This window comes from Pholcus phalangioides, unplaced genomic scaffold, assembly GCF_987345545.1.
Source record: "Pholcus phalangioides strain wild (caught in Gottingen) unplaced genomic scaffold, Ppha-v1.0 ptg000001l_1, whole genome shotgun sequence".
Classification (NCBI taxonomy): domain Eukaryota; kingdom Metazoa; phylum Arthropoda; class Arachnida; order Araneae; family Pholcidae; genus Pholcus; species Pholcus phalangioides.
The window spans coordinates 21,840,505-21,981,311 of NW_028301594.1; the positions used below are offsets into that span (position 1 = coordinate 21,840,505).

The following is a 140,807-nucleotide window of genomic DNA, read 5'->3' on the forward strand; positions in this document are numbered from 1 at the left end:
CTTTTGTCGCCGTTTGCTGGCACGGAGCTTGTTGGACGGACGTTTTCTTCGTATACTTATATAAAAAATATATATAGAAGCGAATTGAATGCAGCTACGGATTTGAGATTGTATTTATCGTCTTTTGACCCTAATTTTTCAAAACTTTGTAATTCGATACAGTTCCAAATATCACATTAATTTTTCTTTTTCCAATCTTTGTGTTAATTTGTTTGCTTACTTCAAAAAAAAAAACAACTGTATTATGAAAAAGCAGACCATACAATTTAATTCAACATATACCTTTTTTGGAGAAGTTTTCGGAATCTGTAATGGGTGAAACAGATTGTGGGGGGGGGACCTGGAGGATGTGTTATAATTTAGGGGTTTTATGTGTTATGATGCTTCGGGGGTTGGAGGTACGCGGAAAGGGACCGAGCCAGCAGGGGGTACGCAGACTGAAAAAGGTTGGGAATCGCTGGCTCAGGGGGTGGCTTGAATTTCCTAAAAAGAAATTTTGATTCTTTAATAGCATTGAAATTAACAGAAATTGGCTATAATAACATATAAAGATATTTTCTTCCGAAATTTTAATTTAAAAAAAAATATTCTTTGCATAAGAAAATTAAATTTTTGATCGTGTGCAAGACCAGCCCTATCTCCCTCCCCCGCGCGTACGTCTCTGATTCCACCAATATACGTTAGGAGGCAGAGCTGATGACGAAATTTTGCTGACGGGGGGAGGGGGTCAAAAATTACTAAAAATTTGCTGACGCATTACTTTAACGGCCCCTAGGCAGCGATGAGAAGAATTAAATTCGATTACTGTGATAAAAAAAATCCAAGACTGTAGCGGGCCTATGAAATGAGAACATGGTCTTGGCCGTGAAAAAATTACTGGACACTCCTAGGGCTAGTGAGCGAGCCTCTGGACCGCAATCAGCTCGAATGGCATCGGTGGTTGAAACTTCTGAAAAAGATGGAACCCAAGCAGATCCAGTAAGCAAGCTTGTCGTGACCATCAAGAAATCTTCTCGATAAGTCATCACCAGGACCCAAAAGAGGCTGCACAGAGACTGAAAGTGAACTTTACCACCAAAAGGGGTTTTTTTGGGTTACAGCCCTCACGGGCTGGTATTTTTCCCTTTTTTTCTACAGGAAGTTGCTTTGGACTAAAAATTTCTGATTCTTCAAAAACATCTTCAATCTAAATATTTCCGGATTAAGACTCTCTCGTCCAATAGGGGAAAAAGTTCCGATTCTCCAGCCAATGGTGCTTCTCTCGTTGTGAAGTCACGTCGGAGATTGTAGGGTTTCGGTGGCGAAAAGCGAATTTCAATGAGGAAACCCTTTTTATTTATTTATTCAATATTGCTTGGCCTAGGCTTACGCAAGAGGATGCGGTGGTCAAGTATGACAAAAATGACGATTGATGTTACAAGAAAATTCGGAAATCATAGTACAATCTACATAATTGGTGGAAGGTTGTTCTAGTCGGTAATTAGTTCTAGTTGTTCTAGTCAGTAATAAATTATTAGGAAGAAAACTAAATTTATGACAATCTGAAGAAGCAAAGACGGGCTGAAATTTTTGGAGAGGGTTAAGTCTAACAGAAAAATGTGTGAGTTAAACTAGAATGTTGGAGGTGTCGATATTAAAAAGCCCATTGAGGATTTTGAAAAGAAAAGTTGATCGAGAGATAAGTCTAAGAGAGGAAAGGTTTGGATATTGAGTTGGCACTTGAGCTACGAAATGGGGACAGAAGACCAGCAGTCAAAAATGAACTGTGGTTCCCAACTTCATGGCGCGAATGCGAGCCGATCTCCCCTTTAAAAAGTCTCGCCAAAGAGAGCAAAAGACCTACAAACAGTACAAATATGTAATTCAATCACAACACATCACTCATTTCTGACATATTGATAGCGGCACTGAAAAATCAAACACAACACTACATACGCAGACTGTAACGTACACAGTTACACTTCCGGCACAACTCACTAGGTAGTAAATCGCCCGTAGATGGTGATAGATCTGAGTTGTGTGCTCGATTTGAAAAAAAAAAAGAAGTCAGAAATATGAAGCGTATGGACTTATCATTTTAGATAGATTCTAATTTGTCTATGTTGGTTTACGTATGGGTTGTTCCCAAGTTTCACAGACGTAGAAAAGAACAAAGAAGTCTGGAAGCACAGGTGACGGACATGATTGGTGGAATTTTAATGGCAGTTAGTAAGTCGTCCGACTGCCCCCGGGGGCTAGAAAACAACATAATGTTTTAGTTAGGTAGGTAGGTAATCATGGTGATCAGCAGATTTCTTTCCCATTAAATTAAATTCGGCATAATCTACTTAATTATCCGGATAATGCTTGCTTACTGATAGGACTTTCAATTTTCACCGCCAGAGAATATAAATGGTCCCCTCATTGGTTTTATTTTGCGAATCTCAATTTTTCAAAAGTCTGTGATAAATGGCGACTGTAAAATGAAATTGATTCTCTGTGTGTGTTCTCTATAAAAATCCGCATTTTACACCGATCGCCGCCAAATTTTCGAGATATATAAATATATATCTATACAGGGTGATTCGGAAAAGATGGGAAAACTTTAAGAGGTGATAGTACACACCAATACAAACAATTGTCATCAGAGAGTGCATGGTCTAAAATGAAACGCAAACGCGCTAGCGTGTTTCGAAACGGCAGCTCCGCAAACGTTGAAACGGCATTCCTGTTGACTTGATTTATATCGGGAGAAAAAGAACACAATGTATGCAAATGTAACCTGGGGAAGAAGAAGAAGAACCCGTATTCAAATCTGCGTCACAGTGAATAAAAGGTGCGGACACCCAGCTCTTTAAAAGTATTCCAGCGTGCAACCGTTCTAACAGTTGTAACGTACGGGATAATGGCGCACTTTAGTAATACTGAAAAGCAGACATGCATTTCATTTACGGAGATGCAAACGGAAGTGCCACAGAGGTGGGTTGGAAATGAAGGCGCGTATATACTCCCTCGGGTTTGAACTTAGGACCGTGAACCGAGTGATACTGACTCTATAGCATCATAGGGGCATTTTGAAGAGTTGTTTATCGCTGTTCCACTTGGGGGAGGAACAAATCTGGTATTCCGTATTTCCCGAATATACAATATACAAACCAGGACCGAACTCGAATGACTGCTTAGGAAAAGTCCGTCAGCACTGGACAAAGGCCAGAAATGGTCAAAACAATTTCTATCGACAATGGCTCAATGGGCTTCAATAATCACTTTTGGAATGTCTACTTTGGTTACAGCGGTCCTTAAACAATGCGTTTCAGTCACGTCCATTATGTCTACAATGGTTTGTCACTTCTCTGATGCTCGCAGTAGGTGAAGAAAACCCGTTCACACATTGGTCATTTCTGGCTAGTTGGTAATCAAAGAGAAAACGGAAACGAAACAAACTAATAGCAAGATTTACAATCATGCATAAATCAACGAAAACTTCTAAGAACGAGTAAAGAAATGATAGAGGTTGCGTCATTATTACAATGACTTTTTTATTCCGTCAATGAATTGTAACTATTTTTCCTCAACAGGCTATCTTTTCACTCACATCTGATCTCCTTAACATTAGTTCAACAGCAGCGCACAACTCGACAGTTTCTTTTCATTACCTCGTACACACGTACCCAATAAGACATCTCAGCAGCTTCTTCAAGTGCGGGTTATCAATAAAAGTGAATGAATGGGGGCGGGATGTTTATTTATGATAGAAATGTGCCCGGAGGGTGTGTGTATCACTAGAGTAAATTCTCCCCGAGAGATTTTATCCAATCTTGGACCTTTATCCCCTGGAGGGTTTGCGACATGATTACGAGCTGTCGTTTCCCACTGCTACGAATATTTCATATCTTTCTGGATGATTGTGAGTTGTGAGAGTGGTTGAAGTGTATCTCTCTCACATACATATTTGCTCTAGCTTACGTCTTTCATCTTATTTCCACCAAAAGATGGAAATGGTGGCTTGTGTCCCGTCTGCAACTTCCACTGCCTGAGGATACATGAAAAAAAAAAAGTCATTGAATTTTATCCACCAGTTGCAGTGGAAACTTCGAAGCAGAGGAAAATGGCTTAGAAAGGAATCGATCGTTGCAAAAGTATCCGATGTGCAGTATATTCACTCATTTATTCAGTATATCAAGCATTTCGTAAACACACATAATTACGGAGACGGATACTACTACTGAAACGTACATGCGCATCTCTCTCTTGTAAACATTTTCCTGCGGAATTGCTAACGAATTTGCACATGCCCGAAACTGTGTGTGTGTGTGAGTGTTCTATGGCCCTACTGTATTTATGTCAGTCATACATCGAGTAATGCTGCCATCTGTTTTTTATGCAGGAAGTGAAGTGGTAGATGCTAGAATTTTTCATCTAATTTTACCATGGGTTTCTCAATTTTTTTCTCCCCGATGGCTTCCTTTGGAAAATATTTTTTTCTCGTGGCCGGCTAGTCTGTTAGGCTACTACCCCTTCTTCCTATTTAATGTATTTTTCATCGAACTTATAGTTTATTAACGAGAAAAATTTTCATAAATTTAATTATAAATTAAAAACGTTTTTCCTCATAATTACAGACAACCTACACGAGACAGTTTACCTCTGATTTCGGTAATTTGTGATCAATAACAATGAATGATAAAAATCCCCTTTAAACCCAAGGGATCTCTAGTTTCATTCGATTTCATTAGTTTTGTTTTAGTAAATCTGTTCTTATCTATAAAATCTCTTATCTTATTAAGAAAACCTTTATAGAGTAAACAAAAAAAGAAAATGTCAAGTTTTTCTTTCAAATGCGGTAGGACCTCACAAATCTGGACACCTATAATCCGGACACTTCGTCGAAATTTTTTTTTTTAAATTTCAGATTTTTATTAGCACAAAAATTTGATGAAAATTCGGCACCGAAGGTAATTTTAAACTAATGATAGAGAAAAGTTGTATGATATAAATGATGTAAATTCAGATTGCGCGGTGGCCCAGTTCGATAAGATACTCGCCTGAAGTACGTAAGCATGCTTAGAGGTAACGCGAGCGAGCTCGATACCTGGTTCATCCATGACAGAAACTTTCCTAACACCAGGGTACAACGAAATCGTCGTCATGACCACAGAAAAATATTACTACGGAGTCCCACCCCCACACCGACGGGTTAGCACACCAACCTCTCGGTGAGTATAAAAGAATATGCCGTTCGGAATCGGCATTAAATTGTTTTGGACTACCAAATTTTTACACTATTTAATGTTCGTGATACAGCGTCACTTGTGAGTGAAATTTCAATATATTTTTCAAATTTATCAAGAAAACAAAAACTATAGCGTGATAAGTATTTCAGTGCAAATCGCGCACTTTTTCTTATTTCGATTGGTTGGTTGTTCATTAATTTTCAAAACATGTCGTGAACTCAACAACCACTTGGTATATGCACTAATAAAACTATTATAAACTGCCGATTTGATATCTTAAATGCACTGCTTACCATGCAATGGGTCCTTAAACGTTCATTATTGCGACCATTTTGAGGATAAAAATTCAGTATTCCCTTTACACGTATATAAGCTAAGGTCATTTTCGTTCTATTTTATATTGATTTTGAATTTGCTGATAGATGTCCCAGTTAAAACAACAGCAGCTCTTTGTTTGTTGCAGAGCATGTGTGGTTGTGATTTTGCTGATTTGTTAAAATGTTTTTTGTTTGCGTTTTTTTAACCTTGTAGTTTGCGACCCGAAATTTTTTTTCTTATTATAGTTTGAATTACAAAAAAGGTAGTTATAATATGTATATTTGGAATGTAATATTACTTCAATGCATTTATTTTAAAGGTGATTTTTGAGACTATTCGTCCTTTTTAACCCTTTCAGACTGACCATTCATTTTTTGGAATTTGTAAAATGTTTTTGTAGTTTTGGTAAGCAAAAAATTGCATTATAAACCTAACTTCTCTAATTTTTTGATACTTTACTCTTTAATCTTTCAATTTTTTTGTGAAGAAATAATTCACTTCATTTTTTCAGCCGAGATGATGCAAGGTATAGTCATCTTCACAGTCAATTTTTTCCCAGAATTTTAATACTAAATTTTATGCAATAACTCTCAATTTTTCCGGTACTTTCTCTTAGCCATCTTAAACCCTCTCTCAAAGCAGGGGCGTCGGAAGTGTTTCGAACCTGTGGGTGCCCGTCTTGAGATTCATGTAGGAAATTTCGATTTTTGAATCAATTCTGTGGGTGCTCGGAGCCGTTCTACAAACTTCCGTGGGTGCTCGAGCACCCACAGCACCCCCGGCTCCGACGCCAATGCCTCAAAGTCCAACTTTAAGTGCTGCCTTCCGATGAAAGCCTCCCCAATGTTCCTATTCACAATATTTCTAACTCAAAACTTACACAATCCTTCAAGTCAGGGGTTAATTCCCTGAAGTCCAGAGAAAAAATTCTACTGTCAGAAAAAGGAATCCACACATTCGTGGCACCAGGGTCTGAAAAGGCGCCAGCCCTGTATAGACAGTAGAATCTGGGATAAATTTTTTTAATGGTTTTTCAGATTTTCTATACGTGTCAATAACTATGAAAAAAGAAATTATCTGCTCGAAAAGTGCAGCACGATCAGTGCCGTAACCAGGCAGGTGCAACAGGTGCACCTGCACAGGGCCCACTTAGAAGGGAGCCTAAATGCAAATTCTTGTACAGGGCACACGAATGGCTAGTTACGGCACTGAGCACGATGATCAGGTACATGATAGGCACATGACTACACGGTGAGTACTTTTTTGTCACGAATATAAACCGGTCCCCTATTTGGAAAAGCCTCTCGGCAGAGAGCAGGCACACCTTCAACATGTTATACTTACATAATATGAAAATTCAAGCATTTTCGAATTCCGATCCGATTTCTGTTGGCGATCTACTAATATACGTGTTTTCTACATAATGTAATTTTCCAGCGATATATGATATCTTTTTCAGGGCTTTCCCAGTAGCATTGTTAACTTCTTCCACCATGCCCCACGTCTCCGGACACATCGCTTATACCTCCTTTGGAGACGAAGTCCATGGTCGGTCTTGATGGTAATGACCTTCACTTCACTTCACAATATGGAAAACAGATGACAGTACCAGTAGGACGGGGCGCGGTAGCCCGGTCGATAAGATACTTGCCTAAAGTACCAAAGGATGTTTAGAGGTGTCGTGAGTTCGATACTCGGTTCGTCCTTGTCAGAAAACTTTCCTGACACAGGGGTACAACAAAAAACGGCGACTTGACCGCAGCAAAAAATGGCTACCGCAGGAAGTCCCCCATAGAGGGGTTAGCGCACCAACCCCTCTCTATGAGTGGGCCTATAAAAAACAAACCTGCCGTTCGGAATCGGCAATGAATTGTAGGTCCCGGTCTAATTAGCCCTCGTGTGCAGAAAATGACCGTAGTGTGACAAAAAAAAAATTATCAGTACCAGTAGGACACGAAAAACGACTTTTTGCGACGTCCAAGTGCCGTGGTGGTAAGATGCTCGTCTACCAACGTGAATGTTGTCATCAGGTCCCAGGTTCGATCCGGGGGAAGAATAGAGATAACAAGATATTTTTCACAGCGAGCTTGAGGCGACCACTGATAGATCATTTCCCAACCGACTCCTTAATGGCAGTAAATTGCAGCACAAAGATTGCAGCACCGCAGTTGTAGTAGGACACAAAACATGCACAATTCCGACAACGTAAATGCGTTAGGGTCATACATACACTCACAATGCGCGTGTTCTTTCACGTAACCGATTTGTTAAAAATTCCGCAGTCGAACGTTTATGAAATGCATATGCGGCATGCGGTGTAGTTGTACAGTACCTCCCAGAGATAGATTATGCATATCTCATCGAATTCGGTAGTTTCCCATTCCTTTATGAATGCTAATTTTTAGTCAGCTTCGTTTGTCAAAATTCGAATGCAATATGTAACGGTTGCAATTCGACTTCGGTGATCGTCTAAAGTTTGTTTTCCTGTGGTTTTTCAAGTTCGAATTGAAAAAAATCACTCATCAGAGAAAAAGCAGACCTACAACGTGAGACTAACATAACATGAAAATTGTAGCGTTTACTCTCTTCACTTAAAAAACATGCAAGACAGATGGCAGCACCAATGGGACACGAAACACGCATAATTCTGACAATATAAATACGTTAATGCTATACATACACTCACAATACATGTTCTGGCATGCCAAAGATTTTCATTAGGAAATTCCGCATAAGAATGTGTACGAGGTGCATGTACATTGTACAGTTAAGTAGTAGCAGCAGAAGACAGTACTTCGCGCCTCTAAACTTCCGATTTTGATTATGCGTATCTCATCCCATTCGGCAATTTCCCATGCAATTATGAATTTTGTCATACTAATTTTCATTCAAGTACGTTTGATAAAATTCAAATACACTATGTAGCGCCATATAGTTCCATTCCTTCGAAGTATAATTGTGTATACACGTGTAATGTTACGTGTACCATAAAAGAATGGCATCATCCGGTTTGACATACGTAGATCCGGTTAGCTTTGCGAACCGATACGTTCGCTGTTTGGGATTATAATATCACAGTTAAGTTATTTAGACAAATTTTCGTGACGGTGTTATACATTCGTGTCCCATAACAATAAACATTAGTCGACGGTGTTAACGAATGGAAAGACTCGTCTCACTTCACGTTGTTGGACATCCAGGAGGGGGGGGGGGAGATGAAAATGCTTTATTAGAAAACAATCACGACGCTTATATAGAATTCCAATAACACTATTTCCACTATTAATCAGTGAATTCCTCTTCCTGTGCTACCAAAACAACTCCCTTCCCTGTTATCCAAATAGAAACTTCAAATAGACCAGAATATACCTGATTTGTAGTCCAATCATAAACAGACAATGGGATACGCGTTTGTCTCGTTAATACAACATTCCATACGTCGAGATAAGAATTGAAATATCACTTTGGACAGACTTTCGATAGAAAGGCTTATGTCCAATGTATGATATATAAGTAATACGTGATTTCTGTTTGTACAGATCAATATTGTGTGCAAGGGTTTATAACAATTAATGAGATGAGTTTATGGAGATGGCATTCGTCCGAAGGAGAAGCAACTCATCCCTATCACTAATCGTTAGTCGAACGTGATGGATACGCAAACGGTATTATATAGTGAGGGTATCATACATCACAAATCAATATTTCACGAATTATTTTGTCATATCGGTGATGAATGGTCCTTCCACCGACTCTCATCACTCACCGCACCTATCATTGTGATCAATTTCTCAATGTATATTATGCACACTAACCGTTCCAAAACATTAGATATTTTGGAAAGATACATAAATACATAAGTCAAATCCGGTTATAACGACATCGAAGTTCCAAGAAATTTTGTCGTTATAACCGAGGTTGACGTTTTGCTCATAATCTCATCATGTGAAGCTATCATCACATTTCCTTGGCTAAACATTCAAGAAATCTGTCTCATTTATTGGATTCATTTTTAATAAAGTTACGATGCAGTTTCATTTTTTGGATTTAAGATTCTGTAACAATATGGCATTTATTATCAAAGTCCATGATTGAATGTATCTTTATGATTAACTTCAGAGCTGAGCAAAATCTCTTAATTTAGAAGAAAAACAACGATTCCTTTATATGTATGCATTCGCTTGTTTTCAATTTCTTCCGAAAGATTGAAGGTAAACACTAAAAATTTTCCATTACACTTCCCGAGTTGATGAAATGCTGGATATTCATCTGGAACCATGTTTCACGAACTACATACATGGTGGTGATGTTGATGATGATGCAATTTCTCATGCCCAAAGAACATCAAGTGAAAATGAGTTCTTGGAGGGGCACGTGGAAGATACACAAAGAAATAAAGACTGACTATATACGAGTATGATGAAATATCTAACTTTTCCTCTCCTTAGAGAGAGAGAGCTCTCTCTCTCAGAGAGCTTATGGCTGTTTCTTTATAAGTTTCTGCCTCGGGATTGATGAAAAGCTGTTATACGAGCTTCTTTGATGCGTTTCGAACAATATTAGCATTGAGAGAACAAATTAATTTTATTCGGGAATAATAAATAGATTAAGTTTTAATTGAGTTCTTATCGAAGATGCTCAAACTATCGCTCTCTGAACACGTTTAGCTTCTACTCCGAAAGAACTCTATCCATTTTTCGGACAACTTCAACGTTCGTGAATTATAAAATTTGTGCACAAAACTTAGGTAGTCTCGATTATGCGTTGATCATGCTGAAATTACAACCAAGAATTTTTCTAGCAAATCAGAGTTTTCTAATAACAGAAACCGATTACCGTAATTTCAAGTACAAAAGTACGTTAAAAAATATTTGAATTTTTTTTAACGAGAACATTTGAATTTTTTCAGAATAGATTATAGTCTGCTACGTAATACCCGCAGCGTTAATTTTTCCGAGTGTTAAAATGAAAAATAAACTGATTTTATCACGTATAAAAAAAACTCAATTGAATATATTGATCATTGAAAACATTTTTTCTCAAAGGATATTCATCTGTTCTCGCCAATGCTTTTCAACGTGAAAAGACTTTAAAAAATATATATTAATTACTCTATGCATTAATTCATAAATTCAATCATCACTTTGTTCAATCTCCTAAAATTAGTCTTTTTTTTACATCCATGCTATTGCTGTGAATAAAAAAAATGTGTACTAAAGTATAAAATTCTAAATCCCTAAATGTCGATATCAACATATTTTCAAGAAAAATATATTTTCTATAATTTCGAAATCAAAATCACTGATTCCGGAGAATAAGAGCGAAATATTTTTTTACCTGCTAATACTTAATACTTAATACTTTCTTGCTAATAATTTGTATACATTACTGTATTTAAAAAAACCCATACTTGAATTTTCTTTTCTACTCACATGATTTTCATACAATTTTTTCAAGAAAAAGTTTTGAATGGTTTGAAAAAAAAAATCCTCCTTTTCGTTCAGAATTAAGAATCAAGAAAAACTCGTGGGAAAAAAAAATTCCTAAAAATTGAAATTTATAATAAGCTTAATGTTCTTTTGAGAATTAAATTAAAACAAAAACTACGGTTTTTTTCTTATTGGGCTTCTGCAAAATAATCGATAAGACTTTAAAGCAACATATTTTCTCAATTACTTCAAAACTTTTGAACGAATCTTTGTTATAAGGTTTTACCTAAAAAAATTCCGTTTTTAAAATTAATTTTTTTATAAATCTTATGAGGAATAATTACGTTATGTGTGTTTCCACGATAATCTTATTTTTGACGCTATTTTGCTTTTACAGAATTTTTTTTTTTAGATTGATGAATTTGGAAATAGCATGTATTACAAATATATGAAGTAACTATTCAATATAAATGTATTCAGTGATAAAATTAATTATTTAAACCATTTGGCTTTCCTGGAATTATTTTGTGTTCCTTGAAGAAATACAATCCTTAAATTCGTTGGAGAAAAATGCATACGTATTCTAAATTTTTTTTTCTTTGTCAAGTTGTCTCCAAATTTCAGACGATTGTTTATATGTATGTTTTTTCCTACTCAAAAGCTTAAATATGCGTTACACATGCTATTATGTAGGTTTTTAATTTTTTTGGTTATCCAATAGTCAATTTCTATGAACAGTTATCCTTAGAAGTATACTTTCTCTAGAAATTGTCAAATTACATTTACACTACAAAAATATTTCAAACGTCCTCAAGAATTCCCCCTAACCTTTAGGCTGCGGGAATATTCGGAGAAATGCTTCTCACAAACTGGCAGAGTAAAAAAAGTCCCCTTTTCTTCGGTTCCTTTTTGTGAAAGATAGATGGCGCTGGCAAACTCATACGTTGTACATACAGTGAAACTAAATCCCGGACTACACTACGAAAGTTTTATAAAGTTCTTTTATAAAACTTGAAAAATGCAATCAATAAGCTTATTGGTTACGTTTGAGCAAATGAAACCGATAAACTTTTATTGGTTTCATTTGTCAAGTTTTATAAAAGAATTTTTATAAAACTTTTATAGTGTAATCCCAACCTAATGCGGATACTGAATGAGTCAGAAACCTGTCTTTGACGGAATCGAAAATGCACTTTTATAAAACGGAAACCTGTATAAAATGGAACATTATTTCAATCGCTTGACGTTCCGTTTGGTACAGGTTTCACACTCTATAATAAAATCGAAAAAAAAAAAGGTGTGATGCAAACACAGAATCTAGGTTCGAACCCACAATCACAGAAAAATAGTGAATGATGTCAGGTGGGCACTCTACTACTACACAACACTTTACACCCACCCCATACACTGCAAGCAAATCTATTAAAAATTCAGAAATACGTACCATAAAAAAAAAACATAATATATATGCGTACGCCATCTATACGGCAGTTTAAAAACTTCATGTTAAAAAAAAATCAGATAGTCACAGAATGATTGAGCAGGCTATTACGCTGATCATCTGTGGATAATGGGGGGATTCTGAGGGTTAAAAGCGATGAAAAAGCAAGAGCTGACATGCTAACCAAAAAATAATTATTGTTTGAAAACCAAGATTATTAAAACATTCAATTTTAGGCATTTTTTGCATCTTAAAACGCATTAGGTCGGCTAGCACTTGGGAGCCATATGAAAAATAATGTCCATTGACAATACAACTTTTTTTCGATTTTACTCAATGGCACACTGGGCGCAATGGAATGTTGGAAGTTGCTTTGGGTGCGCCCATGAATAAACTGAATTAATAAACTTTTTTTTTTGCCACTGGCGATAATTTTGTGTATGGCCCCATTCTCTCAAGGAAAAGATGTTAGTTCTTTTTTTTTACTTTGATATTACTTATATGACCCCGGAACCAAGGAAAAATTCACATTTCCTAACTTTATCAGAAATGCAGAAAAAAAAATTCAACTTGAAAAACTTAATATATTTTTTTTTCATAACTAGAGGCATACTTCTAAGACTAACGGTTCAATTATAAACTTTGGAATGACAATAAATTTTGTAAGTAGTAGTGAACTACTACTAATGTATAGCCTGGGTATGCAGACTCGTATTTACAATATTGTCATATCTAAGTTATAATGGCAATGTTATTCTCAATTCCTCATATGGTAGATAATTTCCACACATCTTCCGGAGAACTTTCACGAATTCGTTGACGAATGAATAGTACAAATACCGGCCAATGAGTTCTCTGGGAGTATAATATGACAAAAGCTGCTCCTATCTGTAATTATAATCAGCTCAATAAATGTCGCAATATCATAGGAAACGAGGAGGAAATTCTATCTTTAGCACCGAGATGATCATACATGCCCTCGAGAAAACTGACTCAAGTTAATAAGCTACGCAAAATAAGTTTCTTTTTTTTTTTGCCTCCCACCCTTTGTAATTGGTGGCACGAGCTGTTCAAGATGCCAGAGCAAATGAACACACGATGGTTGCATTAAACAAGTTCTTTGTATCTCATTTATTAAGGTATCATATATATAAAAGTCGTAGATGGGAAATGAAAAAGATTTTTCCGGTCAGATACCAATTTAATGAATACGCCGACCAACGCTCTCTCGATTTACACGATTTTCTATGAGAAATACTTGGTTCTTAAATTTAACACAATTCGTAAGCCTAACGGGATTTTAGCGCAGATGGGAACAATATTAGTGCATGTATATGCGTAGCCCTAACGTATTTATGTTGTCGGAGTTGTGCTTGTTTCACGCCCTTGTTGGTGGTGCCATCTGGCTTCTATATTTTAAAGTGAAAATGGTAAGTGCTTAAATTTTCATCATATGTATCATGTTGAATGTCTGCCTGCTCTCTCTTTGTGGAGAATCTTCCTTAAATCGAAGACCGGTTCGCATACGTGACTCAAAGTTGGAAAACCGCAGACAACCGACTCCAGCCGTCCACCACTTGGCTGCCCACGAGGGTTCGAAACTGGATCCTCACGATGAGAGCCCACCACGATGCCCACATGACCACAGAGCAACAACTGCAATAAACAATTCGAATCTTACATAAGGAAAATACAATGCACGAACTACTCAAACTATTTTAATAGCCATACATCATTTTGGAATTGCCTTGATTTTAAGTCTTCTCCTCCTATTTTCAAACAAAGCCTTCCATTAACTATCTTGTCGTTTAGATCTTTTTTTTTTCACTTCGAGCTGGATGCAGTGAACCATTTTGAACTAAATCCAGAGATGATGGCAGAGTCTAGTTGTAAATGCTTCCGGTCGTTTCAGCTTGTGAGAGCTTGTAGCTTTTGTCTCGTATAAAAATTCGAACTTTATTTTTTTGTTTATTCTCTTGTTTCACTGAATTCATGCATTACTGCAAAGAAATTGAAAATAACAGTGATGTTATCCCTCTTACCTTATACTGTTGTTTTCCTTTTTCTCGCGTGGGAAGTCTTTTTTGATATAACTGCCCGTTAAAATCAGTTTCCATAGAAATACTTTCACATCAACTATGAGGGAAAAAAGGGTATTTCTAGAGTAAATCAAGAAGAAATTTTCAACGAAGAGACAAGTTTTTGTTTAAAAAGAATTTCCCCCTTCCTAGTTAGGCCTACTTAACTCTATTTTTCATTTGAAAGAAATGTATAAGTTTTTCATGTAAGAAAGTCTTATTGGTAATATGAGTTCGATTTTTTAAAAAAAATGTCTTCCAATTTGTTGGAATTTACGTTACATCATGTTTATTTCCATCATTTTAATTTTGCTTCTAATCATTTTCAATTTTACACTTGATTATTTAGTTTCTGATTGAAAATGTTTATTGAGAGAAATGACTGAATTATCACTTATGTTGTATCCCTCCATTTTTTTTCGAATGTGTGTCTCAATAAAAGAAAATCTTTGGGAAAATATATAAAGAAATTGGGAAACTATTTAGTGAATAGTTTTTAGTGAAATAGATAAATGAAATCATGTAAAAAACCCATTGCTTTTATGAAAATTTCTTTTGTTGATTTTTAAATTGCATTAATACTTTCTTGGGATCAAAATGACCCCACGACGCTAGTTACGCACAGAATTTTTGCAACGCCAGTTATGGGTTAAATTATGCAAACACCAAACATGGCCCCCGCTCTGTCCCTTAAGCAGGTCACATTACGGCTGGGCCATGCTGGAAAAAAAAGCCCTGCCAGCCACCAAGGCCACGGGCCGAACGTCGGCCAGCATCGTGCCATCGGACCTCCGACCCACGAAAAATACCACAAACACTAACACCATAGGCCGGATAGAGTCTAGATTCTACTGCAATATAATTCGTTGGGCGGCCAAATATTTGACTGGTTTCAAGAACGACTAACACAGAAATATCAATTAGTATACCTATTTCCATATTGGTTTGACCTCTTTCTAATATTGTTTTGTAAACCTTGGCATATATGGAGCATTTCTTTCTCCGTGAGTTCGAAAAATGGAAAAAGTTTCCCAATTTTTTTTTTAATTTTTCTCTATTTAATAAAGGAATTTTTTTTCAATTTCGCATTCGATATTTTTTTTTATTGAAGAGAAATAAACTCTTTTTCCCAAAAAAAATATAACACACACACAACACATTCAATTTTCGCTCTCTATTTCTTTTATTGAAGAAATTGCTTTTATCGTTTCAGCAATAAAAGTAATTGGAATTTGTCGATACAATTTTTCCTTTCAATGGATGTATTGAATCCATATCAAAGCACAAGCAGACAAACGTGAGATTTTATTGAGCCCATGAATCTTTTAAATTTTCAATTTTATTCGGAAAAAAACTAATGGAATGATTTTTCGTCTTTATGGCTAGATTTTTCTTTTAAAAATGTTTTATTAAAAATATTTGCTCTTGTAAACAGAAATTCTGATTTCTTTCCCCGAAATGAGATAAAGGTATTTATTAAGGGGAGTCTTGAAATCATCACCCAACTTCTAAATTTTAGAACTTTTTTTTATCATTTTTATTAGAAAAAGAATGCTCTACTAATAAGATTCTCAGATATTAACATTTATGGTTTGGTTGTCACGAGAAAAATAAAATAAAATTTATTGCTGATCAATATAAAAAATAATCCAATTCCATACCAATAATATTTCATCAATTATGAAATTAGTATAATTTAATTTCAGGATATGCCCATTTATGCAATTTTCAATTAATTATTGATACCTAAAGTTTCAGTGACAGTCATTTGAGATTTCGGTTAAAAAATAAATTTTAAATAAATAAAAAAACCGAAAATAAATTTTTACTGTAGGAAAATATGGTACCGGTTGTATATGGTTGTCATATATATCATGTAACGTGCTGAAAATTTATTTAGAATTTAAATGATTTTTGTTCATGATTGTAATCCTCATAACTAGGGCTGGTCCGATCAATTGTTACTCGCATTTAAAATTTTAGTTGAGTTAATCGAATCGATCGATTCGATTAAAATTTTTATTAAAAGTTTGTGAATTAACTGAATTTTTCAGAAAAAACCGATTAGATTGTCTTATAAATCATGTTCTATACAGATCATTTTGGATACGTAACCATATCTGAAGTATTTGAATCAATATTTTAATCAATTTAGATTCAATAAAAGCTGATTATTTTAGCTTCAAATTGGGTTCGATGGGAGTGTAGGTGTCACTGTGAAAGTTCAATATCAAAGGAGTTTTAGAAAAAAAAAGACAAGACCAAAATTTATTACCTCCACTATGAACAGTAGTTTTTCGTATTCTTGGCAGCATCAGCTCATCTCTTCACAAGTGCCATTCGAGAGGAGTTTCTAGGAAAGCAAACAACGCGCGCGCGCGCGAGGTATAATTATATTTATTTAATATACAAACCTGTGTGAAGCCAGTAGACTCTAACTTCACAGGTGCACAATTCAAACAATCAATAAAATTGGAAAGAAATAGCGAGGATATCAGTACAAAGCACTAACATATTCATGCACATGAGCATGTGCAAGGGGAAAATGCATAAAAAATGACACTAAGAAATACGTTAAAAAAAACCCACACACAAATATTAAAATAAACATGTACACACGTATAAAATTCAGAAAAATGAAATGATTTTTATTTTTCAAAAGTAGTTTCTTCTTTTACTACTTTTTCTTAAATTTAATTAAAAAAGTAGTTTCTAAATCAGTCAATAGTAACCAAAAACAATCGACTTTTAAAATAAAAAAACTAGATCCAAGTGAAGAAATTAAAAGTTTTGGCTATTATGTACAACATATTAAATTTCTTGAAGCGGGCAGCCTTAATTTCTGAACCTATTCCCATATTTGTTTACATCTACCGAATAGGTGAGTGAAATGAATAAAATATATTTTTATAGCATTTATTAATATTATATGGTCACAAAAAATATTTGATTAAAATTCGATTAATCAACTAAAAAATTTTGGTTAACCGGTTAAAAAGTTTAATCGATTCCCAGCCCTACTCATAGGGCTATTTGTGATAAAAACTCTTAGTAGAAGAAATAAATTTTTTTTTCATGATTTTCTCACGCCTCAAGTTGTTTTTTGTGTATAAATTATCAATATGCTGTGTGTGAAGGAACTTTTATAGAATTTTTATAATCCATTCAATGTACAAATTATAAAAAATGATTGAAAATGTCAAAAAAAAACCACTATATTTTCCTGTATTTCCGCGGATATACAGTAAAGTAGAAATTTGTACGTGGTTATTCCAATTTTGGATAATTTGAATTTTGAATAATTCAAACTTTTACGAACTCCTCTCGAGAGTTTTCTATCTAATTAAATATTGAAATTTCTTACTTAATTCGTATTGTTCGGATAATTGGAAGTTAGAGGAAAAAAATCATGATTTTTTCATGAAAAAATTTTGTTTGGAAAAATCATGGAAGTCAGACTTTGCTTGTCTTAACCAATTTCTTAAACAACAAATCTCGTGACCCGTGGAAAGTACGTAATTCTAGAGCACGTAAGCCGTCCGCGGCCCATTTACGGATCACTTAGGTGATCCACGGTGCAGTTTCATATCACCTAAGTGACTTGTGGCAGATTTCCTGATCACTCAAGAGAACCGCATCATATTTACAGATCTTTTGAGTAAGACAGGGCACAGTTCCAGAGCACTCAAGTGGCCCGTGGCGCATTTCCACATCACTCAAAATACCGGCGGCACGGTTCCAGATCACTCAGGCAGCCAGCGATACATTTACGGATCACTTAAGCGATCTTCGGCGCAGTTCCAGAGCAATTAAGCGGCCCTCGGTACAGTTCCACGTCACTTACGTTACGCGCGACATTGTTCCAGAGCACTCAAGTGACCCACTGCGCATTTTCAAATCACTTAAATGACTCGTGACACGTTTTCAAACCAATGAAGTGACGCTCTCTCCTAAAGTTAAGCACCCTTGTTCTAGGGGTCTTTGCTACGCGTGGGGGGTGTTGACATCGTCGTACTCGGGTCTGGTCCTCTCGCGCGCTTCGGAGCGTCTCAATTTGCGCCTTGCCTAAGGCTAGACACACGATGATAGTCTCCAAATGATCGAAAATTAATTCCGATCGTACCCCGGTAAATCTGAATAAATTACCTTAAGGAATTGCTAATATAAATGTCGTTTGAATTATTGCTCTTGTAAATATCTTTTGAAGTGGATAGAATAACACCACTTTATCTTAAGAAAAAATTCGATCATCATTCACACGTTTGAACCGCATCATCGACATACATAAAAAAAAATATAAAAATACGCCACACCCATAGTACGCTCTCCCAAAAAAACCTATCTTTATAGCAGGACTTAGAGAGTAGTTTGAGAGTGAGAATTGCTTCGTATGTTATGCAGTCTATCACCTACTCAGGAAAAACCCCTTTTGGTTCACGACCCATTACATTGAATGGCCCCAAAGCGATTTCAGCTTCGGAAAACGAGTGGCAGCGATCAGTCAAGAACGAGGGTAATAAATAAAAAAGAAGGGAAACAAGAATTTTTCTGAATACCTTTCAACAAAGAGACACTTGTCTTAGGAGCTATGACGTGCATCGAGAAAATATAAATGTTAGTTTTTTCTATCATTTCAGGAAATAATTGCATTAAAACCAATAAGAGCGCGTATTAATGGAACGAGTAGAACGCGCTATATGTGTCGGAAAAGCAAAATAGCAAAATGTGTACAGAGTGTTTCAGAAAGGACTCCCCCCAACTTTGAAATAGCATAACTTGAAATAAGCGACAGACAGATTGGTAGGCCTACAATTTCATATACGGTGGTTCGTGAAATTCGGTGCCACTTTGACTAATAGATGGCGCTGTAGTGTCTGTGCGTGACTTTTAAAGAGCGAGTGATATTATCCTATATGAGAAATTTGTCAAATTACAATGTGATCGATTCGAAATGGTCGTCTTGCGTAGGCACCGACATGCAAAAGTGAAGAGCGGAGTTTGAAGCCACTGTTCAATGGATGCGTATGCCTCAGAGGTGAAGTGTTCAAGCTGATACAGCGTTTTAAGGCTTTTGCTGTAAACAATGGACTTCAAACGGATCCCACAGAAACAACTAACCACTACTGCACCAAAATTGTTGAAATTTTGTAAATATGTTTATTCAATATGTTTTGTCCAATGAACTTCTGATTTTGCAATTGACTAATGGAAAGCATTTTCAAAAAAATTCTTGACTCAGAATTTTGAGATTTATCTTTTTTTCAATATTTGAAATTCGTAAAATTTTAGCAAATGATCGCATGCCCACATTTGAGGTTTCTTTTACTGGCTCGTGCCATATAAATATTTTTATGCTATTTCAGCAATTTTAATGCAGGAGTTGTTTTAAATCTTACAAACAAGCTCCAAAATCCGCAATCTGAGAAATATTGCTTTTTTTTTTTTATAATTGTACACTCAAAAGGAATTTATTTTTCCTTTTACTTTGGAAGAACCAGCTAACCAATCGACACCGAATTTTTAGCATTTAATTCGCAATTAAGAAAGTATTATTTTTTTAAAGTCATAGAAGAATTCGCTTTTTGAAATCGTGACTTGGAAGTCGTGACACCTCCTCAAGCACGTATGATTGCATCTTTCTTCAGCTCTGTTTCTGTAGAAAAGAAAGATTATGCAATCTATCACAGTTCAGAAATTCAAAAAAAAGCAGAAGTAAAATAATTAATTTGATGTCTTTATGAGAGCCCTTCAAGAAGATCAACGTCATGCTTTGATTGGTTTTACATGTAACATAATAGAAGAAATTTGTTATTTACGAGTGGAAAAAAATTGACTTATACAAAGCTATCAAGATACAAAGAACATATTTCAGCTACTTGAAGAAAATTTCAAATCCTGGTATAATACGATAATATGCTTCTTTAATATGGAAGTATAATTATATTCTGATGGTGGTGTTGTTGTTGTTTTTTGGTTTTTTTTTTTCTTTTGGTTTTTTTTTAACATACAGAGCACTTTGATGATATTACATTGAATAAACATAAAACTCAAGTTTTTGAAATCATTCTGAATTAATTGACATTCATTTTGAAATATGAAAAATTATAGCTGTTTTTTTTAATCTTTAAGGGAATGTCCTCAAATATGTTTGCTCACTCTATTGAAATAAATTTTGTAAAAGTCATCTCCTTCTTTTAAGTTAGTGAATAAAGTCTAGTAGAAATATTCGATTTGTCACCAATTATCTTTAATTGAAAGAAAAGCAATTCATCCCAAAAGCTATTTTTTAAATTATCTTCGAATGATTTCTAGAATTGTTTTAGTAGAAACTCCTTTATTCATAAATGTGAAAAAAAAAAAAGCTTCCATAAATTTTACCTCCAGGGAATGTCATAGTTGGAGAGGATTAAAAACTCATAAATTATTTTGTAATTACCGAAAGAAATGATACGTTGATTAAAATTCACGTAGTTACTTGCAGCTGAATTATAGCTTTATTTCCATTCGTTAATGAAATTAAAAATAATTAGAATTGGGATATATATGACACTGCTTTGAAATATGAAAGCATGTCGTCTCCATTGATGATAATTTCTTTTAGCTGATATTTTTCGTAGTAATATTAGGTTTTGTTGCGTGTATGTGCGATAAGTTACAGAAAAAAAGTAAATCCAGTGTTTACACATAATCATCGACCAGTTCTATTAAGTTTGATTTTTTTTTTTCGTATACCGATAGTTTTTCGCATTTATAATAGCAAAGTATGTACATGAAATATGTGTTAAAATAAATCCAGTGGGAATATATTTCAAGCACGTAATATATTAATTCGGGCATCATTTTACATGCGTTACATTACATTATCGTTTTAGTTACGATGCTCGACTGCGCATGTAAATTTTCGGAGATTAGTCCAGCTCTGCTATAATGAATTCAATCTATTATGTTGGTTTTGTTTCATATATGGTTATATGTGAAGGAAGCCAATATTACAAGATTGACAATATTTGTGTTTTATCTTCTTTTCACACACTCATTTTAATTTAATTTAGACATTGTGGAAAAAACTTGTAGTGTGCGTATCGCGTATGGGAAAAATAGATTTACCAGTTAAATGAAAGTAATTTTAATTTCACTTAAATTCACTGATATACACTTAAAAACTAGAATTTTTAATTTTTTCTACACTGACAGTCATTTCTGAAATTGCTCACTAGTCATCTAAACAGTTTTGGCGGGTTAATTCAGCATGAATTATCTTTTTACAATTGAGATTTTTGAGAAATCCAACGCGAAGAATCGAATAACTTCTGACATACAGAGGATTTTTTTTATTATTACAAGTTATCATAAAATTTTGGTTGACCTTTAAGACTGGACTAACAATTTCTTACATGTTGCTCAACGAGCAGAATGTTAGCATAGCTTTTCGAACCAAAAGTTAAAATCGAAAAAAAAACTGCACCCATTATCCGCCTAAATTCTGACGTTTCTGAATTTGAATACAAAAAAAAATTGGTCCGAGCAACCAATATCATTGTAGATTGAACAAATTGGTAGAGAGAAGCATCTTCTGATTGTGGATTTTCCTTAACTGAATACATTTGCAAAAATCAAAATAATGATTTTTTCCCATTTTCAAATTTTTAATTAACCAAAGTATTCGAAAAAATCAAATTAAATATTGACATTAAATTAGATAGAAAACTGAAGGGAGATTTGTAAAAGATAAAATTATCTAAAATTCTAATTAACCACGTTCAAATCAACCAAATTCCATTGTAGCTTTCATAAACACCTTAGCCATCACAGCATGGTAGCTTCCGACGAAAATTCCAAATAAATATGAAAGGAAGATAAAAAGGTTTTTTCAATATATTCCAGCACTCATGAAAGAAATTGAATTGAATATTTCCATTGATAACCATCATTCCATAATGTTCAATTCGTATCAATCTATTCCCACTAATACTTCCCAACAGAAAATCCAGCTTTAGATTTTCAAAAGGAAAAATATTAATTATTGTAGAAATTTATTCATAAATTCAGTCATAGAAAATTGAGATCTTAAAAAATCATTTTATTGGTTTTTTTTTACATTCACGATTTTTCCGAAAAGATATCCATTTGTGATAAAGTATGGAACACTGAAAACTGAATTGATATATTTCCAAGAGAAAGATACATTTTTAATTTCGAAATCAAAATCAATGATTCCGGATAAAGGAAAAAATATTTCAATTTATTTTTTGCTAATGCAAAAATATTTTTGAAATTTCTTTCACATTTTTTAACATTATTTTTTATACGATTTTTTTTCAATAAAAAATGTTTTAATGAGACAAAAAACTTTTTTTTTTTCCACGGCACAAAGTGCAAAATTGAAGAAAATTAGTAAAAATAATATTTTTCTCTCGCAAATAAAAATGCATTAAAACAGTTTTGCAAGTGCTGCAAAAGAAAGATCAATCTTTATTTCATTTCTTATTGAGAATTGGCTTTTCTCAAAAACGTGATCGATCAGTTTAAAAAAAAAAAAATTCCGAGCTACACTTTCAAACGATTCGTTTTTCCTATAGCCCCCCCCCCATTTTTTAAAAATTAAATAAATTTTTTTTACTTCTAATGCTGAACTTTTTTTAATGTTGAGAAAAATCTTTCGTGTGAAATTTCGAATTTTTATGTCTTTTTTTTTTTAATCTTTTTTTTTTTTCCGATGGCTTTTTATAAAGTGTATATGTTACTGCCAAAGCCCGAAATTGGCCAGTTCGCGAAATGGACAATATCGTTGAATATTGACCCGGCCAATATCCGAATTTAGGGCTTTGGCCAGCCAGTTCATAAAGCGGGTGGAGATCCCTGGCCGAAGTCCGATAGCAAAAGACATGGGCAATGTCAAGACAAAAGACAATGGCAATGTCAAGACAAAAGACAATGGCAATGTCAAGACAAAAGACAATGGCAATGTCAAGACAAAAGACAATGTCAAGACAAAAGACAATGGCAATGTCAAGACAAAAGACAATGGCAATGTCAAGACAAAAGACAATGGCAATGTCAAGACAAAAGACAATGGCACATACAAAAGACAATGGCACATACAAAAGACAATGGCACATAGTCTGAACCTTGGCACAAAGTCATCCCAGTTTACGGTAGTACTTGCCCACATCTCCTGAGACGGACCAGCTTATATTCCCTAGTGGGACGGCGGGGGGAGGGGGGTCACGGTTGGTCTGGTGGTAGTTGTAAATTGTAAAAGTGGTATATTTTTATAGGTTTGTTATGCAAATGACGTAAAAAAAATATTTTCCTAAAGTAACGCAGTGCTACACTATTGATCCGCGAGGGATGAAAAGAATTTGGTGAATTCCGAACCGTCTTACATCAGCACATCGAACTTTGGCCAGGGATCTCCGGCCACTTCGCGAATTGTCCGGCCAAAGCCCGAATCATTTCAGGAAAAATTGGACTTGCCAAATTTTTCGATCATTTCGTGAATTTGCCTCGTTTCTTCTCTGGCCGTAACATATTGGTGGACGTCTAATTGATGTATTATAAGCGTTTAAACTTAAATACCCAATATTCGTTTTGCATGCGTACTGGTTGTTTATTTTTATCGTAAGATCCCTTTCTTTTCCTAATTTCTAAATCATTAGCTTAGAAGTATACTTGCAATGGCAAAATGGCCTAAATGATCTTATTCATCAGTATTCCCCTGAACCTCTAAAACATCTCACCCAATTTGTATAGTCACTACATAATTTTAGATTTAATAATTAAAATATAGTCTATTTATTTGTTTCTATTTTTCCCGTATCCGTCATTGTGTCTTCGAATTATTTCCCCTGTTTATATATGTGTTCTTTGCCAATCCGCAAATTATTTTACTGTTTATTTGTTTTTTGGGTTTTCTTAAATTATTTTTCATATTAATTTTTTTCCGGTCCGCAAATTATTTCTCCTATTTATTTGTTTTGTTTTCTTTTTTTTTGCAGGTTCTCAAATTTTTTTCCTATTTATTTGCTTTTTTCAGGATCTCAAATTATTTCTCCAATTTATTTACTTTTTTTTTGGTCAGCAAATTATTTCTCATATTTATTTTTTACCAGTCCGTAAACTATTTATTTGTTTTTTGAAGGTTCCCAAATTATTTTTCATATTTGTTTTCACCCCGGTCCGCAAATTATTTCCCTTATTTATTTTTTTGTCGGACAGAAAATTATTTCTTATATTATTTCTACCGGTCATCAAATTATTTTTCCATTTTCGCCGTACCACGAAATTTTTCAAGTACTTTCATCAGGCCGCAGCTATGAATAGTTTGGGGAACATTAACATACATTATCTTATCAGCCATTTGTGCCATCAATCCTTTCCTTCTATACTGTAAGTTAAATTTATTTTAAAAAATATTTTATATGCACCGAGGCGTCTAAAATAAACACAAAAATATCCTTTGCTAAATGAATTCGATCAAAACTGACCAAATTACAACACATTGAATTTTTGGATTTTAGATTATAATCTCCAAAAGGCGGTATAAATATGTATAATATGTAATTAAGTATAAAAAATGCACACTTTATCAATTTCAATAATGAAGCCTTTCTAGTTAAATTGTTTCACCACGAAACGATCTTCTCGGCCTATGCAAACTCGCAAATGAATGCAAAACAGAGTAATTTTTACCTTAAATATCAACGATAAATATTATATTTCTAATGTCAACGTTTACAAAGATAGACCAGTATACAAACAATTTGAATCGGCCTGTACAGGGTGGTCAGTCATACATCTAATTCTTAAACCATTAGTATATCATAGATGCATTTGAAATTGCAAAAATACATCCGATTTCGTCACGCATCATCGTAGAAGCCGTTTAAGTGAAAATAAAATATTTCTGAAAAAGTTCCACGAAACAATGGTTCACGGGTCCTCCATAAGTTGTATTTAGTTGGGGGGAAACCTTCATTCACTGAAGTGAGAAAAAATCAGACGAATCAGATATTTTACGACCGAAGTATGTATATATAGATTAATATCTTCCACCCTGTATATGCAGACTTATATTTGCAATCGCAAATTCTGACTGTGATATGGGAATATAATCTTCAGTTCTTCTCATGCATGCCCATACTGAGTTGGCCTTTGACCTTGACGTGCGAAGGGAGGGTTCATTTTTCAAGAAGGGGAAACGCGGTGGTAAAAGGGGGAAAAAACTCTCTAAAATAGCGCAAAAGACGCCAACGGAAAATATCAACCTGCTCCTTTTCCCTGCGACCTTTTTACCGAAAGAAGATAAATGGAATCGCCCATCCGGACGTTTCATGACGTAGCCAGAGGCCAACTCAGCGTGGGTATACAATAACGCCTCTGCTTGGTATATATAATTCCCTCATATATTAAGTAGAACTCTCTCGAATTCGTTGACGAATAAATGGTACAAGTTCCGGCGAATCAGTTCCTTGCGTGTATGAAAAGATGACAAAAGAAGCTGCTGAAGCTATCTGTGATTATAATCAGTCGCAGTAGCGATTGTAATATCATAGGAAACGGGAAGAAAATTCTATCTTTAGCTCCCTAAAATGATCATACATATCCCAGAGAGAGAGCAGACTCTAGTTGATAACTGTGACGCAAAATAAGTTTTTTTTCTTTTTTCTTTTTCTTTACGTAAGTAGTGGCACAAGTTTTTTCCTAGTGACTGCATCAAATGGCCATGAGATGATTGCAGGACGCAAGCTCGTTATATCTTATTTCTTAAGATGTCATTTACAGCAGCCGAGAGGAAAGGATATTTTTTTCATTTTAGTAGGACACAAGTTAAATATTCCTGTACATTTATTTCGATGTGGCGACTACAATAAAACATCTAAGTCCTGTAATCATAGCTTTATATACAGGCTTTATTAAAAATACGGCCAAACTCATTTATAACCGCATCGAAGAATCTTTGAAATTTTGTTGTTATAACTGAGGTGTTATAACTGTGATTGACGTTTTCAAGATTTTTTTAAGTATGAAGGATGAATCCCACATACCATCTATGAAATCATTTCATGATGATCAGGTTGTATTTCAGTCAGAAAAAAAATACGGGAAATTGGAGGATCCATAAATATGGGACATTGCTATTTCTCACTGAAAATGTCGTTAAAAATCGGCAAAATCGCCAGTTATTGCGTATAAATAATGACGACAAGAAAGTTACAGCAAGTCTTCGAAGAATTAAAGTGTATGTCACGGGGGAAATAAAGTTGAGCATGACAAAAATATGAGATGAATAATTTAATACTTACAGTCTGTTCATTTTGATATAATTTTTTAAATTATCTCCTCCCCGATTTTAGTGGGGATTGTGAATTAAAATAATCTTCATTGTAAAAAGAGGAGAAAGTCAACAGTATGCGACATACAGTGATTACGACATAAGCCACCGTCTTATTTCAAAAAAAGACTTATGGTATCCCATAGTTTAAAATTGATTTAATTATTGCTACATTTGTATGGATACAGCGAGTGTGTAACATAAATTCCATGAACATCCCAACATTTGACAATAAAATACGAAAAATTAATTACAAATCGGAGATGAAGATGAATTACTAAAAGATAATTCAGATGCCTCTGCGGGAAATCGAACCACCGTCCCCTCCACAGTCCGGGCGAGTGCTCTACCAATTAGCATCAGTAATGACCACTACTCTCAACGACAATAGCCGCCAGATAGTGACATGCAGAGAAAGAAATTATGTCACTCTCCATTGTTCATCAGAGTGACATTGTTTCGCTCCTGTTTAGCAATAAATTATTGATGAAAATATGCAAATTGCATAAGGCGGAAATATAAGGCCACCCCAAATTTATGATGGTATAAATTCGTTGAAAAGGTAGGAACGAAAATTTTCTCGAACCTAACTACATTAGTGTCATGCTTATACACACACACGCAACACGTTCCTGCATGTACCATTTTGTTAGAAATTCCCCAGAGGAATGTTCAAGAAGTGCATGTGCAGTTTATAGGAGCTATAGCTCAAAGCCTAAGTTGTTGAAATTTGCGATTTTGCTTTACGCACTCAACTTAGCATAATGAGACCACAGAAAGATCACCTCTGACCTTGTATGGCCTACATGACGAAAAGAGAGAGGGTTCAATCTTCAGTAGGGAGAAATGGAGAAAAAAGAAAATAAACAACCTCCACACACACACACAAGGGATGCTGCTGGAGTTCTTCTTTCCCCCCCCCCTATTTCTCCCTACTGAAGAATTAACCCACTTTTTTCGTGGTGAAGGTCATACAAGATCAGAGGCCATCTTTCCGTGGTCACTCCATACTTGCTAATAACGTCATTCCAATAAGATAGCCATTTGTACAGCCCCTAGAATAATCCTTATCAAGTCGCCTTAGCCATTTGCATACATCTGGTGAGAAAAAAGTCCTGAAAACCAACAGGGTGGCATTATAATTTTATCGCGGTTACATTTTGCATTTTATACCTTCATTTATTTTGCCAGTGAGTACATCGCTCACATTTTTATGATGCTTTGCATCTGAACGTACACAAGTAGAAAGTATTGGTAGATATTTATTTTATTTGAATTCTTTTTGCACAAACTTGATGTAAAACATGGGGTGCCCTTATAGTTGGTCTGATACTGTAGATAGAAATGCTTTCAGTCGTTTCAGCTTATAAAAAACTTATATCTAGTGCTAAAATTTGGGTTTTTTTTTTTTTTACCGAATCCACACACACGACTTCAGAGGAATTGAAGATAACGAGAAGTGTTTTTCTTAACACACACAAACCTATTGTTTTCTTTTTTTCTCGCTTGAGAGAGCTTCTCCGATATAACTGCCCGTTAAAATCGGTTCCCATAGAAATACTTTCACGTAAACTGAGAGAAAAAAAGGAGGGGAGGTATTTCCAAAAGAGTAAATGAACAAGAAAATTTCAAAAGAAATAAGTGTTTTCAAAAAATTTTGTTTGTGTGTTTGTTTGTTTTTCACTTCTTTTTTTTTGCGTTTTAGTTACTCAAGTCTGCTTCTTAATTCAAAGTAGAACTATTTCACTTAAGGGGGTTTCATTGATAATGGAAGTTCGGGACTTTAAAAATAAAAAATTTCACTTAATTTATTGGAATCTGTAATATTTTGCACTTTTTTTCGTTATTTAACATCAGTATTTTTTATGTGTTCATCTTTGATATTACTACAGTTTCGATGCCGCTTATTATAGTCAGGTTTAATGTTATCATTCGGGTATTGTTAGAGCTTTCGCAAAGAACGGAATGTCCCATACATGGGTAAAATTCGATTTCCATCATCAGGACTTTGGTTTATCTGGTTATATCAGGTTATTATTCAGTTTATGTTATGTTTTTTTTTTTCGTTGAAAATTTTTTCGCTCATTTCTGAGCTAAGATTTTACCAAACTTAAAGCCATCGTTACCAGCCTGCAAATAGAAAGTGTTCTTTCCCCTCCCCCCCCCCCCTTGTTCGACAAACATTTCGGTGTAATCGGGCTGTAATTATTCACTGTGATCCATGTACTGTACTGAGAAACTTTCCTGCGCGGCCGCCTCTATTGCCCAGCCAACTTCCGTTTGCGGCCAGTTTTTCCCGGAACGGACACAATAGACTACATAGACCTAATACAAAAATCGCCCTATTCCGCGACCACCTCTGTATGCGATCAGCGGTCACTTCCTTACAGATAAGATTTTAAACAAAAAACAAGTTTTTGTGCGTTTTTTTTCTTCCCAGTGCATTCAGAGCTGGTAGTTCTCTTTGTATAACCGTATAACCTTTATACATCTCAGCATAAATGCCTTTTCCGACCAATCGGATTTTCTGTTCATGTGTGACGCTAGCACAGGTTGGAAACATTTGTAAATAGAAGATTCATCGAAAGACTGGTTATTTGTGGAGATGAAAATTACAAGGAAGAAAATTCGTCACTGCCGCCACGGGGACTCGAACCCCGGTCTCTCACTTGCCGGACGAGAGCTCTACCATCTTAGCTATGGAAGCCGGTAGAATGTTTCAACCTTGGCGTGTATATATATGTTGAAAGGCACCGTACATGGACGGCGTCAACAATCAACTAATAGCTCGTGAATAGGATACCAAATAAGGCTAACGCTATATGGTTGCTACAACTACTAAATCACACATGCACCTCGTCCATATTCCTCTGCGGAACCTCTAACGAATTGGTACATGTTGGAATGTGCGTGTACGTGTAGTGAGACCTGACGTGAAGTTTGTTTCTGTGTAATGCTTGTTATGTGTAGTGCTGCCATCCGCCACCAGTTTTTCTAACTATGAGTGAAGTGTAATGATTGAATAATTTATCGTTCTGAATAATTATGTGGATGCTGCTAGCTGATAATGCAGTTTATAAAAATTTCTCTCGGGTTAACCAGACACGTAGTTTGTGGAAGTTTTGGAATTGAGGATACATTCTTTACTTTTTATCACTCAGAAATTCCGTAGAACATCAGTCAGGGAGTTAAAAAATATGTGTGACAAGAACATGTGCAGTACTTACTGTAAATCAAGAACAGATCCCAGATAATACAGATTAAGAAATTGGTCGGAGGATTTGGTATGTCATGTTTTGCATAGGATACAGTGAAACCTAGATATACATAACGATACCGGACCTGGAAAAAATATTTTTTTAGAGAGGAATTATCGTTATACATATACCGAGAGGCAACATTATCATCGCGTGTCATCAAATTTATGCTGCTGTTTGCAGCTTTTCTAAATCAACACGTTTTTGGTATCACCAAAAAATGCGCTTTTCAGTATTTATTCGCTGCAAAATATTTTAATTGATTAGCTGATAAAAGAAATTCAGTCGGATGTTTGCCCCTGTAAAGGGATTTATTGCAATACACTTTGGTGCATCACACAAAAAATAGCGATTCCACGCACTTTCGGTGGTTAGGTGATGCCCGATACCGATATTATTAGACGTCATTGAAACAAATGAGATGAGTTAAAAAATATGCTGAAGGATATTTCGAGCGAAAAATAAATAAAAATAATAAACGTTTTTTAGCGGTTTCAAAATCTTACTAAAAAATATTGTTATACAAGGATTTATCATATGTAAAATGTTAATATTGTACGAGTAAATAAACAATGAATTGTCTAAAGATTTTTTCTCATTAAATTTTATGATCCGATTTACTTTTGAATGATCAAAAAATTCCTCGTTACATAAGCAACAACCAAATTCGCTTTCCAATTATTTTTAGGGGACATTTTTAGGGGACTTCCATGCAAGCGAGATAATCTACGATATTGTGTGCATATAGGTGAACCCCCCCCCCCTTAGGAGTTCAATCCTTTTGTGCAACCAAATGATAATTTTCGTTGTGTAACAAAAGTATGTCTTTCAAACCCCTGATTAACGGTCACCCCTCTTTTACGGACGAATTTTTTTCGTTTCGTTTGTGTCCGTAAAAGAAAGGTTTTACTGAAATAAATTTGAATCCGATTATTGTATACGTTATTTATGTAAGGCACAATTGTGAGCACGTGTCACATACAAGCAGGGCCTAGGCTTTGGCAACTTTTTCCCGAACCCTGAGCTGAATGGGGTCCCCCCCAAAAATTTACATTCGTTTTGACTAATAATAAGCCTTTCATGGAGGACCTGAAGAAGTACAGTCGAATCTCGTTTTAACGAATACCGTTATAGCGAAAATCTATTTTTAACGAACACTTTTCTAATCCCCTGGATACGTTTACATAGAAACAATGCAAAAACCTGGAATTCCTTTATAACGAAGTTCGTTATATCGGGATTCGACTGTATCTGCCCCGAGAAGGCACATTACGGCCCTGCATACAAGTCATCGAACTGCTTACATTTTGAAATGCAGTATTCGTTGTCTGTTTTATTTTCAAAACAATACCGTAAAAGTCACAACTAAAATGTCAAAAAATAAAAATTAAGAAATTTTGAATGATTTGAATTTCGCCCTTTTTTTCCTCTAGCATTGAAAAAAAAAAAACAGTGAAGTCGTGTCATCTATCGGTAAAGATGGAAACTAATTTAGTTAGCGAATCAGCTATCAGATGGCAGCATATGTTCTATAATTGATAATATTGCTGACGCAATGAAAAGTACTGTAGTATACTTTTCTTGTATTTTCAATTATGAATTCCCATCAATAGATGGCAATATCAGTTACAATGAACAAAGCTTGTGAGATTTAAACGTTTCTTTTTTTCTCAAGTAAATTTTTTATGTCAAAATGGTATTTAAATCACTTAAGTGGCCCAAGACATGCTATCAAACGGACCGCATTCTTAAAGATTGAGCACCTTTGCTATATATTTGCACTCAGAGGCGGATTTAACGGCGGATGCACCGGGCGCGCCCGGGGCCCATGTGCGGAGATACGGGGGACGTGGGGGGCATTGCCCCCCCCAGCGTCAAAAATGGAGTGGGCAGATGTAATGTATATGTGTATATATGAAATAACATCATCGTGAACCCCCCCCCCCCCCAGACATCCAAGTCTATCCCCGCCTATGCAGGGGCCCTAACTTCTAAAGGGCCCAAAAAACCGCAAACTTCACACTTTTTCTAATTTAGGGGGGCCCAATATTTTCTTCTGCACCCGAAGCCCCCGACTGACTTTAATCCGCCACTGTGTGCACTCCATATTTTTTATTGAAGCGCACTAACACCCAAAATAAAAAATACTTTAGGAAATATTCAGTTTATATTTTTCTTCAGTGAATAAAATGCTTTTATAACTTCACCAATAGAAAATAATTAATTGGAATTCATCGATTTACTTTTTCTTTTTAATGGATGCATGTATCGGTTAATGTCGGTGGTGGCCAACAGCTGGCTCGTGAAGTGATTTTGTGCGGCCCCAAGAATGCGAAAGTACCGTGTATTAAATTGAATTTGTGATCATTATTCGAGCTATCGGTTCCAACAGCAGATTCCCTGATTTAACAAACTGCTTACAAGCTACTTATTTCGAATGACGAAAGTAATTTTAATAATTAATTTTACATCAAGTGCGGCTTATACGCCGAAGTGGCACCACTGATGTGGCCCGCGACGCTGCAGCTGACCATCATGTTGGTCCACGAACAGAGAAGTTGGCCACTCTTGTTCGATATCAAAGCAGGCACATGCAAGATTTTATTGACTTTATAAAGTGGTCGGAATCATAAGATCTTTGAGGGAAAATTAATTAATCGATTGATTTCTCATCTCCTCATGACTTTCTTTTCTCTCTCTTCTAAACTGTTTTATTGAAAGATATGTCATACACACATGCTCCACCCATAGCCCGCAGGCCAAATGTGGCCCTCAGAATCATCTGATGTGGCCAGCGACCTCAAAGCTAAATTTGTAAAAATGAGACAAGTGACACATTTCCAGATAACTTAAGTGACCAGCGGCACATTTACAGGTCACTTAATTGGCCCACGACACGTTTGCAAACAAATGAAGTGGCCTGCTAAATGTTGAGCATCCTTAATATAAGTTATTTAGAAGAACCTGGTTGTGTAAAGGGATTTCTATCTTTATAAGTTTTGATTTTTTTTTCAAAGATGAAAAAACATTTTTTTGAATTTCACTGAGGAACAAAAAAATTATAATTCATTTCGACTCGATATTTTCTATTAAAGAGCAATAACACCCCAAAATGAAAAATATAATATTTTTAGGAAATCAATTTATATATTTCTTTATTCTTTGAGTGAATAAAATGCTTCTATCACTTCGGCAATAAAAAATAATTAGAATTTATCGATTTACTTTTTCTTTTTTACTGTGTGTAAGTCATATGTTGGATTTTACCAGTCTACTTTTAGTTTATGAGTCGGACGAAATCATATATTCTTTTTAAGGGATAAAAAAGTTAATCGAATGATTTCTCATCTTTATGGGTAAATTTTTTTCTCCCAAAATGTTTTATTGAAAGCATTACTCTATCCTTATAAATCAAAATGGATATTTTTTTTTTCAATACCAAAATAAAAAAAATCATTTATCAAAAGGAATCTTTGAATTACTGACAAGTCCATAAATTTTTATCGGGAATTAAAAAAAAAAGAGTTATGGTTTTCTTATCACTGGGAAATTAAGCACAAAATTTATTGTTGAACGAAGAAAAATATTTTAATTTCATGAACAATGTGTTTCATTAATTACGAAAATGTTCAATTTGATTTCAGTGGTTATTTTGGCGATTCTCACGTAATTACCGAGTTATTATTAGAAAGCATTTTTTGCAGTTTTAAAAATAATTTTCACTATCATCAAACGGTTTTTCAGGACGACTCTGTTAAATTCAATTATCACAAATATCAATACCATGTTGAAAATTTTATTTATTTTCTCTGTTCATGCTGAATATCTAAGACATTTGAAAAAATTACTGATTTTTTTTTTTTTTTTTCAGTTCGTTCTTCAACGTAAGGTTGTTTTTAGCGTATGAATAACCAAAATGCTGTGAAGTTACAAAGTATTGGAGATCGGTATGCATAGTGTAATTGTGGAACAAAAATACAGGTTGTTCCCTAAAAATTCGTAAATAGTTTAAAAATTCATAAAAATGAAAGGAATTGGTGTATTTGAATGCGGTGTGTAAAATTTATTCTTACGAAAGATGTGGTTTTTTTTTTTTTGTACAGAAAAAACATTAATGTTTTTGTCAATAGGGGACGTTACACGAAAACAAATCGCAAAAACATTATCGCAGATAGAAAACCCTTTATTCAATCTCTTCTGACTCCGAAGCGTTCGTAGTTCAGCCGGCGATTCGTAGCGACAACTTCACCAGTCCACCAATGTCAACATCATAATGACAACCTTATGTAAGCTCCAGTGACGAGAGCACCCTGAATATTATAGGACTCTGATTTGCATATTTCCAGTGATTTGCTTCCAGTGATTACGCCAATTCCATTAATTTTTATGGAAACTATTTACGAATTTATGGGACACCTTGTAATTATGACACATTTTGAAGTGAGAGAGAATGAAGAGTTACTAATTGATACTTGTTCGTCTAAACACGCTTTAATCGGCTCCAACTGAAACTAGTCCTTCCGAGCGGAGGAAGAGCACTGTGTGCTATAGATCTTTACTGACTTCAATTTTCCAACACAACCGTCTAATTTAAAGTTATGGAAGTTGCTCTTGCATCAGTCCGGGGTTATGAGTGGTTCCATCCAAGGCCATAGGGGGGGGGGGGACTTCGGGGGTCTGGTCTTCGTCCCCGAAATGTGAGAAAATGATCGGAAAAAGATGGCCAAATCTATTGTTCTATCACTTTGGTTCCCCTCCGAACGAAATTTCTAGCTACGGGCCTGGTTCCATCTACTGTATTTTTTTTGCCGGACAAGTGCAGAACTCAAACATCTCATTGTAGAAAAATCTGTACTATGCATTTACGATCGTGCACATGTCAACCAAACGAAATTAAAATTATCTTAAAATTAAAATCTAATATTTTGAAAAATCAAATTTGTCCAAAACTTTCTTTTCCAAAACAATGTCATTCCGAGATCTTGAAGCAACCAGTTTACCAGCTCAATCTACTAAACAGTCAAATGAAAAAAATAATCGTGCAACAAGTTTCACGCTGAAACAGGTTTCTGATGCCTCCTTTGCAGTGATTGTTGCAAAACCAACCAAATGAAAATGAATGTAAATCAGAAATTAAAACGGTATTCAAAGCAGCTGTGTGTGTGTTAAATGCTGCCAAAAGGTTCCTCACATCACAGAACAACATTTCACCACTATGAGAGAATTAGAAGAAATGGTTCGAGTTTTTAATCATTAAGAGAAGCAATTCTGTGCAACAGATGTCTTCAAAATAGTGTGAAATTAAACTTACATAATTGAATGCAAGTTCTATTTCTTTAATAAAGCAATGAATTGAATAAAGCCATTAATTGAAACCATTGAATAAAGCAATAATTCTGAGACAAGTTGGCTTTTTTTATCCCTTTTAATAACTGAAATCGTTATCTTGATAAATTCTGATTCAATATTCTATTCCTATGCAGAAAACGAATTTTGACACATGCACCTTCCTAAGAATTTCAGAAATATCTAGATCTGAAATGTTATGACCGAAAAATATGATACACCTTGCAAAGTAATTATGGGCGAAAACAAATACACTTGATCATTATATTCACACTCCCCATCTGTCAAGAAAAACCAAATTAGTAATAATAATCACAGTGATTGTTTGTTATATATATATAACAACTTTATTTCTAACAACTTTATATAACAACTTTATTTCTTTTTTCCCCTAGTAAGCAGTTTTTTTCAGACTAGCGCAAAATCTACAGTCTTCATTACATCAGCAGGAGGAAAGAAAGAGTCGGTACGAATAACAATCGAATCAATTGATCAACGTTTTTTGTATCATTTCGCAAAAAAATTGAATAAATTATATGATTATCATTTTAGCAATTTTCTTCTCTTCCAAAATTTGAAACAGTCAAATGGTCTATAACTCATCATTTCGTAACTTGATGCATAGCATATGCAAGATAGTCAACATTTCCAGATGATACACCAGCTACAGATATCCTACCATCCTTGGTTAAATAAACACTGTGTTCTTTCGTGAGTTTTTCTACCTGCAAATACAAGCATTTCAATTGAAACATTAATAAATAATAATAATCTGATACAGTACCAAAGTATTAAGTCAGCTGTATGCGGTTACTATATTTCATCACAGTACTTATAATGATGCATGGCTGATGTCATACTTTAATGATAGATTTAAATATGCAGACAAGAAAAATTTCCAACTTATTAAAGAGAACATCCTTCTATTTCAAGATAGGTTCCCTTGGAAAATGTAAGACATTTTAAATAACCATTTGAAAAATAAAATTTAATTGTCTATAAAGTCAATGGTTGCAGAGATATTGGCTGTCCAAACAATTTGCAGTCGCATGTATAAGAGTTTCACTGTATTTAAATATTTGTTTTCAGAAGATGTTATTCAAAACTTTATTATTTTTAGTTTGTTATTTTTAATACGTAAATAACCTATTTTTGCCTATGCAACTTTTTTGGGCAAAATAATTCAGCTAGCACTTATAACACCTACCTGAATTGGTACGTAGAGAATCAAATTTCATTCTTGCAACTCAAAGTCAATGACACTGATGTTATCAACATTTCCAAAGTCAATTTGAGCGAGTTTCTCAGCAAGCACCAACAATACATTAAAACTAAGAACCAAACTAACCAATTTCCTTAACTTTGATATATTTGTTTTTGTAATGATTGCCAAAGATACGGGTAGATAAAAAAAAATGTGCAAAAGTAGCTCACAACAATTAGAATTTATTTGGTTTTATTAAAACATCAAGAAAGGTTTTTTCTTACTTGATCTTGACTCATTCCAGTGAAACAAAACATCCCAATTTGGTCGGTTATATGCTGCCAATTTTTTGAAGATCCCTCTCTCTTCAGTCCTTCACGCAGTTTATTCCGCATGCTAATGATGCGATCAGCCATTCCTTTCACTTCCCCTAACCTATCATGCAGAACAAATATAAAGGAGCAATGGCCTTTAATGCATTTCACAGCAATGAGGAAAATTATAAATAACAAATTATACATCAAACTTTGATAAGCAGAACTTCTATTTCTTAAACTTTTGATATCTTAAAGTAATTTTAATCTCCTGTGTGTTGCCACCCCACAAACTTTAACAGTATGATATTAATCAACAATTCTTGATATCTGATCATTGAAGGCATGCAAAAATTGAGAAGTCTGAACACAGCATGTAAAAGTAGCGTAACCACTTTGCAGGGATCTTAGTATGTAGTATGTCACAGATGGGGAATTTTTTTACCACCTGATTATTGTTTAAAAAAAAACCACAGTGAAATTTTTATTTTACAGAGTAGACATTTTACTATAGCATAACTTTTTTTTACAATTCTAGAATAAAAATTGAAAAAGACAAATTATTTTCAGCAGAGCTTCACAAAAACCCTTTTTTTCCAGTATAATACCCCATTATGCTGAACCACGTGCACACTCAAATTGAATTTTGGTTTTATTGGAATAAGGACCACCAAGGGCTTGTTGGGCAAAACAATTGCATGTGTGATGACAAGTTTTGCGTTACTCAGGACGCACAAGAAAGAGGCCAACATTATATCTCCTGTATCTTCAGATGATTGGCATCACATATTGCAGTAAATCTATTAGGGAAAAAATATGGTATTTGCTATTGATGAAGTGCTATTTTGCTTCCTCTAAAAGCAACCTTTATTGCCTTTGCATTAATTCAACCACACATTTTATAACCAAAAATGCTTGTTAAGGTGTCTTGCATGACCACAAAGTTTATTCCATAAATTTATAATCACCTTGTACAAGGATTATGAAGGGGAAAAAGATAAGAGTAAGTTTTCCATTGTTTCTCTCCCTTCCCAGTTATCCTTACCCTGTTTATGCAATACAATATTTTTTTTACTCTTCACACCCCACTGAGGGAGAAATTCTTGTTTGCAGGAATGTTGCTTGAATGTATTTCTTCCTCAACGAAGATATGAGATATCTCACCATTATATTTTAAGAGGTTAAATACAATAATGCACACATAAAAAAAATTACAAATGTTCCTTTTTCATAATGGTACAACACAACCATATTATTTTGATATCTTTTTTCCGGTTAAACCTGGAAATATTGACAATTAAGAAATTTAAAAAAATATTTGCAACTTCAATAATTTAATAGATATCAATACCTGAATTTGTTTATACAAAACAAAAAAACCTCACCACTGAGTTCTAAGTTCAGTATCAGTAAGAACAAGAGAAGCTATTCTGGCCCCATGTATAGGTGGGTTTGAGTAAACTGGGCGAATGATGATTTTTAACTGAGACATCACTCTTTGTGCTTCTTCCTTTGAAGAACAAACCATACTAAAAGCTCCAGCCCGTTCACCTGAAACATGTAGGCACAGATTTCTTATACAAGTAGGTAAAAAATATTCATGTAATTAATATATTACACACAAATAAACATTTTTATATAATCCTTATACCTTAATAAAACTGAATTGTTTCCAAATATAAGATGACAAAGAAAAATTGAACAAACAGAAAATAATTATACAAATAAAATTGAACTTTATATTTTTTGTTTAAAAACAAAAAATTTACATATAACACACTCAGTTTTATATCTCAAGTAATTTTTAATTTTAAAGTCTTAATTTCCAATTAGAAAACTAATTCAAAATGCTTCACTTCAATTATTTAAACAAAATGCTACTTAATAGTCTAATATGAAGCATCAACGTAATCATTTTTTAAATGTATAGTACAGTAAAACCTGTGTGAAATGAAATGTTAACAGAATGAAATTATTTTGTTTTAGACAGGTATCTGTTTCATAAAAATGCACATCAAAGCACTAATAATCAATGAGACTATACTTTGCTAACATTTTCAACAAGTTTTTGTCCCATTGCATAGCTGCCAACTTTTGAAAATGAAAATTCGGGAGATTTTCGCGCACACCCGTATTTTATGCTAAAACCACTCCCTAATAAATACAATAGGGATTTTTCCAAATAAAATAGGGATTTTCCAAACATGACAGTTGAAGCGTAGGGAATAAAATCCCTACTCAAAAACTGAAGTCAAATTAAAATAGGGATTTTACACACATGGAAGTTAAACCCTTGGGAATAAAATTCCTACGCAAAAAACAAGTGAAATTGGAGGTCAAAACTTCAATGATGTAAAAATAAATATTCTGTTCAATCAGAAACGCTGTGAACAAACATTCTGAGCGAATGACCCCAAAATCATCGGAAGATGAAGGAAAACACCGTCAATTTTTGAAGAACACTGACTTTTTGTGACACTTGCTTGATGTTTTTTTTTTTTCATTTCACGAGTGATGATGGCAGTCTTTCCATGACCGATGTTTATGTCCGTAACACAACTTGTACAAAAAGGAAAAGTCGGCCCTCTTCTGGAACGTTTGATGAAAGGAAATTCATCGGAATAAGTATCTTTAAAATTGATTAAATATGTTTTTGCTTATCATTATTCATGCTTTGTTATATCGCACGTACGTAACTTCAACAAAAGAAATTTTGACCACATGTGCATCACCATAATCTTCAATTATTATCCAGGAGTATTGGCTGCTAAGCCATTTCCCTGCACGATAAGACAAACAACTTTCTTGTTACCATCAGAGGGTTTGTAAAACTTCCTTAAAAAGGGAATTTCCCCATTTACGACGTGTGACGTCATTTCGAAAGGGAAAAAAAAGAGGCTTCATGCCCCACAAGAAATTTCTTAGGGATTGTTTTCATAAGCGGGGATTTTTTTAATGAAGTAGGGAATTTTTAGGGACAATTAGGGATTTTTGTGATTTTCGTAAAAATTCGGGAGATTTAAGAACTTTTCGGGAGATCGAGCGATGAAGATAAAATTCGGGAGATTCCCGAAAAATTCGGGAGACTTGGCAGCTATGCCATTGTCAGGAGGTCAGTCTTCAATAGATTTCATGGAATACAATAAATTGTATAATAATGTGATTCACATAAAAAGTCGAAGATTTAGAGAGACAAGTAAAACTTATTTCTATTTCAATGGCCAGAGACCATTTCAAAGAAAAGCTGCCAGTTAATGACTAATATTAAAAAGGGGAAAACATTTTCAATAAGTTTATCAAAAAATCTTGACCCACCATATAGACCCATATTTTTGGCAAAAGACTGTGCCAATGCTATTCTATGCCCCTCTTCAATAAATGACCGGACTGCAAATGCATCTCTCGTACAATCACCAGTAGCAAAGCCTTGATATGCCATATCAAAAAATGGAAAAAGCTTGCGGCTCTAAGATCAAAAGAAATACATATATATTACCACTATGAATTCTGGATTCTGCTTTTTTTGTCTGATTTCTGGTCATTGCGATATAATATATAAACATTATATTATATACACATGCAGATAATTATATTCTTTTACAGAAGAATATGAACAGTGTAAAGGAAAATAACACAAATTTAATATAAAAACAAACTTTTAAAGGCCACAATGTCTATTTTTGTTAATATTGGGATAATTCTGTTATTTTTCAGTACTTTTCATTACACTAAGCATGGGTATAGGACACTAAGTCAAATTTAAATGAATAAGAGATATTCACTTTATAAAACAAACTATCTTCATGAAAACCCATACTAAAAGAAGTCTTTAAACAGCTCTCTTGTAAAATAAAATTTTCCCTTTGGCACATGGTGCTCTCTACCTCCGACATACAAAGTTAAACAAGCCACAACAATGAAGCGTTGACTTTATCAATGCTAATAGCCAATGTCAACAAATAGGATTTCACAGGGCCGTCCGTCATTTCAACTTTTGCCGGGAAGGCGGGGGGAGGCAAAGCAGATGTACTCAATGTATGTATATATATTTGGATATATACCATTTTTAGTGTATTTTCAAAAGCCATGGGCCCCCCCCCTAAATGACGGGCCTGTGTATCACTCAATTTGGTAAGTAGTTTATGTTACAATTTTACTAATGAAACAAATTCATCAAATATGATTTGATATCATGTACGTTGAAATTAAAACACCTACTGCAAGCTTAATTTCCAGTAAAATTCAGTCACAATTTAATTTCCTTTATTGAAAAACAGTCTCATTAATAAAGTTCATTTATTGGAATCATTTGTTTAAAATTGTATTGGAAGAATAAACAAAATAACTTACCTTTATTATTTTTGACATTTCTTTCCATTGTTCTGGCTATAAATTATAAAAACGTAATTATTATTTTTTAATTCCTTTCGGCAATTATAAATTTATAGTCACATGTATTACAGTCATGATGACTAAAAAAGTTTTATTCTCAACATTTTCCTTTCAACTACAATAACTTTTCAGGCTGCTCATGCATTTAATTAACAGTGATAATTTTTAAGAACTTGAAAAACAGTTCATGGCACCACTGAAAATGAAAGATCAGAGCTTTAAATAAAAAATCTAGCATATTAGAATGAGTAAGCCATATTAATTTTGTGTTTCATACACATAAAGATTTCCAAATATAGTGCATGTCATCTAATATGATCACATTAGGACTCAGGGTTTTGGCTAACAATAATCAATTGATAACTATATCCAAAAAAAATTGCTGATACTAAGAGGACTGACTTATGGTCTATTTTATATCGAAGATAGCTTCTTATGGGACAGCTCTAATTTTTAAATGAAAAATACCATAATAATTGGATTTTCTTGTGAACGTTTTTTTCAACTGAAACAAAGCAGATCAATTGATAGTCGTACTGGTGACTCATTTTTGGAAACTTCCGTGTGTAATGTTATCTAAAACATAATTTTTCCCCAAGAGGAACATGTGATACAGGTCAACTGAAAGAAACAGACCAAGAACTGAAGAGTCTTATTTTCACAAATCATTTGCCTTCCCTATAGAAAATCCATTGTGTGAACACAGTGCCACGCGCACTTAGATCATAGTGGATACTATCAGGAATACATGAATGGAGTATGAAAATGCTAGTCAACAAGGAAGGGGGTTCACCTCCAGCATAGTCTGTAGTCTGATAACTCAGAGGGGAAAGTGTGATACAACCCCAATTATAAAATGTGCAGGAAAAAACTTTGGATGAAAAATACCAGAATCCTGATAACTGTAAACGAAATTTTACCCATGTTATTATATACAGCCATTTTGTACTTAGCAGAAGTGTAACACTTGAATGATAACAGCTATGATTCCAATAATTAAGTAACCTCTACTGCATTTGAATTAGTATACAATGATTCTTAACAAATCTAAAACACTTGTTCTAAAGAAAAACTATTAGATCATAAATGCTAAGTTTTACCTTCGGATCTACTCCAGTTGGATTATGAGCACAAGCGTGTAATAAAATGATGGAATTTTCTGGTATTTTCTGAGGAGAAAAATAAAATGTTAGTTTGCTAGTTATATATTTTTGTTCGCACAACTTCAATGATACAGATACGAAGATATTCCTGCTACACACTCTTAACTTCAGTTACGCAACTAGGCTGATCAATACCAATACTAATATAGTAAAATATTTACAAAAAAATCAAGGCTGACTAATGGATACTATCAAGGATATTTTACATAACTACGAAAATAGCTGTCCCAACATTCATCAAAAGCTTGGTGAAATAGTTTTCAATCGCAATGTAATTGCAAATCAAATTGAAAAATCAAAAAAGTAATTTTGCAACACCTTCAGAAATATACAAACATCTCTTATAACACAATAATTATACTAGTTCAGACTTACCAACCTCAGGAGGAAAAAAAAATCCCACTCTATCCATAAAAAAGTGTAATACGGTTCGTTTTACAATTTATGGGGGGGGGGGGGATGACGTGGGGAGGGTACCCCCATATTAAAAATTGATTCAGAAGTTATATAATTATAATTAGAAAAAATAATTGCTGCATGAGAAAAGATATGGTTTACTTAAAAAAAAACATTCTCAGAAAGACAACACATCAGTAAAAAACTTGTTTGCTTATTTTTTTTGAAATTTTTATGCTACTCTTTTATCTAAAATGAAATATGATTTTGCCCAGTGGGACACACAATCCCCTATGATCATGCGAAAACAAAAAACTGAAAAATTCATTAAATGGATTCTAAATTATCCAATATTCATAACTAAAAATTTAACATTCTAGCCACCTGAATGATTAATATTAATAGAACTTTATGTAATAGAATAATATAACACACACACTCTGAAATCAAGTGCATTATTTCTGTCAAAAATTTCCGAAAATCCTGAAAACTACCAACCCTGAATAACTCCACAATAAAAAGTAATTTTATTTCAGACATGGTAACATTTTGATGATACTCAAATATCAAGAAAATAATGATTTATATCAATTATTAAATGATTAATGATTTATATTTATTATTAATTATAAATCTATCAAGAATGCATGAATAATGAACACAATTTTTGGCACAAGTTCATTTACAAAATTAGGCCTGAATTAAAAAAAAATAAAACACTATATAATTCATGAAACCATAAAGGGTTAAGATGGCATGCAAATTTTGGAAAAATATTGATCCATCCAATGGATGCTAAAGGATTGGGGCATCACTCAGTGTACTGTCTAATACAGAGGCAGATTGATACATCGCTTTGGAGCATAAGCTGTGCTAGCACAACTGTTGGAAAAACTCCCAGCAGCGTTCCACTCTTTCTCACCACAGGGAGTACAGGAATTTTTGGCTAGGTTCCATGGAGCGATGTTGGCCAACGGCTCATCGATGATTTATAACGCTGACAGTTTGCAACATAGGCAGAAAAACGTGAATATTAGCAATTCTGTAAAAAATCATATTTTTAGAAGCAAAAGCGTATAATCGTATTAACTTGCTAAAATCTTACTAATATGATAAAATCTTAACAGTTTGCAGGTATGCTAGTTATATTACTTTAAATTTCTATGCAATAAATAATTCCAGCAAATACGTACAACTTACAGCAATATCTTGTAATGCACCATTGAAGTCAAAACCACATGTTTTAGGGTCATAATACCTGTACTGTTTTACAGCAAGTCCACAGCGTCTAAGAATATATATGCAAAAATAAAGCAATCAACACAAATGATGCATTCTCATAAAATATAAATGAAAAGTTTAATTTTTATAGTTTTTCCCTTTTTTTTCTCAAAACTGACATGTAGGAAAGAACAATAACCATACAAAGTGCATACGAGGTGTCCCGTAAATAGAGATACAAAGTTTAAGGGAAAGTAAAATACATCAAAAGGATTGAGAATCGCATAAGAACCCATGACCAGTAAAATAATTGCACATAGCTGGGGGCACTGTTCATGACAGCACTGGAAAGGAAAAATATGATTTTTCTCTTCTTTTTTTTTCTGCCAGCTCCTCTTTTCATATCGTTACATGGTCCTCATATGACGACACGACTACTAAACCACGCATACAGCTTGCCCATATTCCTCTGCAGAACTTCTAATGAATTGGTACATGTTGGAATGTGTGTCCTATATACTGTGAGAGCTTATATACCGTATATATATATAACATGAATTTTGCTTCTATGTGACGCATGTTATAGTGCTGCCATCTATTTTTTGAACTATGAGTGCAGTGTAATGATTGAATACCTGTACTGTCATAGGCCTGTTGCTCTCTGCAGCGAGACTTTTTAATGGGGAAATTGACTCGCATTCGCACCTAGAAGTTAGGAACCACAGAAAACCAAATTCAGCCAACCACCACTGTGATGATGGTGGGGTTACCGCAACTACTGCTAGAATGAGAAAAAAATTGCATATTTCCACTCCAGCGATGTCATGAACAGTGCCACCCAGCAAGATACATTCCCAGTCGTGGGTTCCTAAGCAATTCTCAATCCTTTTGATGGTCTTCACCTCCACGTGAAGTTTGTACCTCTATTTGCGGGACACCTTGTATAAGCAGAAGTAAACAATAAATGCAAAATAAAACTGCTGTTCTAAACATTACTGACATTACCACAAATAACTGTTGAGTTTGACTTGAAAATATAGTGAAAACAGCTTTTTGCTTGATATCAAAAAAATTCATAGATTTTATAATTACAAATATGAACATTACTCTCGTTTGCAAATACATCACCTCCTAGTATGCACATGCACAAACTTCTGCCCTGACATTTTTCTGATCACAAATTTAAATGTTTCTCAAAAAAATCTAATTTGACAAATTCTTTCACTAAAATCACTTAATTATAGGCTAACTTCATACCGATCATAAATAAATTATGTATCTGAGAACTGAATAATGAGTTTAAACTGAAAAACTGAGTTACTTTTATATTTTAACAGATGAAAACTGCAAACAAATTTATCGCATGAGAAATTTCTTACTTGAACAAAGGAATGTGGTTACCCCACGTGGGTGTAGGCATGTAAATTTCTTTGTGTCCTTTGAAAAAGTCTTTCTGTAACAATACATGCATATATAAAACTTATATCTCCCAAAATATTTGTTATAAAATAAAGTGAAACCTCAATATAAACAGTCAATATAATGATACTCTGTGGACCAAGAAAAAATATCATTGTAGAGAGGTTGTCGTTACATCAAGAGGTAAAAAATATCATCATTTGCTAATAAATTTATGCCATTTTGACATCTCTTTTGAATCGCTGTTGTTAGCACCACCATAAAATGAATTTATAAGTATTTACTGGAAACCAAATATATTTTTTATTGGACAAAAACACGAAAAACTGCAAGACAAAAACAATAGCAACAAAAAAATTGTGACACAAAGACATAGGTACATTAAGGTACATTCCTTTTGTGACATGAAGGGACTAAGGTCTTTGAAAAAACTATAATTAATCATATTCATTAATAAAATTCAGTTTTTCCACACTGCAAAAAGCTGTGCCGCACAGCACTTTCATGTACTACACAAAGTAGCTCCACAGTAACTTTGCTAGCGTTCAAGGGATCGATTGTTTAAGATCATCAGTGTTTTTGCACTCTCGAAAAAACCAAAAACTGTTGAGGAATTTAAAAACATGATTTTGAGCAAAATGTAAAAGAATATTGTTGTAGTGGTTTCAAAATATAGTTTAAAATATTGTTGTAGAGAGATTTATTAAAGTAAAGGATATCACTGCATCGAGAGGAGTTTAACATTAGACTATAGGCAATTGCAAACAAGATTTGAAAAAAAATATTGTAGTAGAGGAATTTATAGTTTGATCATTTTTGTTGCACCACGGTCATTTTCTGCACACGAGGGCTAATTAGACGAGGACCTATAATTTATTGCCGATTCCGAACAGCAGGCTTGTTGTTTTTATACTCATCGAGAGGTTGGCGCGCTAACCCATTGATGGGGGACTCACGGCGGTGGGATTTATAGTTATATCGAGTATCATTGTAGCAAGGTTTCATTGTATCATGTTACTTTTTTTTAAATCAAATATATTTAGATGGCAGTGGGAATGAACTTTTTCGATCCACTGAACTTTCATTCGCAAAATCGCAAATAAAATTAAGCTATCTTAACACAGCAGTGAAACTATTCAAAATACACTGAAACTCAGTCAATTTATTTTAATAATTTTATTACCCATAATCATTTAAGTTATTCCGTGTAATTCGCTGTTAAGAGGAAAAACATTTTAAAACTTGAAAATTGAGCATAGGAATCATGACAGACTGACTTTACTAGTTACTCTACTTAGTTTTTCAAAAAATAATTCCATACATGGGGCCTAACCGTTATTTAGTTATAATATGTATGTTATAACTTTAGAACTATATGTATAATTATAAACTAATTATATAACAAACATTATGCATTCACAAGTGTAAAAAAAACATACCAGAAAATATGCACCAATAAATAATGATCCAGTGCCGGATATACCTTGAACGGTGGCATTCTAGATATAAAAAAACAAATGCATACAAATGAATAAAACATAAAACAAAAAATAACCCCATGCATAGACACAATAATTAGAAAAAAGAAATAGACATGCTAATGCTTATTCATACGGGTTCTATTCTATTATGGAAAGGATCGCGGAAATTTCGTGCAACTAAAAAATTAAGTTGAGCCAGGTATATATATAAATCTAACAATATAAATGTTTTTTTTTTAATGTCAACCTCACAAAAATATATATCCTGTCCGCAAATAATTACATGACCATAATTTTGACCTAGCATATCCTAGTATGGATATATTGAATTTTACAAATAAGTATTTTTACACAGATCTTGTTATAAGATGGTTCAGCAGTACATATTTTAACAGACAGACAATATCAGATATTTATGATAATTTCCTGAGTACAATATGCAGATGCAAATTTTGCATCTTCAAGGGAAAAAACATATATACAAACACATATAATACGCATATGCTAATTTCATTAACCAATAATGAAATCAAAAAGAAAAAAAAGGTTACCTGCTTCATTTTTTTAATGACTATTCTTTTAATTGATCTACATGCCCTCTGCTATTTTAAATATAAAAAATTGTTTAATGAACTATTTTTTAAAATATTTATTTTTGATCGAACTTCTCAGAAAAAGAAAAGCTACACAGATAGTATGCAGCATCACATAATCTGCACTAAGAAATTCAGATGTTTTTAAGCAAACAATTCATAGTATTTGATGCACAAAGTATAATTCAAGTCTCGTAGCCAGTAGATCCTATACAAATTGGTCACCCTGAGCCAAAAGTAGTTCAATTTTGTGTGTATAGCCTACTCTATACTTTTGTCAAATGACTAAGCTGATGTGCAAACTGGTCACTCTCTCTATCTTGGCTGTAACATACATCAATTATTGTATACAAGAGTGGTACAAGTCAAAAATAGACTTCCAAGATGAGTAGTTATCAATAGGAAGTTTGTAATTTTGGGTGAAGTATTTTTCTCACAGTTAAGACAGTGTTGAATATATCTATTTGAGGTGGTGACAATTATGGTACACAATTGAAGGTTAAGCTATCTATATATGGTGTCAGAATGTCACAAAAAATTACACTATTCTTGCATACACAACGGCTCATATCATCTCCTTTATGCCTGAAACATAAATGTGTAACTCCTTGGGGAGAGAACTTGGGGAATGATATTTGAATGCTTACTCTACCCATGTTACTCTACGATATTTTCATAAAATGTTTTGTTACATATGTTTCAATGGGAGATACATTTACATTTATGGCAAAACTTAGGAGCAAAATAAATTATCCAACCAGCTGACAAACCCAAAAAATGAAAACTTGCACATTCATGCTTCTGGCATAAGAGGGACTATATGCACTTAACAAGGGTTAAATAAAATATGTCTGTCATTAATAGGAGATGATAAATCATTCAAAAGGAAGAAAACAAACCAGCTCTTCTTTAATGACTATACTATCATCACCAAATGCTAAACGAGCAGCTGCATTTGTAAAATCTGCGACACCAGCTATGCCTGCATATTCTTTGTCCATACCTTTAGCAAACAAACGATCTTCTGCCTGTGAAAGATACAAGCAAGAAATACATAAATTTTAACAAAATTAAATATCAAGGAAAGAAAAATATATAAAATCAAATATTCAAAAAATTAAATGTTGTCTTCTTCAAATACATATTAAACACTACACCCCGGTGGAACCCTAAATGTTATTTTACAGAAATAAAACATTTCTGAAACCAATAATAAACTTCAATTTTTCATTGATTCACTTCACGCATTCACGTTCGGGGGACCCAGATGATTTGGGGGAGGTACTCATACTTCCAGCACAACTCGTTTTTAAATTGCCTGTGGTGATAGCCTGGAGTTGTGCTCGGTTTGAATGATTGATTTTGTCGCGGTCACAAGTTAACTCATGCATAGTACCTGTATATTATCATAGTGACCAGTCACTCACTCTCTCACACACACACAATATGTTAATGTTTCAATCACGGCTGGAAAAATCTCCAAAAATTTACATGCACATTTTATAACACGTGTCTGAGTCAATACTTGATATGCTAGTGTTGTCGTTGAAGAAAATTCATAACCCCTGGCATGTCAAGCAATCGATTTTTATCCTGCTCTAATTTGCACAATTTTAGGGTTAAATTCAAAATAAAACTCTGTCATACTTTTTTAACACTCGGGAGTACATATGGCTTGCCTTGATCATCTCTGTAAGCACCAACTCCTAGGTTGATTTTCTTTGGATTTGTGTCTTTCTTGTATGCTTCTGTTACACCGAGAATAGCATCAGGAGGGCCCATCTCCACGTGGGACCACCAGGAGCTACACATAAATAAATGACAGGTCAAAAAACAAATGTCTAAATTCAGTCAATAAAACTTTGTACAATAGACTATATATAAATACTGATAATATAATCAATGGACTCAGAAAATTAACTTCATAAATTTTTTTGGATAATAATTTGGTGTAAGAACTGAAATTTTTATTCATGTTGATAATCAGATTTTATTGAATGATTATGAGTTGACCTTTGAATAGTCACCAATCTATATGTTTAAATAGAGATGTAAAATTCTCAAGAATATTCCCTGGTAGGACTGCTATTATAAATAACTTGAAAATATTCTTATAAGTTCTTGATGAGAATATTCCCGTTATTTATAATATATATAGTTACATATAATATCCTTGAGAATATTCTCTGGAAGGACTACTTTCATAAATTACTGGGGAATATTTTAATAGAAAATAATAAGAATTATTCTAGTGAATGATCATTATGATCAATATTAGTGAATGATCATTCGATAATACTAGACGGAAGCGGTAGTCCAGGTAGATAAGATACTCGTCTAAAGTACCAAAGGATGTTTAGAGGTATCGCGATTTCGATACCCAGTTCGTCTTGGTCAGAAACTTTCCCAACAACAGATGCGGCGAACCACAGAAAAAGATTGCTACTGCAGGGAGTCCCACACCCACCTCTCGGTGAGTATAAAAAAAAGACTGTCGTTCGGAATCTGTAATAAATTGTAGGTCCCAGTCTAATTAGCCCTCACGTACAGAAAATGATTGTGGTGCGACAAAATTAATCAAATTAATACTAGGCCATGCCCGCTGGAGCATGCTCATAATGTCTACTTAAACGAAAAAATGGATATGATCATATTCTACTTAACTTTTAAGTACCTACCAACTAAACTTATGTATACAATCCTAAACATTTGCATACATTCTAAGGTACTTGACTTTAAGTTAAGTACTTAAAGCATATGAAAGAGCCTTTGTGATATGCAACACTCCTAAAAAAGCCAGTCACATGCTTTAAATATTTAACTAAATCATGTAAGCAGACCTTTAGGACATATAACACTCCTAAAAGCCCATTTACATGCTTAAGGTTGGTCATCCACTGGGAGCTACCACAAGTGAAAACAAGTGACATGTGCAGGACTACACACAGTAGAAGTACTACACATACACACAACTTGTTTTTGCTCGCGGTAGCATCCAGTGGATGACCGCCAGCCTTAAGTAGTTAACGAAATTCTGTCAACGGACCTTTAGGAAATACAGGACTCACTTTCATACATATTTAAGCGGACACAGAAGCTTCTCACACATTTCTAAGGGTATGCAAAGCATACTTCCCATGAATTTATAGGGGCATGAAGTTAATAGAAATATTGTGAGTGCTCAAATCATATAGGCCTATTTATATGTAGTGACAAATGTTGGGCGAGCTCGAGCCTATGGGCCGGGTACAAGTTCATGCCTATGTATAGGAGGTACGCAAGTCTTCTAGGAGACACTTAATGCAATAGATGGGGTGACACAAACTATAAAACTTTTGAATCCCTGCTGCAGACACAAAATTAAAAGTATTCAAAAATAGCACTGACTCTTGTTTCACATTTTTCGCCCATCATGTTAATTTTAAATTAGTTTTTTTTATTTTAACATGTTTTATTTTAATAAATAAGAGGTATCACGTGTATTAATTTAATATGTACAGAAATATCTCACCAGTTCCGAGAAGCGAAATTTGCGGTAGCACATGGCAAAAATTTGATCGCGCTGCTTAAAAGATGAGAACTGACAGACGACATAGACATTTTTTTATTATTTATTCAAATTTATGAAAATGCTTAATGTGAGATACCACAAGAAAGGTCAAATCACGGCCAGAGGTAGGACAACAAGGAGAGTAGTGTTGCCAACAGCGAAACATAAAATGTACAGGAAATAATCCCAAGCTAGGACGAAAGACCATGTCGTTCGAAAGAACCAAATTACACTTTTTTATTTTGTTTACTTTTTTTTTCCTCTATTTACCATTTTAGCTGTAGTCGGTAGGACATTTACTCGATAGTTAGGGCACTTTAGTTAGTCAACATGATCGTTGGGACTTTTGGGGTCGTCATTCACATTATTTTCTTGTATTCTATCTTCGATATTTATTTCAAATCGCCGATAATCCACGGCATGACGCCTTATGTGAGCCCAGCTCCCGCACCAGCCCGGCGTTTGGTCTTGTTTGTGGCCGATGGCCTCAGAGCCGACAAATTATTCGAAGTCGATGGCTTGGGAAATACTAGAGCCCCTTTTCTTCGGTAATGGATAGATTTTATTTTATAACAGTGTTGTATAATTAATGATCCTTAAAAACATTACATGCTTTGTCTATTGATCAATAAAGTCCCTCAAGGCGGCTACAGACGTAACTGCAAGCTTGCCTAGCATGGATGTGCAATCTTTTTTGCACAGGCATGTACAACTTCCCTTTCGCCGGAACAGCTTTGGTATAAGGGACAGGTTGGCGATTTTTGGCGACCTTTTTTCCGGCGCCAAATATGTCCGACGGTCCGAGAAAAAGCCGCCAGACACTACGTGCACCAGAAAAACAAATCGCCAGCATAGAAAATAGTAAAAAACAATAAAAACAAATAGTATAAACAAAAATAAGCTCTGGTTTGTTTAAAAAATAAAACTGTGGATAAAAATAAATCAATCAGGGTTTAAATAAAACCCGGCCATTGTTTAAAATAAAGCCCGGACCGTTGTTTAAATAATAAATCGATCAGGGTTTAAATAAAACCCGGACATTGTTTAAATAATAAAGCGATCAGGGTATAAATAAAACCCGCCATTGTTTAAATAATAAAGCGATCAGGGTATAAATAAAATACGGGCACTGTTTAAATAAAGGGAACAGAATTCCAAAGGAACAATACAACCTGACCAGCGACGAAAATGTAATCCAAACACTCGGAACAAGCACAAACGACAAAATGGCTGTACGGGTATTTGAAAAGGCGCACTACAACAACTAATGCCACCTGGCAGAATTTTTCAGAACAGCAACAACCCAGCAGAACAACACCGAACCAGAGTGCACCAACGATGGCAACTTATCGCCAGAAAAAAGTCGGCAATTTGGCGTGTCCCTTATACCAAAGCTGTTCCGTGCAATGACCTTCTCAATTGCTCATTCACTCACTCACAAGCAGAGGTCACTGAAGTGTGAAGACATACGGGTACCCGCATGGTTTTGCTTACGTAAATATGGGGTTTGAACAAGCATGCATTACAAAATTCGCTCAAGCCGCTTGGATGCTACAATCAGGATGCTTGTTCAAAATTCTCATACACACTCTCAAGCATTGCTTGTCTAGCTTGCAATACATGTGTAGCCACCTTCACACACACACGTCATGGAGCTATGGTGACAGAATCGTTTCTAGAGCATCATGGGCTCCTTGGCAAATGATGTTTGGAGACCTCAGAGCAGCTTTAGCATAACCTTTTTTTGGTGATGTGTTTGTGATTCTTTTCTTTGGTGAGAACAACATTTTGGAAAGCATGACAAAAGGTCTCCAAGAGTGAAACACGGTCATGCTTTCAGACGTATTTCTTGGCAAGATATATGTCCAAGGCAGCCCAGTTGAGGAGTATGTTATGGATTTGTAAAGTGTGAGGAAGAAAATTAAAGATCTCATCAGAGGCGGAAAAACTGGTTTAAGTCACATAGAAGGGTAAAGAGAAAAACTCGGACAAGTCCAGTTTGAGAAATAAAACCAGCTGTAAAAGAGTTGAGCCGGATCCACTGTATTGCTTTTTCCCCCAAAGCTCAGACGTGATGGGCAAACTACAGCCTGCTGCAGATTTTAAAATAATAGTGTCAAAATTTTCAATTTCAGTGTTTTTAAAAAATTCATTCAGGGAAAGGGACAGGGGGGTATTCTCTTTTTTTTTTATTTTTCACATAGATAATATAATTGTAAAAATTTATGAATAAAAATTGATTTAAAAACTTTTACAAATGACAAAAAATAAAGCACATACCGTCCTGTTTATCCCAGAAACACGAGTGTGCAAATTTCAAAAACTTGGAAAATGGCATTTGAATGCTTACTCAATCCATGTTACTCTATGGTTGTCATTTTCCTAAAATTTTTTGTAACATGTTTTTCAAGAGGAGTTACATGTTTGCGTTTCTGGGAAAAACTTAGACAGCAAGATAAGTTATTCAACCAGCTGATTGACCCAAAAAAGTGAAAATTCACACATCCATATCTTTGACTTAAGGGGGATGGTATGCAATAAATATGCATTTAGTATTAAAACATATTTATTTCTTCACAGTTATGAAGGATAAACCATTGACTCTTTTTTGCAATGAAACGTCTGAAATGAATGTGGCAGTCTTCAAAGTCAACACACTTCGCCACTTTATTTCTAAGCTTAAAAAATGCTGTTATGAATGTCTGACGTGCAAAAAATTTGTCTTTTTGTTTATTGAACTGCTCCTAAAAAAGTTTGCTTATCACTGGCTTAGACAATATTTTTCATTTGGTTGAGCTTAACCTTCAAGTCTTGTAAAAACATCTTATGGCTTTGTTTGAATATTTTTACCCCTCCCATTGATTTCTTCTAGGGATGTTGTATTGAACCAAGGAGTCTGGGGTATCTCTCATACCAGAGTACCTACTGAGTCTCGCCCTGGTCATGTTGCAATAGCAGCAGGGATCTTTGAAGATGTAAGTGCTGTCACAAAAGGGTGGAAAGAAAACCCAGTGGATTTTGATTCAGTTTTCAATGAAAGTAGACATACGTGGGCTTGGGGCAGTCCTGATATTCTTCCAATGTTCTCAAAAGGTAAAATACTCTTATTTCCTGTTCTTTAATAAAACATGAATTTCTGGTTTGATTTCTTTTTTTTTCCTTAAGTTAAATTTAAATATTTCGTTCACATAAACACACGTGCTTTTAATGCACAGTTTAATATCTGTTTTTGTTTTTAAGGTGAAAAGAAAAATGTATTCATCGATACATATTCTGGAAGTGAAGAAGATTTTGCAAGCGCCAATCCTTCTCACCTTGATACTTGGGTCTTTGATGAAGTTGAGGTATTTTTCTTATATATGTATAATACAGTAGAGCCTCGATAATCTGAGATGGATTGGACTGATGCCACCTCGGATTATCGAAAAACTCAAATTATCCAAAAAAACAATAACAATTACTTTAAATGCTGGTTTTACTTAGAAAAAAAAAAGACAAATAAAAACAGTACGTGTGTAGTTTTACTGTGCTTATTTTATTCTTGAATAAGATATAGAATTTTAATTATTTGAAGAAACCGTCAAATTTTTTCTTTGTTTCAAACAGTGCTTGTTTTGTTAGCAGCAATATCTAACCATCGTTCAAACTTAGTTACCATAGAAACAAATTTTCTTTCTTTAATTTACTGGTATTTTTGAAGTAATTTTGAATATGTCACAGAGATCACAAACAGCACTGAGTAGAGATCTTTCATTGCCATACGATAAATTTAACAAAAAATAATAATGTGAAAAATCCTGAACATGAGTGTTTGAGAAAAGTTCCAGGTGGGATTGTTGATGGACAATGCTGGGACACTTATAGCTTTCAACTGCCCTTCCAATGATTTTACGTAAATAATTGGTGCATATTTAGAAGACACCAACGAATAAGGCAAATACACAATATTTGCAATACAGTATTTGCCTTATTCGTTGGTGTCTTCTAAATATTCTTGGGCAAAGTGGATCAACTCTTCTAAATTGGTGCATAGACAATACCATTGTCCAAAAGCGGACAAACTTGCTCCTTTCTCAGTCACCCCCCAAAAGTAAAAATGGACTACATCCATTCAAGGGAGTCTGTTTTATTACACCATTTATTCATTATAGGGCTGGGAGCTGCCTAGCCCCTTTAAAACTGTAATTACTGTACAATATGTACATACTATGTATGAGAAGAAAAATAAAAAGGTTTGGTTCTTGGAGGGGAAAAGGGAAAGAAAGAGACAGTCACTCAGAAAGGAAATTCATAAATTTTCAGTGCTTCTGATTATCCAACAACTTGAATTTTCGAGACTCTATTCTATATCAATCAAAATATTTCTGTGCTTGTTTTTATACTTTATTTTCCAATTTAAACAATATCAATCAAAAGTATTTGTTTGATTTCACAATTTTCTACTCCATGTAGTTTCTTCATGCAGCGCATCCATGCCTTTATTACTACTTTTCAAATTTTCTTAACTGTCTATTATAAGCAACGTCCATTATAGTAGGATCTGTTATAATGAGGTTCTTCTGTACTGTATTTCTTAGGAAGGAAAGGTGAACCCTAGGCTTTTTATTCACTGCCAATCATTGTTGAACAAAGCTACAATCAATTCATGATACATCGAATTCCGATGAGTCCAATTTCTGTTTAAGTTGAAGTTTTCTCTCGGCTCCAGAATTGTCAATATTATTTTAGTGTTGAAATTCTTCCATAATTCAAAGTTTTCTTCTTTCAAGTTGAAGTTTTCTGAACTGAGATCAATTTCAAGAAAAATTGCATTTATCCTCTCAGTGAGAAACAAATCTTGATTATGCATGGATTTTCCAAAAATGTCAGAGTGAAAATTAGATTTGAGAGAAAAAGAACAAATTATCTATGAAGTGGGAAGAAATCTCAAGAAAATGTGTGTAGTTGAAAACAAGGCCACAACTAATATACCTTGTCTTCAGAGTGTTCTACTTTTTACATTTATTATTTCTAAAGAGTTACTTATTTATTTTTGCCGATCTCTGCAAATTAAAGGGAGTTTCATTAAGCACACAGTTTTTCACTTGCACATGATTTTTGCTGTTTAAAGATTGGCAGCTCTATTCCTATGATTTTCTTCATCTATTATCACTCCGATTTGAAGACTATTTGATGTTTTTTTAAATTTTGTAGCCATGGAGAAGTTCAGTATCAAGCAACGCATTCCTATTGTGAAAATTTATTGCAAAAACGGGGAGTGCTACACAGAGACTGTCCGTAAACTTTGCGCTATCTTTGGACTTGGCAATGCTCCCCTACCACAACAGCAGTTTTGAGGTTGGTACAGAAATTCAAAAAATCTGGGTCAGTTTCAACCAGAAAATTGCTCGGTCGAATATTCGAACATAAAGTTATCATTAGTTTCAGCGATTGGATGACCGCCTGCAGAAAAAGTGGAGATGGACATATACTCTTTATTATTTCTTTCATTTCTGCTGGGATGTGAAATTATTAAACTACTTTCACCAGTCTGAAGCTATGAAAATGTTTAAGAACACTGTTCTGAACAAAGGTTTTTGAGAATTCAATACCTCCTTATTAGATTAACACACACTTACTAACTTCACACAGAAAGATTTAATTCTATGATGATGAACTAGAAATACCTATTTTTAAAAAATGTGTAATCAAATAAAATTTTCAATGAGAAGACGCAAGATAACTTTTCTTTTAGGCATTTCACTTTCTTTTTGTACATCTAATATTGACTTGAATATTTTATAAATGTAGTAATTTTTTTTAAATGAACGAACCTTATATTGTTTTAGAAGCCAAAAAAAAATGTAAGAGAGAGAAATGAACAAAAATTCTATATATATATATATATATATTTTTTTTTACCTAGACTTAATCACTCCTTTCCATGCTGGTAGATATACCGACAAAGATTAGGAAAATTTTATGTCATCCTCAGACTTCAATTCAGTAATGGTGCATGGAAAGTTTCATGCTTTTTTTAGGAGTCAGTTTTTTAGTCCCTCTAGGATTTGTCAAGCTCTCTTATTGATATTATATAGGCCTACAATTAAAGTCTTTTATAAGGAGAGCTCACAAGGAAATTTTTTGTTATAACAGACCATGTTATAAGTGAATTTCAATTTTTTGCCTGTCAGGTAATAAATTGCAAAGCAATCTTGCTTTACCTGCATTATACTATATAATTATGTTCTGATTTTGGTTAATGAACAGAGTTAATTGTGAAATTGATTTTTGGCTCATGCAAGGGCATACCCAACCCAGGATCTGAACTAGAGAGGGGGCAGCTCACTGATATCAAATTGATACATCTGTGCTATGTGCCAGTTGCTACACTTTAATGTCTCTTCTGGGGGGTGGGGTCAGCTGTGCCCTCTGCGCCTTACTGGGTAGATGGCAGTTTGATTCTCCAAAAACATTCTATGTAGAATTTCGTATTTCTCAAAGGATTTAGCCAACCGAACATAAATTAAAATTCTTATATCACTGCTGGATTCCATGGATTTATGCAATGGTTAACGTCTTTCCACCAATATATTTCTTTAGCATGATTTGCCCAGCCGGTCAGTCACTAGAAATGATGAAAGTCAAATGAATGTGAAAGTTGTAAAATCCTTGTCTTAAGGGAAACTGTGTATGTGTACATATACTTTCGTATCTTGCTTATTTTACATGATTAAGTTAAGTCACTATTACATTATAAAAATTTCACAAAAATTCTTTTATGAATGTTAGAAAATGCAACAATATAGCTTACATTGTGGTTACATTTTTAAATTTTTAGAAAACTTTTGTAGTTTAATATCACCTTATTTAATAATCGTTGCATGTTTTTTTTGTTTTGTTTTTTAAAATTTCAGAAATTTTTGAAGGAAAGTAAGTTGAACTCCACGATATCATTCATGTTGTCACAAGATAAGATCATATTTTTCTTACATCTTCTTGGTCTCGACACCACTGGGCATGCTTACAAGCCTGGATCAAGGTCAGATTATATTCAATCCAATACGTATATATTCTTATACAAACATTTCGAAGAAAAAAAATTAACATTAAAAAATGTTTTTTTATGCTCTTAAAACGCAAATATTTTTTAATGCGATTTTGAATTTAAAAAATATATTTGGATTTTTTTTAAATAATGAGCTTTTAAAAATTCTTCAATAATTAACGATACTTGGCAGAAGGAAAAATGTTTTCAGTGAGTATTGTTTTAGCAGTATAGAGGGAATTTCAAAATGCTGCGTAAAAACTTTGAGGAGGAGTGGTAGAGACACCAAAATTAATCATGTTCATAAAAGGAAAAAATGGTCAAAAACGTCACATTTGACATTTTTTGTCCCCACTCCAGGTGGGCGCACACACATACACAATCGAGGCTCACCTTCTGTTGAGTAAATTTCCGGAATCAAAGCATAAGGAACCTTTTGAAAGAATTTGATGGCATGAATTGTCATTGTTAAAAAATTCACGGATTAAATGTGTAATCCGTGAATTACACATTCCATGAATAAAACACATTAGAATTTCTTAGTGCGAATTATATGTTGCTGCATCTTATATCTGCAGTTTTTTCCCCAAGTACACAGTGGCTCCTACCTTCTTTTACCATTCCTGCAACATTTTTCTTTTATATGAATATGGTTCATTCAGTGATAGGCCTATGCTCTACCATGCTTATAGTGTAATCCCGACCTACATGAATGTTAATAAAGGTTGTTTTTTTCTCCTTTTCCATTGTAGTGATTACGAAAAAAATGTCCAAATTGTTGATGATGGGGTAAAAAAATGTGTGGATCTGATTGAAGAATTTTTTTCCAATGATGAAAAGACTGCATATGTTTTCACTTCTGATCATGGAATGACAGATTGGGGTAAGAGTTAGTTATGTAAAATTTCAGTAAATCACGGCACATATACACCATCATGTTTATCCTTTTTCTGAAATTTACATATCATATAACTTGGGGAACACCAGCTTTTTCAATGTTGAAATCTGTTTGATTCTCAGCATGCTGGAAAAAACTAGGTTTGTGTATGTGTGATTAGGATCACAGAATACATCCAAAAGTTTGATATCAATTTATATCAGGTACTGTGAATAAATAGTGAATAAGATTAAAATAATTTTCAAATTTGGTAGAATTTGAAAATGATAATAAAAATTAAGAATTTACTCTTTCAAATTTAAATATTGTCAATGTAATATAGATGCTATATTCTTCAATTTTTTATACATTTTGAGAGATTAAAGAAATGCTCTGTCACTTTCGTGTTATACCATCATGTCTTGCTACTGAATTCTTTAATTTTTCACTCTATTTATTTCAATTTTGCATACATGATCAAGCAATATAAAAATAATTTACTGTCTACTTATATTTACATTAAACTCATCGAATCTATGAAAACATTTTTAATAAATTGCAACAGCAAATGCAAACATGAAGTGCTTTAACTATTTCAAAGTAGCTCATAGAACAGAAAGGATTGTAAAATACAAAGAAAAGACAAGGTTTAAATCAGCCAATTCAATTGATTTTTGAAGTTCAGATATTTAAGAATTACTTAGCGTCTGTGATTCAAATTTGCTGGCATGCTGGTCTCCCTCACTATTCCCTGGCATGCCAGCAAATGTGGCAGAATATGATAAAATAAATTACACATGAAATTTTGCTTGAATTTTTTTTTAAATAACTTTTATATTGCCCCTAAGTGAAATATTCAGCTCTCTGCCCAGGTAGCTGATAAAAAACTGTATATATTGTGTAGCAAATGCATCAGGATTTAAGCAACAGCCATAAGGATTTTGTGTGAATAAGGGAAAACAAAAGTTGCAAAATTTTCTTTGTTAAATCTGAAATGCATAAAATCGGGGTCCATTATCCCTTTATGTGGATTTTCTTGATCTGCATTATAACTGCTACATTGAAAATAAAACCATGTTAAGAACCCAAAATATTTTGGGATGGTCAAACTAAACAGATCAAGTTTGACGAGATATCTTGGGAGTGCTGCTCCAAGGGTTAAATAGTGGGTTTACACAAAAATTTGGTGAAGATCGATCAGAGATTGTAGATGTGTATTGAGAACAGACATATCACAGAAAATAAATTTTATGTAATATAGATTCAACTGAAAAATTTTATTTATGCCGTGATGAAATTTTGTCTTAATACATCACTTTGATGGAGAGAATTTGAGGGTTTTTTTTTAAACTTTTGAATGCTCAGGTAGTGTTACTTCAATTTATTAGATTCTTATATTCCAGTTTTTTTTATTTGAAATAAAAAATATATAAAGTTGTTTTTTTTTTGTTCATAGGTTCACATGGTGCGGGTCAAATGCATGAGACCTATACTCCTTTTATTGCCTGGGGTGCTGGGCTGAGAGGACCTCTTGGTGAAGGACGAGATAAATATCATGATGGTCTTTCTGAAAGTTAGTTTAACATTAATTACTTTGAACCATCTTTAATGTCTTAAATTATATGTCACAATAGGTTCAAGTCTATACCATGTACATGTTTTTTTCCTCACAAGATTTATTTTTTTTTCTGAATAGGTTGGAAACTTAGCCATACCAAAAGAATTGATATTAACCAAGTTGATATTACTCCTCTCATAGCAACTTTAATTGGCATACCTTTCCCTGTAAACTCATTGGTAAGTGATTCTTAGATATAAATAAATTTGTAAATTTGACCAAATTTTTTCCTGTAGAAATATACATTCCATAACTTTCTTATAATTTCTTATCTACACCAGGTACAAGGAAAAGAAACCGTTTATGTGCTTCAGTAAAATATTGTGCTTTATGCAGTTTCAATTACATTTTTTTCTTTAACTCTTAATTGGCATGGTGGGGTGATTTTGACCCCACGCATTCCGCATCTTGCCACCACTTGGGAAAGAAACATCTGGACCATCTTATTTTAAGTACCTTTCAAGCTAGTTGTCTCATGTGTTTGACAAATTTATGATTTTATTCTATTTTTCTTCCCTTCATGTCACTGATTAAAATTTTTGTTGGGGTCAAAATGACCACTTGCATAAGTCTTTTTTTGTCTGAGGGCCGGAGTGTTCAGATTGGAATGACATATTGGAAGAGCAGCAGTTTTCTTGATAACAGTTTCAAATTAATAGTGAAACATTGAATATCCGAGGTGAGTATGAGGATAGTGTTGTTTGTGAATTTTATGCAAGATTTGTGTGATCAATAATATGTCACTGTGTTGTTTGCAAGTGCTGTGTTACCGACTTGGAATAAGACTAATTTTTGTGCTTGTGAAAATATAGTAAATAATATTTTAATTTGTAAATTTTGTTTTCTAAGTATATTTCAATCATATCTGTTCATTTTTTGATCATGAAAGTTGAGTTCAAAAAATTTAATCAAATTTAAAAACATTTTCAAATGTCATGTGTCCCTCTATTTTTTCTGAGTATGTCTTAATAAAAGAAAATTTTTGGGAAAATAATTAAAGAAATTTGAAAAGTTATTTAGTGAATTATAATTGACAGATGAATGAAATCATCTAAAAAACCTATTGCTTTTATGAACATTTTTTTTATTGATTTTTTTAATGCATTAATATTTGCTGGGGTCAAAATGACCCCATGATGCCCGTTATGCACAGAATTTTCACACGCCAGCAAGTTAAGGGTTTTAAAAAAAATTTAATATGTGTGTATTTATCCATGCTTATTTCATTTCTTCATTCAATTGATAAATTAATGTGCTGGGCTCGATAAAAATGTCCAAATCAGCAAGTTCTTTGCAGTACTACATGAAGTTATGAGTAAAATATGTGAATTTACCTGAGCTCTTTAAATAAAGCTCAATTTTTTCATGTAAAAGTGTAAATGAATTCATTCATAGAACTCTTATGTGTACAAGGGAAAAAGTGTGTTCAATTTTTAATTAATCATCTGGGTATTTTTAGCCTAAATGCATTGAGTATACCTGTAGTACTCAGAAGACTTGTTAAAAGTTGTTTTAACAAGTCTGCTGACAACAAGTTTTTTATTAATTAACAAGTTTTTTGTTTTATAAAATGTTTTTCATGTATGCCAAATCAAGTAAAATTTTGAATAGCCTTAGTTATCGACATCCATTCAAATTTAATGTACATAATTTTTGACAATTGGCTTATGCTCATTTTATTTCTTTTTTGTGATAAAAGCTGCTAGAAAATGATTGTGGTATGACAAAAATGATCAAATTAAAAGCTGCTATATTAAAGCATAAATAAAAAAAGGAAAACCTAAATCCTAATTGTACGTAGTTTTATTTGCTCGTTAGGGTGTGCTTCCGGTAGAGTTTCTTGGAACAGAATGGGCTCACAAGGCGGTGTCATTACTTACTAATGCCCGACAGATTCTTGCTCAATACAAGCTTAAAATGAAGCAAAAGAAAGAAAAGACTCTTCCAATATTTTTCTGGAATTTCAGGTACTTTCACATTTACAAATATTTTGGAATTGTCTTATTTAAGTGGCATTAAAAAGTTTACTTCCATTTCACAAACAGAAGAGAAGAATGTTTTTCACATTGGCAGAATTAATTTTCATTATAAATGGACTTGCAGTTTTTTAATCACATTGTCATCATAGACTAGGTATGTTATTGTTTGAGAAAAGTTGATTTTGTTATTTAATTAAAAGTGTTATTATCACAAAAAAATGAGTAACTTTGCCTGGTTTTAATTTATACAAAAATTGCCACGTTTTTAAGACAAATAAATTCAATTGGTCGAATGGTCGACGCGTTTCGGCTCTTCAATGGAGAGCCGTCATCAGGACCTCGTGGTCAGAACTCACACGAATGAAGAGTGATGTTTACGTCTGGTCGTCCGAAGAGTTCGCCTTTGAAAGACCACTCGGACGCAGCAAATACAAAGGCGAACTCTTTGTACGACCAGACGTAAACATCACTCTTCATTCGTGTGAGTTCTGACCACGAGGTCCTGATGGTGGCTCTCCATTGAAGAGCCGAAACGCGTCGACCATTCGACCAGTTGAATTTATTTGTCTTAAAAACGTGGCAATTTTTGTATAAAAGTGTTATTCATTCAGTACAGAGAAAATTTAGTCATCAGGATAATTTTTTTCTAAAACAAACAAATAAAGCAGTCATAGGATTTTATTTTATCTAGAACTAAGAAAACTAAAAGATGTGAGAGAATGTTAAATGATAAATTTTTAAGTGTAGTAGAATATTAAAAAAAGCAGTCTAGTATTTAGGACCATCTATAAATCTTTCATTAAAAAAAATGAATTTTTTTTAATGAAAGATTTATAGATGGTGAGTACAAATGAGTAAAATGAGTAAAAATGAGTACAAATTGTTTCAATTTCATAAAAATTGTTTTACTTATACGTTTATTTTCTACTTTTTGAAATTCAGTTGAGAGATAAGTAGTCTTTTTTTTTTTCTCATTACCTTATAGGGAATTGTCCTCTTCTCGCCAGGTAAGATTTGCTGACTTCGTTGTATGCTGCTTTATGTTGTGTAAAATCTCTAGTTGGGGGAGTAGGTGTTATCATTTCAGTTTTTTGTGTATCTTTTTTAATGCTCAAAGTCACTTATACTGCTTTTTTTTTCCAATTTAGGCAGAATTAATGTCAATGATTGAGACACTCTTGAAACAACATAGATACACTGATGCAGTGAGCATTATTTTGATATTGTTTTGAGTTATAATGTTAAAATAATGAACGAGAGGACATATTTCTATCTGCATATTAAACTTGGATTTTCTATTGTTTGCTAGCAAGTTGAAAATTCGCATTTTATGTCAGAGAAATGGGAATAAATAATGAATTTCTTCAACAAGCAGATGTGTAATATTATGAGATTTCAAAACATATATGTTCAGCTTTCATTTTTTCCATAATAAGTCAATTTGGGTATAAAGATGAACTTTTTCTTCATAATAATTGCTGTCGCAAGTTTACTCATGTGCTAATTTGCTTACTACAGATCCAAGTTGGTGTGAAAGTGATAGAGCTGGCACTGAAAGGAATGGTATATTACGAGCAGTATGACAGATTTGCCCTTAGGTAAATGAAGCGGCAGCATTTTTAAGTATTTTTTACCTAGTCGTCTCATTTCAATCATTTTCAAGGTTCACACGATAATGTTGAAACTTGATTTAAAATGTAACGATGGTATAAACTTTAACGCTACAGCTTTCTTATTTATGTTGGTGGCTGTGTTGACATTTCTGCATTTAAGTGAGTTATATCTATAACAAAAAATAACAACTTATTTAAATTTACTTTACATAATTACTTGGAATAAATCTTACTTGGAACTCTGGCCTATGAGTTCAGATTTTCCCTTTATAAATTAAAGATGTGGAATATGATATATAATATCGTATATAATATCTCGATAATACTAATGTGGCAATATTATGTGTTTTCTTGTATTATGTTACAAATACAGTTGGACTCACAACAAACACAGGTTTTATGAATTTTCACATATAAGGAATAAAGAAGCTTTTGTGCAATTCTTATGTGTTTAATATCGCTTATCTATGTTTATCAAACCCGTAGGGATATAGCGAATATATTTGCTGTTTTTTTTTTTGGCTTATTATAAGTGGGTTTGACTATTTATTACAGAATGTTTTCTAGCCATATAATGTTGATGGCAGATTGAAGCACCACACATAGCAAGCATTACACCGAAACAAACCTCATGTCAGGTTCACTATACATACACACACACATTCCAACATGTACCAATTCGTTAGAAGTTCTGCAGAAGAATATGGACAAGGTGCATGTTTGGTTCAGTAGTAGCCATATAATATTTCAATGCAATTCAATTTACTGATACAGTAAAACCCCTCTTAACGGACACCTCTCAGATGCAGCCACCCTTTTTTTACAGTCAAATAATAATTTCCCCATGCATAATAAAAGTATGCTTTTGAAACCCATCATGAATTGTCACCCCCCCCCCCCCTTTTACAGACTGATTTTCTTGTCCCACTGGTGTCTGCTAAAGAGAGGTTTTACTGTGTTTGAAAATAATGTGTTTTGAAACCTGATGGTTGTACCACATCAGTATAAGTGACACATGTATTTAAAATTTTGTTCTCTAAAAGCAAGCCACACAGAATTTATTTTTCATGATATGATGCACTGGAAAATTTATTAGGCAGCAGAAACATTAAAATATTTTTCTGACACAGTTTTTTTAAAATTCTGTCATTGAATTTTATAACAGTTCTTATATTTTTAAAATGCATTAGTTTTACTATTTCAGCTTCAGCATTTTTCTTGGTTTCCTGGGGTGGATGAGCTATATTTTAGTTCTAATTTTAAGAGATTACACAAGTTTCGCAGTTCATGCTTCCCTCGAGTCATCCATGGTTACTTACAATAGCAAAATATCAGCAGCCAAAACATCTGTGATGTTTATTTTCATCTCAATCATTGTAGGAAGTCTTTTGTATGGTGGGTGTTTTTCACATTTCTTTTGAATTCCCCCCCCCCCCCGCCAAGTGTTAAAATGTTTCATTAATAATACAGTTACTTTCATAAGTCAGAATGAATTTTGTCATTTCTATTTGTAGTGCAATCAAGTCCATCCATGTATTATGTGTACTTCTTCCTACCTGTAGTTTTATGGTTCTTGGTATTTTTAAGGTAATTCACATTTGTACCTTTTTTTACAAGTTTGCATTTTATTTTTCATCAATGCAGTCAAAAAAATCATGTTCAACCCTAGCATGGCCAAGATGGGGTCATTTCGACATCACTAAATTTCACAATTTTCAGGCTAAAAAACTAATAAAATAAAATATTAGATATTTAACATTCAATAGTTTCTTGAATATTTATGATTAATTAAAAATATAATCAAAACAATTACAGTTATGTTTACACAAAAAAGAAGAGTGTATAAAGTGATTTTAACACATTTTTTTCAATGATTTTGAATTTACGCTTCTTATTAGGGTGGGGGATAATTTCCAGTTGTAATGGCAAATGTGTTTTACCTTTTTTTTTTAGGTGCAACACTGGCATGATGAATTGCAACCCTATCGCCATTCATGGTTTTTTTCCCCTCTCATCAGCAGACAAAAAGGAAAACTTATTTTATATTTAATGTGTGTGTCTTAATTCAAACACCATTTCTTTCGCCCCCATTTTAAAAAAAGTGACAAATAATTTCACACTTGGCAACATTCCACAGCTAAAGAACAAGCCTCAAATTGCAGTCAGACAAGGTTAGACAGAGATCTCAGTCCCTGCTTGTTATGTGTCAATATCTGCTTTTTTCTTCATTTATTTCTAAATGATAATATTACTGGCCACTCAATTGGATTTTTGAATGTGTACCAAAACATTGTAGATGAATAATGAAAGTGGCACAACAATGTAATTTCAATCGCAATTTGGAAATTGAAAATTCCAGCTTAAGACAGAATAAAACAAAGATTAACTAGAATTTTTTTTAATCAAATGCAAAAGTTTTTTATACATCAAAGCTTGTGGAAAAATTTACCTCATCTGTGGCTTGCAAGTGTTAATATTCTGTTAGAATGAATTAATAATTAGATGGATCTAGCAAATTCGTTGTATAAACAAGCTATTTTCTCTCTATCTCTCTCATGAATTCCTTTATATTTTAGACAAATTACTTTCAATATTTCTGAATGCTTTCATCTTTTTTATGTGTCACATTTTTGGATTTCCAGGATAGATATTTTCCAAAATGCAAAGAACTACATCATTACAAAAGAATATGTACTGTTATCCATGGCTGTTTTCATAATCGGATTCATCTCTTTGGAACTCTTGGTAAGCACACTAATAACTTCAACTCATAACTTCAAAAGTGTTTTGATAAAGTATAATTTTTTCATGAGTTCAGTTACATCTGCATGTAATGTTCCATGTGGTTTCTACATGTGTAACTAATTTTCAGTTGCAATAGAACCTCCCTTAATCTGTATCTAAAAAATTGGTGCTTTAAGTTCCTTCCTATCGATGTTATAAATAATATTATGTTACTGCAGTTTTGCGTGTACAATAATTTGTGTTTCTATCTTCTCCAAAAAAAGGAGGAAACATCTCCCAACTTTTCATTGCAACATATTAGTCTAATCTTTAGATAATATTCATTATGTATATTACAATATTTCTCTAGGAATTACTCATACAGGCGATGCATAAATATGGTCAATACTCATTTTTACGAACTTGTATGAACTTAAACAATTAGTTTTTAAAATTGAAAGTTCATGAATTGGAAACATGCTCAAAGAAATAGCATATTGTTTTGGATCAGAGGTATATGCAAGAGGAGTACACAGGGTATTTGTGCCACCCCCCCCCCCCCCAAGATGATCAAAGATAAAAAATATTTTTGTAAAGAAAATACTTTTATATGCTATTTCAAATTCTAAATTTTTAGTTAGTTCTAATTAGTTCTAATAGTTCTCATTTTTCTTTTGTTTCGTTGGATTTTCCTCTTAACAGGCCTATTTTGTGTTCCACTAAGACTCGATGAGGAAGGTTCTACTCTATGTATATTCTCTTTCTACCTGTGATATAGTCAACAGTCATGCAACAACATTGTGTCAATCAATATATTTATTAACACTGAAAGGACCAAGCTAGTAGTTTTGACCATTTTCTATTTTCTTGTTCCGTTTTCTTAGGGAGCCAGATTGTTTAGTATGGTGAAATTTCATGAATTTTCTCAAAACTAGATAAATATTTTTCTGTCCAACTATTATTAGTTAGTAAAAAAAATTGTCCAAGATATTTTCAGTTTATCCCAAAAGAATCATGACTGGCCAATTTGACTTGTAACATTACAAATACTTTCACTGTTACTACTAAACCACACATGTACCTAGTCCATATTCTTCTGTGGAAAACACTTTTGCTGCATGCGTTAAAAATATTTCATTAAATCTGGCCATCATATTTTCTGTAATGTAGATGTGCTTGCTTGTTCTGTTACAAGAGGATACCCAAAAGTAACCAGAATCGCCTTACAGTAAGTAGAGCATCCATAGTATGCTGTTGTCATAGTCACTCCTCCTAAGCCATGTTTCCTACAATATTTGACCTAGTTTCGGTAAATGCTTTGTCTAGTTTTAGAAGCAAAAAATAATAAAACTGGAAAGTGGTTATTTACTTGTCGAAATTGACAAAAAAGCTTTGAGAACCTTATTTGTTCAGAAACCAGAATTTTGCTAATAGTAAATGCTGATATGTCAGAAAATACATCAATGTCAGATCCTGCTATGCAGTAACAAAACAAGTAATGCATTTGCAATCGGTAAAATATCTGTGTGTGGAAAATGCATTTCTGGTGTAACAAAGATATTGAAAAATATTAAAAGTGTGATATGCAATGCAACTGCAGTCTTAATTTTTAGAATGTAAATATTTTTTATCGGGACAAAAGCAGCAGAAAAACTGTTGGGATTGTACAAATGTTATGCATTGAGAGATTTTTGGGTAGGTATTAAAAATAAAATTTCCATATGAAAGAAATTCTATTTTTCATATTTTATATATGGCTTACTTATGTTCATATATACCTTTAAACATGGTAAAATTTATGAAAATCAGGAGTGTGTATTAAAAATCAGCCTCCTGTCATTTCGCGACCATCTTTGGTTCTTATAGGTAGAATAAAACCTTGGTTCTTCCAGTGTTAAGTAAATATGGACTTTTGCTGTACTTCAAAATAGCAAGTTATAGGAGCTTGCTGTGATGTGGAATTTCACCATCCTGACATAGTCAGATGTTGCCATTCAAAACTCAAAAATTCCCATTAATTATTTTTGAACTTGAATAAAATTCAAATTTTCCATATATAGAATACATAGCATACATTTCATTTTATTTGCAAGTTTATTCATATTAGTACTTTTGGTGACACACATATTCATGAATGCAATATTTTACCTCCATTTTTCTCTTAAAGGTGGCATCATTTTTTCGGAGAGAGCTGCTTTCTCTGATTCTCTGGGGTTTTTCGATTTGGCCATTTATGACACATCTCCGGCATACATATAAAGTAAATGATGTGCATTATTAAATTGTATACTTTTTTTTTAAATTTTTTAGGAATGAAAATAAATATATATTCACTCATATGACTTTTTTTATATGTATTTCTCTTCAGACTCTTGCGAGCATCTGGTGTCTAGCTTGCATAGCAACCTCAGTTTTCCCCTTATTACCAGTTGTGGGAAGGGATGCTCATTACAACTTGGTGTATGTGTTTATTAGTTTTTCCAGTTTTTAAATTTTGTGTCCATAAGATTTATAAGCAATAAGTTTTTTGTTGCACCCAGATCTCAAGTGATTGTCTTCATTTGGGATGATTATACTTTATATATATATTTTTTTCCTTCCTGTATTTTTAAGTGTCTCTTTTTTCCCATTATTAGAGTTCTTGCTAGTTGGCTGAGTGTCTTTGCTGTTGCTTTCTGTGCCAGACGGTAAGAAATCTATTTGAAATAATTTTTTCCCATTCTTATGTCATTGTTCTACAAATAAAAATATGGTGTAATCTCACTATAACAATATGCAATATAATAATAAATCCCACTACAACAATATTTTTTCTTTGTCCAGAGTAGTGTTATATCAAGATTTCACTGTATATATTTCTTCTAAAAACATATTTTTGCTGTACTTGAAATTACTTTTCTTAATAACTCATATTGTTATTTTTATAGCCCTGTAAACTACTTTTCAATCATTGCATCACCTATGAAAATATGTAGGCCTATATAAAATTTATTTTTACAGAACAATATATAGATTTCCTGCTTTCTTTTTTTAAAGCCATCTAATATTGATATTGCGTAGCAATAAAATCATAGAAATTATATTTTATTCCACTCTTTTAACAAATGGATGTTATATTTTATTCCACTCTTTTAACAAATGGATGTTATATTTTATTCCACTCTTTTAACAAATGGATGTTATATTTTATTCCACTCTTTTAACAAATGGATGATTATTTATTTCAGCCCTGAAACAGGATTGATATACAGTAGCAGACAAACTAAGAAAGAACCAACACAAGTTCTCTATGTCACTGCTGCGCAGGTAAATGATCTCAATTTCATTAAAATCATCTACTGATAAATCATTTTCATATGAATTATGTTTCATTTCAAGATTTAGTGTTTAAAATTTATGGTTGCTATGAAAAAAACTAGATATAACATAAATAACTAAATTATTCAAAACCTATATTTAAAACTAAAATGTTCGGAACAGCCAAATTTTCCTTTAGAAAATTTTCTTTCTTGACAATTCTAGTTTATGTATATGAAATATATATTGACAATCCATAAAAATTTGACCCAGAGTTGGTACATATCAATGAGTTTTTGTATGAAAGTTTTTCTTTCTAAGTAAGGCTCTGTGAGTAATTTTTTACTTTACCTTCCCAAACCATTGACCCATGTATTTGTTTAGATTGAAAACAAGTTTTATGTTTACTTGTACTACATACACACATATGTATATATTTCAAGACTCCATTTTTTACTGAGAAGCTGAAAAGATTGCTATTTTGAACATTTTTGGCATTTAAATGGTATTCACATGTATGATCAAACTTTGTTTACTGAGGGTAAATCACAGCATTATACACCTATGGAAGAGAAATTGAACAATCTAAAACTATATTGGTAGATTTCAACTAACTTTTTCATGTTTGAGATCCACATATCTTGGTATAGCCATCTTTGAACATAGCAACACTTTAAGAGAAAAAAATATTCAATGACGATAAACATAGCCATTAAGTATGCTGAGGTACTACTCAGCTGACTTCAATTCAGTGCTGCAAACTATTAGTTAGTATAACCCAGCCTAACAAAAACAACTGCAGAGCTTGCTTTCCTTCTAAAGAGGTAGTGCAATTCACAATGTGACTTGACTTTTTGTAATTTGGTGTATGATAATGATTGTGTCAATATTTTTGAGGCAATGTAATATGAGAAGGCACAGATAATAATTCATTCATTCTCTGAAACTATATTGACCAAAGTATCTAACAATGTCAAACTTCCTTTTTTGTCTTTTTTTTTCTTTGCATTAATACAATTTTACATATTGCATATTACAGTGAACCTTTGATATATAGGTATTCTGTAGACCAAGAAAAAATATTGATGTATAGTGTTGATCGTTATATCGAGAGGCAACATTACTCTTATGTGTGACTGAATTTATGATGCTATTGAGATGTCATCTTTTGTACATCAGCATTGTTAATACCACCAGAAAATTTGTTTTTATGCATTTATTCACCCCAAAAAAATTGTAATTGCTTAGTTTCTTAATTAAATTCACTTGTAACAGTGAATGCATTGTCCCCATAGAGAAGTTTACCACATTGCACTTTTGTGTCAAACACAGAAAGTAGCAACACCAATAACTTCCTTTAGTTTTTGAAGATTTTTTTAGTTTTTCATTGAGACAGAACGGCAGGCCATGTTCTGGTTAAAAGGAAGTGATCCTTTAGTGCAAAATGTCTATGTTATTAGATGCCTTCAGATAACAAAAACTAGTGACGAATTAAAATTAAATACGAAATGATTTTGAACAAAATGTAGAAAAATATTGTTATTGTGGTTTTAAAAATCTCCTAAAAATATTGTTATAGAGGAGTTTATTGTAGTAAATGATGTTTTGTATTGAAAGGAGTTTAAAGTTTGACTTTTTAGGCAATTCCAAATAAGATTTGAAAAATATTATTGTAGAGGGATTTACCAGATTTATAGAATATCGTTGTAGCAAGATTTCACTGTAAAAACTTTTTTTCATTTATATATTGTGCAAGGTAGGTTTTACAAAGATTTTGTAACAGCTGGCTGATGCGAAGATATATTTAGGAAAAAGAGAAAATTAAATTGCCCCTGCTGGGAATCGAATCCACGTCCTTTCACTTTCTGGGTGAATACCCTTGACCACTTAACTACAGAAGCAACAAATATCTCAATTTTTCCTTGGAGCTTGTATCCTCGAATATAAGGTTGCTTTTATTTATTCTAAATGTTATTTTTTATGTATTTCAGGTTGTTTTGCTGATTATTTCAGCTATTACAGTGAGAAGCACATCTTACAGCATTTCAAATAAGCAGGGCTTGCCAATCGTAAATCAGTTAATCTCTTGGTTAATACTAGGTCAGTACTCTTTGGATTTCTCTTTCACAGTGTTTTTTAACAGAATAAATATTTTTCAAATACTGGTTTGATTTTATGTGATGCAGATGAAATAGTTAGGTTGCAAATAACTTGGTTATTCCATGAATGTGATGCATATAATAACAAAAGTTATTTTGTTTTGCTGATGATGATAATAATTTGATTAAAAATTTGTAGACTCAAATGTAGGTCAAATCATGCATGACTTGATGTGCTGAGATTTTTATATTTCTTTCTTCTCTTATTTGTTTTTACAGACCTTACTATTTATCATATGTAGGCCTAGTTTTTCAATAAGAATTACTCCCATGTGACAAAAAAACTATTTTCTGAAAATTTTACACAACTAATTCTTTGATATCACAATATAAATCAGTAAGTTGTATGTGGTAATTTAATACCTTTTTTAAATAACTGTGCCTTCTTTTTTTTCAGTAACTTCTGTGATTTTGCCTTTATTCGGCTCAAAGTACTTGATTACAAGATTGTTAAATGTCACCACCTCATTTTTAGCTCCTTATATATTGATGAGCATTTCGTATCCTTCCTAGTTTTGATAAAGTATAAATTCACTTTATTTTTATAAGAATGTTTTTATGAATCCTATTCTATACAGTGATATCACAACTTTTGTTTTAAGACTAACATGTAAGTCAATGTAAATTTATGCATTAAAAATGCCCCTCAATTGTTAGGAGGTAAACGTGTAGATTTTCTTCATCTTTTTTTATCTATTCATATTTTCTGATATGACTGCAGCAGGAAAAACATTAATTCTAAGAATTTAACGTCAAAAGCCCCTAAGTTTAAGGATTTTCATCTAATTGAAAAAAAAATCATTTTCAGGACAAGACGACTTGGATGTGGGTCAAAAAAAAATCAAGGTGTTTTTGTTGTCTTTACTCTATATTTAATATTAGATGGCCATATTTCATCAGTAAGGTTTTATCTAAAACAGTGGTTCTAAACTTTTTATATCATAGAGCACTAATGGTTCAACTGCCCCTTTAATGTAATCTGAATATACTAAATCTTCCTCCCCTCCCCTTCGCCAATCTTTCTGCAGAGCACAGTTTTGGAATCGCTGATCTAGATTAAGATGCTAAAGTGAAAACAGACACCCACAAAAAAAAATTTCCACTAATGTATAATCACAATTAGAGCACATCATTCAATTACATTGAAGCCCAACACAGAATTCACAAACTTTTTCATCAGTGAGAGATGTTTCTGTTTGATAAATCGGAAATTTGTATTTTCTATTTCAGAAAATTGAACTTTTTTTTTTTTTAGTCATAACTTTTCTGATGATATTTCTTGTTATGTTTGCCTCTTAACTTTATATTCAGTCATGAAGGTTTGTTCTGTATTTCTTTATGTGTGTTATTGTTCCTTTGGCTTTGCATTGAGCACCAGCTTTCTGATGATTACCGTCAGGTATGTTACTTTTTTTTCTTGGTTTTAAGATTTGAGGTAATATAGAAAGAAAAATAATATCCTGTCAATCATTGATGCAAAGGAGAAAAGAGATCCCCCCCCCCCATATAAGATGATGAAAGGCCTCTTAAGGAGAGGAAATTTAATGTACACTTTATTGAGAATTGGTTGAATTTTTATTTTTGAGGACGTATCAGCATGCTTTGATATAGTCCTCCATGAGATGAAACTGGGCTACATCATGTCTTATCAGGTAATTTTATTCTTTTGTAGGTAAAATGATTGTATATCAAAAAAGCTTATCAGCATCTGAGCTTTTATATATATGGCTTGCCCTTATAGAAAACAAAGGAATTGTTCCTTTTGTTTTTGGTTAGCACACCAACCCCCCTGAGCAAGATTTTTTTATATGAGAAAAAAAATGGTGAACACTGTCGTAGATTTGGCAATAAATTGTAGGTCCTAGTCCACACAGTTAGCCCTTATATGCAAAAAATAATCCTGTCGAGACAAAAATGACAAAATGAAACATACGTTTTGTTGACGACCTACCCTCTAAACCATATAATGATAAATCACATAAACGTCAATAGGAAGAATGTTAGTCCAGGTGCCCACAAACTATTGAAAGGTTTCTCTCGTTTTTGCCACACTGAGTAAGATGCCATTAAGAATATTTCATATTTTCATAAAGGGTGGTTGATGATGTAAGCATTATCCAACCCCCCCCCCCCCCGTCATCTAAAGTCAGCAAATCGGAAACCCCTCCCCATCGATGCTGACGTAATACTTGAATGGCCCGTAATCAGAAAACACTCATGTAGTATATCAAAGGTATGCAGTACATGAAATAGGAGAATCACACTGTGTAGCTCATATTCTTATTCAAAAAATGTATGTTAATCCTTTTTTAATTTTTACAGCTTCAAGATATTTTGTTTGATGCAAGTGTGTCTCACTCTCAAAGGAAAAAAGAAATGCATAGAATATCATTGAATGATGTGAGAAGAGCTTATTTCTTTGTATCCTTTTCTTTGGATGAATTTTTCATTGTTTGCTCCTGAAATTAATTACTAATTAATTAATTAATGTATAGTAGAGGCTGCATGATCTGAAACTACCTTAGATTATTCCTATACACCTCAGAAAACTCTGATTAACTTATCTTAACCCCCCCCCCCCTAATCAGGTAAGTTTTACATGTATATAATGTTGTTTTACTTAAAAAAACTTGTGATAAATACTTGCATACATGGAAGCCATGGACTATTGCCCTAAATTTCATGATTGAAAGTAAGAGAACTTATTTGATGAAAATAATTTGTTAAAAGTTGTTTTCTTTGAATGTTTATATTAATTTTATCAGTTTTGTTTCTAATTCATTAAGGACTGGGAGTGCAAAGTCATTTTCTAACTTAAATCCCTATATTTGTGAGTAAAATATTTCAATTTTTGGGCAGGAGGAGGGGGTTTTAGTTTTTAGATGAAATTTTTTTAAAATTTATATAGAATTATCACCTTGACCTTTTGAAAGATATTTTTCATATTAGTTTCATTCTTTGGAACTGGCAACATAGCCAGTATCAACAGGTATAATATAATATTCAAACTGAATCTGATGAAAATTTCTTCTACAAAATAGTTTTATCTTTGCTCGTGCAGGGTCTGTCCAGCCAAAATTCGGGTCTTTTTTTAATGGGGGGTCTTCGTTTTTAAAGAACCAATTAACAAAATAAATTTTATATTCCTCTTGTGATAAATTAACTATATTGTTTTGCTTTTCTCAAAATTAACGACCATTTTCTCATAAAATAGCACCCCGGGGAAAAAAGTCTGGACAGACCCTGGTCATCAATACATACGATTGACTATTACTACCACTTTACCATCCTCCTCCTTAACTCCAGCCATATTATAGTTGGTGTGAGGTAAAGTAGTAGTAGTCAACTCTGGTCATATTGTCATAGAACGATTTACTACTTTTTGGGGTAAATTGAATCTGAAATATTTCTCTACAGAGTCATGTTGTACTTCTGTCCTTGTCTTGCAAATGGGACTGCCAACGAGAGCATATTGAGCCGCCATCTATCTTTGGTAGCTTCAGGTTGGTTAGGGAAAGAACTTATCATCTATGTCCTTCCCCAAGATAGAATCTGCTGACCTGATGGTAGCTTTCATGGTGGTAAATGAGCATCTTACCTCTGCACCACTCACACCTCTAAATATATGACTGACTGGACTGTCCATTTATTTGTAGCTATTTTTTGCGTCTTTGTATGTTATAAAGCATACAGAAAATATTCTAGGAGAATTATTTGTTATATCAATAGGTTGATCCAGAATAAAACACTTACACTCGGTATTGTCACTATAAATCTCAATCTTGAAAAAATATTAATCACATATATTAATTTTCTTTCTAATGAATTTTCTATTTAATTTTAGAACCTATTATATTATTTCTTCCTAACTTTAACAGAGCTGAACTCAGGTACTCTTGGTAGATAATTCTGGTCCACCTTAAATCAGAGCCTATACAGGAGCAGCACGAGCACAGGTGACTCGGGCAATAAAAGATTTTAAAAAATTAAAATATTTTTATTTAAAAAAATCAACATATATTAAAAGAAAATGCTTTGGCTATCTGATTATAAAAATGGGCATTAAAAAAAGAAATTGACGTTTTTGACACCCTCAAACCTGAAATGAATTCAGCCTTGAAAAGGGGGATTAGTCAACCGCATTACATTATGTGATAATGTAAATTGCCTTTTCCATCATGTGCATTCACATATTAAGTGCTGGCATATACAGGCTGTACTAAATTGTTTACATGGCAGATATCGCTACAACCATTGACTTCAAAAACATACTTTCAATTACGAAAGTTTTTAAATGACATGCAGTTACTTAAATAGTCTTAAATATTCCAAGAGTTCATATTCCTAAAAAAATATAAAAAAATTAACTTTTTATGTAGATCCTGTGTGCTAAAACTTCCAGTTACTGAAATGTAACAGCTCAAAGTCATTCATAAAAAATTTCATATTTTTTATTGACAGAGATATTTTACTTTGGAGTTTTCTGCATTTGTTGCTAATGATTGGGGTGGTGGTTAACAAATTACAAAATGCAAATTTGATCATTTGTATCGCACCACTGTCATTTTCTGCACACGAGGGCTAATTAGACTGGGACCCACAATTTACTGCCGATTCCGAACGGCAGGCTTTTTTTTATACTCATCGAGAGGTTGGTGACTCTTGATGGGGGACTCCCTGCGGTAGCAATTTTTGTTGCGTCATGTCGCCATTTCTGTTGTACCCCTGTGTCAGGAAACAAAATGAAAATTAAATTCAAAGTTGTAAAAATTCTGTAATTGTTAAAAATTGTGATTGCTATTTATTGTGAATAAAAAATAAAATGGTTGAGTTCATTACATTTGTGTAGTCCCTAAAAATGGCAACTTTTAAGGCAATGAAAATTTACCAGCACAGTAATAAGTTACTAAAACATAGTGATTTCATATATTTAATATCTCAAATATTGCATTCAAAAATTTGAAATTTAGCATGTGGGGGAGGCGACTGTATAAACAAGGGAATTTTTATATTTTTTATGCATTGGCCCCTCAAACAAATTTTGAGATTTTAAGTAAATGCACTGTATTTTAAAACTTTTGGTAATTAAAATTGTTTCTGAAATCAAAGGTTGTAGAGATATCTCCTGTGCAAACAATTTGGTACAGCCTGTATGATATCAATTAGTTGGTTGGTTTGTTGTTTTTTTTTTTGATAATTTCTTTTGTATTTTCAGTTTTGAACCTGCTAGTGTATACTGTTTTTTGACGGTATTCAATCCACACGTAATGGGGTTTCTTATGTTATTGAAAGTAAGTTTCACGAATAAAAACTAATAATCCTCAATATCACTTGTGTATTTGCATATGTGAAGGTTTATTATGATAAGCAGTTTATATTTCTTTTGCTTGAAAAACTCTCCCATGAGCATAACACTTTGAACTTGGCATATAACAAATAGTTTTGCTGTTTTCCAACTTCGTTATAAGCAAATTTGAGTATTTGTTTGTGGATGAAATTTATGATGATATGAAGATAATATATAAATGTTACTGAGTGTTTTGATTTTTTTTCACAGGTTGGCATTCCATTCATTCTAGTCGCTTGTGCATTAAGAGCTGTTCTCGTGACTTTGAAGGCTTCCCCAAGAGCTTTGTTTTTGGTCATCTTATTCATAACAGATTTTATGGGACTAGTTAGTAAATTTTTTGCAAGCTTTTGATACATTTCTTGAAGCTACTTCATTAATATACATTTCAAATGTAGGATGAAAATGTTATTTTTCAGAAATTTTTTGTGCATAATTCCCCCCCCCCCCCCCCCGAAATATAGAAATTACTAAAGAAAATTATTTTTTTCTCACAATAACTATGTTTAAAATTATTTATTCATAATTCTTACCCCCAATTCTTGAATATAGACATTAAACTTAGAGCAACACAAAAATCCTATAATAACTATCATACAGTGCACACTGCTTAATTTGATCACATCAGGACTCTGGGTTTCTGACAACAATAACTAATTGATAACTAAAGTCAAACTTGATTAAGTTGAAGCTCAAGGGGACTGCAAGAAAGTTTTAATTATCTAATTAATCTATACTGGGATTTGTGAAATGACTGCAAATTGCAACTTGATCATCAACATTCACGTGATTAATAATTTATCTTAACTGCTACATTATTTCACCATTCTGAAATCGGCATCGCGATCCTGCTCGAATCCTGATTTATAAAAACAGTTATTGATCATTAGTTATGAAATCATTTCCAAAATTTTGCTAATGATTTTTGTAATATTAGAAGAAATCTATTTTCATTAGATTTTGTTAGAAGAAACTATTCTCTGAAAAAATCTGTTTCCAGAGGTTTTGAACAACACAATTTTTCAATCAATATGTATGCAGTTTTGGTACATTCTGGCTGAACAATGATAAAATGGCATCAAATTATCAACCAATAAAAAGTAATAAAAATTTACAAATGAGCATTTTGAATTCTTTCAATATGGACAGTCGTTTCTAGAATCACTCACGTGCCATCCAAACCCTTTAGGTGCATTAATTAATTCAGCACGGATAATCTTTTTACAAATTCAGATCATGTGGTTTGCTGGTTTCTGATCAACAAAGCCAGTATTCTTTTTCTGAGTTGCTAAACAACTCAAAGTCCAACGTGAAAAGAAAATTTAAATTCTGACACATGAATGGTGCAGTTTACAAAGAAAGTGGTGCTCATTTTTTATTACAAGTTGTCATAAAACCTGGGGTTATCATTAAGATTGGCTCGACAATTCCTTACAATTTTTTACATGTTGTTCAGCAAGCAAAATGTTAGCATGGCTGTTTGAGCCAGAAATTAATGTGGGGAAAAAAAATGCCTCCCATTGTGCACTTAGATTCATAAATGTCAAAATTTTTTAATATTTACTGAATTATCAAAGTTTCACTGCATATCCAGAACAAACCTGGAAGCGAATTAGATAACCTTGTGTCCCATTTTCATTTGACCATGTCACATACTACAAAACAGCTTCCTTTAATTAATTACTGTATGGAATCGCTATGATTTTACATTCAATGAAAATATTTTAATATTTTTTCCCTTCAGAAATTCTGTGAAGCTCATAACACCCTTCCCCACATTTTCTCATTTCCGTTTCTGACCATTGTTTGGAGGTTTCATTGCATACACAGATTCAAACTTTTTTCCCCCAACAAATTCTAAAAAAAGCTTTCTATTTTCTAGCACTTCTTGTTTATGGTGAAGGATAGTGGAAGTTGGTTGGAGATTGGTACATCGATCAGTCATTATGTCATCAACATGACTGTCATTATATTTGTGATGCTGCTGTATGGTTTGTCATGGATACTCACATCATGTAATTTGGAATGCCAATCATTCAAAATGAAACGTCATTTGCTATAACATTGATTATGCAAAAACTATATGAACTTTGTATATTTATTGAAATTTTTTCTCTCCCCACCTTTTTAAACAATTTTTAGTATCTGATATATCAACAATATTAGTCATTTTATTTATGTCTTTTAGTTGTAAAACAAAATTAACATTTGCCCCACATTTTCAATCAATGCACAGTCATTTTTCAATAAAAAAAATAGTTGGAAGAGTTTTGATATTTTCACACCATTCCAATAAAAATGTGTAAACACATACTCAAAAACTATGATATGATCACTATATGTAGATAGATTTATGATATGATTCAAAATATGTCAGCACCTGACATTTAGGTTGGTCGTTCACTGGAAACGACTTGAAGCAGTAAACAAGTTACATACATGCTGATGTCTGTATTCACAAGACATTTCATTACACAGAAAGTATGAGAACTTCGTCCACTAGCAGCGATCTTCAGCTAGTGATTTCCAACTACAACAGCAAATGACAAAAATTTCTAATTCAAATCGGATCTCACATCTTGCTGCACAGCCACAGTACAGTAGTTTACTTTTTTTTGTCACTTGCTCCATGCTTTTTCCTGTTGCAGTCTCTCGCCCCTTCCTTTTCTTTGTGAACATGTATGCTGAAAGTTTGATAATTGCTGCTCGTGGGTTGTGATGGTATAAGTAGTAATATATTAAATATAATTATTTACAAGAAAGCCTTCTCCGAGTTTGTATCAGATTTCTCATTAAATATGGATTATATAAATGTTCTCAAAAATTTTAGTTTTTCAATATTTTCTCAAGATTATTTAACGAACACACGTGTCTGCATGAAATGCAGCCACAAACTGAGTAGCATTTTATTTCTTCCAGTGGACGACTGGCCTTATCCTATAAATAACATTCTTCAAAATTCCAATACCATATAATTTTATTAATTCACATGCTTTTTTAAGCATATTATAAATGTTCCCGTTACACTGATATTTAGAAAAATTGTTTTCAAAATTGTTTTTTGCCAAATAATGTAGCGTTTTGTTTACTGCAGCAGAATCTTTTCAGGTTATTCAGCATAATTGAGAGTTTTCGCTCAAATGATGAGCATTTTTTAATACTGCAATGCCAAAGAAGGAGCTTATACTTAACTTAAATGCTTTTACCAGACTGCTGAATGGTAAATACTCAATTAACCTGAAAACCATCTATGTTTCGTATTCAAACTTGTTTTTGAAGAGCATTGATTGCATAGCATTTTACACATCTTGATACTGTGGTTTTTTAACACCAATTCATTTATTTATCCCCCCCCCCATTTATGATTTGAATACACAGTGGAACTTCAGTTTATACGAGTAATTCACAAAGACGAGCAAAAATACAGTAGACTCTCGGTAACTTGACACCCTAAAAGTATCGACAAACATGTCGAGTTAGCAGGGTTTCGCTCTAAATTTTTGTCCGATCGTTTTTGTGTACGTAATTATATGCATTCAAACAATTTGATTGAATAAAATAATAATTCTCTCATTAATTTTAATTCGGGGTTGCTTCATAATAGAATCAAAACATATATAAACAATTTACTTCATCAAAAATAATCAAGTATATTTGTTTGTTTTTCTTTCCGCAGAGAGAACAAAAATTCTTCTACACTTTTCAGTTTATACCGCGATTGTTATTCTTTTTCCTGAGTGCGTAGGAATCAACGTATCACATCTACAGCTTATAATGCATCATGGTGCACATACTTCTTCATCTGAACTTTCTGTGTGTGATTCTATTTTTTCGGAACATGAATCACTTCCTTTTTTGATTGATTGATTCTAGAATATCATCGTCTTCTAAAAGTCCTCAAGTTACAAAGTCAACGTTCACAAATTCATCCTCTATAAAATCACCTGTAGCGTTATTTATGCTTTCTCCACACGTAATTTGAAAGGAATCTTCAGAAAAACTATCGTTTTCTAAAGACTCGGAACAAAAACCAACATGACGAAAGGAGTTCCGAATGCTTTCATCATGACTGACTTCCACGCAGAATCAATCATTTCAATAGCATCTAAAACAGAAATTTTTGCGTCCATTCCAACACCCACAAATTTTTTTGGTCTGTAATTTTCTGTAAAGAGTTTTCATACTTAGGATAATTCCTTGATCCAGTGGTTGTGAAATTGCTGTTGAATTAGGTGGTAAAAAGCATAATTTTATTGCAGAAAGGTCCGCTATTTTTGGATGTGAGTGGTGCAATTATCCAAAATAAATAAAAATTTTCTATCTAACTTCCTCAACCATTGTTCGGAAATCTCTGATGCCATCCATGCCTTTTTGTTGCTATCATAGTCCACAGGAAGAGCTTTAACATTTTTAAAGCACTGCGGGTTTTTTGATTTTCCGAATAACTAACGGTTTCAATTTTTCAGAACCGTCTGAGTTTGCAGCCAAAAGAACTGTTAAACGATCTTTGTGTTTTTTACCTCCTTCACATTTTTTGCCTTTAAGGGCAAGCGTTTGGTTAGGCAAAATGCAAAAAAATAAACCTGTCTCATCACAATTAAACACATCTGCATCTTTATACCCTTCTATCATTAGTTTCAGAATATTATTGTTCCAATTATCAACAGTTTCTTGAGATGCAGATATGATCTCTCCACAAATTTTCCTAAAAACAATGCCATGGCGCTCTTTGAATCGGGTCAACCATCCAAGAAATCGTAAAACTGAGTTCCACCAAAAACATTCTTTACAACAGACTATATCAAAACTCCCAATAGATAAGATTTTCATCATTATTGGATGTTGACAATATCCACACTTTTTTTGACCATGAAAAGAATGAAAGACCTTTTTTGGAAACGCCACTAAAATGATAAGCCGGCCAACAGGTTTTAAACATTCATTCTTCACGTACACGCCCCCCACCTCCAATGCAGAAAAGGGACCCATCATAGAGAAGAAAGAAACAAAGGATTGTCAAAGTACCCATAAACAATGTCAAAAAAATTCTTAGAACTGGTAACAGAAGGCCAATTTTAAAAACTAGTTGTGGTGAAGGGACAAAAATCATAGTCAACTTAAGCCAAACATGTATCATTCCAAACACTCTCGAGCCTTCAATGTGAAATAAATAAAAATATAATTTAAAATAAATCAATCTGCTCTATTTGAGGCATGAGGAGAATGGTTGTGGAATGAATTTCCTTTGAGTTTCAATTATTTCCCATGGGGTAAGTTTAATTGAATATATGAGCACGTTCACAGAATGAATTATACTCATAAACCAACGTTTCACTGTATTCTTATTCCCATGTTTGCATCCAAGAAATATTTCTCATGTATATTTTCTGCACAAATTTGTGTATATATTTGTGTATTTATTGTGAACTTTTTCCAGCATTCGTTGATTGTGAAATATGGAAACTAGTGAAGAATGTATAACGTCAAAATTCTTTTGTAAATACACAATAAATATTGATGTGAGAGAAACATTGAAAGCGCAATCATTTTATATAATCAGCAGAGTTCTCAATACACAAATGACTTTCTCTTTAAGAACAATATCAAAGATTGATTTAGAATTCCACATGTAGGTCATTCAGAAAGCAATGACTGATTGCTCATTCCTGCAGTGTAGTTCACACGATCTTCGTTATTGAAGAATCTCTAATTTTGGAATTATCACTTTTTAATCAATGTTGAAATTATCTTACATTAATTCTGGAAATATTGATGCTGAAATTATTTCATTTATTGTTTTAAATTCCTGTGGATGCCATAAGAAAATAATGGGGATTGTGTTTGTTTTCACCAAGTCACATGATCTTCCGACAAAAGACGAGGGACAAAATCTGCACAATGGTATATGACCTGGTCAGTCACCTCATGATCACAGATACTTTACTGAAAGAAGCCAACCGAAAGAAATCAACCCAAACAGTGTGCGTTTTCAACCCCAAGAGTGTGTTCCAGTTCATACCATCATTACAAAGAAACTCCACCACAGGGAAGCGGGGGGAAAGTGGAAAATCTTGTGCCGGTCCTCCATATGAGACAATGACAGTGCAAGTTCACCATATGCCACTGCCTTTGTTTGCTGATGTACTCAAACTCTAATTGCCACTAAAAAACAAATACCCCCAGCACACTGCTCTTCTTTACTCACAAACATTCCACAGACACAGATGAAAGAACCAATTGCATGCCAGATGATATTGTTGGCCAACAGCTAGCACATATCACATGCTTCCAAGTGACTACCTAGAACGAGTCCATTCCGCAGTAAGAGGGTTACCTTCGCTCCACCACTATACAAGAATGTAACCATACTCATACAAAAGTATATGTATGGCTACATTCATACTAAACCAAATTATAGCCACTGTTGTGTCTTCATTTGACCCCCCATAAAAGACAGACAACAGCACCAGCAAGAACATGGAACATGCACAACTCAGACAACATAAATATGTTAGGGCCATGCATACATAGACACAGCACGTTCCAGCATCAAACCAATTCCACAGAAAAATATGTATGAGGTGCATGTAGGGTCAAGTAGTTGCATAACCAGATTCCACTTCTATTTTAGGTTTTTTTTATAGTGATCTGAACCGATTTTTTATCTTTTTAAAAAACGAAAGCATGGTTCAATAATAAAGCTCTAAATTTCAAAGAATGTCAGAAATTAGTTGCCAGATCAGTCTCACTCAAACCATGACAGCTTATCCAGCTGACGATTTGTTTTATTCTTAAGGGAAAAAACTTGAGAGAAAATATATATATTTAAATTAATGCATGAAAAATTAATGAAATTTATGAGAATTTTAATAATCAGAGGAAAAAATATATATACATTTCCTTATGAATAGAATTACTTTTTTACTTTGACTTTTACTTCTTCAACTTGATCTTCGAGAACTATTGATGGGTCACCAAACTTGTGCATTTCTTCATCATAATAGTCTTCTGCCATATTTTCAATGTCACCCGGATAGAAAGTAGGAAATGGTGGGGGATCATCCTCAGAATGTTTTTTCTTGCCAAAGTTACTGTCGTACACGAAACAGTAGTTGTTGATGACACCAGGAACAGCCCGGCCGATCACATATATAACATTATGTTTAGCATTGATTCTCAGAACCTGTAATTAGAAGATGCAAACTTAATAGATATTCGTTCAATAAATTATTTTGAATAATAAAATAAGGATTTTGAATAATTAGTTTTATCAGAGGATATAACGTTCTCACACATAATTTCAATTTAATCATTTGTTTTATACATCTGTCACTGTAGAGACACGAGGGTACTTACACCTGGACTTACAATTTATACCGAGGTCTAAAAAACTTTTGATACTCTTCCGTTATAACCAGAATTCCATGCTACTACTGCACCTTTTTTTATCTTAAAATTTTCTTGGAGTCATGCATTGTCGTTTTCAATTTCATGCCTCCTGTTTACAGTAATAAATATTTTCTTTTGTGTAAATGATCCAAAAAGCCAAAGAAGAAACAAGACAAAAATCTCCAATTTCATGTCTATAACGGATGAGTACGCAACTTTTTTCTCCCGCTTCTATTTAGAGATATTGGTAAGCTACTTACCAATGGTTCAGTGGTAGTTTATGGCAGTAGTTCTCAAAGTGTGCATCGAGGCACCTAGGGGCATTGCCAAATTTTGACATTTTGTACCAGTTCTGGTTATGGGATGATTTTTGACCGGGAAAAACATTGGTTTTCTTTCAAAAGTATGTGCTTTATATATAATTTGTCTTCCCCCCCCCCCCGTTATATAAGGAGGAGGACAAGAAGTCTTGTATACATTTAAAAAATTAACAAATCAACCATGACATGAATGATGAATATGTAATTCATCTACCGGCAACTAGGGACTGTGCAGACAAAAATCTGCACATCTTGAAAGTCTACGATAACGAGGCTTCACTGAACAACTTCCCAAGATTTGTATGTACATGAATAAATACGTGTATTTTTTTATTAAGATCTCTAAAAGTTTCTTTACTTTAAGACCACATATTAATCGCCTCCAGCCACCATGAAGACCTGGCATCTTTTTTCCTTTCCATACGCCATCTTTTCTCTATGACAAAAATAACAATTTCACATAAAATTATAAGATCTTTGAAAATTACTCAATAAGATACAATCGCACATACAGAAAAATTACTTTTTTTCCTCTTTGGTACACCAAATGTGGTCAAAGTTCACATAAATATAGTAGCGTCTCAATAATTTGAGTCTCAAAACTTTGAGATTCCAGATAATCCGAGATGCTAGAATTTTTCAAAGTTCCTTCCAAAACCTCTCTATTGTTTCACTTTGTGACATTTTCCTCACAAATGCGAGTAATTCCAGTTTGAAAAAGTTCTGGATACATAGAGGGGTCACCGATGGATCTCCAGACCAGAATTTTTCACAGGCCCATCTATGGAAAATTTATGGAGTGAAAAATACCATTCATATTAGGCCCTCCAGGGCTAGAGCCCCATCAGCTGTCTTTATGCTAAGTTCATGGGAATCTGCCATTGAGTAATGAATTAGGTCTCTCTGAATTAATCTCCAATGAATTAGGTCACTGAATTGAGGGCAAAACATGTAGGAGTAGGAAACCCTTCCCCCCCCCCCCCCAGAAAGTTATTTTATTTAATTTTTTAGATAATCAGGTTTCAGAAATTGGTTCAGTCTCCTCAGTTCCGTTTTTGCCTCAGATTATCAAGACATTACCGTATCAATACAATAAATTTTGGTTTGCTGTCACAAAATTAAAAATGCATCATTCAATAGAATAGGCAATAAAATTTTTCCTCTAAACATAAATATCATCAGTAATGATGGAATGTATATGTTTTCCACACATATTGTTTTACTAACTGCGAATTTCAAGCAATGTTTTATAATTTAAAAAACAATTAACTCCTTTAATACAGTTAAGCAACAATTTTGGACACAAATCAAGCAATTTATATTAATTTTCATGAGTTCTGCTTCATGCCGGAACAGTTTCAAAATAGCTTAACTCTGCGTTTCTCAACCTTTCTGAACTCAAAAGACTAGTAAAGTGTCAAAAAATTTTATAGACCACTTGTGTCCTGCATTACGGGACATTTATGCATTTTTAGTTCCAAATTTTTTTATACATTAGTCCCGTTTTCTTCAATGATGCTTACTTGAATTTGTAATGTATTATATAATCATAATACATATTTTAACATATTTGTCATGTTTTTTCCTCAACTTTTCAACAATTTTAACTACAATTGGTGATTTTACCGACTTATACCAACACTTTTCATGATGATTGGCAATGACGCGTATTTACAATTTGTTCTTTTTTTCTGAATGAAATGTGATCATCCATCCATTTGAATGTTTTCTTCGTCAAATACATTTTTATTTACTGCAATTTAGCAGGGCTTTATTTCCCACCCTTCACCCATTTTAGCACTAATTAGCAAACTTGTCATAAAATGCATTTTTCGGCTACAATTATTAGCATCATGTACTTAGGTTCGCATCTTCCCGCATTTTCCTTGGCGAGGTATGGTGAACCTAATCTGGATATTACTAATATCAAGCATACATACAACAATCAAAGAATTTTTCATTCAGTTGGAATTGAATTATCAAGTCTGCCTGCAGATTATAGGTTGAGAAACGCTGGTTTAACTGGTTAATAGGACACTAAAGTTGGGCACAGGGAGGGGGGATTTAAGATTTTTGACGAAATTTTCAAACAACTCACCCCAGCACTGATGCAGCCTCCTCTCCTATGAGATTTTGTACAACCATGAGTCTTAGGACCACCTTTATAATTCCATCGCTTCATTACGCCTTGAAAGCCATGGTATTTTCTGAACAGATAAAAATAATTTTTTACCAAATTTCGAAAATAGACCTTTTTTTTCCTTCTTTGCAATAGAAACTTACATATAGTGTAGAGATATTTCATTAGATTCTCATGATTAGTATTTTTAAATAACTGAACACTATGCTGCCTCTAATTTAAGGTGATAAATAATCTCCACATGCCAATTTTTAGTAGCTATCTGAATCACCACTAACAAAATTTTCAGAAGTATAAAGGGTCGTCGGCCACGTACTGAACCTTTAACAAAATCTAATATTTTCAAAATATTAATTTAATAATCATTTCTTTAAACATGTTATTTCTCAACTTTTCTCAGAAAGAAAAGATGCAAATACAGCAAAACCGTCATTAACAAGTCTCTATCAAGGCACTCAGAAGATCTAAGTAAATCAGGCACATATATATACATTTCACTAGCAAAGTTTGGCACATGGTAAGAAAAGAAAACTGATGATTCGAAAGTATTTTTGCATAAATATATTATACCAACCATTAATTAGTACATTTATCATCATGTATCAAATTTGGTTTCTATTTTTTAGTAAATAAATATACCTATCATTGACAGAATTTTATTTTTTACGTCTTTGGGGGAATCATCTCTATTAACCAAGAATCTTGTTATATGAGGTGAATCTGGATGCATTACCTTTGCTTAATCGAGGCTGTGCTGTAATACTGAGTGGCATAACCTGCACTTAGAATTTTTTTTTACATTTTGAATCTATACTCTGTGAATGTTGTGAGAAAGAAATTGTGATACAGTAATTATTATGGAAACTAAAGGGCATTACGGAATACACTTGAAAAACATTATAGAATTAACAGGAATACGATTTTTATTTAGAATAAGTGTGAACTTTTGATACAGTGGTGTCTCTGCTAACGAAGGTAATTTGTTTTGAAATTAAATTTGTTTGCCTAAATCTTCGTTAGCCAAAATATGATTTTTTTCATAGGTTTCTATGGGGGCAAGATTGTTTAATTCATTACAAAAACTACCCCAAATTTAAAGATAAATTTTACAAAACAAAGCAGCACTATAAAAAAGATAAAACTAACCAAAGGCTGAAATGAAGAGATTCACAATTGCATAAATGAGAATTTACAAAATGTTGAGGAAACTGAAAATATTTGTATTTTACTAACTTATGTGCATAACTCAGTCAGGATCGTATGCATCCTGTTATGTGACATAGTCAACTCATTTCTCTGTCTCAATACATGCTTATGAAAAAGGTAAGCTCCTAGAATGTTCGGACTGGTCAGTTTGTTAAGAGTCTTGCACTGAAAACATCCCATTCTAAGTTACTATTTTTTATGCATTTTCACTTAGCTCAATTTTTTATTTTACATGAAATGGTTTAAAACTGTGATAGAAAAGTGGAGGTATATCTGGGAAGAGCCTCTGAGGTGGACATAAGATAATCAAGATGGAGTGATGGTAATTCCAATGATGATTGGTGCGAAAATTCAGCTTATAAAGCGGCTATGTTATGTAAGTCTGCATATCCATGTCAATTCACACATTCATAAGTCAAGGTGGAAATATCGTGAAAAAATACTTGTTAGTCGAAAAATTCATAATCTGAGGCATTCGTTAGACAAGGTATGATTGTACAAATGTCATTCATGCTTGCAGAAAACACATCCAAATTCTAATCAGAAATTTTTAAAAAATGTATGCTTTGAGTATACTCGAAAATCATTTGAAATAAAAAGAATATGGTTGGAAAATAAAAATTTCAATTTATTCAAGGTTAATCACAATGTTCAAATCATTGTGAAACTAAAGTTTAAAAAACTCACGATATTCCATAGACATTAACATATTGTCCCACTTTAAAGTGTGTAGCAAATAACGCTGTTCCTAGAATGAAAAAAAATAGTAATTTAAGAAAAAAATCAAAATAATATTTTACTCATATCCACAAGAACAGCCAAACTGAACAAGACACCTCAGCATCTTAGCCAGTTTACTGGTTATCCACTGCAAGTGAGTACACATGACAAACAATACGAGCAATTACAAACAACACTGGGTCAGATGACTAAGGTACTCAAGGTTTTCGACTGAAGGCGACTCTCAATATAATGTACTACTTAGTTGCGCCTGTACTTCGTACTCGAACAAAATAGGAGCATGAATTTTTGTGAATACAAAATGAATGCCTATGTTAATATTAATATTGGTAGGTCATCATCAGAAATTATTCATTACAAAAAAGAAATATTTTATTACAATTCAAAATTTTACATTTTTCATCAAATGTTACAAAATTATTAAAGTGTGCCTTTCATATTGCATTGAAGAATTTCTTTAGCTTCCGTATTCACAAAGAGAAGAAAATACTCGGAGTGAAAATCTGAAAAAAAAATGGAGTGGCACAAAGATAGATTAATAAAAAGCTAAACAGAACACCTATGCAAAAGCAGCAAGATGTGTAAAATCTTATTCCTGCAAGTCTGTTGTTCATCTCTTGAAGTCACCTAACTTTGTTCACAATGGACAATGCTTGCTCACTTTTTGCACACATATACAACTGTGGGCCACTTGTTTATCCCTGATAGTCGCTTTCAGTAGACGGTCAGCCTAACACTAACTATTGAACATCCATGTTTTATACAGAAGGTACCGACATATAACCTATCTCGTTTCCAAAACATAATTTTAGATTACATTTCAGGACATTTTTCTGAAAGAAGAAGACTGAAATACATTTTGCTGAATAAGGAAAAGAAAAATTAAGTGGGTACACGGGTTAAGTAGTGGTTCCCAACTTTGAGATGAAAATGCGAGCTGATCTCCTACTAAAAAGTCTTGCCACAGAGAACAACAGGCTTACAACAGTACAATTATTCAATAATTACATTTCACTCATAGTTAGAAAATTGGATGGCAGTACTATATATATCAAGCAGTACACAGAAGCAAAACTTCATGTTAGGTTCACTACACATACACACACATTCCAACATATACCAATTCATTAGAAGTTCCGCACAGGAAGATGGACGAGGTGCATGTGTGGTTTAGTAACTGGTTAACAAGTGAATTAGAATATACCTGGTTCTAAGGCAGCATCAGGAGAAATTCGAAAACGAGTCAGCTTTTTCTTTGGCATAACTCCAGACTCAGCAAACAAGCCATTGTATGCTGCAGTAAACTATTGACAGGACAGAGATCAACAAAAACAAACACTCAATTCACTGTACATCTATTATTATGAATAATTTTTTAAAATATATTTACATGTAAATAATAATGAAGAATCCAAAGAAATGACAAATAAAATACACATGATAAAGTTTCTTTGAAGACAATTCAAGAATGTTAAAAAGAGTAAATATTCAACAAATATTATTGATACACTCTCCAGGCAAATATCAAATCATTTTGTGTATAAGTAAAACTGTTCCCTAATTTTTTCTCTAATCTGCACAGACCAGCTGTTTTTTTCGGTAAAATTAGGCAACATGGTGAGTTGCCAAAATATTCACCAATGATGTACAATAGAACATCAATTATTAAGGGGATTTAGGGTACAAACATGCAGAGATAAGGTGTTACTAGCTAGTGTTTAAATATATGAAGTGACTGAAGAAAAACAGTATAAGGTATGTTGTGTTGAATAAAAAAAAAATTTTTACAAAAAAAATGTTTTTTTTAAATTATGAAAGGGAGATTACTTTCCGAACAATACTTGTACATCATTGATTACTTCTTCAACCACTGCTTTTATTTAGATGAATTTAATAAATTTGATCATTAATTAGTTCTTGTTTATTCCATAAGAGGATGTCCAATTTTATGGTCACCTTACTTGAAATGTCGGTTTTTGAAGCTCCCCACCAGCACATTTCAGACCTAGTTGTCATTAAGTCACCCTACTTATGAAGCCACTTTAATTCTGTCCTCACAGGTAATATCATACTGAGGTCTGACTGTACAGTGAAACCTAAGACAAACACTGAATGAAATGGAAACCTGTCTTGAATAGAATCAAGCTAGTCTCATCGATTAGTGCTTTGACGAGCACTTCATAAAATGAAAAGCTATCTAAAGTAAAAAATCATTTGTCTCTTAACATTTTGTTTAGTACAAATTTCACACTTGTAGTTCCAATACTTTATTTTTGACACAGTATTAGTTCACTGTTTCATGGGTTTGACTATACATCAACCAATGAGCATCAAATAGTGCTAAATCAGTAATGTAGAATTCATACTGCTATACATATGTGGACTAAAAAAAAAATGTCATTTGATTATTTTACTTAATATAAAAGAAATTGTAAAAAAAAAATTCTCACCAGTTGGGGATCTGCACTCTCAGCACCAACGACTAAGCTTCCATACACACCAGTCTCTTTGTATGAATTTGCATATTTTGACTGCTCAAATATTTCAGGAGGGTTGTACCTTATGACATGATTGTCCACTACCTTGGCAGAAAATATGAAATGTTAGTAGTATAAATGGTATTTTAAATATTTTTAAATTCACACAAATACAGTCAACATTTGTTAAAATGATCCTCAAAAATAAATGTTATATGGAAAGGAAAAAATATAGAGTAATTGTTTTGTGGAAAGCATTATGGGACTTATCATACTCAACTGGATTTTGGGTTTATTGTCGCAAAGACCAATTATGTCAAAAAACTAAACCTATCATACTTAAAGGCATACATAGGGAAGGGCATATGAGGGCCTCAATTTAACGCCCAGCGTCGTGTGTAACTTATGGAAACAGTTCCAGGATACCAGATCCATCGAGAGAAAGCCTGGGCAAGGTCGTCCAAGAGCCACGACAGCCAGAGAAGATCACCATTTGTCGATTATAGCGAGGCGTAACAGGAGTGCTACAGCTTCTCAGCTCTCTCGTGACTTGTATGCAGCCACAGGAACCCGTGTATCAAGGGTGACTGTTTCCAAAAGAATTCATGAGAGAGGGTTGTTTGCAATGAGACCTGCTGTTTGCGTCCCGCTCACTTCTACGGACAGGAGAATCCGTTTATCATGGTGCAGAGAGCATAGAGATTGGAGTATGGATCAATGGGCGACCGTTCTCTTCACTGATGAGTCCCGGTTCAGCCTAAGCACTGATTCTCGCCGTATGTTCATATGAAGAGAACCAGGGATCCGCTACCTACCCTCCAAATGTCCGTGAAATCGACCATTATGGCGGAGGAGGTTTAATGGTCTGGGCAGGCATCATGTTGGATGGCCGCACACCTCTCCATGTCTTTGAAAGAGGCACTGTCACTGGTGTGAGGTATAGAGCTTGGAGCCCTATGTTCACCTTTTCAGGGGTGCAGTTGGCCCTGAGTTCATTTTAATGGACGATAACACAAGGCCACACAGAGTTCTTCTGCTCAACGATTTTCTAGAGAGTGAGGATATTTGCCAGATGGATTGGCCAGCCAGATCTCCAGACCTTAACCCTATAGAGCATGTCTGGGACGCTCTGGGGAGTGCAATTGCAACTTGCAAACCCCCCCCCCCCTCCAGGAACCATCCAGGGAATGAAAACAGCGTTGCTGAACGAGTGGGACCAATTGCCACAGGAAATGATAAACTGCCTTATTTCAAGTATGAAATCACGCTGCGAGACCTGTATATCTGTAAGACGGGACAATACCCCCTATTAACCCATTTTTTTTGTTTATTCTGCAACCGCTGTTTCATACCTTCCGACTCCAACGAGTGTTACGCACGATCATGTGTGTGTATTACAATTATTGAATGGTTATTTGTTTTGTATTGTATCAATGTATGTACAAATCAAATTTCATTAAAATCAGTACAGTAGTTCTAGAGATAATCGACCAGGTCTGCAAATTCTCTTAATTTCTTACACCAGTGTGTAACAATATCTTCTTTGGTCATGCTAGACTTCCCATTCGATAGGAAATAGTGCAAATGTTCAAACTGTCTACAATGATATGTGTAACTATTTTTTTTCTAGATCTCTACAGCATCATTACAGTTTTTATTATACGTAGAACATCATTTCACTGCACCTAATTTTTTAATGAATTTCTTAAAAGTACCTTGCATAACCCGAAATGTGGTTAATCAGGGCTCAGATAATTAGGGTCCTACAATACCTATATGTGCTGGGCCTACCTCAATCTTATCGCTTGTTAGTTTAAAATGCTTTTGAAGGTTAGTTACTCCAAATTTCTCTGGAAGAGATTCCTTGTGCAACCCGCCCCCACCCAAAAAAAAGCTGTCCTGCATAAGTCCCTGATCATACTGGTAATCTTTCACGAAATGGTTTTCAGGGCTGCAACAAAGGGAAGCGGGTGGGTCTAGTGCTCCGGACGAGAGACTAGAGGGGGCCGAATCCCCCCCACTAACTGCTCTTTCTACATCACTCGTTGGTGCCAAAATGCATGTGTGCATGCCCCGTCTGACAAAGTATCTAGTTGCTGCCCTGATGATTTTTCCAATGCAGGTGTGGCCAACCTTTTCCCCAAAGCCATACCACTAAAAATATTTTTTGATGCCTGCCCCTCTTTACATTTCAATCATCTTATTGTTTAAGATAACCATTGCCCTCACATACTGGAGCAAAGTCCCTAGGCTAGTACCTTTCATGGGGCCTCCTCTATAGTAAATTTATAGTGGGGGAAAAACAAAAAATGACGAGAATCGTCCTGGACCCCAGGGTTACAGCCCTGTCAGCCCTACCCTTGTGGGGGGGGGGGGACCATGATGCTAAACAAAACATAGAGCTAACGATTTACCAATGGTAAATAAATAACAAGAGAATGAAATACATGAAACTAATTCCAAATCAAAATCATTTGGAGACTAATGAAGTTAACCCTTTAATCTCACACTGTTAAGGTTTAATAACTTCAATCAAATAAAGTTCAATTCTAGGACACTCACTTGTAGGAGCGTGGCTATGACTTTTTTACCGGTCTTCGTCCACATTGGATGAACCCCAATTTTCCTCACAATCAGACCCGTTCTCCTCGATCTATAAAATGTTTTGCAAATAACTATATCAGTCTACACAAACCAATTAAATGAATAAAAAACATCAATAATTTATATACAGTTCATAACTCTAATCAAATAATAAGATCTGAACAAAATCTGAATCTGCTCTACAAAAGATCTGAACAGTGTCATTTCTATTCTCAAGGTTGTGTTTCTAATTTACAACACTATATATTTCATATAAGCTCCATGGTCGAAGAATGTTAAACATTGAAGATGGTGAACATAATGGAGTTACATATGCATTACACAGTATTAAATATGTCAATGTTGAAAAAAAAGGCATTGTATACAAATACACAGAATAAGATGAAAAATCAAAGAGGGATATATATATTTGTAAACTTAAAAAAACAAAAGAAACATACATATGATATAAACGCGCAGTGATATTTCAGTTTACAAAGATTTTTTGTGATATTTCTACCTTAGCTGGTGAATATGGATTCAAATAATGTTTTAGTTGATATGAATGCACACACTCACATAACACAGCAGCATTATGAGCTGAATTTTCCCACAATCTTATTCAGAATTACAGTGATACCTTCACTAACCAAGATAATTTGTTCTGGAATCACATTAGTTAGCCAAAACATGGTTTTCCATATGATCTATAGAAAATTGTTTAATTTGTTCCAGGTTTGGCCTAAAATTTCAAGATAGGATTTACAAAACAGCAAATTCTATGAAAAGGTAAAAACTGAGTGAAAGCTGAGCTGGACAGCTTCATAATTTAAAAGAAGTTGAGTAACTAAAGAGCTTTTTATTATACACCACGTGCACATCTCAGACAGGTTTGCAGGTCTTCCCTTACATGATGTGGTAAGCTCATTTCTCTGTCTCAATTCAAGTTGGTCAAAGAATTTTTATCTTTACAGGTTTAGTCTTGATACATGCAGATCGAAAAGATAATCTCCACAATGTCCAAACTATTCAGTTTAACACTGAGTTTTGCACTGAAAACATTCAATTCATAGCTCTTTCTCTATGCATTTTCTCTTAACTCCATTTTTAATTTTAAATGAAATGGTTTGAACCAATGGCAGCTAGTGATTGGATATTTTGGAAGGCACAGATTCCCAAAATATAGCCTACTGCCATCTATCGTATAAAATATGTAGTCAAGTACATGTATCTACAATTAGTAAAGTATTACACTGCATTGAAACCTTTTTTGTTTATCAAATTATTTTTCCACATTATCCTTATGTCTATGCAGTTAAAAAATAATAATATTCTATCAATGCAATAAGTGAGCTTAATCGATAGACCTATCTTAACAACATTGAAAAATCATCATTTAAGTTTAGCAGTTGCCATCGGCAATGGTTTTTGCAAATTTTGAAAATCCATAGCTTCTTCCAATATTATACTCTAATTTAAAAGGTGCGTAAAATTCTATGACAAAGTTATAAAATATTCTTTTTTAAAATTCAAATATATGCTGACGTAATAGAAACAACAGATTTAAAAGATAGAAGGTAGATGTCAGCATCAGTATCCAAGGTGTGTTTTCAGCATGGCCAAAACAAGCCCAATAACTTTTCTCATATTTCTACTTTTAAAGGGCATCTCATATTGGCGCACGACGTAAAGCAACCAAAGAGGAAAGGAGAATACAGAGTTCTCTCCATGGAAAGCGCTGCCAAACTTGTAAAATTGAATTAGATTAATTTTACAGCCACCACTGTAAAATCTGTTACTTTCATAACAATGTTTTTCTCAACTTAAATTTTGCCACCCGGGAAAGGTGCCCTTCACCCCAGTTCTGGTCCTATTGCAAAAAATGTGGGTGTCATGATACAGTAAATGGCACGATTCCTCATCAAGAATGCTACTTACTCTGAGGTCCATTGCCGCCTTTCTTCAGATGTTTTGCACAGTGGACTTTCTCCTGGTTGAATATATTTATCGTGAATGACTTCCTGAAGAAATTCTCTGCTCTCAGATGTAAGTTTGTCATCAGTGAGTGGCCGTTTTCTTGGAACCCAATAATTGTCAAAATTTTTTCGTATTAACAGTCCATGTTTTTCTCTACAGGGAACATACGCTGCCGAAAGTTTACTAGGGAGAAAAATAGAATGGGGTTTTGGATCAGAAATAATTTAGTTTGCACTGTAAATTTCATAATCACTATGAAAAAAATTTCGAACCATATGAAATGCGAGAATACATAAAAGAAACTGAAATGTTTTCCTCTCCACAAAATACTTTAATATGAAATAAAAATATGTAAACAAAATGAACACAGATAGAGGGGAAAAAGAGAGGGGTTGAAACACGACAAGAGAGTAGCAGGTGACAGGAACTTAAAGAACAGCCATTGCCGCAAAGCAGAATATTATGCATTGGGAACAGATGCGGTATAATCCAGATTGCCAAGGCAGGCATAATGGTGCAGGTTTTGAGTAATTTTTCTTGATCTTCCCATTCCAGGGGGCGCTAATAACGCAGGCTATTAAAATGGCATCTCCCTTTGTATAATATTTGAAATAGCGTCATTTTGTTTTCCATTGTTTAGACATGTTCTTGTCTCGACACTAGGATTATTTTCCATCTCTAGTTGTATTTTTCCGATATATTTATTCTTAATGTTTTTGTAAGTTCTGCTTTTTTTTGTCATGCCTTTCGTTTTCAGTGTCATAAAGAAATATTATTTTCTCGTGCATTTACCTTATTCATTAGTAACTTAATATTCTTGGGTAAAGTTGATCTACTCTTCCATCTTAGGGAACTAGCTTCTTTGGTAAACGGTCAGTTCGACAAACTGTTACAGACAGGGTCCTAAAATTTACCAAGACTGAAAAACGCTGAAAGAAACAAAAAACTGTAGTTTTTTGCAATCCCTATTTATTCAAGCAGTTCTGAGAATGAACTGAACTAGTGCCAGAAGCAGATTTATGGTTTTGCCACCTGTGGACGACACAAATTTTGTCGTCCTCCCATTTTAGTTTGATTTTCTTGACTTCTCATACCTCAAACTCATCACTCTGTGCTATAACCTGGCCGGCCCTTCCCCATTCCTGCATATATGCTTATTTCCATAAGTCCCTGTTTTGATCACTCACATGTTCACACAATTTCTAGGACACTCTTCTAGTTATTCACATGCTTGGACATTGTTTTGGTCAGTCCCATGCTCATACACTTTTCGCATTATTCACATGCTCTAGGTCACTCGATGAGCTTGTCCCTTGCTTTCAAGGTCAGTCTTTTTGGTCATGCTTGCCCATGCTCTAAATCACTCACTGACTTTTCTGAAGACGTCACTCTCTGCAATGCATAAAAAGGTTTTCAACATCTGGCTGATACAAAGATGAATTTAGAAAAGAAAGTTACTAAAAAAAACTACTGACAATCGATCTCGTGCCACTTCTTCTCACGTGCCGGGTGAACGCATTGGACTACAAAGGCAACAAACCTCTTTTACCTCGTTACCCACCTAAATTACGGTTATTTCTTTAAGCAATCAGCGTTTTCACGCTGCAGTTTTTTTCACTCACATGGGTGCAAACATTTTAGGTCAGTCACTCTTTTGGTTGCTCACTGACCTGATCCTTCACTCTCTGGGCCAGTCTGTTTGGTCATGCCTGCACACGCTCTAAGTCACTCACTGACCTAGTCCCTCACTCGCTGGCCAGTGGTGGATCTGCAGTGGGCTATACAAATTTAGCCACCCTTCTCAAAAAGGCCGCAGCTAAATACTTCGTCAGCCGGGTAAGCAGGAATTTCGGCACCCCGTGTAATGTAGACGCAGTTAAAGATTAATTCGGCGCCCCCTCTGGTCCGGCACCCGAGGCACCAGGCCCGCCTACTTCCCAACTTGCCGCCCAGGACTATAGCCGCTACGCCATCCCGTAAATAACATGGAAACTAAAATTAGTGCAACAAACATCCTCAATTACGTATATTTGAAATATATATATATTAATTACCTCAAATGAAACGCGTTCGAATAACGCGGCGAATTTAAAGATAATTTGAAAAACTTCGAGACTAAATTTTTGTATGACATCGTGATTTTTTTTATTTCGATTGAATTATGCAGGGCTATCCGGACATTGTGATTTGTTTACATCCCTAGCGTGGACAATAGAGTTGCCAGATACTTTAAAATTGTCCAGCAAAAATGATGATCAAGTCAAAAGTTGCCCGAAATATTTGAATTTATATGGTCAGCCATGTACTGATGCAATTTCAAGTTCAGCCACTGAGCTATAAGTGAAGCTTATATAAAATTCAAAATTTCCTATTAGAGAAAAAAGAAAAAAATGGAATTTTAAAAAAATGTTTCATTTTAGGGTCTTTCAATTCTCAAGGCTCCTTGTACATTTCGCTCCCGAACTAGAGCTTGACAGCACGCATGACTTTTAAACAAATAATGAGGTAGTTATGAATGTTTGATACTTAAATAAACACAGCATGAGTGCCGATACTTTATCAGATCCATCTAAAGTTACAAAAGTTAAATCCGAACATGAAAAGGTAATTATTATTTCCATTGCAATTATCATTAATAATTTTTGTTGGCAGTATTATGAGCATTTGAGATTAGGTATTTAACTAGTTTGAACTACGACGGCCTGGATAACCAAGCGGAGATCGAGATGTATTTCGGAAAGAAAATTCACATTCCTCTGTGGGGAATCGAACCACCAATCTCTCACTGTCTGGGCGAGTGTTCTAACCACAGAGGACAGACATTTTCATTCCTTAGAGCATATGTATGAAAGTTGAATGAGACTGCGCTTGGTTATCCAGGCTTTCGTACTTAATATGAACAGCAGAGAGTGACGTCGTTTCTCTCTATAGTTTGAACTATTCAGCTACGGCTTTGACTGGCATGCCCTCCCCTTCCACAATCATGTAGCAGGGCTGTATAGGCTGGGATGTTTGTCGGAAGCCCAGATTTTTCACGGACCTCTCTATAGTGAAAATAATAATAATTTCCCTGGCCCCTTCGGATAGAGCTTTGTCAGGCCCGCATGCCACCAAGTTATACTGTACACCTCATAACAGAGAGCTTGGCGAGCCAACAGTGGCAGAGGCCCATGTTTTGAAAACCCCTGCCATAAGCTGTTAAAGCTAAAGATGTTTCCAATTACACAAGAGTCCCACACACATACACACTGGAGAAATTCACTATATCATACATGGTACAGTCATAAGTGTTGGAACCTAGGGGATGAGGCCATTTGAGGCAGCCCTCCCCCAGTAAATTATGTAGGGGGGACCCCCCCCCCCAATAATTTCCAAAAAAGTAATGCAGTACTCAAGTGTGAGCCCGGAAGTTGAGTACTGCATATATGGAATTACCAGTAAGTTAGTCCCCTTCCAATACTTTCTTCATATTGGCGCCACTGGGTACAGTGAAATCTCAATACGATACTTTGCATACTAAGAAAACAATTGTAGAGGGATAATCATTAATGCCCGAAGAAGATATCGCCGTCACACTGCAAGAATGTGTACGGCTTGTACATTATTCACAGATCTTAAATTCCTCCATTAATGCCCGTTTAAACATGAATAAAAAATTAAGTAGTTCAGGACGGCTCGAGCTTACCTACGATCCAGGTGCTATGACTCATATGCTGCCCTGAACTTGCAGGATTCTGAGGAATAGTTATATTTCCTTTTGCCAATTTGTTCGAGATTTTTTTTCTTTGGCAAGAAAAACTATAAAAAGCATGACGAGAAGTTGCAACGAATGAAACAGTCATGCTTTCAGATGTCTTTCTTGGCGAGGAAAGAAATCACCCAAAAAAGGGATAACACTATCATTGTTAAAATGAAAAAATTACTATAAACTCCGAAAAACAATAAAAAGTGATGGAGATTAAAAATATTACATCCTAGACCAAGATAAAGGATTGAAAATTATAAAACCTGGACTCTATTTTTAAGGTCAGGGCAAGTAAAGCTCTCTGGGTTGAATAAAAATGTAATTGTGGGATTAAAACTAAACGCTTGGTATGCAAAAAATTAATATGATGAAAATATGAAATGTACAACCTTAGAAAATGTGATATTTAAAAAAAAAAGAAGTAACATGCTGGGAAAACAATATATGTTATAGAAACTAATCAACGAACAAATATGAAATAAGTTCTAAAATGTTATCGGGTTCGATTCAAATGCAGCTCTACATGCGGCTATATAAAAACCTATTATTCGACCTCTAAAGGTAATATCACTTTCAGACGGTAACCAATAGCGATAAAGGAAATAGCTACTCAGAAGCGGATAATAATAGTAGCCACTGAAAAAAATGGCAATGGATGAAAATAAGAAAATGGCGACCATCGCCAGCCAGGAAGAAATGTGCCAACAGGCTAGAAAGGAATTTGCCAAAAAAAAAAAGTTGCCATAGGAAAAAGGAATTATATATAGGTTCCTACTAAAGCTTTTTTGAGGCCAACAGTGCTTCAGCCTAGGAGATCCTGGGATAAACCTGATTTTTAATAGTACACCGAACTGTACACCATTGTTTCTCAACCAAAATATGTGTGGCCATACGTCCCACTTTTAAAGAAACTCTTCTGCTCTGTAATCCAGTATTATTTTACCGTTCTTAGTTGCGGCAGATAACTTTATTTACATTACAGAGCTCTTATTAACCTGCCATCATTACTTACACTTATTTTGTAAAGATGACATATAACAAGGTGATTTTTGGAACAGCTGCAGTATGGTCTACCACAACTTTGATGACTTTTCCCCCCACGATAAGTCGCCAAGACCACATAATGGAGCTCTGGATTGTCGTATTTTTCAGCATCTTCCAAGTTTTTGCCAGGTGATACCAGGTGGCATTAGCTTCGCCAAACGGGCTTTCTCTTTTGTTCACCATGTTTTTTCAAAAATTTGAAACAGCGGTTGGTCTATTTCCATTAGGTCTCTTAGATTATTATATTACTCCTTTCTCCTGTCGCTTGCGTCACTTGAATTATTATCTATTGGGGAACAGCTGCTGTATGGTCTCCACTTGTGACAATATTTTTTCAAGTCTTGTTTGGAAATGTCTATAATGTTAAACGGCTGCCTTTCGATAAAAAGCCTGTTCATATGGGGGATTCAGTAATTTAGTAGTTAACTAAATTACTACTAAAGTTAGTGCTTTCAAATGTATGCAGACATTAAGGATCATTTACAGGGAATATATATTCTGTAAGTGAGTTAGTGGTTAAGTAGATAAAGGAACTAAAACCTGGATTATTTTTTTGGATTCCATTGGCACTTTGTGAGCGTACCAGTAGATGTAGCCTTGTATTATCTAATGAGCATTCACTACTTAATTACTTACAGTTTTTTGAGCAATTGAAAACTTGAAATGTATTTAAAGGCTCAATTACATTGGATGAGTTGACTAGCTATTCTCTGGCGTGTAATGCAGCCGGGGAGAAAACCCATTTCAACTACCCCAGCAAGTTTCAATTACGTGCGACTAGTAAAATCATTTACTATATATATCAGCGCGAGCATCTCATTTCTCCCCTTTTTTATTGTTGTCTTTCTCTTTTATTGCGAGCCAAAGCGATTAGAAAGAAAAATAGCAAGACCAGTGTTGCACCCTAGCAAAAACGACAGCAAGTAGTGAGAAAAATTCATCCCCCTTAAACTTTACTTGCATTAACAGAGTGAGTGGTAAGTTTAGTAGATAACGCAGAGCAACTTTAGTAGCAGCAAGTAAAACCACAACCTAGTAATTAGTAAATTTGCCCAATGTAATTAATCCTCAACTTCTTCAGGGGTGGCTTAACTGGGGGCACAAGGGGAGCGGTACACCCAGGTAGCAGTTTAGGCTTTAGTTTGACATCAATATTTTTGAAAATTTCCAATAGTAAAAATACTCATGGCATCATGTTTTTGAGCCATATCATAATGACAAAGATATTGAGAAAACTGGAGGGAACAGAAAAGGCCTTGAACACCAGAAGTATGAATGTACTCTATCACAAGGTTCATACTTGAAAAAACTAATAAGTGTAGCCTATTTATTACATTTGAGCAAATGTAATGCAATAGGCTTATTGGTTGGTTTTTTTTTTTCAAATTTTGTAAAAGATATTTTATCAAATTTTTATAGTGTAATATGGGTCTAACAACTTTTATTCATACAATATAATAAAAGATCACACTCAGGGCCGCAACTAGATGCTTGATCAGCCAGGGCGAGCATACATTTTGGCACCCCCTTGTAATGTTGAAGGAGTGGTTAAAGGATGAAGTTCAAAGCCACACTGGTCCAGGGCATCAGACCCACCTGCCCCCCTTCCAAAGCACACTATACGTGCCCATGCAATGTTCACAGTCGTATAATATAATCAATTGATTTTGAGTCATTTTCAAGAGAGAAGGCAATAAAATAAATGTTGATGATGAGTATGACAATCTAACATCATGTAACCGAACAGAGCTTTTACCAATTTATGTCGCTGCATTGGGAAGAGGAGCAAAAGCTAGATGTGTGTTCACTGAGTAGCATGAACATGGTATCAAGAGTCTCAAAAACAATCCATTAACTATTTCTAACTATCAGAAATGTCATTCCGCTTTTACTTTCAAATTGAATATATGTATAGTGCTCACAATAAAGTAACCTAAATTTTTTATTTTCCTGTATATTTTCAGGGACTTGTTGAATGCTTACAGAAAATCAGGCAATGGTGAGTATGCTATCAGTTGGGGCTATGGGATTTATATTCCCTAAGAATTCAACATCACCACAGATGAAAGAGTGCAGTCTTAAAAGCATCATAGCCTCCCCCCTCTTGGGCCATAATAATTTTTCTGAAGCCCCTTGCTTTAGAAATACCTCCCTGCCAATTTACATACTCGCTGTCAAACATTGCACGCAAAGCCTGTTTTCTTGAGGCACCTGGTCATGCCCAGGTGAACACATACGCTAACATGCTATGGCACTGCCATAGATTGGATAAAAAAACTAAAATTCAAGTTTTTTTTAACCAATCCATGATAGCATATTTTAGAGCATAAAAATCCTAGCCCTAGTTATCAGTATTGAAAACTTGAAAGAATTTGTTTTGCTTCATATATGTACACAGTAATAAATCTGGTACAATTATACTCTCTGTATCTAAATTTATGAATTTGATTCAATATCAGCAGCGATAATTCAATTATCAATCAATTCAATTTTTTCTTTCAATCCTAGTCATTGCATCTTTTTGTATCATTGAAAATTATTATCTGTTTTTTGTGAATGCAGGGAAAAGTTCAAAGCTGATTATGAAAAGTTACAAGAACGTTTAAAAACTCTACCGGACAAGCTCAATTACGATACAGTGGTAAGATCCTGTCATTCAAATATTACAATAATATAAGTGACAGTCCAACATTGCTGCTCAAAATAACAAAGATTTCAAACTCCAAACAGCTGTTTCAAGGCTATAGCACAGAGTAGAAAATATTTTTTATTTGTTGATTGAATATTTACAGCCACGCAGATGCTATGTTGCTTATTCATTTTTGATTTAACAGTGCATAAAAGTTCAAAAATTACAAATGTATGTTTGTTATTATATCATGATATATGATCTATTGGAGATAAAATATATGAAAAATCGGTTGTTAACGTGTTTCTATCAATATCTTTGTCAATAGTTTTAGTTTTTTAGAGAGTTGTGTTTTGAGGTTTCTAGGACAGGGAAGGACAAATCTTGCGCAACGGGTCACCATGTCAACTAAAAAATCTGTATAAGCGCCTAAAATTTTCTAAATGCGATTCGAAATTGGAATCTGACGGTAACACAAAATTTTCTTATTTCGTTATGCTATATCTTTTAGCATGGGAAAAGTTAAATGAAGACGTTATTTAAGACTGCTTTTCTTGAGCAAAATACCGTGCTTGGCTCCGAATAAATAGGACTGGCTCCTAAATATTTTTTGATTTGTCAAGCCCTGTTCTAGGGTGCATTTTTGTTATGTTGCGTCTCACAGTCGATTGACGGTTTTCAAAATGGGATTGCAAGAAAACAGTGACAGATATTAAAGTCATTCTTGTGGAATATAAATGTGCGCAGAGTCAAGAATTTCAGATACACCATTCATGTTGCAAGAGGATGTATAGTTATTAAAATAACGAAATTAACTTTTTTGCACAGACACCCTGTACCAAAAACCCAATTAAAAAGAAGTTGTTGCTCAGTCTCTCTGGATGCCAACAAAAGAAATTTCACATTTCTAAGTGCAATATTCACAGATATATTTGAATTAAAAAATCTGAGAAAAGTTAGGAAAGAATCGTCCGTTAGTTCTTGCAGATTTTTTCTCAACTTTCCTCTGTATTTTAAATTCAAATATCTCTATGAATATTGCACTTAGAAACGTAGAACTCTTTTCTTTTTTCTTTTTTTTTGACATGAGGAGAGACAGGGCAACAACTTTCTAGTTGAAGTTAGACAACAGGGGGAAGCATATAAAATTTAGTTTTTTTTATTTCACTAACTATGAAAACCTTGCAACATGAATGACGGAGCTGAAATTACTGACTTCACCACATTATATCCCTCAAGAATGGGGTTAATATCTGTCATTTTCTTGCCATCGTATTTGAAAAATATCAGTAGATTGTGGGACACTCTGCATCATGTTGATCAGTGATCTGTAGTGTGCCCCCTCCCAAAGCAGAATGTTTCAAATTGTTCTGCAACAAACCCTTCAGTTGATCAAAAATGTTCTGAGGTTTTTTTTCTTTCTTTTCTTAAAATTCTTTTCAAAATTGTTCTCGGATGTACGTCGTAAATTTAGATATATTCTGCTTTGGAGTTATCCATCAACATTTGCCAGTAGATCGGGACATTTATTTATCGTTATTCACAGGGTGATTTATTAAAAAATATTTTTTCCTTGGAAAATCCTTACAGTGAAAATTTATGAAAGCAGAGGAATTGCAAGTGATCAGTTATAATCCTATTAGAGACCTAGCCACAATTAATTTTTTGGATAGATTTTGACAAAGATGAAATAGCAGGGACTCTCATCTGTCTGTGTTAAATTGTCAGATCTTTATGCAGGATGTATGGTGTTTTACTGGCGACCATTCATCCTAGAGGCATACTTTTAATAAGAAAAGGTTTCGAAATAATGTGTAGCACTCATATATGTCATTCATGTATCAAGGGGTTGTATAGTTATGAAAATAAAAAAATTAACTTTTTATACAGTCCTGTGTGCCCCAAAACCCAAGTAAAAAGTTGTTTCCCCGTCCTCCTTATGCCAACAAAAAAAATTCCATGGTTCCAATATTCTCTGAGATTTTCAAATTTGAAAAACAGGAACGTTGGGTGGGGGGGGGGGGAGAGAACAGCATTAAATGAGAGAAATACTGTTTTACCCGCATTCAATGCTGGGTTTTTTTTTCCAAATTTACTCTGTTTTTTGAATTTGAAAATCTCTGTGAATTTTGCTCTTGGACAAGTGGAATTTTTTACCTTAGACAGGGCAGCAACTTTCTAATTGGGTTTTGGCTCACACTGGAACTGTATGAAAAGTTAATTTTTTATTTCACTAATTATACAACCCCCTGGATACATGAATGACATATGAGTGCTACACATTATTTGGAAACTTTTTTCCTATTAAATATATGCCTCTAGGATCAATGGTTTGCCAGTAAAACGCCATTGCCAATGGCCATACCATGCTGAAAACACCGGTTCTCGTCCGATCACCGAAGTAAAGCGCCATTCACCCTGCTTGCTGTGCATCCTGTATATATATATGGGCATATTTTTTTAAGTGTTGTAGTTATGTCTTTTTACATAAATTTCATATTTCAGTGAATTTAAGAATCTGTACTGAATGTAGTAACTTTATACCACATGTAATGCAGGGCTGGACAAATCTTAGGCACCAAGTCGCCGTAGTGACTAGAAAATTGGTATTGGTACCTAAAATTTCCTAAATGTGGTTGCTAAATTGTAATCTAAGGGTAACCCAAAATTTTTCAATTCCATTACACTACATCTTTTAACATGGGAAAAGTAAAGGAAAACATTGTTTTTAGGAACATTTTTCTTGAGCAATATATCATGCTTGGTTCCTAAGAAATTGGGCTGGTGCCTAAATATTTTTTCGATTTGTCAAGCCTGATGTAAATAACACATGTAATAACTACAACATTCTTCTCGAAATGAATTACTATTCAAGTTTTTATTATTATTATTATTATCACAAAAAAATGAGTAACTTTGCCTGGTTTTAATTTATACAAAAATTGCCACGTTTTTAAGACAAATAAATTACACTGGTCGAATGGTCGACGCGTTTCGGCTCTTCAATGGAGAGCCGTCATCAGGACCTCGTGGTCAGAACTCACACGAATGAAGAGTGATGTTTACGTCTGGTCGTCCGAAGAGTTCGCCTTTGTATTTGCTGCGTCCGAGTGGTCTTTGGATGCGAATTGGGGAGCCATCTGTTGTAAAGTGTTGAAAGTTTTTTCACGACTGAGGTTAATAAAGCCTGTCCAAGCTGAACAGGCTTCGTCAGCTTGGACAGGCTTTATTAACCTCAGTCGTGAAAAAACTTTCAACACTTTACAACAGATGGCTCCCCAATTCGCATCCAAAGACCACTCGGACGCAGCAAATACAAAGGCGAACTCTTCGGACGACCAGACGTAAACATCACTCTTCATTCGTGTGAGTTCTGACCACGAGGTCCTGATGACGGCTCTCCATTGAAGAGCCGAAACGCGTCGACCATTCGACCAGTGTAATTTATTTGTCTTAAAAACGTGGCAATTTTTGTATAAATTATTATTATTATTATTATTATTCGAGCTTAGACAATCAGGCATTGTAAATTATTTTCTTTTTTCCCATAGGTAAAGTTTGGGAATCAAGCTTTTGTTCCAGGTGTGATAGTTGATACGAATAACATCACAGTCCTTCTTGGTGATAATTGGTTTGCAGAAGTTTCTGCGAAACAAGCTGTTGAAATATCTACCAGAAGAATTAAACGTAGGTTCATTGTCATAGCAGCTACCCTAAAAAATATAATATATGTTATGCGCTATTAAGTAGAAAGATTTCAACCTACAAACTTTTTAAGCCAATTTTAAAAATTATTTATAAACACATCATGGAGTTGAAGTTGAGTGTGTAGTGCACAAATTGATGGTAAATGCAGAAATGTCTTCTGCACCAATTGAAACAAGAAAGCCGAACTTCTATAAGTAGAATTTTCAGCACCATCATATTTATTTTAGTTCTATAATTGCAATGTTTGACAATAGGATATATAGTAGCCTGTAATTACACTGCTCCTCCATTATAATGCACATTTGGGTATTTTGAGCAATAGAATCTAGATAAAATCATCTATTACATCACACTTTCAGCATATCTTGTTTTTTCCTTTGTCTGGTGATATGCGCAATATACAGATAGGTTCCCGTAATATCAATTGCTGGGAAAAGCTATGAAAATCGCATTTTGAGACATCAAAGGTTTACTGTATGTTTAAATTTGTCATTCTGTGGTATGTAGTTTTTTTGGTTTTTTTTTAATTTTTTGCCCACAAGAACTGATTTAGCTCTTAGGTGACCCTCAAAAAAGATTCTTTGCAAAATATGGTCAGAAAACTTTTTGCACATATGGTATGCGTTCCTGATTTAAAACCCTGTTATGAATTATTATCATCAATTGTTATCCGATTTTTTTCATTTTTGTAATATAGAGTTAATTATTCAACTCTTATTTATTAATTCAAGGGTGATTTTTTTTCAAACCCTCTATTTATTCCATATTTATGCTGGTATTGAAGGACTTTTATCAGCTTATTTCAGTTTTATTAAAATAATTATTCAAAATGGCATCAAGTATACAATGAAATACAATATTCATAATGTTGCCATTTTTTTCTCTCTCTTATTCAGAATGTGATAACACACTGTCTAGTTTAAATAAGGAGAAAAGGCAGTTTGAAAACTGGCTAGGATTCATATCTGATGCTACGGTATTTGTTTTGTATTACTTATTTTTTTGATTTACAACTTATTAATTGTTAGAACATTATTAAATTTTTAATGATATCTATTTAAAAAAATTGTAATGGTCATTTATCAAGGTGACCACCAATTGCTCTATGTGGGAGGGTTTAGGAGACTGACAGTAGTGTTTACAGTTGGGTTCAATTGAACATACTTGATGGTATTACTGATATCTCCATTGCCTGTATTTGTTTTATCGTTCTATCAACTTCTTTCTGTAACAATTTAAAACTACAGTGATTTCTCACTTACACACACTCTCACTTATAAATCTCTTTCAGTTATAAGATGGTTTGCTGCACTCCTGTGTGTGTGATCAAAGGTGTATGGGAAAATAATGCTATTCACTTATACGCTTCTCACTGTCGTTTTTCCTTGTTCCCTTGCACCAATGCATAAATGATATATCACTGTACTTCAACAATATAAAACAATAAAATTTTGCCTTAAAAAAGTATTTTAAAAAATTGCCACATAAACAATCAATCTGACTTTTTTGCTTTTGATTTACCATTGATATAACCAAAGTGCTTTAGATTAGATCAGACTGATTAGAGAGTGACTATGATATATAAGGAATCGGTTCCAGAAGAAACCTTTGGATAGTTTTCATTGTATTCCTTCAGCTTTTGATATGATCAATGCTAAGCAAAATGTTAATAGTTTTTTTTTTTTAATTCAGCATGCTTTGATTTTAAATCAAATTTGCTAACTTTTTTATATATCAAATATTTTTCTTCCACATCCTTCATTTTGAATGCTTAAGTTTATAGTTTTCTACACGTGTGTGACCAACTTTATTAAAATTTTGTTTTTGCGATGCTATATCTAGGATCATGAATTTGTGGAGATCACAGAGAAGTATGATCCAGAAGAAGAGAAACTCTGGAGAGGTATTTGTACATATATTGTATTTTTCTTTTCATTTCAGATGTTGTTGCAATAACCTTTTTTTTACAAGAATGAACCAGTAATGCTGAGATAAGTTTATTTTAAATTTAATATCAACTTTCTAAAGCCAGTTTCAGCAACCAAGCTTAACTATTGAGCTACTTTATTATGACTTTTTCACCTACCGAAGATGGACTCCTTTGTGTAAAGATAGCCCCCCCCACCCACCCATGATATTCTGTCTTCAAATAAAATATTACCAAATCTACAGTTTCTAAAAATAACCCAATATTTTTCTGTCATGATATTGTGAGTAATTTTTTGGTAAAAATTTCCAATACATCTATAATTTATGCTTCATAAATTTTTATTTAAGAGGGATTATTAAAGATAAATCATAAGAAAAAATCATTTTGTGATAGACTGAAACCCGCTCATTATCAGTGGGTCACCAACTTCTTTCCTAAAATCATGCCATTCTGATCAGTCTCTACCATTATCTGAATCTGAAATTCTTTGGATAATGATATTCATTTTTTAATTCTGGTTGTATTTTATCAATAGCATATACATGTATTTCTCGCAACTGGATTTATGTTTATGGCCTGTATATATGCAATTACAGGTCTTTTACAAATTACTTATGAATCAAATAGACACACACACTGTAAAGTTCAGACTTCAATGACGTATATTTCCATGTTGCTATATATATAAATCATATACAATATTTCAATGCGAGTTTTTATTTGGAACTGCTTCCAGAACAACATACAGAACGCCTACGTGAGCATCGAAAGCAAATAGCTGATGAAAAAAAAGACCAATCATCTGCTTCAAAAAGTGACCCAACACCACAAAATGGGAGTAAGGATGATCAGAAAACTGATGAATATTATTTCAATAGGTTAAACGAGCTTGAACTGGAAGAAGAAAACAAGTGAGTGTTTTTTTGTTACCTTCAGTTTCTTAAAGCAATTATTGAAAATGTTTTCAATTATAAAGCCAGGTATACATCTGCGGAACTATACTGAATTCCATTCAAAAACCGCTTTTGATCATTTTTGTCGCACCACGGTCATTTTCTGCACACGAGGGCTAATTAGACCGGGACCTACAATTTATTGCCGATTCCGAATGGCAGGCTTGTTTTTTATACTCGTTGAGAGGTTGGTGCACTAGCCCCTTGGTGGGGGACTCCCTGCGGTAGCAATTTTTTGCTGCGGTCAAGTCACCGTTTTTTTGTTGTGCCCCTGTGCCAGGAAAGTTTTCTGACAAGGAAGAACCGGGTATCAAACCCGCGACACCTCTAAACATCCTTTGGTACTTTAGGCGAGTATCTTATCAACCGGGCTACCGCGCCCTCCGGTTTTGAGGTCTGGCTAGCACAGTGTGGGCGATTTTAATAGTAGATTTATCCACACCCCAAAACCGATTTTTGCGATATAGTGTTCTATTGGTGGGGACCTGGCTTAACATGTTAATAACCACATTTGCCTTCTCTTGTGATCATCCATAGCTGGTATCTGTTTTCTCAAGTACCAAATCGATGACAGCCAGAAAATGGTTGTATTAATTATTACTATAGTTATTAAGAAAAATTAAGTAAAAAATATAATAGAAAAATCTAAACACCAGGCTTCTCAAAATTCCATTTTTGACTTTCTACATGAAGAATCTAAAGTAAATTCCAGCTTGAACAACAAAAATCATGTGGTACTTAACATGTTATGTTGTGTGCTGTACTAAATTTTCCCATTTGTATTTCAGATTGCATAAAATGTTTTCGGGCATTTTAATTATCAATATTTAAATAATGATATAATAAATGTATCTTTCTGTGAATATTAGTGCGTCTTTCATATTTTGCGATTTTAATCATTAAAAAAATATTATATTCTCCATGTAAATTCTTTTTGATTAAATCTATAGATATGTGTTGCCATGTTTTTTATTGTTCATAATTTACAAATAATAATTGCAATAAATTCATAATTTCAGTGAAGAGAGTGGTGAAGATCTAAGCTTAGAAACAGATGATGAAAAGGAAGATTATGTAAATACAAAAGTTTGTGAAGGAACTGTAAAAAAGTCAAATTTAAAACAGAGTGTCGTAGAAATTTCAACAATTAAAACCAGTTTCAGGAACACTACTAATGAAAATGAGGCCAGTGAGCATAGAGAAGAAAGTGAAATGGAAAGCTACAAAACAGATGCATTAAAAAACAATGCTGTTCTCAATGGCTTTGAAATGGAACGAGACAGGTCTACACATACTACCAAGTCAACTGAATCAAATGATCCAATCGATGCATCCAACGACATTGCGGGTTCAATTGGAGATCAAGAAAAGCACTCGTCCAGTGACAAGCACGTCAGGTGGATTGATCTGTCTGAAGAGAAAAGTAAACTGATCACATTCACTCATAGTAAACCCATTCCTGTGAAAACCAATAAGAAGAACCGTAGACGTAGAAATTCATCTACCAGTGAACCAACTGATGTAAGTGTAATACTACACCCAATATTAGTTTTGCTTTGCTTTAGTCTTATTAAAACAAGTATAAATTATATATATATATATATATATATATATATATATATATTATTTATTTATTTATTTATTTATTTATTTATTTATTTATTTATTTATTTATTTATTTATTTATTTATTTATTTATTTTTTTTTTTTTTTTTTTTTTTTTTTTTTTTTTTTTTTAGGAAAACAAAACTAATGAGATAAAGCTAGCATTCGGCTAAACAACTGTCATTTTCTCAAATTTTAGAAGATACAACAGTCATAGCTTAATTAGAGATATGCCTTTTTTTGCCTGGATTGCATCTGTGTAAAGTGGCATAGCAACTACATCTGTTTATTTCTGCAGAAACTTAATTGAGGAAGGTATAACAGAAGCTGTATGGAACATTATTCAGTCAAATAACCGGATCCGTCATTTCAACTTTTTATGAGGGAGAAATATGCTGAAAACTGACATTCTCAGCCACCTCGTTGGGCGTTTTGCCTGTTGTGGCGCTATATTTGTATATGTCACTAAAAAATCATGGTGAAAACATTTTAGAAAATGACTTTTTTGTGTATAAAACGCTATTATAAAATTTCCACAACAGAACATTTTCAATCAGCCGAGAGTTCATTGCAGAACAATGTGGAACATTCTGCTTCAGGGCTCTTTCAGTCCTCAGCATTTCCAGGCTGACCATGTATAACTTGGAATCAGACTGTTAGGTACACACACACACACACACACATACTTCTGGTACAACTCACTTGGTAGTAAATTGCCCATGGCAACAAACTAGAGTTATGCTCAGTTTGAAAAAAAAAAGATGGAAAATGGGTGCCAAAAATGAGCCCAGTTACCAATTATTGCTAAAATTGCTGAAAAATTGCCAATGATAGGAAATGATGCATTACTGCAAAGCACAGTGGGATTAAAATGAATTCTACCAAAAAAAAACATGACAAATATGTGAGACATAATATTCATTATTTATAGTCATAATTTTCTATTATATGTTGACAAAATAATTTTAATCCTTGATTTCAGTGAAGGGAAAAAAATGTGTGGCTTCGTTGAAAATTCAGGAGTGCAGCGGGACATTTTTATAAGAAAAATTGGACTTGAAGGATACAGGAAATGTCCTGGGAAAATGGGTGATATGGTCACCTTGTACAAACCCAAAAAATCCCTAATTTTCTCTTTTATTTGATTATAAATTTTGTTTGATGCAAAATATTTCATCACGTTAGAAACTGCAGATTTTCCAAGTCTGGGAATTGGCACCTATGGAGTGATAGTTTGTAGTGAAAGTATGAGAGAGTGCTGCTGTGGTGGTCGAGTGGTTATAGTGACAGACTTTCATAGAATGGATCTGAGTTCAAACCCCATGGTAACCACAGTGGTGGTTGGCGGAAGTTGGTCTTCCTGTGATTCCTAACTTCAAGGCATGAATGCGAGCTTATCTCCCCATTGAAAAGTCTCGCCACAGAGAGCAGCAACAGGCCTACAATGACACAATTATTCAATCATTACACTTCGCTCAGAAATATTGATGGCAGATGGCATACAAGTGTTACATGGAAACAGACTTCATATTTAGGTTCACAACACATACATGTATAGCTTCCAGCATAGCCCATGTCTTCTTCGATCACCTGTTAAAATCTCTTCATTAAGACAAGGGACCAACAGACCAGCTGTGGTTAGGAAGAAGAATATGAGAGGGTATGAAGAGGTTCATCACTCATCATCTACTTTGTGATGATCTGCTTTTTGTTCCAACAAGTTTTTATTGTTGAAAAATATCAAATTGAAATTTTATTGTATATTTGGCAGGATGAGTCTCATGATGACAAAACTCCGCCTTTGATAAACAGCCCGTCAGATATATACAAGTGCTTCAGTTATTCCATTAAGAATTCCAAGCCTAAGTCCATTTTGAAGACTATGCACTCTACTTCATCAACTGAATCCATCATGTCTGGAGAATTTAGTGATTCAGCAGGAAATGAAGAAGAGAGTTTGTTGCAAAATGATGAAGAAATCCCAGTAACTGTTGATAAATCTTCTAGTCCAAAACTTGATGTTGAAAAGGTATAAATTGATAATCTTATTATAAGTTAAATTTTTCTCATTTTATTTTTGGTAACATTAAAAAATTTCAGACTGTTTTAAAAGCTCTCTTTTGAAAGAATATTTTTGTAGGTGCACTTTTAGTTTTAAAAAAAATTGTATCTTTTTGAGGCTGGCCATGAAAGCTTGATCAGTTATATATTAAAATCTTTTTGATGTGAATGCAGTTTTTAAATCATCTGATGATGCTGGGTGCATTCACAAATGTTGCATAATGAAATAATATAAATGCTCCTATTTCCGGAAGTATTAAAATAGTATATATATATTACACAGTGTTTTTGATGTTTGCGGGTAGATCTTGTTAATGCAAGCCGAATGATACTATTTTTTTTTTAGTACCTCTTCCAGTGTGGACGACAGACTATTGGGGGGACTCAGTAAAAGCCAAACAGCAGTCAACAATTTGGGCCTACAGTTACTTTTGCAACAAAATTGTTTTAAGCTATATCTTGAGAAGTTTGCATTGCAAAAAGACAATATTGGTATCATCCATTTGCTATTTCGAAGACAAATCCTAGGATTCTAATTTCATTATATCAGTACCTATCACACAATTCAAGGTAAAGAACGTATTCATGTCAAACCTTGTGGCCATGTCTATGAGCGACACAGCCTGCCCCATTTTTTTCACACAATCAATCCATGACATGAGCCCCCACTAGCATTTCCTCATGATGCCAGCCATCTACTGAAGTTTGGAGGAATTTCAAATAGAAACTTGCATTCACGACAGTTCTCTGAGCTAAAAGACACTTCTTTGTCTAACACATGTGGAAAACTAATCAGCTATTGATGATGATTGAAACTTTTCACATTCGTTGTTAGAATTCTTAACTTTAATGTTTGCACCTGAATATGAGAACGTTTTTTTTGCTAACATTAGTTTCACTTAACCCTCTCATATACTGACCTCTCTAGTCATTTGTTCCAAAAATAATGAAACAGAATTCAATGCTCAGCTCTGTTGAAATTCCTGACATTGGATTGATAGAGTCGATAAACTCACCACTTTTACCTGTATTAACAAATGATCAATAAATGGACAATTTATCGAATCAGCCCTATTTGTAACACTAGGTATCTAAAACCCATTTGGCAATCCCAGTTTCATATTTGCTTAATAAATAATTATAAATAAATATAATTTACTATTTGTGAGGTGATTCTCTATACTAGGATGGAGATTGCATGTAAGGTATAATTAAGCATAATACTTAATTATTCCTGAATAATTATTATAAGAAAAAAAATTTGTCTGAAATTGATGCTTGTGTGTGTGCATGCATGAGGGAGTTAAAAGTGGAAAGAATTCTTAAACGTATAGTCAACCCTCGGGTTTGTGAACGACAAAAAATGATTTGATTCATGAACTTGTCACAGTTTACGAACGCACAAGCTAGAAAAAAGAACAGAAATTACAGTACTATGAATTTGGTTTGGAAGGAATTAAGGCCATACCATACCAACAGGGAACCGCCCAGACTAGACAACCTGTTGGCAATATCAACTTTTGCCCCCTGTGCAATTGTGGCTAGATTGCTTTTCAAGTAGGAACTTTAAGGGCTTTGACATTTCTTCAGCCTTTTTCTCACTTGAGCGCAGTAAAAAAGCTCTGATATGCAAAGGGCGCTGTGAATCGTAAAAGTTTGAGAACCACACTAATTTGATTGACTCAGATAGAATTTTTTTTTTACATTAATTTTTTTTCTCAGCCTTTTTGAAGAACAGAATTCCAAGTCTTTGAGTAGCTGCCGAATGACAGCAGTGTAAATGTAGCAGGAAATGTCACTACAGTCGAACCTCATCAACGAGAAACTCTCGGTTCTGCTGAAATTTTTTGTTAACTGATGAGCAGTGACAGAAAAAAGAATTTTTGTCACTCCATTTGCATTAGTCTGAAACTCAATATAGTGTAAATTTATACAGATATAATATATTGAATTGATCATCAGTTGTTTTTTAAAATGCTATTTTTTGCAATTTTTAAAACGAAAAATTTCTTACCAGCAGCATTCAATCATTTTTAAAAAAATTCTGTGCTGCTTCATTTTCTTTGTAGTACACAGTTGCGGGAACTTTTAAATTCTATCAAAATATGTAATTTCGAGTTGGGGAATCATTTTCTTGGTCCATTATAAAAAGTTCCTAAGTGTTTTCAAAGCTTCAGAAGCTTGATTTCCCAAAGGAATGGGTTGAAAGTCAGTTTCTGGCTCATTCGAATCATGTGATTCTGCCACAGCTCCATTTATGATCTTAAATCATTACAACAGCTTTTGTAAACGAGCCAACTCAGAGATAAGAGTGTGTTTCACTCCCCACCCCAAACATACTCAGTGGCAATAAAGCCCTCTCCCCAATTACAAACGAAGTTGCCCCCACCCATTGTTTGGAGCAGCGGTTCTCAACCTTTTTTGACTTGCAGAGACCTTTTTGGTGTATAATTTCTGTAGCTGATCTGGGCAGGTCTAATTTTTATTTATTCATCAAAGTTGCGGATTTTATTTTTATTATTTAAAAATATTTATAATTATTTTCCTTGGGCCTCAAGGAAAATAATAAAGAAATTAGAATTAGAAATTAGAAAATTAGAAATTAACCAGTTGAGAATCGCTGGTCTTAAAGCATTAACAAGATTCACTCAACCCTTGCCTTCCTGAAATTTTTCTACAAAGCATATTTTTTATTCATGTTTGCAAATCCTTTCAAGTTAAGCAATCTTCCATTTAAAAGGTTCAGGTTAAGTGTATTCAGAGGGGGAGAATCTGCTACAATTTCCGTCTTCTACATTTTGCTACAATTTCTGGCCATTTGTTACATTTTGCTGCAATTTCTGGTCGTTTGTTACATTTTGCTACAAAAATGCCAAAATTTTTCAATTCTACATCATCTTCCGCCAAAAACAAAATTTTCCCTTAAGAAACTTTGAAGTTGCCTCACAATAGGAGCTGACTTTTCGATAACATCATTTGTCCTCCCTGCAATTTTATTTCTTGAGGCCACAAATAGAATTAGGTTGAGGCCCCCCTCTCCAGGATTCGGCACCCAGGCTTCCAACTACGTATTAAATAGGGTCAAACTATGCAAATTGTGGCTCATCCGCAGAACAATGAAAAAACTTCAATCGCTGTTTCCCCGCTATTTTTTTTATGAAAAAAGTTGACTCCTTTGGTTTATGCATTCCTTACGTTAATTATTTTTTAAATTTCGTCAATTTTCCCTGACTGGCTGTATTTGACGAAACATTTGTGTATCCTTTAACAGAATGGAAAAGTTTGCAAAAGAGCATATTATTGCACTGGAAAAACAGCAATGGTGAATCTGTCCTCACCATCAGGAGTTGCGACACAAAAGCCGTCAGTAAATTCAGTGTGTCTATGATCATGGAAAGCGACAAAATCCCAGAAAAGTAACAAAATGAGAAAAGGCTCACAAAATAAGTGAAAATAGATGTACTCGGATTGAATTTTTTCTGAAAATAAAGTCATTCTATTAAATTTCTAATAGTTTAATCATTATTCTATAGTTTAAGTTAAGAATAATTTAAGTCTACAGTTTTTAATCACTATTACATTTCTTAGAATTTTCAATAAATATTCTAAGAATGGCCCAGCAAAAGATGTCATCTCAAAGTATGTTGAATCAAACTGAGGTAATTAATGATCAAGAACAAACTCAAAAAGAAACACTTATCATTTTAAATATGAAATAGGTAAATTCTGATGAAAGAATTGAGATCAAACATTCAAAAATGCTTGAAATTGAAGAGAATAAAAGCACAACAGAATTGCATCAGCGGAAAAAACAAGAAAAGTAATTGCTTTTCTAATGAATGTTTCAAGTGTCTCCTGTAGTGATTTCTTTTTTAAGTTTGTGATTACCAAGTTTATAAGGTAAATCTAAAAACACTCATTTTCAAATTATTTTTGAAATCGGAAGTACCATAAGTTGAAATGTCTCTATGTTAAAAGCCTCTCATTTGTTGATATTGTAGAGAATGTAAAGATATATAAATATCAAGAAGTCTCTCAAAATTTTTTTATGATTTAAAAATTGAAAAAAAATTATTTCTTCTGGAGGAAATCGCTATGTATTTTCTGCCTTGCGAACGGGTGTATATCCTTCTTTTGAGCCGAGCTAACACTGTTTTTTAAAGTAAAAATTAATCCTGTGTACTCTACTGCATATATGTATATAGAAACTGTGTATTTTTTTTACTGCCAAAATTTTAAATTGTTACAAAACGATAAATGCTGCTACAAAAAATCAAATTTCCATTTTCCACCCCTAGTGTATTTTTTAACATATCACCATAGAGGAGAATGACGGGACCAAGAATTCTTTACATGTTACACGTTAAAGAGATTCAACTGTATATGAATCACCTCAGTGAAGTTATTTTTAGTTAAATAGTGTATTTCCCTGAAGAACATCATTGACCGATCCTAGTTTTATTTCCGTTTTCACAATTCTTACTGTTAAAACAACTATGTTTTAAGGCATGAGGGGATGTTATAGTGGATTTATTCATCTTGTTATGTTACAGGCTTTCACTGGTGAAGTTCGAGAAAGTATGGACCTTGCCAGTTTATCGAAGCTTTCTGTCAAAGACTCGAGGCCGAAATCTTTGTTCAAGGCATCCAGACAAAGATGCAAATGAAAAGTTTTATCTTGGGGAAGCCACTCTCCTGGACAAACCTCAGTATTTTATATATATAAACAATTGTTATATATTATACAACTTGTGATTTGTTAAAATTGTTATTCGGAGAGAGAAATGTTTTCTGAAGATATGTAATTAAAAAATTTTGAACTTCAGACAGTGCTATTTACCTTACAGCTTCTAGTATTTCACTTAGATTAGTATGTAAACACACAGCTCATTTTCTTTTATTTTGAATTTTTTTTGACGTGACACTATCCGCTCCATGGTGATCTGCAGTTTTCAAAATACTTTTTGTGATGCAAATTAAATTGTGTTGGAATTAAAGATGACCATCTTGAATGGCCAACTTAAAATGACATCGAATTTGGTGTCATTCGGAGCGTCTTCCTACATTTTGGAAAATTCGTCCATCTGTACTCATTTTTTTAGGTTTCCAGAATCATTTTCTTTTTTCACGGTAATTGTTTTTTTTTCAATGTGAAACAAATTTCTTCATTGCCATTAATGTTTGCATGTTTTACACATTTTTACATGCTTTGACCAACTCCCTCGAAAGTCCTAGACGAATCCAAATTGCCTCCAAGTAGGGCAGATGCTATTCTAACTATGGCCCATCGTGCCCGAGGATAAAATGAAATAGACAGTCGAAAAGCAGCTCTGAAAGAAGTAAAACCGGAATATCCATTTTGAGAATATCATTGTTTGCTCACCAACAGCAGATGCCATGTGCTAAAGTATTCTCCATTCAGAAATAATGAAAACAGGATGCAAACAACACTCAGTGCAGATTTTTCTGACGAAAAGAAAGCAAACTCTCCCAAAAGATAAAAAAAAAAAAACAAATCTCCTTGCACCAGGCACGAAGTAACATCACTCATTGAATCCATTGTCCTGGTCTGAAATTTGAGCAAAATTTCCTGTAAATTTAAATAATTATTGATGATTTATTGTATTTACCAATACGAGCTGGATATCACGCATAATCACCGAAAAATGTAAAAAACAAAATTTATTAAGCTTATATACAAATAGTTGGTAACTGTGCATAATAGCCGATAATGCATAACTGGATCTGTTAAATTCCCGGGACATATATAGCATTTGTGTTTCAGCTGGGAAAAAAATCATTGTGGTGGGTTTCTTTTTTTTTTTTTTTGTCAAAAAAATGGCGCCAGCTGTGCAAATTGAGGAAAATAATGTCATCAAGGGTGCGCGCGCAGGCGTCCACTTCTCTTAGTATTTAAATATCGTAACCCTAGTTCACTGAGCTATAAGTAAATTACCGTTGTAGGCCTGTTGCTCAGTGTGGTGAGACTTTTTAACGGAGTGATCAGCTCGCATTCGTGCCTCAAAGTTATAAACCGCAGAAAACCAACTTCAGCTGGCCACCACTGTGGCGCCGATGGGATTTGAACCAACCCCACCTATAGAAGAAGACGAAGCTCACGAAGCTCGTGACGTCACTAAAGAAGGCCATTTAGCCTATTGCCATTGGATATAGCAAGGCGATGCAAGCGATATTTTTCCTTTAGTTTGCAGTACATCCAATGGCAATAGGTGACACGTTACGTTTTTTCCCCTGCAAAATCACCATATAATCTCGGCTCAGGGGGGCAGCAGTGGTCCTATCGTTATGAAAGAAAATGCATAGGCCTTGGAAGCATACCGAATTTTAGAGAATAACTTTAAAATAGAATTTAAAAAGGAAATGAGATCTTTTTCTTTTTTCATTTTGATTCTTCACGCATTGGCCATAACCAACATCACCTATAGAACAAGGCCTCCGCACGAAGCGTGCGACGTCACTAAAGAAGGCCATTTCACCTATTGCCATTGGATATACTGAAAAAAAAGATAAAAGATATCGCATGCGCAGGGGCGTAGCCAGAAATTTCGTTCGGGGGGGGGGGGGGACCAAAGTGACAGAACAATGGATTTGGCCATCTTTTTCCCTTTTTTCGGTCATTTTCTCACATTTCGGGGGGGGACCAGACCCCCAAGTCCCCCCCCCCTCGCTACGCCTTTGCGCATGCGTCAGCCTTCTGTATCCAAGACGAACAGGTAAGGGCATATATAGAAAAAGAAAAAAATCGAATTTTTACAATGAGAAAAAAATATTTTGCTTTTGAAAAATATTGATTTTTTAAAGGACGTCGACCTTGCGGAACCTATATCAGAATCAACGTCCCGGCCGATAGACATTCTCGGCGTCGCGCGAGCCGCAGCAGAGAGTGACTCAGACTCTACCTGCCACTATTGTTAAAAAGAAATTAACAACTGACAAAAGGAATTTTCTCAACTACTGCAGCTGTACACGCAAGTCCGATATAACCATTATAGGAAGAATATATTCATTCTCTGTCTCGGCCGTATTTGACCGTGTAGGAACTTCACGCAATGGGCAGGAACAATTCGGAGGTAACCTAATAGGTGTCACACGATTGTTCCCGGATAAGGGATATATCGGAACATGGTAGCTTATATACTCTTCGATTCATTACCTTTAATTGTTGGAGCTCACAACAAATGGGTACTTCTATATTGTAACAACGTATTGATATTAGAATGGACAACAATGGAAATGGATGAATGATTGTTTTGATATGTAATTGTATTACAGGGGAAATGAAATATTATACTGTTCATCAAGTTTCTAGATAGCCGGATATGGAAAAACTCTCGTTTGAAAAGGCCAGAATATAAATGAAATGAATAGCATCATAAAGAAAAAAAGACTCGTTTATTTTCTGGAGTTCCCAATTTTGAGACGAAAATTTTCATTCAGTATAAATTCACTGAATACGAAATCAATAAGTATAAAAGACCTTGCTTCCAGATGAGGGTCGAAAACTCTGGGTAAGACAGGGGAGCCACGAGAAAATAATTATGGTTCAAAGGGGGCCACGGGCAAAAAAAGGTTAAGAAACACTGGTCTAAGGCTTTCTTTCTGTTTTTGAATACATTTCCTCTTCGCTTAATCATTCATTTTACATGAAATGACTCAAAACCTTTCTGAAGAGAAAGGTGTATCTGGAAAGCGATTCAGAGGTGGTAAATAAATTAATCTGGCTCGAATGACAGTTACCCATTGGATTAATTTTGCATGGCACGAAAATTTAGCTTACCATATAAGTAGTATCGAGCCCGGTCCACCGCCGGAAGTGACGTCACACTTCCGGTGTTGAGATATAGTACGAGGTGTCTTATCGCACTTCCGGTGTCTTATCTCTTTTCCGGTGTTAATTGGCAACAGTTGTTAATTAAATGACTTCCGGTGTCTTATCTCTACAGAATGACGACATCCGGTGTTTATTAAGTGACATCTGTTGTTAATTATCCGACTTCCGGTGTCTTATCGCTATTGGCTGTTGCTGCCTTATCGCTATTGACCTCCAATGTCTTATCGCTATCGACTTCCGATGTTTATTAAGTGACATATGTTTTCTATTAAGATACTTCCGGTGGTAAGATATAGTACGAGGTGTCTTATCGCACTTCTGGTGTTTATTAAGTGACATCTGTTGTTAATTATCCGACTTCCGGTGTCTTATCTCAATTCCGGTGTTTATTAAGTGACATCTGTTGCTCATTAAGCGACTTCCGGTGCCTTATCTCAATTCCGGTGTTTATTAAGAGATTTCCTGTGTCTTATCGCCATTATTTTCGACTTCTGTGTTGACTTATTTCTATTGGTAATTAGGGACTACGGATCATTGAGGACTACGGACGCTGTAAATATTTTTGACAAGCTTCTAGACTCATCGAGTATCGAGTGACTATATTTTGAAAAAACGGGACATTTCACTCCAGAGCATTTCCACCATCTAAGAGGAGGCTTTTGTCCTAATTTCCGGTTTTTGCCAGAATTCTCACCTTGTCTCGGCACTTCCCGTCTCTTTCCTTCCCCCAATGATATGTGTTTAGACGACGTTATGTTACGACTTTAAAGCATGTCTTTACGCCCCTGTTATCACTGTTATTCGCTGATGTATTTATGTTCTCTTACTTATCCCTCTAGCTGACAGTGTTCAACCACATAGAAGGCATCCGTGCAAAGAAAGGATCCGAAAATTTTAGCAGTTCCTTTTATTCCAAATTGATTGTATTATGATTTCAAACGTATCCTAAAACAATGTATTTAGAAAAAAGAAAAATATCTAGTTAAGAATCTCAAATTTATTTACAAATCAAACTTCTATTTATCTCAGACTTGTCTCAGTAAATAGTTTGCATTATGTTGTTTGTCAGTCGTTATAACTATTTTTTCCCACTTGCTTCTCACCATACAATTTCTTTCTAATTCGCTGTCGATCTACTGTATTGCCGTTAACGCTGAATCGTTTTAAAATAAGAAACATTGTAGAAAAATTGAGAATTAAAAACGATTTAAAACAAATTTTATAAAAGTAAAATAAAAATGACGTTTTATATAAAAAAATTAATCGAAATAAGTCTACAAAACAATAAAAATAAGATATAATTACAGAAATAAATAATTTTGAACGACTAAAAATAATAATCTAATATAAATAAAATAACAAAAGTAATGAAAAAATGAAACATGAAATAGTAACGATGAAAAAAAAATAAAGGAGTGAAAAAACTAACAATGAAAATAAAATGATTACACAAAGATAATAAAAATCAAATAGATAAAATAATCACGATGTGTAAATTAAATAAAGAACTAAAAAATAACAAAAGAACGAATAAAACTAATGTTAAAATTTGAATAATTAAAAAATTAAATGAAATAAAATAAAATGATAATACAAATAAAATAACAAAGACAAAAATCCAATAGATAAGATAGACATGAAAAAAAATTGAATAAATAAATGCAAAAACTATCAATAAAATTAACATAGCGGTAGTAAGAATAACAATGAAATTAAAATATTAAATGATTAATAAAATGAAGCAAAAACAAATGAAAATAAAAAATAATAATACTATGAAATAAATAAAATACTAACATAAATAGCTGTATTAACAACTGAAAAAATAAAACAGATCAAAATAATTAACTATGAGATGGTTGTTTGAATATATATTCTTACTAAATTTAAATGTATTTCTCACCAAGCACCCTCGCTGCATACAACGATTTCAATATAACATTACTGAATTCTTCAGCGGAAACTTCATAGAGATTTTCATCACCACACTATAAACATTCAATTTTTCCTGATTTGAAGAAAGATTTTGCTGATTATATTCAAATACAAATACAACGCCACAACAGGCAAAATGCCCAAAGAGGTGGCTGAGAAAAAGATGCCCATAAAAATATTCTTGCAGCATTATTCCTTAGATATCACTGTTCCATACCATACATATGCACAAACATCTAAAGTGCACGCAGTCAACTGCTACCATTCACTGAAACGAACATTTTCTTAAAAGACGAGAGGAGAGGTTTCGGTTACTGATGACAATGATAAAGGCTAAAAAAAAATAAACTGCGGTTTCTGTTATGATGTGTGTCAACTAAAGAGTGGACATCCTTCATGACATTGGTGCGAGAAAGAATACAAGTTACAATGTTCTCAGAAGCAAGTGTGTGTAACCAATAAAATAATTATACTCTAAGAAAAGGGATAAAAAAACATTAAAAGTGATAAAAACGATTGAAAAAAAAATTCAATATGAAAGTCAACTACCAATATGAGTCTTTTTTTTTACTATTTCTAAATCGCATGTCATATCATAACTTAGAATGACTATATTATTAACCGAGCATTATTTCTCTCTAAATTATTTAGTAGGAATCTTTCATTCATTATTCCTTTCGTAAAAGTTCTCAGTGAATGCTTTCCCAAAACAGTTTTTGGTTTTCAATCTTTGATTCGGTTATACTCGATTTTTTTTTCTTGATGAAGGACTGAATTCTCAGTGGTTATCCTCTCATTCAGTTTACTATCTTTTACTAATTTTGACACATTCCACTTCAAATCAAATTGAATTTGTTCTTTTTATACATGCAGAAAAAGGTGAATTTATGAGAAACATGTTTACCATCTAGAGGCACCGAAGATTAAGCAAATTACGTTATAATTAAGGAAATAAATAAAATAAACAAAATATTAAAAAAAACACACAACATTAGCAAGACAGAATTATTAATGTCAAATAAAAAATATAAAATAGACAAAGAAAAACACATACAAACACAACATAAATAAGACAAAATTCTTATCTTATGATGAAAAGTGCAAAAGAAACAAGGCTTTAAACATTGAAACAAGACAGATTTTACATTTACTTTCACACAAAATTACAAGATTTAACGAAATGAAATGATTTTTTATACATAAATTATTCTTCTTAGATTATTTTCATTTTTTCATATATTCAACGGAATGGGTTAAATCTCGTTTTTCATAGATTTCACAGTGATGTTCAAGGCCTCATCTAACCGTTACGCTTTAAAACGAATCAATTAATTGGTTTGTTCTCCGACTGCCAAACAAGAGCAGCAATACTAAAGTTAAAAATTTCCATATTTATCTAATATTGTAAAATACACTTTGTTAGAGTTTTTTCAAATCCGGAGTAACTACGTCGATTGCATGTATTCTTTTCAAACAAATCAAGATGAATCTTCCGTTTTAATTCTCTTCTCATACGGTGGTTATGAATTCATTTTTCTCTCATCTTTGAAATTACATAGGTTTCGATGTGATTCGCATATGATGGTTAGCTATGTATTTGTTCTCATACATTTCTGCATTTGTTTTGTCCATAGCTTTGATATTGCAATCATTTGCATCCATACTGCAATTTTCAACTTCTCTATTCCCGCGAAATCAAAGGGATTTTACTAAGATCATCGATTCATTCAACGTCTTTTAACTCATACTCTGGCTTGTTTTTTTTTCTCTACTCCATAATATATTTTCCACTTTTATATTTAAACCCAAATTAACTTCCATTTTCTAAACTAAATTTTTCAAATGGATTTGGATTCATACAATTTTCGAATGATGTTCAATATGATGAGATTTAATTCAGCTCTTTCACGTGACATTCTTTCAATGCGTTAATTTATTTCCATACATTTTACCTGATTTTTCAAATTACCAATTTTTTGATAAAAAGACACTTATGTATAACTTTTCTGTATCATCTTTACCAATTAAAACAGAAAACCTTGATCGTTTCGAGTTACTAAAATACGGATTCGATTATTTTACTCTTTGTAGGCCTATACAAACTCAAACTTATCCTTGGATCTCATCACTCGCTATGTTTTAAAGAATTATTTTTAGATAAAACTTGCATTTTCGATAAAAACAAATTTGCGTGGAGGTTTCTTTCTGCAATTTCTCTAATGTTTATCATCTCTGTATGGTTTTTTATTGTAAGCAAACAAATACACACACATACACATTACACAAATACGGGCCAATAACACACGAAAAGGAATACAGAAGAAAAAGAAAAAAAGACATACACATATAACGAATATATACCATGTGGCCTCAAGGGACAGAATTCGAGAATTTTTTGTCATGAATTTTATGAGTCTCAGCTATCAGCTAAATGACATCGAGGCTTGATAACTCCCATCTCGAACACCATATCAATTACGAAACACCCATATCATTAAATACACAGTGATTCTCACCCATATGACCATTAATGCTGGGGATTATACTTTGATTAAGACAAATTTTATCACTTTAAATTCACTTGAAACGTATATGCGCCTGGTAAAAAATTTAATTCCCCCCTTCCCCCGTACAAGACTATTGAAAAAGACGATTAAGTCAGCAACATTTGTGCGTCATTCTTAACTTCAAGAATTTTGAAGTCCTATATTACGACACGATCTTAACCATTCGATGGGTTTATCATCTAAGATTGTCGTTCAGGACAGATACAGATAAGGTGAAAAAAAGGCGTATCATCAATATAGTGGAAGAGAAATCATTAACTACACAAGTATCACAGTGGGTTTATTCAGTAAAATAGTTAGTATGCTTTAAAAAAAGGAATAAAAGAAAACATTAAAAAATTATAAAGAAACGCTAAAATTGGCAAAATCATTGAAAATGATCAAAAATACACTGAAAATTGAAAATTATAGAAAAACATTAAAAGTTAAAAATATGATGAAAAATTTCAATGTCTTGGACAAAAAGTGTGCGGGTGCTTGCCACTAGTTTGCCTTATCCTTGCAAAGGATTACCAACAAAAATTATTTTTAACACAATAATTTTTAACACAATAAATACATAATAACGCATAATAACGGCATAAGTTTGAGGGAAAACAATCTATTGAACGGAACAAGCCGACACCACAGAGGGATTACCTGGGGAACGGGCCTCTCACTGATGAAAACAAAGCTCATTTGGCCGGTCCCAGCAACAGCATTCAAAGTCTCAAAAACAGCAGAGAATCCCGTGCTGCACTGAAACCGAAACTGTCTTTATCTGAACTTTATCTCATCTACGTTGTTGAGAGAGATCGTTACTGATCTTGGAAGCATACCGAATTTTAGAGAATAACTATATAATAGAATTTAAAAAGGAAATGAGATCTTTTTCTTTTTTCATTTCGATTCTTCACGCATTGGCCATAACCAACATCACCTATAGAACAAGGCCTCCGCACGAAGCTTGCGACGTCACTAAAGAAGGCCATTTCACCTATTGCCATTGGATATACTGAAAAAAAAGATAAAAGATATCGCATGCGTCAGCCTGCTGTATCCAAGACGAACAGGTAAGGGCATATATAGAAAAAGAAAAAAAAATCGAATTTTTACAATGAGAAAAAAATATTTTGCTTTTGAAAAATATTGATTTTTTAAAGGACGTCGACCTTGCGGAACCTATATCAGAATCAACGTCCCGGCCGATAGACATTCTCGGCGTCGCGCGAGCCGCAGCAGAGAGTGACTCAGACTCTACCTGCCACTATTGTTAAAAAAAAATTAACAACTGACAAAAGGAATTTTCTCAACTACTGCAGCTGTACACGCAAGTCCGATATAACCATTATAGGAAGAATATATTCATTCTCTGTCTCGGCCGTATTTGACCGTGTAGGAACTTCACGCAATGGGCAGGAACAATTCGGAGGTAACCTAATAGGTGTCACACGATTGTTCCCGGATAAGGGATATATCGGAACATGGTAGCTTATATACTCTTCGATTCATTACCTTTAATTGTTGGAGCTCACAACAAATGGGTACTTCTATATTGTAACAACGTATTGATATTAGAATGGACAACAATGGAAATGGATGAATGATTGTTTTGATATGTAATTGTATTACAGGGGAAATGAAATATTATACTGTTCATCAAGTTTCTAGATAGCCGGATATGGAAAAACTCTCGTTTGAAAAGGCCAGAATATAAATGAAATGAATAGCATCATAGAGAAAAATAGACTCGTTTAACAGTGATTCTCAGCCACGGAGGCACAGTCGTGGTCGGCTAAAGTTATTGTTTTCTGGAGTTCCCAATTTTGAGACGAATTCGCCACAAGAGCAACAGGCTTGCGACCGTACAGATATTCAATCGTTACGCTTCACTCGTAGTTCGAAAAACAGATGGCAGCACTATAACAAGCATTACACAAAAACAAACTTAACGTAAGATTCACAAAACGTGCACGCACATTTCAACATATATCAATTCATTAGAAGTGGTAGTGATTCTCAACCGGTGTGGCACGATTCGTATGGGGAGGGCACGTAGACGGGTGAGGGAATGGACTTGAAATTCAATTATTGCAGTTGGAAGGTATTTATTGTGTTAAAAATATAAGAAAAGACACTGATGATTTAAAAATAAAATTGTGAGCTCGAATTTTTATATACGTATTTGTATAAAAAGATTCAAAATTAAGTTATTTAAAATTCAACAACTTATTATTACCAGTACATTGGTTACGCATCATTATGCTCAGAAATGCAGTGATTTTTTTTTTACTCTTTTTTAACATCGATGCATCCAAATACCATTTATATAAGTATTGTGTTGTAGGCATGGACGTGATCCCCCCCCCCACCCCCAGCGTCGAAGGTGGAGCTGACTGATCTAATGTATATATGAACTGATATCATCATGCCCCCTCCCCTCCGGAAATCATCATTGTGCCCCCCTCCCCAGACTTCAAGGCTAACTCCACTTATGTCGTATGTAAACCTGCTCTCTGTGGAGAGACGTTTTCAAATGGGGACGAGCTCGCATTCACGTCTTCAAGTTGGAGAACCGCAGAAAACCAGCTTCAGCCGACCACCACTGTGTTGCCAACTGGGTACGAACTTGAATCCTCATGATGGGAGTCCAGCGCCATGCCCACACGACCGCACTCCAGCCAGGTTTTCCATTGGAAAAATATATTGAACATTGAAGGAGCGGACACACCGCACTTCACATCTCTCAGAGAGATATCGAAGTGTTCCCGGAGGATGGATGTGTCCGGAAATTTTAAATTAATAACAAGTAATATATAGATTACGGGGAATGACCCATGCTCCGTTAGAAGGATTGTTTTTACCCGTGGCCATACCTTTCCCATGCACACAAGGTACAGCAGCGAGTATTATGGCATCTTTTTGAGAGAGAGCAGCATTCTTCCTATGACTCTTGCCAGTGACGAAGGAAGTTTTCACGCAGAAATCGACGAGCATGGCTCCCAGGCAAGGGCCGTGCTTCTAGCATTGGCAGAGTTGTCGTTTTTTGGTCGCCCGTCCGTATTACTGCAATATAATATACTGCAAAAATACAAAAATACAGCATAATCTAGGCTCAGGGGGGTGGGATTATTATTTGTCCCGTAAAACTGGGCTGACTGCATCTGTAGGGTTACCTTTTAACAGTGGTTTTATTGTGTTAATGTTTTATTAGCCCTTGAACGAAAATAACATGCGGCTTATACGAAATTCCACACACAGTCCTTTGTTTAAATATCACACAGCGGTGGTTATATAAAAACAAAAAAAAAATTCCCCTTCTTGGATGCGGTTACTTTTACGAAGGGGTGCACAACCTCCTGCGTATGGGCCAAATGTGGACGGCCAAAGTGTTTCATCCGGTCCACGAAAGAAGTTCTGGTAGAAAAAGAATCAATATGTACCCGTCCTGTGTATATGGGCCGTGGGAGGGGGTAGGCCTCACTGCGGACCGCTGTTATGGTGACAGGAAGGAGATTGTTGCCAAAGTATCCGCTTCTTTTCCTTTTCGGAGGTACGAGACCGTAAATCGCCCAAGCGATAAGACGGGTGATTCGTGCCGTTCTTTTTCTCCACCATAGCTCACACCGTCTTTGTAACCATCTCATGGGGGACAGAGTGGGGGTCAAGGAGAGTGTCCGGTTGTTGCCGGCACCGGTAGCAGTATCATGAATGTGGGGGAAAGTAGCGTTGTCCGTTAGTTTATTCTCTTCTTTACCAACTCTTTTCTGATTTCTAAATTCGAATATCTCAGCGAATATTGTACTTAGAAACATGGGATTTTTTTTAATTGGACTCAGGAAGGACAGGGCAATAACTTTCTGATTGGAAGTTAGAGGACAGGGGACCATATAAATATATAGATTTTTTATTTTATGACACTGTATTTTCAATTTCAAAATTGGTACAGTGATTTCTGTGAACAGTTTTGAAATTTTTTATAAACTAGGACCACATACACACCTGTAGAACAAACGGTTGATGAAATAAAGGCCGAATTAGGATTCATGGTATACCCTGTTTGGACATTTAAGTCCCCTGGGGTCACAAAGTGTACGTATTTATGCGTTTTTACGTTTGTACCTATGTGTATGTTTGTATTTGTATATGTCTGTGTTTTTGTGATTTGTTTACTGAATAAAAATAATAATAATAATATGTAAAATAACATGTCCTGACATATTGATTCATCATCATCGCTGAGCCGAAACCTCCAAAGCTGTAAATATGAAATTTGGTGGGAGTGGGGACGCATGAGTGTTTGTCCAACACTCTTTCTTCCAACATACAGCGGGGAGGGGGTTGCTGATCCTGCATGATTCCATTATAATTTAATATCCCAGTACACGGGAGTAAGCAGGATTGACATATGGAAGGGGCACACTGGGTTGGGAGGGAAACAACGAATTTCATCCAGAAATTTTTCGGTTACCAACCTTCAAAGAGCATTTTGAGAATGAACAGAAATTAAGATAGAATATATATAGATATTTTTTCTTTTGTGTGATGGTTTTAATCATTTTACAAAGATATTTGAAAATACTCTCAATTTCTGATCGACTTGGGAGGGGTATGATCTCCCTTTGCCGCTAGGTAATATACTAAACCTCACATGCACCTCGTCCATATTTCTCTGGGGAACTTCTAACAAACTGGTAAATGCCGGAATTTGTATGTGTACGTAAAGTAAACCGAACGTGAAGTGGGGGTATTATATATATACGTATTAATACGTAATTCTTGTTAGTGTGCTGCCATATACCATCAATTTTTCTAACTAAGTGAGGTATAATGATTGAATAATTGTGCCGTTGTGGGCCTGTTGCTCTCTGCGGGGAGACTTTTTAATGAGGAGATCGGCTCGCATTTCAAGTTGGAAACCACAGAAAACTAACTTCAGCCCACCTCTACTATGGCGGGCGTGGGGTTTCGATCCCAGGTCCTCACAATGCGAGTCCGTCATTATGACCACCCGACCATAACAGCGGCTTCGCCCCTCCCTGCGTAAGCCTCTGTCGTAGTATAATTTTTTTTTTTACATTATAAATTTACTGAATCCCAGAAAAAATCTCTGTTCATTTGTCCGGTGTTAACGAACTGCAGTTCTCATTGATGAGCCAACGAGAACTGTAGTTTTTTACAAATTATCTGCGTGACCATATTAGGGTGACCATTAGATTAGGGTGACCATACGTCCCGGTATTTTCTGTTTTTTTTGGCCGTCTCGACTTTTTGACAAAAATGTTCCGGTTCTTCCCGTATTTTACACGAAGCCTACTTGAATATTATTCTTTATCGAAATCCACTGAGCTATAAGTAAACTTATACTTTATAAACTATACTTATAGCTCAGTGTTGAAATCAAAGATTGAAATTATTTTTCAACTCATAAATTATGTTATATAAGAAATTAGAATATAAATTTCCCACATTTGTCTTGATCAACTTTTTTTTTTCCGTGGAATTAATTTTAATCCACTGCATTTTGCAGTAATGCTTCATTTCCCGCTATTTTGACTTTCCCGTAACTTCAGCAAAATTTGTCGACTTTGTTCTGTTTTGGCGTCATTTTTGGTGATAATTGGCAATGTCCCGTATTTTCCCGTATTTGAAATCGCAATTTCCCGTATTTCTCTCGAAAAATATGGTCAGACTATGCGTGATAATTATCACATAGAAATCATGCCAACAAATATATCCGAAACGGAAGCATAACATTTATTTTTAAAGAAGGACGTATGGTCACAAACATTTTGTAATAATGAAACGAAATCATTTTTGTCGTCTGGTATTACTGAGGGCAATCAAGCTGTCAATGCTATATCACTCATCGCCATAAGACCGCTTGTGTACGAAAATAAAAGTGCCTTAACCTTTGTATCAATCCGCATCATGTATGAGATGCAGCCAATCTCGCCAAGCTTATCTCAGAAATCGTATATTATTTCTCTGTGTGTGTGCCTGATTATCAATACCTTCAGATCCGTAGTCGTTTCGATTCAGAAGTCGAGACGTTTTTATGGCCAGCAGTATTTAAGGGTTACTTGAGCCACGATTGCATAAAATTTTCTTGGGGAGGGGTGTATAAAAAAAAAGTCATACACATGATTGCATGTACATAAATGATGCGAAATACAATTATAAACGTGCTCTAAACCAGGGGTTCTTAACTTTTTGGGTTTCATGTACCCCCCCCCCCGCGTCAATAAAATAAATGTCAAATGGGACATTTGTATTAATTAAATAATTGTCAAGGAACAAATAACGTTTACTGAGGTTTCACTCCATAATGAAATATGGTTTAAATCAGAGATTTTAATTTATAATGAATGTAGTTTTAGTGAGGTTTTATTTTCTATAACAGTTTCCCAAACTTTATGTTTTATCACCCCTTCTTCAGAATTTTTTTCTCTCATCGCCCCCCCCCCTCCCCGCCAACTCCATCGTGCTCATAAGATTCTATGTTATAGCCGTAGCTTCTATCGTCCCCCGGACAATTCCACCGCCAGGGGCGTCGGAAGTATTTCGAACCTGTGGGTGCCCGTCTTGAGATTCACGTAGGAAATTTCGATTTTGAATCAATTCTGTGGGTGCTCGAAACCGCTCTACAAACTTCCGTGGGTGCTCGAGCACCCACAGCACCCCCGGCTCCGACGCCACTGTCCACCGCCCACTTTGGGAAACACTGCGCCGTAAATCTTAGTAAATATCGTTTTACTGAGATTTCGATCTATAATGACGTAGTTTTATTGAGGTTTCACTCTATAATGAAATAATTTTTCGTGAGGTTTCACTCTTTAATGGAATATCGTTTCAGTGAGGTTTCATTCTATAATCAAACATCGTTTTAGTGAGGTTTCACCACGTAACGAAATAGTGTTAGCGAGGTTTCACTGAGTAACGAAATGTATCGTTTTAGTGAGGTTTCACTGAGTGCATCGAAGCATAGAGAGCAACAGCCCTAAAAATCCTCAATCATTATACTTAACTCACAATTATAAATATAGATGACAGCACTAATTCACGCACACCACCGTATACGCACTCGGACTGTTTGGTACACACACACACTTCTGGAGCAACTTAATCGGTAGTTAATTGCCCATGGTGATAGACCGGAGTTGTGCATGGTTTAAAAGAAAGCGCTACACATAAAAAGCATTACACAGAAACCAACTTCACGTTAGACTCACATCACGTAAACGCACATTTCAACATGTACCAATTCGTGAGAAGTTCAGCAGAGGAATATGAACGAGGTGCATACGTGTAGTTTATATAGTGGTAGTAGCCTTATAACCATTACGGGTTCCGCGTGAATGTAGAGCCCAAGACTCCCTCAGAACGACCGAAATTGAATATTTTAGTGGGGAAAAAATGTTGAACGAAAATACCCTTACATGCTATCTTAATTTCTGTTGATTCAAAATTCTTTTTGTGAAGATAATTAACTCACAAATTTTGTGGAAGAATTTTCCTGCCCTCCTCCTCCTCCCTACTTTTGAAGGTCGGTCCTTCTACGTCTCAGCTTAGTTCATAAGCTGATACGGGCTCTTCGAAAGGGGGGGGGGGGAGAAGCAGATTTTCGAAACCCACTCTTCTGCCTATGCTAATGATAAATTTTTTTGGGGAAAATGAAATGGAGGCGGTCGCTGCTCCCCCGTATCCAACTATGGCTTAGTATAAAGGAAAATATGGATTTAGTCATAATCATGCCCGTAGCCAGAAATTTCTTTCAGGGGAGTGATGTCGTATCACTTTGGCCATCCTTTTTCTCTTTTTCGGTCATTTTCTTACATTTCCACCCCCCCCCCGCTACGGCCTTATCGTGCTACTGATCAGTTCTGTGAAAGAACTTAAAAACTTGAAAAAAAAAAAAGATTTCTTTTAAAAATGAAATAAATATCGTACACAGCTAAATAAATAAGGAGAAAAAAAAAATTGAGAAACGAAACTAATGCGTGTGATTTGGCTAAGTTGGCAAAAACAGTTTTAAATTCGACGCCAAGTGTAAAAAATACTGGTATTTTTCTCAACTTTACATCTTTCAAAATAAATATTTCTTAAAATTTGTTTTTAATTTCAATTTCTAACAATAATCTTTAAAGATATTTGAATATATTAAAAAAAGGAAGATATTTGTCAGAATTTTTTTTCAATATATATTCAAATATCTTTGAAGTTGAAGAACTACATTTTTCAGCGGCATTATACTGCGTTCATAGTTTCTCTTGTGGTCTTCTGGAAAATGGGTTGATTTAAATTCGCGCCACTCGGTCAGTGTCGGATTCCCGCCTTGACGGACAAGCACGTTTTGATGAGAGCGGAGTAGAATTTGTACAGAAGTAGTATTTGTGAAGTCAAAATCGAGGAAATATATGATAAAGTAGGAAAATTGTTCTTTATATATTATATATGAATATATATTGATTTTTAAAGATAGGTATTTAACTTCTGTTACGTTTTAACTAGGTTTTTTTTTTTGTGTTTAGATTTTAACGATTGTTTCAGATTGAGAACCTTGATGGAAAAAGAAACGAGTGGACCGTTCGTTTCTGTTTCATTTTATGTTTGAATAGTTTGAAATTGTTTAAGGGTGTTTAGCTTAATTTGCTTTGTTTTGCATAATTTTTTTTTTAAATTTTGTTTTTTGCTAATCAAATTCCAGGTGAAAGATAGAGTTCGTCACGAGCGATGAGCGAGAAGATGGATGTTCAACTGACAGATATAGACACCCGATTGCTACATCTCGAAAAATCAATGGAGCTTAATGCTGTCAGATTGCTAGAAACGGAACGTGAAAAACAACATTTGCTGATGCGGGTGACATCCTTGGAGAATGAACTTACAGATATTAAGAAACAGATATCCCGCCCAGGTTAGCGTTTCTTTTTTTTCGTTTCGAATATTTTTCCATGTTTTTAATCATTAAAGACCTACCAACTCTCCTGATTTAGGCGGGAGACCCTTTATCTTTCACATTTCCAGCGGAGGATTTCTCACCTTTCAAACTTTATCAGCTTTTCCAACAAATTTTTTCCTATCCCCGGGATGTGGATTAAACTAAATTTTGGAATTGTATTACAGAAAAGTCAGTGTAGAAAATTTCTACTCATTTTATTAGTTTTGATATGGATCAATGAAGCTAGTGTGCTCTTATTGGCTTAAAGTAAAAATCATCCCCATTAAAAGTTAAAGTGTGGTGAGTGCAAGGTTTCTCGATTCACTCCATGTACATCCAAAGGGTCATTCAGCATCAACTAAATGAAAAACGTTCTATTAGCACGATTGTTTCTTGCACAATTGATACATTCATTTATTACGTGTTTCTGACTTGCATGATGTTGCTTAATAAAAGTTTTTTATTTTTTCAGATTTAATGAGTTTTGGTAAAAACGAGCAAACATTAGACTTTCTCATTAAAATTTCATGTCCACATAGTCATTGTTGGCACAATATCTATTATTTGAAAATCGCAATTAGGGGCATAGAATTCGATGCTTTATACAAAAACTGAATTTTTTTTTTATCAGGGAAACCCTAGTGCCCCATTGTAATGCATTGAAAATTCTCAGTGCAGTTACAAGTTTAGCTCCCTATATTTTTCTATGCATAAAATCTAGTAGTACTAGAACAGCTGTCTTTCTGCACTGTATCTAAGGATTAGGATAGTCGTTTATATTTACCAAATCTTATATATTTCTTTTTTAATCAACAATTTTACCACACTTCAAAAACGTGCATAACATACTAGGTTACTTTTACTTCGATATCATTTGAAGTTAAATAGAAGAAAAATGAAATTTAAATTTTGTGATTCAAATCAATGATTTAAAAAAAAAAAAATCAAGCTGATTTAAATCAGTGTACCCTGCTTGTGAACAGTGATTTGGGGAACCCACCAAAGATCTGAGCCTAAGAACTCTGCTGCCAGATGTGGGGGAAATGATGGAAAGTGGGGTGTTACTGGTCCATCAATGTCAAAAAGCAGTGCTTTTCGACTGTTCTATTTTTTTTGTCCTCTTTTCATGAGAAAGTCGTTCATATTCCATTGTCCCTGGCACACATAGCATTTATATTTTATTAATGTGAAATACTTATTGGATGTTTTGGGGATCATCTATTGATCTATCACTTGTGTGTCTATGTAATGGAACAAGGAAAAAAAAGTGCATAGGTGTATGCAGAATTTCCCCGGGGGGGGGTTTCCAAAGTGTTTTCCCCTCTGAAGGAAGCGGGGTTACGTTTCTTTCTCTGCAAAATAACACTCTTGGCGCAAGGGGTGGGGGTTATAACCCCCAATCCCCTCCTTTGCGTACATTAAGGTATAAACGAACAGCATTATCATGCTAAATCGTTGACCAAATGTGAAGAAAATTGTCTTATAACTAAGAGAAACGTTTAAGTGGGAGATCACCATAAGGCAGCGAAACCTCGCTACAAGAATACTCAGTATAACGATAAATGCCTATACAACTATATCTGAGCCTTGTTTGGAAATGTCTATATTCTAACATGAAGCTTCTGCCCCTCGATATAACGCTAATCCATCCACAACAATATATTTTATTAGTCCTCAGAGTAGGTTATATTTAGGTTTTACTGTAATTAGAAGTTGTAAGCTTCAAAACGGTATTCTGATTATTAAGATCTGTGCTCTTGAAATCAAAAAAAAGTTTTCTCTTCCACTAACTACGATTTCATGCGGTGAGACTTTTAAGGACCCATCATGAAACGGTAATTTGAGGTGCTTAACTACCGGTAGTTGAAGCGAAGCAACCCTTAACTTTAGCTTTTGAACCGGTATAGTAATTCAGATTCTAGTTCTTAAGGACTGCAGAGATAGTTCAGCCGTTTTTGTGTGCCCACAAGACTACTACTGCAACTCTTAACATTACAAATATATCTCCAAATATATCGCAAAACCTTTTCTAATGGCAAAAATGCAGTTTCTTTTTTAAGTTATCATATACACAAGGGAATAAAATTTCCTTTTTATACCCTGTGTGCTAAAATTTCCCCCCCTTTTTTTATAAAATTTTTAAATACCAAAAAAAAAAAAAAAAAAAAGCATAAAAGAAATAATCTCTTAACCACACCCTCAATCATTAGTTATAAAAGCCACATATTTCAAAGTCGAATATATCTGTATATATTGTATTTGATAATTTTTTTTGCATGTTACTATTTTGGAACAGGTTCTAAATTCCACTGATTGGAAGTTTTAGAACGCAGGGATTGTAAAAAGTTAATTTTTCATTTTTTTATGTATATGGCTCCTCAAAAAATTATATTTTAAGAAACTGCATGTCATTTAAAGGAATTTTATGATTGGAGGTATACTTTTAATCTCAACAAAGCTGCAAAGATAGTCCTGACAAACGATTGAAAACAAAATGCATCAGCAAAAATAAAAAACAATTTGAATAAACCTGTGTAAAAAAATATTGCCTCACCAATAGGTACATAATTTACCAGCCTTTGGTATTTTTATAGCTAAATCCAAACAAATTTCGTAATGATGATTTTAGCAAAATCTTATGTATTTATTTTAGGACCTATCCCACGTGGGATATTTTGGGACCTTGAAAATATCGAGGTCCCCAAAAGGTTCCGAAAAAACCCAGGAAGGCTACTTCAGAAGATCAGAGCAAGTCTTGATCAACCCGGCTTTAGAATTGCAGAATATGTGGCAGTTATGAATTTTGACATACAAAGAAACCAGATCATCAAGCACGCTCTGGCTGAATTTGTAATTCTTTTTAAATATTCTTTTCTTATCGCTGAATTTGTTTTAAAATGATGTTTAAAACCTGATTCTATCCACTACCCCTGCCATTTAAATTTTTTTTATTTTGATGTGTTAGCTTGACCCCATACAAACGCACTGGTCAGTGCCTGAAAGTTCTGATGCGAAAATTGTGTCGGTGATGAAAAAGTTCCATGAAAATCTTGGTCCCAAGTGTTCGATAGTTTTAATATCAGGTATATATTATTTGTATGGATTGCATGCAGGGTTGGTAAAAAACCAAAAAACCGGATTTTTTTTTTGTTTTAAATAGTATTAACATTAAAAAAGATTAAAAAAGATTGATAAAATTTCTGAAAAATCATTCAAACTTCTAATAATTAATTAAAATAAAATGTTTATTAATGTAATTAACACTTCCCATATTAATTAATCAATAAATATTTCTTACATTTTAACAAAAACCAACTTTTGCAATTTAATTATTTTTTGCTTAACTCAATGGATTACTGTGTGTTTGAAAATTCTTTTAATGTTATTATTAATTATATATATAAAGGTTTTTCTCCAGTTACTTTCAGTATACTTAATTAGGAAGCTATTTTGCAAAAACTAATAAAAATAAGGTGAATATAATGTATTTAATGAAGCATAAATAATGCAGATTAATTAGCAATGATTTACGTTATACAGTTCAGGGTGATTATAACTAAGGTTCTGATTTCAAAACACTGTAAAAAAGAATGATTGTCAGAATAATTTGAAAATCGACATGAATATTCCTGAAAAAATGCAATTGTATTTGGTAAAGGGGAAAAAAATACTTCAAAATGTGAAATTAATGACATCATCCAACATGTGGGAAATTTGCTCGAAGAATGGAAACAATACCCAGCCATGGCAAAATGATAATTATAGTATTGCAAGATTTCATAATTCATGGAAACATCGCAAAAAACGAAGTAATTGAACAAATAACTACAACTTAAGAAATGTTAAATATGTTGTCCACTGTGTTCTGGCTATGAGGTGAAAGCACAAAAATTCTGTTCAACAACAGATCAGAGTATGCCATAGTCATGATGTCATAGCTGCCAAGTCTCCTTAATTTTTCGGGAATCTCCCGAACTTTAGCTTCATTGCTCGACCTCCCGAAAAGTTCTTCAATCTCCCGAATTTTTACGAAAATCACAAAAATCCCTAATTGTCCCTAAAAATTTCCTACTTCATTAAAAAAAATCCCCGCTTATGAAAACAATCCCTAAGGAATTTCTTGTGGAGCATGAGGCCTCTTTTTTTTTTTCCTTTCGAAATGACGTCACACGTCGTAAATGGGGAAATTCCCTTTTTAAGTAAGTTTTACAAACCCTCTGATGGTAACAAGGAAGTTGTTTGTCTTATCGTGCAGGGAAATGGCTTAGCAGCCAATAGTCCTGGATAATAATTGAAGATTATAGTGACGCGCATATGGTCAAAATTTCTTTTGTTGAAGTTACGTACGGGCGATATAACAAAGCATGAATACTGATAAGCAAAAACATATTTAATCATTTTAAAGATACTTATTCCGATGAATTTCCTTTCATCAAAAGTTCCAGAAGAGGTCCGACTTTTCCTTTTTGTACAAGTTGTGTTACGGACATAAACATCGGTCATGGAAAGACTGCCATCATCACCCATGTGAAATCAAAAAACATCAAACAAGTGTCACAAAAAGTCAGTGTTCTTCAAAAATTGACGGTTTTTTTCCCTTCATCTTCCGATGATTTTCGGGTCATTCGCGCAATGTTTGTTCACTGCGTTTCTGATTGAACACAATATTTATTTTTACATCATTGCAGTTTTGGCCTCCAATTTCACTTGTTTTTTGCGTAGGAATTTTATTCCCAAGGGTTTACTTCCATGTGTGTAAAATCCCTATTTTAATTTGACTTCAGTTTTTGAGTAGGGATTTTATTCCCTACGCTTTAACTTTTATGTTTGAAAGTCCCTATTGTATTTATTAGGGAGTGGTTTTAGCATAAAATACAGATTTACGCGAAAATCCCCCGAATTTTCATGTTTAAAAGTTGGCAGCTATGTGATGTGGATGTGCTTGCAATTCAGCTTTATTAAACCAAACGCACCCCAACGTTAATTTTCCTGAGGAACTTCTAACATATAGGGGATGTGCTGGAGATTGCAATTCATCAAAGTTTGCAATCTGACCACTGTTTATAACATTTTGAGGTACCCCCACAGCCAGAAGTTTCAAGGGTTAAGGTGCATCCTGTCAAAATGGGTCTTCAGCAGCTGCTTTGCTGGTATGGCAATGTGCATCTTGATAGAAGTTCTATCCACACACTGATGCTGTGGAAGTGCCAAAATGATGTGGTTGCACAAAATAGA

The 140,807-nt window shown here is 34.1% G+C and overlaps 5 protein-coding genes across 6 annotated transcripts in view; 3 read left to right on the forward strand and 2 right to left on the reverse strand.

Moving 5' to 3' along the window:
- Positions 1–35,779: 35,779 nt before the first annotated feature.
- Got2 (glutamate oxaloacetate transaminase 2) lies at positions 35,780–51,298 on the reverse strand. Its single transcript, XM_089232059.1, has 12 exons — positions 51,111–51,298; positions 49,247–49,403; positions 48,499–48,627; positions 46,965–47,024; positions 45,486–45,559; positions 44,086–44,173; positions 42,427–42,495; positions 41,285–41,320; positions 40,250–40,400; positions 38,320–38,485; positions 36,905–37,055; positions 35,780–36,141 (listed from the first exon to the last, which is right to left on the reverse strand). The coding sequence occupies exons 1-12, from the start codon at positions 51,197–51,199 to the stop codon at positions 36,019–36,021; spliced, it is 1,293 nt and encodes a 430-aa protein (XP_089088185.1). The 5' UTR covers positions 51,200–51,298; the 3' UTR covers positions 35,780–36,018.
- Positions 51,299–51,345: 47 nt separating this feature from the next.
- Positions 51,346–83,316, forward strand: PIG-N (Phosphatidylinositol glycan anchor biosynthesis class N). 2 transcript variants are annotated; one of them, XM_089232046.1, is made up of 26 exons: positions 51,346–51,697; positions 54,022–54,242; positions 54,390–54,493; positions 58,046–58,170; positions 58,929–59,059; positions 60,510–60,626; positions 60,750–60,850; positions 62,490–62,638; positions 63,636–63,657; positions 63,799–63,855; positions 64,169–64,248; positions 65,468–65,658; positions 65,778–65,850; positions 66,906–67,008; positions 69,155–69,247; positions 69,356–69,447; positions 69,624–69,674; positions 70,215–70,293; positions 72,276–72,384; positions 72,841–72,943; positions 73,755–73,842; positions 74,766–74,864; positions 75,377–75,432; positions 77,659–77,734; positions 78,001–78,117; positions 79,673–83,316. In XM_089232046.1, exons 1-26 carry the CDS (start codon positions 51,480–51,482, stop codon positions 79,850–79,852), a joined length of 2,835 nt encoding a protein of 944 aa, XP_089088172.1. In that variant the 5' UTR covers positions 51,346–51,479; the 3' UTR covers positions 79,853–83,316. The 2 variants fall into 2 exon arrangements, 1 of the variants encoding a protein (XP_089088172.1); XR_016192677.1 differs by lacking the exons at positions 75,377–75,432; positions 79,673–83,316 and having other exon boundaries at positions 51,392–51,697; positions 74,766–74,843; positions 78,001–78,027.
- A 1,323-nt stretch (positions 83,317–84,639) lies between these two features.
- Positions 84,640–98,875, reverse strand: mRpL3 (mitochondrial ribosomal protein L3). Its single transcript, XM_089232062.1, has 9 exons — positions 98,678–98,875; positions 96,585–96,806; positions 94,626–94,716; positions 92,037–92,168; positions 90,791–90,890; positions 89,533–89,593; positions 87,598–87,706; positions 85,858–85,935; positions 84,640–84,973 (listed from the first exon to the last, which is right to left on the reverse strand). The coding sequence occupies exons 1-9, from the start codon at positions 98,755–98,757 to the stop codon at positions 84,704–84,706; spliced, it is 1,143 nt and encodes a 380-aa protein (XP_089088188.1). The 5' UTR covers positions 98,758–98,875; the 3' UTR covers positions 84,640–84,703.
- Positions 98,861–119,123, forward strand: uri (unconventional prefoldin RPB5 interactor). Its single transcript, XM_089232053.1, has 10 exons — positions 98,861–99,227; positions 103,377–103,411; positions 103,975–104,053; positions 107,593–107,728; positions 108,646–108,725; positions 109,592–109,652; positions 110,416–110,590; positions 111,652–112,153; positions 114,009–114,266; positions 118,852–119,123. Exons 1-10 carry the CDS (start codon positions 99,165–99,167, stop codon positions 118,963–118,965), a joined length of 1,503 nt encoding a protein of 500 aa, XP_089088179.1. The 5' UTR covers positions 98,861–99,164; the 3' UTR covers positions 118,966–119,123.
- A 15,816-nt stretch (positions 119,124–134,939) lies between these two features.
- LOC149090065 (meiosis regulator and mRNA stability factor 1-like) overlaps positions 134,940–140,807 on the forward strand; it is a 9,456-nt gene continuing 3,588 nt past the window's right edge. Inside the window, exons 1-4 of the mRNA XM_089232067.1 lie at positions 134,940–135,056; positions 135,339–135,548; positions 138,226–138,422; positions 138,538–138,655. Of these exons, the coding sequence (XP_089088193.1) occupies positions 135,365–135,548; positions 138,226–138,422; positions 138,538–138,655 (499 nt within the window). The 5' untranslated portion in view covers positions 134,940–135,056; positions 135,339–135,364. The remainder of the gene's footprint in view (positions 135,057–135,338; positions 135,549–138,225; positions 138,423–138,537; positions 138,656–140,807) is intronic.

Excerpts from the sequence above, each read along its gene's own strand:
- uri (XM_089232053.1), top strand. The coding sequence starts at position 99,165 with ATGAGTGCCGATACTTTATCAGATCCATCTAAAGTTACAAAAGTTAAA. Across the intron at positions 107,729-108,645 it reads ATCTACCAGAAGAATTAAAC|AATGTGATAACACACTGTCT; the intron begins GTAGGTTCATTG and ends TCTCTTATTCAG. Across the intron at positions 108,726-109,591 it reads GATTCATATCTGATGCTACG|GATCATGAATTTGTGGAGAT; the intron begins GTATTTGTTTTG and ends TGCTATATCTAG.
- mRpL3 (XM_089232062.1), bottom strand. The coding sequence starts at position 98,757 with ATGTCATACAAAAATTTAGTCTCGAAGTTTTTCAAATTATCTTTAAAT. Across the intron at positions 96,807-98,677 it reads TCGAACGCGTTTCATTTGAG|TAAACTTTCGGCAGCGTATG; the intron begins GTAATTAATATA and ends TTTTCTCCCTAG. Across the intron at positions 92,169-94,625 it reads TCATAGCCACGCTCCTACAA|GTAGTGGACAATCATGTCAT; the intron begins GTGAGTGTCCTA and ends TTTTCTGCCAAG.
- PIG-N (XM_089232046.1), top strand. The coding sequence starts at position 51,480 with ATGATCGTTGGGACTTTTGGGGTCGTCATTCACATTATTTTCTTGTAT. Across the intron at positions 63,856-64,168 it reads AACATAGATACACTGATGCA|ATCCAAGTTGGTGTGAAAGT; the intron begins GTGAGCATTATT and ends TGCTTACTACAG. Across the intron at positions 69,448-69,623 it reads GATGCTCATTACAACTTGGT|AGTTCTTGCTAGTTGGCTGA; the intron begins GTATGTGTTTAT and ends TCCCATTATTAG.
- Got2 (XM_089232059.1), bottom strand. The coding sequence starts at position 51,199 with ATGTCTATGTCGTCTGTCAGTTCTCATCTTTTAAGCAGCGCGATCAAA. Across the intron at positions 47,025-48,498 it reads TAGTCATTAAAGAAGAGCTG|AATGCCACCGTTCAAGGTAT; the intron begins GTTTGTTTTCTT and ends TTTTATATCTAG. Across the intron at positions 42,496-44,085 it reads GTGCATTACAAGATATTGCT|AAAATACCAGAAAATTCCAT; the intron begins GTAAGTTGTACG and ends TTTTCTCCTCAG.